Here is a 121,904-nt window from a genome sequence, read left to right as displayed (position 1 = left end):
TGTCACAGCATTCATGGTGATGAGCCATGTGGAAAGCAACTGTGTCCCCATACTAGCCCTAGAATGCTTACAGTCATGCTGTGAAGAGAGAGATTTCAATTTCCAGCTCATTGAAGCCACTGTTACTTTGTGCCTCTGTTATAGCAGCTGAATCTATACTTTAACTATTAGTCGTCAACCATGTGTGAAGTGACGTAATAAATTTCCTTATTGTTGAAGCCATTTGGAGTCAAGTTTCCTGTTATTTGAAACCCATAGTAGCCATACTGTGGCACGCAGTAAGCACTCCTTTCTGGGGACAGAAATCCTAGTGGTCCCTGGTCACGGTGGACCATTCCCTTGGTTCTAGGTAGAGGCAAAGAAAATTTTCATCTAAACCAAAAGCTATCATTCTGCTTGTTCATAATCCGAAGAGGCAGCTCTGGTCCTGCTGTGATGAGCCCTGTGAACTCCCCTCTCGGAGCCTCGATTCTCTCGACTCCAAAATAGGACCGAATGCTTACATCTTTCACGGATGAGGAGAGGATGAAATGATACAATGACTGGGTATCAGGAAGGGTAGAGGCACCTTAAAAAAATAAGCTGGGAAAAGTGGTTTATTAAGAAACCCAAACTTTAATGTAGGCACATGATAAAAGGAAAATGATTCTCCTTCTCTTTCCATATCCTCCATTCCAACTTCTTCTCACTAGAGACTGTTATCAGTTTCTTGTGCATCCTTCCAGATATCCGACACATGCACAAGCATTTTTGACTCAAACAGAACACTCCATATACATTATCTTACATCGTGTGTTTGTGTGTGTTACTAAGAGTATATGTTGGAGATGGTTGCATAGAAGACGTCTGCCACATTATTTTTCAGTGTTTGTGGCTGAGAATTTCCCCGTCTGGATGACCTGTGCACAGAGGGATTTCACCGATCTCCTGCCGATGAGCATTTAGGTTGCCTTGACTAGGCTTTGATGATATTTTTGAAACTTAAAACTTATTCAGTATAACCCACATTCCGAACAATACAAAAGAGAAGTGGAGGAACTCCTTGATTTATCACAGCGTGAACATCACGCAGCTTAGCCAGGTCACGGAACGGAGCACTGTCAGCCGCCCCGGCCGCCCCCTCCCCATCCCCCCTCCATCTCCTTCAAAGATAACCTCTCTCATAACTTTTATTGTAAACCTTTTTTTGCCTTGCCTTCTTTCCTCTCAAGTATTTCATGTGAAACATTTCAAACCTACAGTTACAAGAATAATACATCTTCCAACTAAATTTATCAAATGCTAATAATTGCCCATCCCCTTATCCCATATATTTAGTCTTTCTCTCTGCTTCTCTCTTTCTCCTTATCTGCATCTCTCTCTCTCTTCTTCCCTTTATCTATCTATCTATCATCTATCCATCTGTCTATATATCTAACCTATCTATCTATCCATCTTTCTATCTATCATCTTTCCACACTTCTATGTACATACCATGGTTCCTCCATCATGATGAACAGACTGATGGGGACATGCCAGGTCTGGGAGGCTGAGGGAGAGAGCCCCCTGCACAGTTGCTGTTCCTCAATGAGCCCGGTGGTAAGAGACACTTCTAGAAAATTTTGAACCTTTTGAAAGTAGGTGCACACACCACGACATTTCACTTGTAAATTCTTTAATCTGTGTCTCTTAAGAACAAAGCCATCTCCCCTGCACAACCATAATATCATTACCATCCCCGAGAACTTTAACATTGATATTATCTAATAAACAGCTCATATTCACATTTCCTAGTTGTCCCAATAATGAACTTGATAGCATTTTTAAAAAAAATCAGGATCCTGCCATGATATTCTTTTTTCCCTTCTGCTAAAATGGACTATATGTTAAGTCACAAATACAGCACAAGCCAATTCCCAAGAGCAGAAGCAATACAGGCCACATTCAAAATTGTAGATTAATAACGAAAGATAACTGAAAACGCTTAAATTGTCTTGGACATTTCAAAACACTCTTCTAAGTAACTCCTGGACAAACTGGAAGACTAAAACTGAAGTGTCACTTTATTTAGAAATGAGCATGGTACACATCAAAACATGTGAGGTGGGGCTTGTTGGGGAAGAGAGAGAATCCCCCTCCGCCCTGTCCCTTAAGGTTCTTATGGCTGGCTAAATAATTAAAAGACAGGTTAACAGGAGAAAATAATACCAAGTTTAATAACATGTACACATGGGACAAACCAGGGAAACTGAGTTTCTCAACACAATTGCAGAGAGTCTCATCTTAAATACCATCTTCAGCCAAAGACAAAGGAGGATGTTGGGGGTGGCGGGAGTCAGTAACAGGAGATTACCAGAAAAGCACAGTAAACAAGAGTAAGGTTATCATGCAGATTTAAGGCCTCACCCTTCACATTGATAAGTTTTTAGAGATGAGGTCATCCCCCACCTCTTCCCAGCACAGAGAGGGAGACACTTTTAGAAATGGAGATTTCCCTTATAAATGTAAATGTTTGTCTGGCAGCTCCTAGCAGGGCCACCTAAAGAATGTGGCAGGGAGGAGACAGAATTTTTGATAACAGGGGCCTGTTGGCACCTTTCCTATTGTAACATCTATTTTACATTATATTATAGCCATCAGATAGTAACTCCTTCCTGGAACAGGTCTTCCATGCTAAATTCTTTAGGCAGTTAGTGGGAGAGGTCAAATGTTCGTCAGAGAAAACAATCAAGGTAAAGAGGCATATTTCAGGGTGGCCAAATCTTGATCTCCCACAGGCCAAAGCTGTATTCCAAGGAAAATCCATAGCTTTAAAATGCCAATTAGGAAAAAAAAAAAAAGTATGAAAGGAGGCAAGAAAAGCAAACAATTCAAGAGGCAGGAAAAAGAGCAATAAAATAAATGCACCAAAAATTGAAAGAAAGCATTGATAGATATTATTGAGGAAATTAACAAAAAAGAAAGAAACGGATAATGATAAGAAGCTGGTTCTCTCCCTCCAACAATAATGTTCTTTGACATTTGTACTTGTGTACTTTGGCGAATACTCCAAGAAGGCGGAATGGCATGCCGGCCACTTAGAGCTGGGTGACACCAGTGGAGTGGCTTCCACTCTCCGTGCCTCGGTTTCCACTTCTGTGTAATGGGATAATAATAGGATCCCCCCCCGAAACAGTCGCTGTGATGATTGCTGGGGTTAATGTGGATAAGGTGCTTAGTTCGGTGCCTGGCACCGCTGGGGTGCAGTGTAAATGTTTACTGTTATCAATATTGTCACCTGTTAGAACAGACTCTCCCAGGGCACCGGCTGGGTCAGGGGGTGTGTTCCACGTTGTCAGACTCCCCGCGGGGCGCTCTGCCAAGCTGTTTCCCACGTCTTCACCCCCGCAACCGCACTGTCAGTCTCTGATCTTCGCCTTCTCAGAGGAGAATAATGGGATCCCAGTGAGGTTTTTAATTTGCATTGATTTTCTAGTGAATGCGGTTAAGCAGTCTTTCAAGGAGACTGCGGTTTTTGGAGCCGCTGCAGGATTCTCCTCGGGGAGATGTGGTCTTTGGGTGGGAAGAGCTGGGGGTGGTTGGTAAGGCGGGTTTTGAGACCCGAGAGAGCGCAGCCGTGAGGAAACCAGCATTTCCTGGGGCAGCCTCCGTGAGAGCGGTGGTGGAGCATGCCCTAAACCACGGGGTTCAGGGACCGAACAATCTGCCAGAGACTGAAAATGCTTCTCTAATAAGATTTCTATGAGAACCCGAGAAGGCGATTCACTCCTTCATTCACCAGATGAGGACAGCTCACAGGCGTTGTGCACCAAGGCCTGTCCAGAGCTTTATAAACGTGTGAACTCCGGAAATCGGTATCTCAACTCCACCGAGGGTGGTGTACAATTGTGATTGTGCGCTTGTGGAAACCCGAGGCTCAGAGAGGTGAAGTCACTTACCAAAGGTCACACAGTGAGGAAGTGGTAGTCAGGACTTGAACAGTATGACCCCACCAGTCCATTCAGACCTGGTGATTGAGTGCCCTCGGGGGAACGGCAGGGTTCCAGGCACAGGAGATGGAAAAGGAAGGAGACAAAGATCCCTACCTTGGACGCACTGACCTCCTGGGCTGACATTGCAGAGGAGGGGCTGACATCCTGGGGGAGGGGCTGACATCCAGGGGGAGGGGCTGACATCCCAGGGGGCGGGGCTGACATCCAGGGGGAGGGGCTGACATCCCAGGGGAGGGGCTGACATCCAGGGGGAGGGGCTGACATCCATGGGGCGGGGCTGACATTCCAGGGGGCGGGGCTGACATTCTGGGGAGGGGCTGACATCCAGGGGAGGGGCTGACACCCCAGGGGGAGAGGTTGACACCCCAGGGGAGGGGCTGACATTCCAGGGGAGGGGCTGACATCCAGTGGGCGGGGCTGACATCCACGGGGAGGGGCTGACATCCCAGGGGAGGGGCTGACATCCCAGGAGGAGGGGCTGACATCCCAGGGGAGGGGCTGACCTCCCAGGAGGAGGGGCTGACATCCCAGGGGAGGGGCTGACACCCCAGGGGGAGGGCCTGACATTCCAGGGGAGGGGCTGACATCCCAGGGGAGGGGCTGACTTCCCAGGAGGAGGGGCTGACATCCCAGGGGAGGGGCTGACACCCCAGGGGGAGGGCCTGACATTCCAGGGGAGGGGCTGACATTCCAGAGGAGGGGCTGACATCCAGTGGGTGAGGCTGACATCCACGGGGGGGGGGGGGGGGCCTGCATTCTCTATCTTCAGACCCTACAGCCCACATCTCCTCACCATACTCCATCCCTACGAGTATTGACCGAGCACATAGTAGGTACACATCTCTGCCATCCCCTGGGATCAGGCGTGCCTGACAAGAACAGAGCCTCTGCCCTCACGGAGCTCGCAGACCTGGGAAGACAGTCCTGAACTAAGGATCCCACAGCAGACATTATGCTCCCAGGCAGGAGGGCGGCAGTTACCCTCTTAATCACTACCTCTGTTTCTCTCAGTGGGAGAGAAGGGAGGCGCCGCCCCCCACCTGGCCTGGTTTGAGATGCTCCAGCCGTGGGAGACAGACAGACTGTCACCAAATGTTGGGAAATAGTTGTCATGAGACTCCTCAGACCCTGACACCTGACACCTTCCCCTCCCGGGGCAGCTGCAAAGCCGTGGGTTCTATTCCTGTTGGCTGAGCACCCAAATGGGGATAGAGACTTCCTTGCCGAGGTCCCAGCCAGGGTCAAGATGTTGGCGTTAGGATTCGAACTCGGGACCTTGGACAGCTGCACTCTGGGTCTCCCGTTCTCGTTCATGTGGCATAAAATGAAGAGGGGGCGATGTGATAGCCTGACACCCTTTTCTCTCTCCTTTGCTTCTGTGTCGCCTGCTCCTGGGACGTGACCTGTGATGAATGATGTATGGTCCCACCCTCTCGATCTCATGCTGACTTAGACCTGGGTTTATAGAGTGTTAATGATTCACTAATTTGAAAATGGGGGCCTCTCGTGTGCCTCCTTCTGTGACGGGTGATGCTGGGGATCCTGGAGGAGTCAGACCAGGACCCTGATCTCAAAGAGGCCACGGGCTGGCCGCAGAGATGGACACAGACAGTGAGCAACCCAGGCAGTACCAGGTGTGTGGGGCCCAGAGCTCAAGGAGGAAGCTGTGGGAGGTGGAATCGGGGGCTAAGATGGGCCACAGTGGGAAGCCAGGCTGAGGGGCTGGGACTTTGTCCAGAGGCACTGGGGAGCCATGGGAGGTGTGTGAGCAGGGGAGGGGCAGGGTCAATGCTGGGTGTAGAAAGACCCCTCTGGGGCCTGGTGGGGGATGGACAGAGGCCAGGAGAAGGCTGGGGCGGGGGTCCAGAGGGAGACGAGGAGGCCTGAGCAGGGGTCAGGCCGTGGAGATGGAGGTGATTGGGGAGAGGGGCAGGACAGGGCCAGAGGGAGTGAAGGGACGGAAAGTCTGGTGGTGGGCTGTAATCCAGGACCCCCTCTCCTCCTTGCTCACCTCATCCCCCTCCCAGGCTTGGGCACTTTGAGGCCCACAGGAGCCACAGGACAAGGCCTGGCTGAGCATGGCACTCACATCCTCTCCCAGCTCCCACTCCTTCCTCTTCCCTGACACCAGCCCCACCCCTCCCTCCACAGCCTAGACACTCCTTTCTAGGTCCAGACCCTCTTCTCTCTGTGGCTTGTCCCCAATTTCCTACTCCGTTCTCATTCCAGAGCAAAACTCAGTAATTGACTGACTACGTGACCTTCAGAGAGCCTCCATCTGCTGGTCTACAAGATGGATGTGTTCGTATCCCATGTCCACTGTAACAAATTCCCACAAACTTAGTGGCTTAAAACCACACAAATTTATTTCATGATTCTGGGGATCAGAGGTCCTAAATGGGTGTCACTAGGCTCCAGAGGAGAATCCATTTCCTTTCTTCTTCCAGCTTCTAGAGACTGCCCCCATTTCACTCCTCAGGGCCCCTTCCTCCATCTTTAAAGCCAGCAGGGTACCAAATCTCTCTCTGCCTCCGTCTTCCCCTTATAAGCATCCCAGTGACTACACTGGGCCTCCCTGCATGATCCAGGCTCCTCTCCGTATTTTAGGGTCAGCTAATTAGCAGCCTTATCTCTGTGATTCCATTTCCCTGTGCCACGTAAGGTCACATACTCACAGGTTCTGGGGATCAGGACGTGGACATCTTTGGGGTCATCAATTGCCCAACCACACCAGGCACGAGGCTCCCTACTCGCACCCATGCGTCCATTTATTCCACAATATTTGTGTGCCAGGCGCTGCTTCAAGATGAAAATCCCTCTTGTTATGGAATTTCTATGTTGCAGCGTTGGGGGCAGGGGTGCAGGCAGACAATTAAACAAAACAGAGATTAAAAATATTACACGATCATCCGTGCTAAGGAGGGGCAAACAGGAGGGTTCAGGCGAGTGACGAGGGGGCTGCTGTTTAGGGGTGACCTTGAGTGGAGCCCTGAACGACACAAGGCGGCTGGAAGGATGGGGGAGGAAGGGCACTCCAGGCAGGAGGCACAGTGGGTGCAAAGGCTTGGAGGCGGGAATGTGCCAGGCATTTAAGGAACAGCGAGGAGGCTCCAAGATGGCCTCTATGATGCGTGAAATTATTCACTTACCAAATTGTTGATGGATCCTCATTCTCCAGCTGAGAAAACTGGGGCTCAGAGATGCATGAGGCATTGGGTCATACAAGGAGGCTGAGGCAGAGTGAGGGAGAGAAGGTGGATCGTCTCTGGACTCCCGGTACAGTGCTCACTCAGCCTGCCCTGTCTCTTTGCTGAAGAACCAGCCGGAGGTTTTGCATATCTTTCTCATTGTTGGCTTTAGCCCCTTTTTCCTTCTGGTCTGTCTGCAGACCATCAGCTGCATATGCAAATATGTCCTGAGGCCTCCTGGGGGCCTGGTCCTGGGCTGGCAGATATTGGGAACATGGATGTGAACCAGCCCTTCGGGGGGCTCCCTGGCTGGAGCAGGACACAAATAAAGCACAGACAGTTCCAGCCTGGGGGGATTAAGGGGATTAGAGGAAGGGAGGGAGGCTGTAGGAGGACTCTGTCTGGAAAAGTCAGGGAGGGCTTCCTGGAGGAGGGGACATTTGCATTGGAAATTGATGTATGAGTAGGAGTTCACCAAGTGGAGATGGGAATACATCCATTTGCTCATTCATTTACAAACACGTCCTGAGGGCTTGTGTGGGTTGGTTGCTCAAGGGCGATTTGTGCATTCCTTTGATATGTATTTGTTTGGGCAAGATAATACAATGGTTAGGACTTCAGATCCTGGAGTCCATTAACCTGGGTTCCTTTCTCGGTTCTTTCATTTACCGATGGTCCAGTTACCCAACCTTGCTATGCCTCAGTTTCCCCCTTGATAAAACGAAGACAGCAATAGTATCATCCTCATGGGGGTCTTGGAAGAATAAATTAAAATGCTGCCTGTGACAGTTATAGCACATGGCCCCATACATAGTTAGTACTTAGTTCCTGCTCATTGTGTAGTTGAACCCACTCTCAGAGACCCTACATACAAGGAAGGTGACACCTGATCCAGTCTGGTGGGGTGAGCAGTAGACAGAGAGGGGTTTCTGGGGAGGGTGGTGCTCAATGGGGTTTTGAAGGATGAGTAGGAGTTTGCTGGCTGAAGCGATGGGTAAAGCAAAGTGCTCCGGGATGAGGAAACAGCAAGGACAGAGGCTGGGTGTGTGCGTGTGTGCATGAAACCCTGCGGCCTGAGCAAATGGGAAGGATGCGGTGAGCTATGAGGCTGGGGATGTGGGCGGGGCCGCAACAGGTAGGGCTGCAAATGCCAGGCTCGGGGGCTCGGACCTTATCCTGGGGCGACGGGAAGACAGCGCCCAGGTGAACAAGCTAATGCTTCAGTTCACAGGTGGGGAAACTGAGGCCCATGCTCAGACCCTGCGTGGCAGCCCCTCTGATTTCCAGCCAGGCCCCGGCTCTGACTTCCTCTTCTGTCCACTTGTGAGCTGCCCTCTCCTCCCCATCCCGAGTCCTCCAGGGGAGACCAGGCCACCCGCTCCTGGTCAGACACCCTGGAAGACACCTGTCCCCCACCTTCTGGCGAGCCCAGGACAACGAGGGAACAGAGTGGGTAAACTGAGGCCCACGAACAGAGCAGGACCCGGCTGCAGATCCCCCGAGTTAAGATCCAGGCCTCTGAGGTTGCACAGACGTGAGTTCAAATCCGGGCTTGGTCTCTGCTTTGTCGCCTTTGATTTTGAGCAAGCGAGTCGCCCCCTCTGAGCCTCCGTTTCCCCCCCGGAATGGTGGAGCCGTTAAAAGTAGCCACCTCGTGGGGCATGGCGCAGCTCGGATCCTGCAATCCTTGAAGGATACGGGTTTCCTGAGAGGATGGAGGAGGACCGCAGGAGTGAGGGGCATGAGACGGGAGAGGGACTAGTTCCGGGAGTGGGTAGGCGTGACACGATGAGGACAGGAGAAGGGGCTGCAGAGGAGGATGGGGCCGACCTCCCAGGGCTTCCACCCCAGGCTGAGGGGCTGGGATTTTGTCCAGGGTGCTGGGGAGCCATGGGAGGTGTGTGAACAGGGGGGTGCGGGGGCAGGTCAGCTCCAGAGCCATGTGGCAGATGGACTGGAGGGGGAGATTGGAGGCAGGGAGGCCGGAGAGGAGGCCGGGCTGAGTCCAGCCAGGTGAGGTGGAGGCCTGGGCCGGGCCAGGGTGATGGGGACAGAGCAGAGGGAATCAGAAGGAGGGTGACGGTGAGAGGCGAGGGGGAGAATGGGGTCTGGGTGGATGGTGGGGACGTCCCTGAGATGCAGGCCCTGGGGAAGTTTGGGGGGACGAGTGTGGGGGCTATGGGTCCCCACAGCACCGTCCAGCCCGTGGAGGACCCTTCGGAGACTCAGTGGCCAGCCCTCCCTGGATCCCTGTGCCCACCGGGGCTGCCGTCTTCCTGCTCTGTTCTCTGGCCGCCCTCACCTCCTACCTCCCGGAAGCGCCAGCCACGGCCTGGTGATCCGAGCGGGCTGGCCTCTCCTGCCTCCCCCTCTGGTGGCCGCCTGGTTTGGCCACCAGGCCGCGGCCGATGTTGCCTTCATAGTCCTCCTGCCGCTGACCCTGACCTGGACACACTCCGGCTGGCCCCTGGGCGGCATCTTCCGCCACCTGGACCCCGGTCTCGTCTTCCTGAACTTCTTCGCCAGCGGCGGCCCACCGCTGCACCTCGGAGCTCCGGCCCGCCTGGGCGCTGGACCACCATGCAGCCTGCAAGGCGGTTCCCTGGGTTGGCAAGTGCTGGTCCTGGGCGCCCCAGCCCTGCAAACCCTGGCCGACCAAGGGAGCAGGGCCGACCCTCATAGCCGGACGCCCGCGGGGGAGCTGCCACCGCGCTCCTCCAGCCCGCCACTGAGTCAGCTCGTGTTTGGTTTTGGGGTGCCCCTGTGGGTGCTGAGCGCCCTTCACAGCCTCCCGAGGGCCAGGCTGCAGCTGGCGACGCTCACGGGGAGGCCCAGCTGCTGGGGGGGCCGTGTTTTCCTCTGCTGATTTTCCTTCCACCTGCTGCCTCTGCTGAGGCTGGTGGGGACACGGGAGGCAGGGCTGGACATGGGGAGGTTTGGGTGCTGCTCAGACCCCTGGGGCTCGCCTCCACCCTCTGCTCTATGTGTGCGGAGGCCGGGCCTTCAGGCAGCAGCTGTGCTGGGGTCTCTGGTCCTGCCACGGGGGTGGGTCTGAGGAGGAGACAGGTGAGTCGGGTACTGGAGATGGAGGCCCAGCCGGCCCACAAGGACCTGAAGGGAAATTCCTGGGGGGGTGGGGACAGTGTGGGGGTGGGGGCGGGGGGAGTCTCCCATCTCCTCAACCTCCAGAGAATGTGAGACACTGAGAGGTACTGAGAGATGATGAGCAGAACAGGGAGGCACAGAGACAGAGGTGAGAAAAGGGGACAAGGACCCAGAGAGAGAGGGACAGGGACCCAGAGAGAGGGGGACAGGGACCCAGAGAGAGGGGGACAGAGACCCAGAGAGAGGGGGACAGAGACCCAGAGAGAGGGGGACAGGGACCCAGAGAGAGGGGGACAGGGACCCAGAGAGAGGGGGACAGGGACCCAGAGAGAGGCGGACAGAGACCCAGAGAGAGGGGGACAGGGACCCAGAGAGGGGGACAGGGACCCAGAGAGAGGGGACAGGGACCCAGAGGGGGGGACAGGGACCCAGAGAGAGGGGGACAGGGACCCAGAGAGGGGGGGACAGGGACCCAGAGAGAGGGGGACAGGGACCCAGAGAGGGGGGGACAGAGACCCAGAGAGAAAGCAGGCCGAGTGGAAGAAGGGCAGAGGGAGAAACGGGCTGGGACGCAGACGGGATGGGATCACACAGACGCGGGCGGCGGAGGCCGAGGCAGGGGGCGGAGGTGAGAGACAGACCAGGCTGCCAGGAGGGACCAAGTGGGGGACGAGACAGAAAAAGATATGGAGACCAAGACCCAGCGAGAGACGGGAACACAGAGAGCTCTGGCGACAGATGGAGGCAGAACTGGCGTCGGGCTGAAGGAGAGGATGAGTGGGGAGAGGGACAGACAGACAGCGAGAAAGAGACGGAGAGAGAGACAGAGACACAGAGACGCAGAGAGAGACAGTCTTGAGAGAGAGAGAGACCTGGGCCTGGATCTCAAGACAGGAACATAGACATGGGCTAGGAATTTGAACTGGGGTGACCTACCATCCCAGCTATTCCAGACGGAGCGATTCCCGGGATGCAGGGCTTTTGGGGCTAAAACTGGGAAAGTCCCACACGCACCAGGACGCCTTGGTTTGCTGTCTTTGTTTTTCAAAGGTTTCCAAACTAAAGGTTAATTTTTGCTCCACATTCTGAATCTCCCGCTGTATCCACGGAGCTCCTGCAGAAATGCACTAAAATCTGTCTCTTCTGTCTTTGGAAAACACATTACAGCCATGCCTCCTCACCCTGTCTGTGCATTAGACTCCACAAGGGAGCTTTTAAAACCCGATGGATGCCCGGGCCCCATCCCTAGGCATTGCGGTTTAAGCGGGCCAGGGTGGAGCTGGGCTCTGGGAGTTTCAAAAGCTCCCCAGGGGTTCCCGTGGGCAGCCGCTGAGCCCCATCCATCTCCAAGTGCCTGTGGTTGTGAAAATGCAACTTGATAGCTCCCAGGGGACCGAGAAACCCAGCACTAAGTGGTTGAAAACCCTGGGTCCAGGGAGACGCAAAGACAGCCAAGACTCAAGCTGGGGGCCAGCAGGAGTCAGATCCTATTCTGTGCACCGCCAACCCTCAAGCTCCCAGTTACAGCCACCAAGGACACGGGAGGGGAGAGTAGTACGGGGTGGGAGGGGGAGGCAGGCCAACTCACTCCAATTGGGAGAGATTTCCAGGATGCCATCCAGGGGGAGCTGACACAAAATAGAGGTGGAGAGGGCGCTCCAGGCAGCAGGCACAGCATGTGCAAAGGCCCTGGGGTATGACTTTTTTTTTTTTTTTTGCCATCTCTGAGTTACATGTGGTTAAGGATACACCACGGAGGGGGTGTAGGAGGTGGGTGAGATAAAAAAGGAAGACTGGAGGGAGTCAGGTGACACACAGCCTCCGATGACAAACGAGGGGCTGGGCCTCTGGTCCCAGAGTGGGCTGAGGAGCCGCAGGAGAGCTGTGAGCAGGGCAGGACAGAGTCAGCTCAGGGTATAGCAAGACCCCTGAGAGGACTAGAGGAGAGATGGAGGACGGGGGAGAAGTCCAGGGAAAGAGGAAGCCCAGGCAGGGAGGGGGTTGAGGGCGCAGCAAAGACCGCTCCCCCCACCAGGTCCCAGAATTACGGTTTAAACCAACTTCCCTCCTGGAGCCGCGGACCAACTTCCAGCTGCGAAAATAGGCCAACACCGCCCCCGTGTGGCTGTTCAGAGTTTTGCAACCAAGGCCTCCTATAAGCAAGTCTAGCTCCAAATCAGTCAGCTGGGGAACGAAGGGGGGCGCTTTTACGGGTGATGCTGGAGGAGCCCAGAGTGTTTGTAATTCACGAGCTGAAACCACAGTGAGACCATAAATCCGTTCCTAATCGGAATTGGCTACGCCTTTCCCGGGAAACCCAGATGTCTGGTCATCCTATCCAGACACTGCCTTTTCAGATCTTGAGTCGAAATGAAATTGTTTCTTATCAGATGAGACAGTGGATGAAACTCAACCAAAGGCTGGGTGTCACCCGGGGCGTTCCACCTACTGGAGATGGAGGCAGTGGTGGGGAGGAGGCGGTAAGCGAGGGAGCCGGTAACAGACTCTCTGTCTGGGGGTCCGGACGCTTCTACAGGAAAGGGCATTGACCATGGTATTGAAGGTTGAATAGGAGTTTGCTAAGAAAAGAGAAAGACATGTTGATACAATATGACAATGAAGATGATAAGGACAGACCCTTTGCAGCTTACAGATTCCGTTCACGTCTTTGATCTCAGGCCGTCCTTGCCATGGCCCTCTGGGGCCCATTGGACAAAGACTGTCACCTTTGAGTCTTTGTCTGACTGACAAGAAAACCAGGGCCCAGAGAGAAGGAAGGAATTTGAAGTGCCCAGCAGTCTGTGTTGGTACCAGGTGAATCGGCCCTGCTCTTTCTCTCCTCTGTGCTCTTGCACCCAAAGTTGGAATGTCCTTTCATCGTCTCTAAATGTCCTGACAGACTCCTACTTAACCCTCAAAACCCAGCTCAGATTCTGGGCCCTGAGCCTTAAACCTGAAAGTCCTGCCCCCAGCCCCTCCTCCCTCAGACCCAGGAGTCCAGGCTCCAGCCTCTCCTCCCTCAGACCCAGGAATCGGGGTCTGGTCCAGAGGCCTGGCCCTCACACGGAGCCGGCCAAGGCTGTGCACCGGCGGGGCAGTGAGACAGAGCAAGCTGTGCGGGTTCAGTCACATTTATTTGGTCTCGGAGGCAGAGTCATGGTAGGCGAAAGGCAGGGCTCTGGGATCCAGGGACCCTGTGCCTCCTCATTGCTGAGCCTAAGAGAGGAAGAGAGACAGAGAGAGACACAGAGACACGGGAGAGAAAGAGAGACCAAGACGATAAAAAGGGGACCAAAGGCACGGAGACCCAGCCCGCCACCGCCGCCCTGGACCACTCACCTTGTTGAAGAAGTAGATGGAGGCGAGGATGGTGAACACGGCCATGGCCAGGGTCACATTCTGGGGGAGGGTTCAGAGGTCAGGGCCCGTCCCCTCCCTCCCCTCCCCCGCAGGCCCCCCTCCCCCTGCCGGATCCCTCCTCACTTCCTGGAAGTTCATGGCCATAGGTATTCAGCCGCACACACTCGCTGCTTGACCTCTCTCTCCCTTTCCTGGGTCCCTGAGCCAGAGAGGGGAGATGAGCCACCAGAACCTGAGAGGGGTTGTCTGGGAGACCAGAATGGTTGCCATGGCAACGAGAGAAGGGCATTCTGGGTAGAGGGGACATTGGGGCAGAGGCTTGGGGGAGAGGGGGATTTGGATGCAGGATGTCACATGGGGATCGGGACATTTGAGATTCGAGAGTCCAGACCTCCAACACCACACTGAAGAGTCTGTTTCCCCGGAGGGTGCTGGGGAGCCATGGGAGGGCTGTGAGCAGAGGAGGCACGGGGTCAACTCTGAGTTCCAGAAATATCCCCCAGCAGGAGGAGGTGGAGGCTTGGAGAGCAGCCCACCATTGGCTCTAGCATTGTTTGCCAGAGCAAAGTTAAGACACACAGGACTGGTTGGACTGAGCCTGGTCACCAGTTTTGGGGGTGGGAGTGGCAGTTCTAATGGTAGAAATCCTGGCAGTGGCAGCAGGTTCCGATCTCTGAGCCCCAGAGACAGTGACGCCCCATGACTCGCACAGCCCACTCACGGTCCCTGCCTTTTATTCCGCCAGCCCTCCTGTTAGTTTTGTAGACCCATTTCTTTTTGTCCATCACGCCTTTAGAACTAACTTCCAGGTTACCAGAAACACAGCACAGAGAAACAAGGACAGTCGACCCTCACTACCCGCGGATTCCATCTTTGCGAATTCGCCTACTCGCTAAGAGTCACTTGTCACCCGCCGATGACGACTCGAGGCCTTCTCGCGCTCATTCGTGGACATATGCCCAGAGCGGCTAAAGTTTTGAGTCGCTGGATGCGCACATTCCCAGCCGAGGTCAGACTAGGTGGTGCTCTGCCCTCTCATCGTAGTTCTCAGCCCAGAGACAGAGCCTGGAGGGGTGGCACCGGGCCAGGAGCTCCCGCTCTGGGGCCAGCTGGGCGGGTTTGAACCCCAGCTCTGGCGCCTGTGAGCGGGGTGGCCTCGGGCAAAATAAAGTTTGTAAAATAAAGAAAACTGAATCTCCCAGGATGAGTAGTTCTTAGGATTTAAGATTATAATCTATGTGATATATATATTTACATTTATATTATATATTTAAATATATATATTTATACACACACACACATATATATATATTTCCCCTAGAAGCAATGGGAGAGGCCTGGAATAAATCCATCCTCCCAGCCTCAGAAGGGACCAACCTGCCGACACCGTGATTTCAGATTTCTGGCCTCCAGAACCGTGAGAGAATAAACTTCTGTTGTTCTAAGCCACTCAGTTAGTGGTCGTTTGTTACGGCAGCCCCAGCAAACTAATACACACCCCTCCGTGTCAAGGGGCGGGAGAGGATCTGTGTCACCTGAGCCCCAAGAGACAGGGGGCCCTGGACGGGAGCTACTCGACAGCCAGCACCTCTCATTGTCAGAGTTCCTGTCCCCCTTGTTGGCTGGCCCCAGCCGGAGTCCAGAGGGCAGGTGGGCCCGGATGGGGCTGAAGACAGAGGCCCCCTCGAGGGCGCACAGCAGGGTGGAGGAGGGCGGGGAGTGGATTGCAGAGGTGGGTGGGCCAATGGGGGAGGAACCAGGGAGGGTGTTTTCCCATATCTACTTCTGTTGGAGGCTGAATAATGGCCCCTAAAATGTCCACGCCCTAATCCCCAGACCCTGTAAATATGTTCCCTCGCCTGGGACTTGGCAGAGGTGATTATGTGAAGGATCTTGAGACGGGGGGGGGGGGGGGGGGCATCTTGGTCCTCTGGGGCTGTGCTAACAGAATACCATAGACTGGGGGCTTACGAACAACACAGATTTATTTCTCACACTTCTGGAGGCTGGGAAGTCCAAAATCAAGGGGTGATGGCAGATTTAGTGTCCGGTGGGGGCCCGCCTCCCGGGTCACAGACGGCTGGCTTCTCGCTGTGTCTTCATGTGGTGAAGGGGCAAGGGGGCTCTCTGGGGTCTCTTTCCTAAGGACACCAGTCCCATTCATGAGCGCGCCACCCTCACGACCTGATGACCCCCCAAAGGCCCCACCTCCTAACACCATCACATGGGGGTTAGGGTTTCAGCATATGAATTTGGGGGGGACTCAGTCTGAAGAGGCATCTTTATTTATTTAGAGAACATCATCATAGAGCCAGCCTCCAAGACAGCCCCCACTGTCACCCCCCGGTCTTCATGCCCCGTGTCCCGTCCCTCATCGAATAGGACTGACCTGTGAAAACAGAATAAGGCGGAAACGGTGAGGGTGACTTCTGAGGCGAGGCTATAAAAGAAATTGTGACCTCTTGGCTCACTTGCTCTGGTGGAGCTGGCGGCCATGTTGGGAGGATGCTCAGGCAATGCTGTGGAGAGGCCCACGTGGTGACGGGCTGGGGCCGCCTGCCAACAGCCACGTCTGTAAGCTTGGAAGTGGCTATTCCAGGCCCACTCAAGTTTCCAAATGACTGCAGGCCTGGTGAGAGACCCTGAGCCGGACTCACGCAGCTAAGCCACTCCCAAATCCCTGACCCATGAAACGCGTGAGTGATTATAAATGGCTACTGTCTTGAGCCACTAAGTTTTAGGATAACTTGTTACACAGCAGTAAATAACGAACACTACTTAGCACTTACTCTGCAAAACCCTGTTCTGAGCGCCAAATATATTTGAACTCATTAATCCTCAAGGCAACTCTCTGATGTACAGATTGTGCTTGTTCCCGTTTTATGAATGAGGAAACTAAGGCACAGAGAGGTGCAGTAACTTGCCCAAAGTCACACAGCTTGCAAATGGTGAAATTCGGGTTTGAACCCAGCCTGTCCAGCTCCAGGGTCTGGGTGTTCAACCACTGGGCCACACTGGCTTTGGCCAGCTGTGGGTGGCCCTCGAAGAAGGTGAAATCTCCAAGAAGCCCAAGAAAGCCTCAAAGAGCCCCAATATGGAAGGGGAGAAAAAAGGAAGAACAGACTCAGAGGGTGGGGAGGGGAGGGAGGAGAGAGCAGAGAATGTGAGTCTAGAATGTGGAGTGGGGCCTCTCTCTCTCTGCGCCCAGCTTTGCCACTCACTAGCTATGTTCCCTCAGGCAAATTACTTAACCCTCTATGCCTCAGTTTCTCCATCTGCACAATGAGGAAGGTTGTGGTGGATTAAATGGGTTAATCCATGGGTTAATCCAAGGCTGGCAAAGGCCCTGGGGGAGCTGGATCCCGCCTCGGCTCCCGGGGGAGGCTTGCTGAGACCTGCTCTTCTGGGGGAGTGCCGAGGCACAGGGTAATGAGCAGGTGGGGCTGCGGCACAGACGGTGGGCTGAGCTCAGCGTCTGGCTGTGTGGACATGGCCGGCCCAGGGTTTCGGGGCCACCCCACAGGACCTCTCCTGCTGCTGCTGCTCTTGCCCCAGGCGCTGACGGAGGGACCCCTGGTGTTTGTGGCTGTGGTGAGGTTCCCACCCCCACCCCCCAGCCTGGCCTCTCACCTCCCCCAGGCCAGCCCTGACCCGGTCCTCTCCCCAGGTGTTCCGCCATGGCGACCGGGCCCCGCTGGTGTCCTACCCCACCGACCCACACAAGGGGGCCATCTCCACCCTGTGGCCGCGAGGCCTGGGCCAGCTGACCACGGTGAGAAGCTGGGGTGGGGTGAGAGGCGGGGCGGGGTGGGGAGGGGTCAGCTGAGCCTGCTCTGTCCCCAGGAGGGGGTCCGCCAGCAGCTGGAGCTGGGCCGCTTCCTGAGGAGCCGCTACGAGAACTTTCTGAGCCCTGAGTACCGGCGGGAGGAGGTACTGCCGTGTTGACTCTCACCCGGCCCCCTGACCTCCCACCTCTGACCTCCACTGACTCCAACGCTCCCCTGGGGCCTCCACCTCTGGCCTTTGACCCCCATCAACCTGCCCTGCACCCTATGTCTGATCTTTGACCTCCAAACCATCAACCCCATCTCTGCCCCCATCTCAACCTGAGTCACATCTTGACCTCTGACCTCTGACCTCTGTCAGCTCTGACTTTATTTTCTGGCCTCCATCTCTGGCTTCTGACTCCCAGTGACTCCGGCCAGACTGTCTGACCTCTGATCTTTGACTCCAAAACTTGATTGATTCTGTCTTTGCCCCTCATTGATTCAACTTGCCCTCCTGACCTCTGACTTTTGACCTCTACCCTTCATCAAATCTGACTTTCCTCTCCTATCTCTTCCTCTGTCTTCTGGCTTCCTCCAATTAGGATCTTTTCTCCTAGCCTCTGACCTCTGATCCCTGATAGACAGGTACTGAACTCTGACCCCATGACCCCCAACCTGCCCTCCTCATCTTGACCTCTAACCTCCAGCCTCCAGTGATTCTGATCTTCCTGACTTCCATCGGCCCAGCTGACCCCCTTAATCTTACATGTCCGCCCAACTTCTGGCTTCCAACCCAACTGCTCTCGACACTGACCTCTGACCCTTGATCCCAACATCTAACACTGAGGTCCAGACACTTGAGCCCGCCCTAAATTTTGACTCCCAGCACCTGACTTTCGACCCAGAACTGAATCTGAAGCTTTTGGTTTGCCGCTGTAGCTGACCTCTGACCCCGACCCTGGTCCCCTTGCCTGCCCTCTCCCCACCCCAGGTGTACATTCGCAGCACCGACTTTGACCGGACGCTGGAGAGCGCTCAGGCCAACCTCGCAGGGCTGTTCCCCGAGGCTGCCCCAGGGCGCCCAGAGTCCGCCTGGAGGCCCATCCCTGTGCACACGGTGCCCACCTCTGAGGACAAGGTTGGGGGGCTGGACAGGGCCAGAGAGGGGGAGGGATGGAGAGAGACAGAGACCCCGAGATGGAGAGAGCCAGGAGCTGGGAGAGGCAGCTCTGCGCCTGGCTGGGCGGCTCCCGGGGGCCTGAGCTGCTCTGAGCCCCAGACCTTCCCTGGGGCGGAGCTGTCCAGATGGGCTGAGCCACTGTCCCCGCGCTGCACGGCCAGATCTGGGAGAGACCATGGACCACAGGCCAGGGCCCCGCAGACCGGACTCCCCGCGCCACCCATCCTCCCCACCCCCCTCCCCTGGCAGTGAGACCCCAGTCACGCTGCCGTCCTCTCTGAGCCTCAGTTTCCCCCAGCTCCTGAGGTTCCCCATGCGCAGCTGTCCCCGATACCACGAGCTGCTGCGGGAGGCCACGGAGGCTGCCGAGTACCAGATGGCCCTGGAGGGCTGGACGGTGAGAGAGACCTGCGGGGCGGGGCCGGTGGGTGGGGGCGGGGCCTTGCAGAGGGGCGGGGCCAGCGGGCGAGGCTGTGGAGAGGGGTGGGGCCTGCAGGGCGAGGCCAGCGGAGCGGGGCGGGGCCGGTGGGGCGTGGCGTTACCTGCGTGCAGGGACGGGGCGTGGCCTGCGGGACGGGGCGTGGCCTGCGGGACGGGGCGTGGCCTGCGGGACGGGGCGCGGAGGTCTGCCACGCTCACCCCGCCCGGCGCCTCCAGGACTTCTTGACTCGCCTGGAGAACTTCACCGGGCTGTCGCTGGTCGGGGAGCCGCTCCGCAGGGCGTGGAAGGTTCTGGACACGCTAATATGCCAGGTGAGCCTCCGGCCCACCCACGCAGCCAAGTGGTTAAGTGCAGCTGGGTTCAAATCCCAGCCTTGCAGCTAGCTCACTCTCTGCGTTCCCTCAGGCAAGCCACTTAACCCTTAGTGCCTCAGTTTACCCATCTGCACAATGGGGATGGCGACACCCGTATCAACACCCCCTGGGGTTGCTGTGATCAGAATGGGTTATTCGCGCCATGCGCTCGGAACAGCGCCTGGCACACAGTGAGGGGCGCACGGGGGTTTGAAGCTGCGGGTTTGCAATCCTTCCCCCGCAGTCCGTTATCGGAAAAGCTTCCAAAACCAAAACTTGGGCAGCAGGCGTTGACCTGAAACGGGGCGATGCGCTTCATAGTCTTTGCTTACCCCACTTCATGGGGATGTTCCTAAATGCACTGGGCGAATAGCAATGGGTATGATTAAGGGGGCTGCCCCAGATCCCATGGGATGTGTTCCAAGGCACATGGTATTAGCACCATAGACCTTTCTAAAATCCAAAATGTCTGAATTCTGAAACCCCTCTGGCCCCGAGGGTTTCAGATAAGGGTTTCTGGTCTGTGGAATGGTCATTACTATCGTTAATTAATAATTGCTATTGCCCACCCCATAACTTCCTGGCCAGACCCAGCCCATGAGGGGTTCAGATGAGGGGTGGGAGCGAGGACGGCAGTTAATGGGGACAGCACTGGCCTTGGGAGGGCCTGGGGGGAGCAGGAAGAGCTCAGGACATCCTGGTCACTTTGTCCTCTCCCCCGTCTCTCCCCAGCGAGCTCACGGCCTTCCTCTCCCCTCCTGGGCCTCCCCGGATGTCCTGCAGACTCTAGCCCGGATCTCAGCTTTGGATATTGGGGCCCACGTGGGCCCACCCCGGGCAGCAGAGAAGGCCCAGCTGACAGGGGGTGAGGTGTGGGGCTGGGAGGCCCGGAGGCTGAGGTGCCTCCCCGGTGGGGGGGGGGGGGAGCGTGTCTCAGCATTCTGTTCTTGCCCTCTCAGGGATCCTGCTAGATGCCATCCTTGCCAACTTTTCTCGGGTCCAGCGCCTGGGGCTGCCCCTCAAGATGGTTATGTACTCAGCTGTGAGTCTTTGGGAAGGGAGGTAGTGCCACGTGGGCACAGGGATGAGGGGGGATGGCGATTTGGGTGAGGAAGAGCCGGTGGTCTCAGTGGAACCTCAGCCTACTGCCTTGGGCAACTCCTATCTCCAAACCATACTCTCGGACCATATCACTAGAGGAATATAGTTTGCAAGGAGGGAGGTCATAGTGTTATGAAAGAATTTAGTTCTGGAAAGACGAAAGCTGTTTGATTGAGGTGTCCAATCATATTTTGCATCTATGTGACCATCCTTTATTAAATGATTAGCTGTAACTGGTGGTACTGCCTCCAGGGTGAGCAGATTTAGGGGAGTTGGTTCTAAGAGGTCTGGGGGACATCTGGATGCACAAGTCTGGAGTTCAGGAGAGGGGAGACATCAGGAGAGGAGGCGTGTCTCAGCTCTGGGATCCGTCTGCAGCACGACAGCACTCTGCTGGCCCTCCAGGGGGCCCTGGGTCTCTACGACGGGCACACCCCACCATATGCTGCCTGCCTCGGCTTCGAGTTCCGGAGACGCCTGGGGGACCCGGATGAGGACTCAGGGTGAGGCAGGGCGTGGCAGCCGGGAATGGGTGGGACAGAACTCTCGAGAGAAGGGATGGGTGCCAGGCGGGGGCCTGGAGGGGGAATGTGGCTGGGTTGGCATCAGCAGATTGACAGGTAGGAGTCAGGAGCCCAGTTTCTCCATTGAGTTGCCCTTCTCGACTGAAGGTCAGGGGTAGGGAAGGTGAGGGCCTACATGCCACCCTCTCCTCTCTCCCTCCAGGAATGTCACCATCTCCCTCTTCTACCGCAATGACTCTGCTGGCCTGCCCCTGCCCCTCAGAGTCCCCGGGTGCCCAGCCCCCTGCCCACTGGGCCGCTTCCGCAAGCTGACCGCCCCCGCCCGGCCTCCGGCACACGGGGTCCCCTGCCACGGCTCCCACCAGCTTGCCACCCCCACAGGTGACAGCCCTCGGTGCTGGGGTGGGAGTGGGGGGGGCAAGTCTCGAGATTCACATCCCCGTGTTCTCCCTGCAGCCACTGTGGTGCCCCTGCTGGCTGGGGCTGTGGCTGTGCTGGCGGCACTCAGTATGGGGCTGGGCCTGCTGGCCTGGAGGCCCAGCTGCCTGCGGGCCTGGGGGGGCCCCGTGTGAGCCGGGAAACTGGGCACCACCTCCCCACAGCTGACACTGGACCCCAACATGTATGCTCACTTGCTGCTCTGGTTCCTGTGACTTACTGCGTGTGCCTGTGTGCGTGGGGAAGGCGGGGGCGGGGGCGGGGGCCGCAGCGGAAAGGGCTCCCTAGCCTGGAAACAAGTGGTTCTTTGTGTGTTCAAGCGTGCATGCATGTATGTGCGTGTGCAAGGGCGTGATGGGCTGTTGCTGTGCACACATGCATGAGGCATGTGTGTATACACGTGGTATGTGTGGACATTTCTGCACTTGTGTGCAGTATCTGCATATACGTGTTGGTGTATGCACACACGTCTACATGTGACATTTCTGCACACACGAATACGTGGTACGTGTGCAGTGTCTGCATGTGTGCATTTGGGAACATAAGTGTACCTGCATGTGTGGGTAATATGTGTACAGGCGTTTACGTGCAAGTTTCTAGACATGCACAGGAACACGTGGTACACGTGGGAACCTTCCTCTGCAGGTTAGGCACGTGTGTTGTTCATGCCTGTGGGTGTGTGCTGTGCAGCAAAGCCACGCCTACTGGGTGAGCCTCTCTGCGGGTCACTCGCTCTGGTGCCCACCTTGTAGAGGGGAGGGCTCAGAAGGCACAGGGCTCAAAGCCTGGCCCCACAGCCAGCCAGCTGGGACCAATCCTGAGGCTGTGTGACTCTGGGCAAGTGATTGGCTGCTCTGTGCCCCCATCTCATTTGGCAGAGACAAGATTCACCCATCAGGCTCCAAGAGCCCTGAAATTAACCTCCCGGGGTCCAGAGCAGGTGGGGCTGGTGACCTTCCCTCAGGGCTGCCCAGCAGAGCCCATGCTGAATGATCTAGAGGGGCTGGTACCCCAACAGGGCACTGTCCAGTACGGCAGCCACTTAAATTTAAATTACATAAACCAAATGTAAAATCTGGGCCCAGTCGCACCAGCCACACTGGGCAGTGCAGACAGGAAGTTTCCATCCCCACAGACGTTCTACGGGCCAGCACTGAAGATAAGCCACCACACACCTGACCATAAACCAGCAGCCTGGGCACTGGTGCCCCTGCATTCAGCCCCTCGACCCACGAGGAGGCGCTCCACACCCCCCCATCACACACTAGGCGCCACGCAGCAGAGGCTGCCAGCTGCCTCCTCCGGGTGTGGCCCGGGCCGGGGCACCAGCCCCCCTCGGGGGCCTTGCCCCCCATGTGTGGCATAACGGCTGTGCCTGCATCATTGGGCAAATGTGTCAACACCCCACTGGACTATCGCTGGAGAGCCTGGCGTGCAGTGGGCGCTAAGTCACTTGGTGGTAGTTGGAGGCTCGGGCAGCTTGTGGCCAGAAGAGCTAGTCCCAGCCTCCAAGGTCCCCAAACCTTACCCTGGGGGAAACAGGGTGCAGGGGCCCCTGGACTGTGGGAGGGAAGGGGCTGGAGGGAGGACTGGAGCCAGCAGCCGTCCTCACAGCCAGAAAGGCTGGGACATCACTCTTGTGTTGGGGCCACCAGCACAGCCTCCCCATAGGCCCACCCACTTCACGGCATTGGGCAGGGAGTCCTGCCCTGGACCCCCCAGGTAGCCTCGTCAGGAGCCCCCATCACTCCCCCGCACCCTGCCCATCATCGCCCCTGGAGGTGCGGGGTGGTCTCGCCCCGGGGAAGGCCTCGGAAGAGCCTCTGCCACTTCTTGGTCCGGGGAAGAGGCCCAGCTTCTTGCTTGGAGATCCAGGAAGACCCCAAGTTCTAGCAAGTTCCCTCACCCTGCCTCTGCAGGGCAGCTCCCATGGGCGCGAAGGAGCCCAGCCTTCTCCTCAGCAGACTGCTGCGACGGCCTATGGAGAGATGGGGCCTCCCGCAGCTGCCCCGCGCCCCCGTCTACACCCTGGGCGGGTCCTGGATTCAACTCCACACGTAGCGACGTGGGTGATATTTAACGGGCATCGTGCCCAGCGCTGACCCCGGGGCTGTCTGCCCTCCCAAGGCTGTGATTCTTGGCCCCAACACCCTTAACGCAGATGTCACACCGACACCGGCCAGAGGCCACACAGGCAGCTAGAGAAAAGGGATAAGAACAGCCGCTCCTTCCCGCGGTGACTTAATAGCACAAGTCCACTTTAAAAGGGAAAAGGCCTGGCCAAAAACAAAGTCTTCAAAACCCCTAAAAAAGAGACACAAGAGTCCCTAAAACTGAAGTGTTGTAAACGCTCATAGTGTTGCTCAAAGTGTTAAGTAAAAACACTGCTTTTAAAAATACCTTAAGAAAAAGGATACAAACTTCAAGGTGCTTTCGTGTCGCGGGCCGTGGGGTCTCCCCGCTCGGCCTGTAGTGCTTTGGGGGCCCGTGTGGCAGAGGGGTGGTACCTACCCACCACGCCGATCGGGCTGCAGTGTAACAGACTGAAATGTGACGGGCGGTGCCCCCGGGGGGCCCTCTCATTCCAGAGGGGTCACGGCGCCCAGCAGCTACCAGCTGGCCTGCTCCCCTCCACCAGCCCTGGCTGGGGATGCCCGTGGGGTGGCGAGGGGCAAGGCCGCCCCTCCCTTTTGGGCTCCTCAAACATGCTGTCGGGGGGTCCTGCCCACAGGAGGCTGGAGAACCGTGTCCCTACAATGTCCCCGCTCCCTGCCCTGCTGGCTCCCTGGAATCGAGCCTCCCTCCCGGGCTCTGGAGGGGCCGCGCCCCGGAGGCCTAGTCGTGGCGCACGGCTGTCCCCGCAGGCCTGGTGGGAGCAGGGGGGCGGGGGGGCTGCTCGCCCCACCCCCGCACGCGGGCCAGGTGGCTGCAGCTGCGCTGGCCTCTGATGTTCAGCTCCAGGAGGCCCTTGGTGGGCTGCTTGTCCACCCCCCGGAGGGGCACGCCGCGGCTCACAGTCAGCCCACGAGGTCCTTGCGCGTGGGGTCGGGCCCCAGCGTGAGCCTGGCGCGGCCCAGCTGATTGTGGCCCCAGAGCAGGCCGACGTCGGCGACGGCCTGGGTCTTCATCACCACCTCCAGCACGGTCATGCCCTTGACCACCAGGCTGCCCAGCGAGAGCCGCAGCTCGGAGGGCGTGGCCGTGAGCAGGCGTCACTGCAGGCCCTGCCTCAAGGGCATGGCCTCGGGCGCCTGCTCCAGCCCGGGGGCGAGGGTGGCGCGCGGTAGATCAATCCACCACGCCCAGCTCGCGCACCAGCTGGATGCCCTCTTCCATGGTGGTCCAGGGCAGGAAGGGCAGCTTGGTGGCCTCGAAGAGCTGGAAGGACTCCCAGCGCCGGTGCCAGGCCTGCAGCAGCCAGGCGAGCAGCGTCTTGCAGCCGCCGGGCAGCCCCTTGCAGTGGTAGTTGAAGACGGCATCACTGGTCAGGTCGCCCAGCAGCACCAGCTCCCCGGAACTCAGGGACAGGGCTGAGGCCCCCTGGTCATACACCCGCAGGACCCAGGTGATCATGAGCTCGTTGGGGTTCTGCTTGAAGCGCCGCAAGATAGCCAGCTTGGTGTACGTGTAGTAGCGCTCCCCCCGCGCCCCCTGGGCAGGCGCCAGCACTCTCTTGCCCGTGGCCACGGGTGCCCCAGGTGGGAATGGCAGGGGAGCCCGCAGGGGGCTGCCATGGGAGCTGCGGGAAGGACACAGAGGGACATCAGGCAGGGAAATAGCCACACCTCCCCCCCCTGGCACCTCGCCAGAGCGGGGCCCCCCAGACCCCTGGGTGTCAAAGGTCCCGGGGGGCACCGTGTCCTCACAGGCGGTCAGAGCCCAGTGCTGGACATCACGGGGGCCCCACGTGCAGCCTGTCCAGTATCCCTGACACAGGATGTTGGCTGCACCCCCACCCCGAGACTAAATGAATTGAGTGCTTACAACAGCACCTGGCTGAGAGCAAGTGCTGAGTCCCTACCTTTATATCATTGCCATGATCTATAGGTTATTCACTATAAACTTATAATAAATTTAATGACTGTCATGGTATTAATAAGTGGGAGCCTCTTCTGTTCTTACCGAGGGATGGCGGGCCTGTTCTAGTCCTGGAGGAACCACCTGCAGACAGGAAGGGTGGGGAGGGAAGAGGAGTTGGGTGGGGTGCAGGGCATCCACAGCCCCCCATCCCTCCCTCCTTCCCCAGAGCTGGGCCCCTCAGAACCCCGGGTGTCAAAGGTCCCGGGGGGCACCGTGTCCTCACAGGCGATCAGAGCCCAGTGCTGGACATCATGGGGGCCCCAAGCGCAGCCTGTTCAGGATCCCTGATGGAGCACATCTCACTGCAACCCTCCCGGCCCCCCGCTTCTAATCCCAGCCCTTCCTGCACCCCTCATGCCCCCAGTCTCTGCACGGGGGATGCCACATCATTGAGGGCATGGCAGCGTCGGGGGTTGCAGAGGCTGGTGTTAACATGCCGCCTCTGCCACCGCTGGACGACTCTGCTCCCAGCCCAGGTGCCACCGCAAGCCCTCCCGCGGCCAGGGGGGGGCGTGCCCACAGTGCACACGCCAGGGGCGGGGGGGCCTCCACTGCAGCCAGAGGCATGCCCACAAGTCATGGAGGTCCCTGAGGTCTTAAGTGGCAGAACCGGGGATCAAAACCAGCCTCCTTGGTTCCGTATCCTCAACTGTGGGAAGAGGGGCAACAGAGAAAGGCCCCTCACCCTGCAGCACGCGAATGTGCGCGGGGCTGCACAAATCAGACCTCCCTCTCTCAAAAAGAAGACGAGCGTGGGCAAACCCTAACCTCTCCTGCCTCCACCTCCTCAGCTGCAAACAGGGACGAGACGGCACCCATTTCAAATCATCAGGTGACTGGGAAGATGAAGCGAATCGAGGGCTCACAACCACGCCTGGCTCAGCAAATGCTCGGCATTTGTCTGTATTAAACTAACATTACCATCATCTATAAATTTTATTAAGAATAAATTATAATATTATGAACTTAATGTGACTATTATGGTACTAATAAGAGGAAGCCTCTTCTGTTCTTACCAAGACGGATGGTGGGGCTGTTCCAGGCCTGGAGGAACCACCTGCAGACAGGAAGAGTGGGGTGGGGGGGGTAGGAGGTGGGTGGGGTGCAGGGCATCCACGGCCCCCCATTCCTCCCTCCCCAGAGCAGGGCCCCTCAGACCCCCAGGTGTCAAAGGTCCCGGGGCGGCACCGTGTCCTCACAGGCGATCAGAGCCCAGTGCTGGACATCATGGGGGCCCCGATGCCCTTGGCCCCCTCCTCACTCAGGTCCCAGAGTCACTTGCCCGCAGTCCTAAGGGGACGACACAGACAAGAGCTCAGAGATCCAGGCAGGACAAATGGCCAGTATCCATCTGGTCCCTGGGGGGCCGACAGGCAAGCCCCCATGGCTCACCTTCTCACACCACACCCAACCCCCCCAGCTCCCCTAGCCCACCCCTCACTGCCCAGCTCCTCCCAGAGAGTCACTTCTTGTATGATCTGCAGCAACTGACCCCAAGTAACCCCCTCTCCCCCGCCAGGCTGTTTCCTCATCCGGAAAATGGAAGAGATCCGCCAGGCAGACAGGCTGAGGGCAGAATCCAGTGAGATGAAGCTGGCCTCCCCTTCGGCTCAGCTTCTTGGCGTGCCCTAATGAAAAACCCCTGCACGTGCTCTGCCCACACCTCAGGTCCGCTTCCCCCACCCAAAGCCTCCAGTCCTGCCGAGGTCTTGACAAACTGGCCAGGCGGGAGTCCTCCATCACTACAGCCACGCGCCACATAAGGACGTTTGGTCAACAATGGACCCCGTATACAATGGTGGTCCCATGAGATGAGCAGCATAGAGCCTGGGTGTGCAGGAGGCTCTAGCATCTAGGTTTGTGCAAGTGCACGCTATGATGTTCACACAACCACGACATCACCTAACAAGCATTTCTCAGAACATATCCCCGTCGTTAAGCGACGTGTGGCTGTACTCCCTTGCTCTGTAATTTGGGGAGGTGACTGAGAAAGAGGGAAAGGTCATGCCTCTCACTGGGACCCCAGAGGATTCAGAGTTAACCGTCAAGTACTTAAACACGGCAAGTTCTGAGCTACTATTTAGCAAGCGCAGACCCCTAAGTCTAGTTTTGTGTAGAAATGTGCTGTCCAAAAGTTGCAGTCGCTACTTAAATTTACATACGATTTAAAATTCTGGTTCCCAGTTGTACTAGCTATATTTCAGGTACTCGAGAGTCACATGTGGCTACCGGATTGGACAACGCAGAAGAGAACATTCCCATCCTGACAGTTCTGTCGGCCAGCGCCACCTGGGAAATCGACAGATGTGACATGTTCCTCAGGTCTTCCCTATCCTGCAGTCAACTTTCTTTCCTCTTTTCGCCCCCCTCACATATCACTGCCCAAGTGGCACCTTCCCTACTCCCCACTTCCCCATAAATTTCCTCTCAGCCCGCAACGAACGTTCAGAGCTCTGCAGAGGAGCCCTCGGACGAAGGGCATGACCCCTTAGAAAGACACTCAGAAGACCCGAAATCTGAGCTCACCCTTCAGACAGCAGCTTCTCATCCCTAAATGCTCATCAGCAAGAGTCGAAACCCCCCAAGAACCCCAGAGAACACACCTTCAGTCCTATTTCCCCACAGCCACTGGTCTTCCGGCTCCTGACATCAAAAGGACGGAGAAAATTCCCCCTAGAGATGAGAACTCTTGTTTCTTTTTGAAGAACACAGACTTCTGCCCATTTTATGATTCAGCACTTTGAAACACTTGTGAAACATTCTCCAGATAATTTGTAACAATTTAACAATGGCTGTTGTGTAAATTAAGGGCAGCTTTAATAACTGTATCAGTTTATAAATACATGATTCCTGGGAAGCTAAGCTTTGCTGAAAGGTACTTGCATTCAGTCTACAAAACCCAATGATGCTGCAGAAGCCTTTCTGTTTCTTTTCTTCTGCTGAGTTTGCAAATTAGATTTCTGATTAGTCCTCCTCCTTGAAGCCCAAATATATGTGTATTTTTTCCGTCCACAGCCCACATATTCTCTTATTCACCCTTCCCTTCGAAGGCAGGAAACATTACTGTCCACCACCCACCGTGCAGACGCCTCGGGCCTATCCACCCCTGATGTGTTGTACCCATTCTACAGACACAGAAACTGAGGCTTAGGATAGCAACCGCCTGACTAATATCTTTGGGATTTGGCGTAAACCCCCAGCACGATGACTGGCACATCAGTTAGGTCCCAGAGATACCAGGTGTGAAGTCACCCAAAGTGAGGGTGAGATATTTTGGATCTGGGTGCATCAGGGGATGGGAGCAAGGGTTCTTACCAAGATGGGTTGGTGGTGGGTGGCCCCTCAGCTTGAAGACACACCTGTTAACATAGGAAGGACTTGATGAGGGTGCGGGAGAAACGGTTTGGGGGTTCACAGAACATCAAAACCAGGGCTCCTCAGACCCCCAGGTGTCAAAGGTCCTGGGGGGCACTGTGTCCTCAGGGGTGATCGGAGCCCAGTGCTGGACATCATGGGAGCCCTGGTCCCTCTGCCATCAGGTCCCAAGGCCACTCACCTTCAGGGACAGAGGCCAAACTAACAGAGGCGAGAGACTGGGAAACACAAAATCCATCAGGAGGGTATGAAGGCCCATAGCTCTCCCTATGGACACAGCAGGATGCTCCCACCTCCCCAGTGTCCCAGGCCCACAGGGAACTGTCCTCAAAGCCACTACATGGAGAGAACCTGGTATCTACCAACCCTCACCTAGTTTTGCACATTCTCAGCATTGGCTATACCTGCTAAGAATCCTACACAGTGAAAACTTCGACAATGCAAATCCCTTGGAAGAGCCTGTTGGGAGGAATACGGAGGAGGGGCTCTTCTAGGAAAAAAGAAACCTAAGATATAAGCAACACAAACAACGACCAGAGACCCTTCACTGCAACCATTTGTGAACAAATCAGCAGTGAGAGACATTTCAGGCACGACTTAGCAACTATGAACACAAAGCAGACAGGAGATGGCATCGCCAAGCCATTAGTCTCATTAAAGGAACAACAGCATAGCCATTAAGTAGAAAACCTTTATTTTAGAGACACAACTGTTAACTATTTTGGATGAAATAAACTTACTTTCAAAACACTAAGCACAACAAAACCAAGCAGGGCGAAACGTTACAACTCTGAAACTTATATCTATTTCCTTGTATGAAGATTTTAATAATAAAAAGTAAAAAAAAAAAAAAAGGAAGGAAAGAGGAATATATCAGACAATGGTGAAAGAGGGCATAACGATGAAAAGTGGAGAAAAATCGTTCCACTTGTGACATGGCGATAGCTAGGGTAAAGTCAGTTTTCTAGGTGGCTGCATGAAAAGAGGAACACAGCCAGAGGAAATTCTTGCTGGGTCGAGACGGGGAGACAGAAAACCAGCGAGCTGCCCCGGACTGGGCCTCCCTGGCAGGGGCGTGGCCTTGCCCGGCCGTCAGGAAACTGATAGCCAAGACCTTAAGGACCAATCAATCAGCCCAGAACGAACCTTTAACAAAACTGTGATGTTTGGAGTGACCGCAAAACTCTGATATTTGGAGACATCATGTCAGAATGATTCCTGAAGGTGAAATAAGCCCCCGTTTGCTTTCTCCTAAGACCACTCCTATCTGGCTCACAGACACAACCCAGTCATTCACTTAGAGACCCCCCCTCCCATTTCTTCCTTAGTCACCCCCCGAGATCCTGCCTCTATCTCCCCCATGGGACTTGTTCTAGCTTGCACAAAACTGTCAGCCGCCTGAAATCGGAAAAAAAAAGAGCGATTTCCTAAGGGAAGCACGTGTGGCTAGCACGTGGGTGGAAAACCTCAGAAAGAAACTCAATGTCACAAGCCCCCACCTGCCTGGCCCCCAAGGAAAGATGGCCAAGATGGCGGAGACGTGCAGCGTGGGCCGCAGAAATGGCGCAGCCGGGCCTCGGTGCAGACAAAGGAGGGCTGGCCCCGGCGGCCCCCGTCTGCTCCGGCGGCAGGAGTCCCCCCGAGCCTCCGCGGACGCCACCGCCCGCCCCGCAGGGGGCCCCCGGGCTCGCCTCGGAGCGCCCGCGCCGGGTCCTTTCAAAGGCCCTGACCCCGACCACGCGGCGACGTGGCCGCCTCGCCGCTGCCCCGGGCACTTCCCGACCCGCGCCGCCCAGATCCCAAATCCCCGCCACAGAGACTAACAGGAACCGAAGCGCACAGCAAACTCACCAAACCCTCACTCTCTCCACAGCGTGCGCGGCTGGCCCGGCGTCCCACTTTATAGTGCGCGCCGCGCGCAAGGCCCGCCCCCCGGCGCCCGTTCGGGCTCCGCCCCGAGGCGTCCAGCACATTCGCCGGTGTCGGAAACCCTGGTTTGGTGCTTGGGGAAGGGAAGAATGCCTGTTCCCGCTAGAGTCTTCCTGATCAGGCGATGAGATGGAGGCGGAAAAAAAGAAGCAAGGAAAGATCGGGGCCCGTTGTCCTGTTATGGGCGTCAGGCAATTCTGCGGATGGCACCCAGGGCGGGCCGGGAGGGGGAAGGACCCCAAGTGTGGGCGGGGCCAGAAAGGGCCAGCGCGGCAGTGCGCGAGCCGAGGCTGCGGGGGCGGGGCCGACTCAGACGAGGCCCCAACGGCCGCGTGGGAGGCGGGGCCAGTGCGCGGATTGACAGGGGCGCGTGTCTGGGACAGCGCCCACGCGGTGCAGAATTAGAGGCCGAGCCTGCCCGGTGAGAGGAGGGGTCCGAGCCTGGTGGCAGCGGGCGAAGGTTGAACTCCGGGTCTGAGGGAGGAGGGGGCCGGGGGACAGGACTCCTGGGCCTAAGGGAGGACTGGATTTGGGGCTCACCCCGGGTTTAGATAGTGTAAGACCTGGGGGCTTGGATTCTTGTTGGGATTGGAGATCTAACGAGTGTGTTTCAACTGACATGACTGTAAAAATTTTTTTCAAAGATAAAAAATGAAACTTCTCTACTCCAAACCCAGTCACCAGAGTCGCCAGTGTCAACAATTTGGTGTGGACTTTTTACTGTATGGCTACACACACACGCACACACAAATACACACACAGTTACCGGCCAAGATGCTTTTTTTCACTCCAATTTGCCCCAAAAGTAGTCTCCCCGCATCAGTACATAGAGTGACCTCATTCCTTAAACGGTGGCAAAGTATTCCCTTGTGTGATGAGAACACACTTTGTTTAGCTGGTCCCCCTGGTCCTTTGGGTGTTTGTCTTCCTTCCAGTGGGGAGACTCCTCTCCTGAAGCCTGTGCTCTGAATTAAAAGGAAGAGACCCAAACTCCTCTCTTAAGAAAGGAAGAGACATGTCTTTCCGTGGCCCCTGCCTCACTCAGAGTAAAGCAGAGTCCTCTCGGTGGCCCACAAGACCCAGAGTGACCCGGCCCCTGTTCTGCTCTGTCCCTCACTCAGGCCACACTACCACGCTGGCCTCCCTGGTCACCTGCAACCTGCCAAGGACATTTGTACCTGAGGCCCTTTGTATTTGCTGTTCCCTCTGCCTGGAACTCTTCCCCCCAGTCTATCCCCATGGCTCTCTTCCTCTCTTCAGTCGTGTCGCTGCTCAGATGTCACCTTAGCGTAGAGCCCCCGACCCCTTCGCTCTGTATAACACAGCCCCTCCTTCCCAGACTGGTTGTCTCTACCCCCCTATATGTTTCTTCATTGTGTTTATCTCCTAACATATCTGTTTGTGGGTATATTTTTCTGCCTCCCTGTTAAAATGTCCATTCCATAAAGACAAGGTTTTGTGTCTAGTGTGATCCCTGCTATGGATCCAGTGTCTGGCACGCAGTTGCAGCTCAAGTTTTGTTGAAAATGAACACATTTGAGAGCCTTTTGTGGGAGAGAAGAGGAAGGATTATTGTAGCAGTACGTAAAGAGCGCGTACTCTGGACCACGCATGTGTTCAACTGTATCTAGGTGGAAGTACTCTCATTATCTATCCTTGTTTCACAGATGAGGAAACAGACCCAGATGGGTTCAACACCTTGCCACAGGTCACAGAGCTAGTATGTGGCCAAGCCCACACTCAAAATATGGCAGCTTAACCACCATGTGAGAGGGAGATAGATGGGACCCCCAGGTCGGGGCCCTGCAGGGGGACCCAGGCAATGAGATAACTTTGTATTGAGTTTCAACCCTGCCCTGTTCAGTAAATGACTCTGTTACCCCAAACCATCTGCTGCATACAACAGCCTTGTGAAAAAAGAAATGAGGAAAGAAAGGAGGAAGGAAGAAAGAAAGAGAATTAGGGAAGGAATGGGACCCTATAGAAAATAAATAAATAAGTAAAAAATTTTTACAAAGGAATAGGGCCGGCCCTGTGGCTTAGCGGTTAAGTGCGCGCTGCTCCGCTATTGGCGGCCCGGGTTGAGATCCCGGGCGCCACCGACGCACCACTTGTCCGGCCATGCTGAGGCCGCGTCCCACATACAGCAACTAGAAGGATGTGCAACTATGATGTACAACCATCTACTGGGGCTTTGGGGAGAAAAAGAGGAGGGTTGGCAATAGATGTTAGCTCAGAGCCAGTCTTCCTCAGCAAAAAGAGGAGGATTAGCATGGATGTTAGCTCAGGGCTGATCTTCCTCACTGAAAAAAAAAAAAAAAAGGAATAGCGTTGTGTTGGGGGATTTGGGGATAAGAAAAGGAGGTAGTGGCAGAAACTGCTGGTGAGGGCAGGAGGTGAAGTGTGGGTGTGGGGAGAATTCATCTCAGGAGGGGCAAATGATTGGGGTCACAAAAAATGAAAGTATGAAAAAGTGCAAAAGTAAAGGATGAAGCCCAAAGAACTTGGGGAGAATCAGCTATTCAACAAACATTGATTGAGCACCGTCTGTATGCCAGCAACCATTGGCCCAGCCTCTTTGCTGATTTTGTGTCTTGCATCTCTTTCCCCTGAGTCCCTTCCCTTGCCTATCCCTCTAGCCTAGAGGGCCCAATGGATGACCCCAGGGAGGGATGGCATTTCCAAAGTACTGAGCTAAAAGAATATTCTGGGCGAAAAATACAGATTATTTAAAAATACAGATTATTAATCTGAGTTGGAGGGGATTCGGAAGGGACTTAAAAAGAGTCTTGTCCTTTCTCAAGTCCTGTCAGGTGCTGGTCAGGGAGCCGTGGGAGGAGGCCAGAGGTGGGGTCATTCTCATGTCCTGAGTCCAGATGGCCTGGAGCGCCAGGATGGACCAGAAATTCACATAGTTGAGATAGGAAAAGAAACCTGGGGGGAGGAAGAGAGCAGAGGGCGTGAGATGCAGAGTTCACCAGCCCAACCCTGATCCCAGTCCTCTCCCCAAACCCAACCACGCCCCCTACCCTGTCCCCAAACCCATCCATAAACCCAAACTCAACCCTATCCCCTACACTGTCCCCAACCCGTTTCCAAACCCAACCCCATCTTATCCTCTACCCTGTCCCCAAACACATCCCTAAACCCAAACTCTACCCTATCCCCTACACTGTCCCCAACCCATTTCCAAACCCAACCCCACCTCATCCTCTACCCTGTCCCCAAACCCATCCCTAAACTTGAACCCAACCCCTCAAGCCCCATCTTCAAACCCAAACCCATCCCCTACACTGTCCCCAAACCCGACACCATTCCCTACACTGTCCCCAACCCATCTCCCAACCCAACCCCATCCCTACATCCAACCCTGTGCCCAGCCCATCTCCCACCTCAATCCCGTCCTACTTAGCCCTGTCCACAACCCCACCCACACTCCAAACTCTGTCCCACCAAGTCTCCATCTGCATCCTGAACCCATGCCCAAACCCAGCCCCACCCCAGCCCAGACCAGTCATCAGGAAGAAGAAGACGCCGGTCCACGCCAGGTAGAAGCTGCGCCCCAGCCTGTAGGTCATGCCTTCCTGCAGGTACCCATGGGCCTGCACGAGGTAGAACACGACACCCAATATCATGCTGATCCCTGCATGAGTACAGGTGTTAGGAGGCGGGGCACCAGGTATGTAAGGACCCCTGCTCATAGTTGTGTGGCCACCTGTCTCTTGCTCATTATTTTCCCACTTTCTTTTGCTTCCTTGTACCTCTGCTCAGAAGCAGGAAAATGGGCTCTTGACAATGTCATGGTGGAGGACGTTGGAAGAGCAAGACTTGGTCTTTCACCAGGCAATGGTGGTGTCTGAAACCACAGGCTTTGGGCCAACAGACCGAAGCTCTTGTCCTACCTCTGCTTCTCACCTTAGGGCAGCCACTCCCTCTCTCTGTGAGCCTCATTTCCCTCATCTGTAAGGTGGGCATAATCATAGGACCCACCTCCTTGGGCTGTGATGAGGAGGTATTGGGATCGTCACATATCCTGGTACACAGTGAGCCCTCAAGGATTGAGATTGACTATCATCATTATATTGGGTCTTTAATTTTGGGCTTCTGAAGCAGCGGACAAGGAACTCAGTCATTTTTGATATTTTAACTTTATTTCAAAATGACATGAATTAAGGATACTTTGTGAAAAGGAAACGGCTTTTTTTTTTTTCTTCAGGTAGTGGAGTCCTGGGTAATTTTTTCTTTATGTTACAGAAAAATAATATTGGAAGTGTTTTGCGTTTCCTTAAAAGGGGGAATGGACAAAAATGATTTTCTTATAGAAAAATGTCCTATTTTAGATGGTGTAAAACTGAGACGTTTTCTACCCTTTGTACCTTATATCTAAATGATCGGGAAGAGCCGCTAGACAACCTGGATAAATACAATTTACTAAAAAGGAAACAGGAAGTAGAGTGTTCTCTATTCTTGGCCTTGCTGCCACCCTCCAAGAATGTTCTTTTGATGAAACTGGGAGTTATGGTCAATTACTACAAGAGGTGGGAACACAATATCCTTCATTTCCAAATTAAAGTCCACCTCCTTTTCTAATAAACGTATGATTTGGCATGCAAATGGAAAGGTAAATTATTCTAATCACAATATCAATTTTCTTTTTCTTTTTTGCTGAGGAAGATTCTCCCTGAGCTAACATCTGTGCCAATCTTCCTCCGTTTTGTATGTGGGTCGCCGTCACAGCATGGCTGCTGCCAAGTGGTGTAGGTCCATGCCTGGGAACCGAACTGGGGCCACTGAAGCAGAGCATGCCGAACTTAACCACTAGGCTATGGAGCCAGTGTCACAATATGAATTTTGAGTTATTTGCATAGGGGCAGGAGGATTATCATGATAAGGATTTGTGCAAAGTTAAATAGCTACCATCAAGTACCAACATTTTCTAATTCAATCCTCATTACATCTCCACGTGGTAGGAAATTTTATCCCCACCCTACAGATGAGAAAACTGTGACTCAGAAAGATTAAGTAGCTTGAACAAAATCACAGAGCTGGTGGTGGTGGGGAGACAGGATTTGGGATGGGCTTGGAATTGGAAATGGGGTTGGGTATTGGGTAGAGGTTGAAGTTTGAGTGATAAGGTTGGAGACCGAGGCTGATGTTGGGGATGGGGATCAATTGTAGTCAGGATGAAGATGGATTGGAGATTGGTAAGAGGATGGAGTTGACAATGGGTTAGGTTGAGTTTGAAGTTGAGGTTCACAGGAGATAGAGTTGGGTTGGATTGGGAATGAGTGTTGAGGAGGGTTAGGCATGGAGTTGAGTTGGGTGTTGAGATTTGTAAAGGGGTTGGAGATGGTATGGGGATGGTTTGGAGATTGGAAAGAAGATAGAATTGGAATGGAGGTAGGGATGGGGATGGACATCACAGAAGGGGATATGAATGAACTTGAGATTTGTTGGTGATCGAGGTGGGAGGTGAAGTAGAGGCTTGTCTTGGGGCTGCAGATGGGGTTGGGTTGGAAGTTGGTATTTTTATTGGGATGGGTTGGAAAGCTGGACGGAGATAAGACTGGGATTGGGGATGAAGGTGAGGATGGGGATGGGACTGGAGTGCGGTTGAGTATCATGATAGGCACTGGGTGAGGTACTCCTCGCCTGGGGTCCTGAGGGAAGATTTCAGTGCCATGCCTGTCAGGATGCTGAGGATGGTGTTGGAGAAGTCCAGCACTAGCACGTTGGAGCTGGTGAAGAAGTTGATGTGTATGAGTATGATGCAGAGGCAGCAGCTGGCAATGCTGGCGATGAGGAGGAATGCCCAGGACAAGTCCAGCAGGTCTGGGGAAGAAAGACAATCAGGGACACCAAGGCAGGCCCTCAGGCCCTGAGCATGGGGGAGAGGGTCCCCAGTGAGTCTAGGAGTATTTTCAAACCCTCTCCCTTGCAAATCCCTCATCCCCATTTTAAGAAAATTGAAATTGGGCTCTAGGGAAGGGATATTCAAGCAGATGCCTTCAGCATTGAGGATACACCTCTGGGTCAGTGAGAACAGGTTCTCAGGCAGTAAGAAGTGGGGTGGGAGTTGAGGAACCAGCTTGATGTGCTGAGGACAGATTCCCTGGGGTGAAAAAGTCTCAGAATAGTGTGTAAGGCCCTAGAGTTATGAGCACTGTGAGGATGGGTATCATGTAGATGAGGAGGGGCATAGGACAGTGAGGACCGTCCTGGGGAAGGGAGGACAATCTAGAGGGAGTGAGGACCATCGCAGAGAAGGGAGGACTAACCCGGGGCAGCAAGGACCATCTCAGGGAAGGCTGAAAGGTGTCCCTGAGACAAAGAGGGAAGATGAGTCCCAGGAGTGGTGAGTATAGGGCAGGCCTTACAAGCATTCTGGTCGTATTCATGCAGGCAGGAGATATCAGGGCACCGCACAAAGAAGATGGTGTTGATGGGGATGGTCAGGGAGCCAGCAGGGTCCCCAGGGGGGGTCAGTGGCACCCGGAAGTGGATCCAGGGCTGGCCCAGAGAGATGAGACCGATGATCATCATGCCAACCAGGCTCAGTGCCAGGCTCAGCAGGTGGCTGATCTTCTTGGCCTCATGCAGCAGCCACCAGCCTATGGGCAGCAGTGAATGGCTGCGTCTACGCCTGTTCTGACACCTGCAGCAGATCGCCCACCACCAGTGTCAGCACTGAGTCCAGACACCCAGCCCAGCTACCCCAGGTCCAGCTGCCAGACACTGTCCCACCCAGTCTAGCCTTCAGACTCTATTTTCTCTACATCCCTCCTCCATCCCTGTATGCCCCAGGTCCTGCCTCTAGGACATGCTCACCCAGGTTCAGCCTCCAGGCTCCCTTGCCTCCAGATCTAGCTTCCAGACCCTGCCATCCCCAAATTCAGTCTCTAGGTTGAATCACATGTCCAGCCTCTATGCCATGCCCCACCCAGGGCCAGCCTTCAGGTCCAGCTTCCAAGCCCTGCCACACCTAGGTCCAACCTCCAGTCTCTGACATACCGGCCATGATTCTGGTCTCTGACCTTTGACTGCTGCCCTTCCCCAGAACTCTAGCCCCGAGCCTGGCCTGCTGCCTGGACCCCTTCCTCTCACCCGCCAGAATTGACCTCAACGAAGTTGCCTGACGGTGAGCTGAGGATGTTGCTGTCTAGAGTACTTTGGTTGAATTGGGAGCTGTCCGTAGAGGCTTTGGAAGTCTCCTGGGAGGTCCAGATGATGGATTCCACGCTTTTGATACTGGCCTCAGGGCTGTGAGTAAGTGAAGGGGGGACATCAACTTTGGCCCGGGTTGTTGGCCAACTCCCAGTTCTTGGTGGGTGGTCTCGGTTACTGACTTGACTACTGTAGTTAGTTGACTCTGTCTTGCTCAGCATGGTCTGGGTAGTTAATGGAGAGCTCTGGACACTGAAGTGGCGAGTTTGGAAAACTGATGGAACATCTCGGGTATTGGCCCAGCGACTGTAGGTAACTGACGGTGTGTCTTGGATACTGACCTGGCGACTGTTGATAATGGATGGTGTGTCTTGGATACTGACCTGGCGACTGTTGATAATGGATGATGTGTCTTGGATACTGACCTGGCGACTGTGGGTAATGGATGGTGTGTCTTGGATACTGACCCGGCGACTGTTGATAATGGATGGTGTGTCTTGGATACTGACCCGGCGACTGTTGATAATGGATGGTGTGTCTTGGATACTGACCCGGCGACTGTGGGTAATGGATGGTGTGTCTTGGATACTGACCCGGCGACTGTTGATAATGGATGGTGTGTCTTGGATACTGACCCGGCGACTGTGGGTAATGGATGGTGTGTCTTGGATACTGACCCGACGACTGTGGATAATGGGCAGGGGTTCTTGGATACTGACCCGGCGACTGTGGGTAATGGATGGTGTGTCTTGGATACTGACCCGGCGACTGCTGATAATGGATGGTGTGTCTTGGATACTGACTTGGTGGCTGTTGACTGGTGGAGGGTCCTGGCTACTGACCCGACGACTGTGGATAATGGGCAGGGGTTCTTGGATACTGACCCGGCGGCGACTGTGGATAATGGGTGGCGAGTCTTGGATACTGACCCCATGACTGTTGACAATGGGCTGAGAGTCCTGGGTACTGACCTGGGGCAAAGGGTCTTGGGTCTTGTCTTGGTTGTTACTGGGAGATTCTGGAAGGAAACCTGGCTGGGTGCTCTGGGGACCAGATTGGGGCCTCTGGGACATGTGGAGAAGCAGGGCAAGGCCAGTCCCCAGATGCACTCAACAGCCTGCCAACCGCCTCAGCCCCTCCTTCCAGGCACCTCCATGGCTACCCAGAAGTCTGTTGGTCTCACTCCAGGGTTCAAAAACTGTCCCTTGGCATTTGGATCTCTCTGTCCCTTCTTCTGTGTTTCTTGGTCTCTCCTGTTGTCCACAGGCAGGCCTCAGGGCTTCAGTCCGGCCTGCAGCTGGGGGCGGGGGAGGTTCCATGACAGTTGGAGGGGTTCCAGGAGGTTGAGACGTCGGCCATGGACTCATATTCCACCCTAGCTCCATGTGAGTGACGTGGGGGCCGAGGCTGGCCAGGGTGCTTTCAGTGTGGGTTCTGAGCAGGGGCAGGATTGGGTCAAGAAGAGGTCACTGCTGGGTCAGAGAAGTGTCAGGATGGGGCAGGGGTGGGATGGAGGGTAGGGAGTGATCAGGGTGGAGACAAATCAGGGTCAGAGAGGGGCCAGGGTGGGGTCAGGGTGGAGACAACAGGGTCAGACAGGGGCCAGAGTAGGGTCAGGGCTAGGCAGGGCTGAATCAGGACTGGGTCCCTGGCATCTCTGAGATCAACTCTTGCAGTTTCTGGAGGGCCTGAGATCTGAATTTACAATTCCCTCCTCCTGCGTGCCCCCACCCAACCTCCTTCCGAGACCTTCTCTGAATCAGTTTCATCCCTGTATTCCCTTCTCTAGTCCCACATCTACCCCTGCTCCCTTTCTTTCTCCTCTGTCTCTGTCTCTCTTCACCTTTCTCTGAGGCCTCAGGGACCCAGAGAAGATTGGGCCTGCTCCCTGCCTTCAAAGACCTCCAACCTTGGGAAGTAGAGGCAGACCCAGCCACAGCTTGAGAAGGGCTCAGGAGAGGGCAACAGGGGTGTGGGCACCCCAACCAGTACGTGCAGCCTTTCCAGTCAAGAATGACGACTTTTCGAACTGCTGTTTCCCTCATCCTTTCCTTTCGCTTTTGTGATGACCTCTTGAAAAAACAAAAAACAAAACCCCCCACAAATCTTTCTGTCTTTGATGACATGAATACCCATTTAACTGCTCTGTGCCTCTGTTTCCCCATCAGTCAAAGGACATAATGATACTCCAGAGGGTGGCTGCCAGGATGAAATGGGTTGATAACATGTAAAAGCACTTAGAACCCATTGCGATAAAAACCTGTTGGAGTTTTACACTTCACAGATATTCATTTCGATTCTAAAAGTTTCTTTCTCCATCCCCTGAGCTCCTTCCTGAGTTCCAGACCCCTATACCCAACTTGCTCTGAAATCCACATTGAGATGTACCACAGAAGAAGAGAAAGGAGTTACTATTACTGGATAACATTAATGCATCCACCCATTCATTTATTCACATGTTCATTTGTTACCCCTTTCAGTTAACAAACAGCAAAGGCTCTGTGCCAGGCGATGGGGATGCAAAGTGAAACAAAGATTTGTCCCCTACCCCCATGGAGGTCTGTCGGGGACGACTCGTAGGGGAAAAAGTAGTCAGTGAAGTAATGAATCACAAGTCTGTGGTACACCAGTGAAGGAGAGTTGCACATGGCGCTATGGGAGCATTTGATGGGTGACCTGATCAAGAACCGAGGCTGGGGGTGGGGTGGGGGGCTCAGGACAGGAGATGTGGACAAAGTGACATTGGAGGTGAGGTGGTGAGGGCAGTCTGGGTGAAGGTGGGAGAGTGCCCCGGGCAGAAGGAACATGAACTGAACTGCTTGGAGGTCGGAAAGCTCTGGGTGTGTGGGAGGGACCCAGTGAAGTCCAGCATGGCTGGAGGTAAGTGAGCAATGTCCCGCCAGCTGGGAAGGTTGGCAGGATCACGGTGGTTGGCGAATGCTGGGTACACCACCCGTGTTCATTCTTTTAACACCGTGAGTCTTGGCCTGGTGAATACACTTTGGAACCTGTGTCATAGTTGTGTCTGTTTCCCGGGTTGGGATTTGCGACAGAGATGGAGATAAGGGGATGAGGTTGAGAGCGGAGATGGAGCTGGGGGATTGGGGAATAGGGACTGGGGGATGGAGTTGGAGACAAAATAAGTAGGTTTGGGCTTAGGATGTTGTTGTGGATGGGAGATGAGCTGGGCATTAGGGTTAGAGATGGAGATGAGGGTGCGTTTGGAGTCAGAGGTGGGGATGAGGTTGTGTTTGGGGTTTAGGACAAGGAGGATGTCATGGATGGCATGGGGCTGTGGATGGTGCTGGAGAGGAAGTTAGAGTTGGTGATGGGACAGGAACAGACATGGGGATGCGGTTGGGATTGGGGTTTGTGTGGGGATGGGGATGTGGCTGTGGTCAGAGATGGAGACTGGGATGCAGGCCGATCTGGGCCCCCAGAACTCTATTCTTTCCCAGTGGACGCAGTCTCTTCCTGGGAGGAGGATCGCAAGTTCATCCTGCGGGGCTGGTCTCTCGCCTTCAGCATCCTCGCGACCCTGATGGTGCTCACCACAATGGATGGGCGTATGGTCTACGTGCGAGGCTCCTACACGGGCTACGTGGGCATCTGGATTGACTGCAGAAAGCACCAGTGTGCCAGCCTGGGCCAAGTCACCGGTCAGTAGGAGCCTGGACAGGCTATGGGGCCCTCTGGAGGAGGGGGCGGTTCTCTGGAAATTACCAGGGGTCTGAATCTCTGGGGGAATATCTTTGGGTGTTCTTGGGGGAAAATCTTTAGAATTCTCCAGAGGGTCTCTGGAGACTCTCTGAAGGCCTTGTGAGGGTGTCTTCTGGAGTCGTATATGGCTTATAAGGAAATGGGCCTGTCATAGCTCACGGGAAGGAGAGCACCACATTTGACCACAAGCCAATCCGCCTCATGATTAGATGGCTAAAGACACCATCATTCTCTCTCTCATGCACTAGTTTGTTTGTTTTTTTTCCTGAGGATGATTGGCCCTGAGCTAACATCTATTCCCATCTTCCTCTATTTTGTTTGTGGGACGCCGCCACAGCATGGCCTCCAAAGAGTGGTGTAGCTCCACGCCCAGGAACTGAACCCAGGCTGCCAAAGCAGAGCACACCGAATTTAACCACTAGGCCCACGGGGCTGGCCCCCTTCTCTCACTTTTTAAAATAGTTTTTTTTTTTTTTTTCTTTCCAAGATAACAAGAGGCTTCCAGCTGCTTTAGAAATATTTTGCCTCCTTGTAGGTCTCTGCATTTCCAGGGCTTCTGAGCATTGCAACAGGAGGCAGCCCAGAGCCTGGAACCAGAGTGACTGGGTTCGAATCCTGGCTCTACTGCTTGGTAGCTGGGTGATCTTGGGCACTGCTCTGTGCCTCAGTTTCCTCATTTCTAAAATGGCAGTGAGAGTAGTCCCGACTCACGGACTGTTTGAGGAAAAAGTGCGTTAAAACAAGCCAAGGAATTAGAGCAGTGCCTGGCACATATTAAGTGCGACAACAGAGTTAGCTGTTATTATTATAAGGACTTTTTTTTTTTCCCCACCCAATGCACCTCCCTTCACTTCAGATCTCAGATAAGTGCTTATGAAACTTTCAGAACACTGTGTAGTATTAATCTTATTTATTTATTTGGGAGGTCTCTTTCTCTCATACTTCCCAAACTCGAGCTGGTGTAAGTAAGACGAACATGGTTTCAAGTTATGGAAAAATCCAGAGGCATAGGTCTTTCCGGGTTCAGGTACTGCTGGATCCAGGTGCTAAAGGGTGTCATTAGGGATCTGTCTCCTGCCATCTCTCCGGGAAAGCTTCCTGTTTGTTGGGCCTTCAGACAAGCTGTGCCCGTGCAGTGGCAATGGGGCCGCCAGCAGTGCTTCGAGTCCGTCCTTTCTGTAAACAACCCTGGGAAAAGGAGTATAAGTTGCCTTCTGTTGCCTTCAAGCTCTCAAGATTAGCTCTGACAGGATCAGATTTCCTTCCCTGGGATTTCTCACTCCTCCCAGTTGCTGTGCTCAGGAGGAGGTCACACTGTCACTGGCTGGGTCTGGATCACACACTTTTCTTGAGGCAGTGGAGGGGTCATTTCTGTCAGAAGCACAAGGACAAACAGTGGGTGGAGAGTTCCTCTGAACAAAATCAGGTTGCTGTTGCCAGAAGAACGGGAACAGGTGCTGGGTGGGCAGAAACGACCGTGCACAATTTCCCCACCGTATTTACGATTCTTTCTTTGAGCATAATTCCTTTGGGGGTGGATTCCCAAGAGTGGAACAGCACTGCTTCAAAAGGGCTGATGAAACTTTGTAAGCCTTTGATATACTCCGCAGAGAGGTCAGGAGTCTCCTGACAAGCAACAGAAGCCACTTCGAGTCGGTTTATTTTTATTTTCTTATTTTTTATTATTATTAATTTTTTGTGAGGAAGATCAGCCCTGAGCTAACATCCATGCTAATCCTCCTCTTTTTGCTGAGGAAGACCGGCTCTGAGCTAACACCTATTGCCAATCCTCCTCCTTTTTTTCCCCAAAGCCCCAGCAGATAGTTGTATGTCATAGTTGCACATCCTTCTAGTTGCCGTATGTGGGACGTGGCCTCAGCATGGCTAGAGAAGCCGTGCGTCGGTGCGCGCCCCAGATCCGAACCCCGGGCCGCCAGTAGCGGAGCGCGCGCACTTAACTGCTAAGCCACGGGGCCGGCCCTCGAGTTGGTTTAAGCGTAAGATAGATTTATCCAGGGTGTCAGGGAGCTTGCAGAATCTCTGCGAGGCCAGAGAACTGAGCTCCAGGGGCCGAGTGATCAGGACCACGACCAAGATGCCCAGGAGAACTGTCTAGCTGGGCACACACTGCAGCTTGCCCTGTGGACCAGTCTCTCCGGGTCTGGACTCCACTGGGGAACCTCTTTCTCTGCTGCCTCAGGACCCTGGAACAGCCGCCCGCACCGGAACAGGGTCCATCCCTGCTTCTGGCTGCCGACTCCTATTCTAGCGTGACTCTATCTTATTGGCAGAGCCCGGTCACGTGCTGAGGTCCTCGCTGTGAGGGAGGCTGGTTTCCCTGCTGGGAGGGGTGGAGGCAGACGGTGGGAAAAATCCCCCCAGCGCAGGACTGGTGTTCAAACGTGCCGGGAAGACAAACAGGGAGGTGAATGTTCATGACATTCCCCATTTGTTCTAGAACGTTAACTTGGTTTGTGGGATTCAAAATTTTTTCTTTATTTTAAAATTTAAATTAGTTTTATTTTATTCGAAGCTGTCATATATTTACATGGTTTAACATTTTAACAAGCGCAAAAGTCTCCCTCTCTTTTCTGTCCCCCATCCCTCCCATTCTCCTGCCTGGGGGCATGATGTTACTCAGCCATTTTTAAGCTCTTGTGGGTTCTTCTAGTCATAGTCTCTGCATGTATGAGAAAATGGCTACATTTTTATACATGCATATGACTATATATACATATACAAACATATATATATATATATACACCCACACATACATAGGTATGTGTATATGTGTTTATTTATCATTTTAAAAACACACATGGCAGTGTTATAGTCTGTTTTTAAAGATAAATCACCATTTATTGCAGGCTATGAATGTACAAAGCTTTATGGTTGGCATAAAGAAATAACATAGGTTATGAAGGTTTTGTTATTTTTTACGGTACAGAAATTTAGAATTTTTATATAGTCTCATTTCTCCACCTTTGCCTCTGTGACTTTACCAATTGCTTCTCAGCTTTGGGGAGTTCTTCTCGCTCTGGATTTTTGGTGAACATTCAATTCTGGTTGTGTATTTGTGTGTGCTTCAGGGTTGGACTGCAATTTTGATGGGTGGTATGCAGGCAACATTGAATCCTGTGCTCCTTGCCAACCTACGGAATAGACTGGAATTAGTCAGGAGTCTGGGTCACAAATGACAGAAACTCTAACTTGAACGAGCCAGAGTGGAGGAAGTTATGGGCTCGCCTAAGTGAAAAAGGGTCGGGGTAAGAATGCTTTCAGGCATGGCTGAATCCAGGATTCCAAGTGATAGCATCAGACACTACTGTCTGTCTGTTTCTTGGCTACTTGAATTGGCTTCATTCTCAAGGCTCCACGTAGTGGCAAGTCAGGATCAAGCTAGGAAAAGAAATCACTCTGGGTGCTTCAGAGGGTAGTAAATGTAGGGAATTGGTTTCATGGGTAACAGAAGAGCTGAGAAGCCAAGTAGGGGACGGTGAAGCAAGGCAGGGATTAGCAACTCAGGAAGCTGCTAGTCCCTAGGCCAGAAGGACAAAGGGAGGACGTGGCATTACCAGAGCCCAGAAGCTAGAACCATCTGGAAGGCATAGACTCATGGTGGGATTTGCTTAGGGGTGGCTACAGTCACAGAAGAAATGCAGCTACTGCTGAAGACACCAAGTGAAGCAGAGAGAGAGAGGGATAAATACCCTGGCTTGTCCCCCACCCACCCAGAGTCAGTCTTCTGCCAGTGCCTCCCATTAGCCACACATAGTGATAAGTCAGTGAGCAAAGGAGGCTGGGAAATGTAGTCTTTGCAATACACAGCAGGGAAGGGTGGGGAGTGGATGTGAGCCCAGACAGTGACTGGCAGAACTGCTAACAATTTGGGCCTCAAGTCTGGCAGAAAAAAGAGCACAAAAATTTTCTTTGAGAGTCCTGCGTGGCTGGGACACACGGGTACCCCAAATCAAGCCTGGGGGCCAGAGCAATGTGATGTACTGATTGGCTTATAACTGGGGCTGAGGGTGGGGAGTGGGCGGGAGGGTGAGATGCATGTTGGGGAGGTAAGCTGCAAAGGTAGCCTTCTGATGAAACCACAGAGTGGGCTGATCTCCTGGATGACAAGAGCCAGGGACCTGAGGGTCAGCTCAACTCTCTTTCTTTCCTTCTCTGGTCGGCTTTCCCTCCTTAGTTTTACTCTTTCAGGTCTCCTGTCCCCCAAGAGGCTGGATCCAAGGCTCAGGTAGCTCCAGGATCATAATCCTCTTGATTAGAGGAGAGAGAGCTCATCCCTAACGGCTTCAGTTAGAAAAAGTCCCAGGACAGAGCTTGATTGGTTGGCTTTGGTCATGTGCCCATCTTTGGGCCAATCACCATGATCTCGCACATGGGGCGCTGTGATTGGCTCAGCCAGAGTCACATGACTATCTCTGTGGCACCAGAGGGCAGGATATGTCAGGAGAAGCCCTCATCCAGGATTATGTGATTGATCCTGAGAAAGCTATTGCTATTCTGTGTCTATTACTAAACTTTCACTTTCTGGTTATGTGTTAGAGATGTGCAGTTTCCAGAAATGAAGCAGAGGGAGTCTTAGCTCATTCTGCTGAAACAGTCTGGCTTGTTCAAAAGCAGACAAAGTAGGTAGAGGCTAAAAGGAGGAGATGTCATTCTCAGAAGGGGCTGAAGCTCTTGACATACAGAAATGTAAATTGGATAAATATCAGTTTTAAACTGAATGTGATTACATCTTTTAGGTATGTTGGTTTTAGAGGATTTGATTGGAAGTTTGTCTTGTGTGCACATCTGTGTGTGTGCTCTGGAGGATGGGGGGGTCATTTGGAGAATGTGGGGGGCTCTGGGGTGTGAATGAGTGTGACATTGGGCTATCTGAGGAGGTTCTGGGGGTGTGAATGGGGGCACTAGGGGACCTTGGGGTGTGAGTGGGAGAGACTTTAGCAGAAGTGGGGTGTCTTTGGAGATGACTAAAGCATCTTGGGTAACTTTGGGGGTGCTAGTGGGAGTGTCTGGGAGTGATACTGGGGGTATTAGTGTGAGTTGCTGTGGAACATCTTTTAGGAGTATGAGCCGGATGACTTTAGGGGTGTCTGTGGGGGTGACTCTAGAAAGAATTGAGATGATTCTGTGCGGTGACCTTGAGGATGTGAGTGGGGTGACTTGGGGTCATCTGTGGGGTGACCTTGGGGCTTGGGTGGAGATGATTATGAGCGTGTCTGGGGGTGGACTTTGGGGTAAGTGGGTGTGACCTGGGACAACTTTGAGGGTGCGAGTGGGGATGACTTTGAGTAGACTTTACGGGTACCTGGGGATTTGTGAGATGGGGTGTCATTTTGGGGTCCTAGGAGGTGACTTTGGCAATGCAAGAGGGGCTGCTTGTGAGGATGTCTGTAGCTAAACTTTGGGGTGTCTGTTGGGGATGCTGCTCGTGGGTGTCAGTGGGGATGAGTTTGGAGGGTGACCTTGGAGAGTGTCTGGGGATGACTCTGCCCCCGCCCGCTCCAGTTCTCATCCACATGAGCATGGGCTTCATGATGCTGGCCCTGATGCTGTGTCTAGTCCTCCTCCCCACCATGGGCATCTCCTTCCGGCCAGTCTTCCGCCGCCTTAACAAGATCGACCTTGTCTTCAGTTTTCTCAGCTTCAGCATCGGTAAGTGTCGGCTTGGGGGAAGGGGTGCCCTCCCCGCCGCAGCATCCCTCCCCGGGGCTCTCTTTCTGGCTTTGCGGAGGTGTATCTCAGAGTTTCTACCCTGCTATATGCTGGGTCTCTGTCTTGGAACGTCTCTTGGGATCTCTGCCCCACTCTCTCTGGTGCATCTCAGTTCTACTTTATCTTTCTCAGTCGGGGCGAGTGTGCGGGTATCTGTCTCTCACCCTCTTCCTGTTCCCCTCTTTCTTTCTGCCTCTCCTGGTATCTTTCGTCTGTCGTGTGTGTGCGTGTGTGTGTTTGCGCGTCTGCTTGTCATGGAGGGTGGGAGAGGATGTTTCTGTCTCGCTTCTCCTTCTGGGGGTCCTGGGGTCCCTGTGCAGCCTCGTGTCCGTCTCTGGCCCCACCCCAGTGCAGGGCTCCTGATTGTCTTCAGCCTGACGCTCTTCGTAGTCAACTGCGAGACGCTGCGCCCGAGGCCACAGGTGTCCTACCTGGTGACCACCTACCTGTGCTGGGGTGCCGGCACCTTGATGCTGTGGGCCGGTGAGGGCGGGGCCTTGGGAGAAAGGGGCGGGGCCCTGGGACAAGATGAGGCAGAGCCTGGTGCCGGATGGGGGCGGACCCGGGGGGGGGAGCTGTGCCTCGAGGGATGGGGCGGGGCCTAGGGCGGGGTTCGGAGTCCAAGGGCCCACCTAGCCCCCTCCCCCAGGAGCCCTGAGCTACCTAAACCACGTGGGCATGTGGAGCAAAGGGACGTCCACCCCGGAGCGGCGGGTGAGCCACCGCCGGTGGGTCTCGCAGCAAAGCACTCCGAGGCGCGTATCGGACCAGCAGTCAGACGCAGACCCCAAGCACACCGTGGACCTGCCGAATTCACTCACCCCCCAGGTACCCCCCGAGCCTCTCTAAGCAACGGCAGCCGAGCTTCTCAGGACACTGACCGGAAACCGCGGCCAGGTGCCGGCCCGCCTCCTTCATCTTGGCCACCTGTCCGGGATTAGACCTCCCTTGGGACCCCACTCTCTAAGAACGGGCCACGCCCTCCGAGGACACCCTCGAGCTAGGGCCCACCCCTTGCAGATCTGTGCTCATCCACGGAGTCCTCACCCCGCCCCCACCCCGAGGCCCGTCCCCGCCCCCTCCAGGTGTGCGCGCAGCCCCGGCAGTGTGGCCAGTCGGTGAGGCCCCGCCCCCGAGCCTAGCTAGGCCCCGCCCCCCGACGCCGCACTCCATCAGCGGAACTCCGCCCCCTCCGAGGTCCAGCCCCACCCCTGGATGTCCAGTCTCGCCCCAGGCGGACAGGACACCGCCCAGCATTTGGTGTAGCCCGCCCTTCTGCAGAACAGGCCCCTCTCCAGGAAGGCGCGGCTTGCCATAACCTCCCTCCGCCCCCTTCCTGGCTTCCCAGCCACAATAAAACCTGGGCACCAGTCAGCCTCTCAGAGTCCGACCCTCCATTGCCCTCCTCTGCTCCCAGGGCAGGGTCAGGCCCAGCGTGTGCAAACCGGGCTCGAGTCCCTGCCTTGCCCTTTGGGGGTCTCAGCCTCTCTCTGCCTGTTGGTCTATGCCTGTCTCTGCCCCTCCCTTCCCCTCTGCTCATGGCTGCACCCCTCCAGAAGTGCCCAGCGCTGGGAAGCCCCAATGATACCAGGACTTGATGCGTATTAGATTTTAATGGGGTAGGGCACAGGGCGGGGCATTCAGGGATTGGCTGCTATGGTCTCCTGGATCCACTGCACGTGGGGTAACACTTTGGTGTAGACCGCCGGCCTATTGGGGCTGCCACACGGGATGTGGCCCCATGACGTGGTTCCTTGAAACACACCATCGCAGATCAGTGGGCCCCCTGAGTCACCCTACAGCACGAGGAGGAGAGAGAGGTCAGCAAGGCCCGGGTTCTGCCTGCAAAGCCCCAGCTCTCAGACCTGGGCTCACAGATCACACACAGCGACCCCCCAGCTATGGGGAGAGGCAGTATCCCCAGAGTCCACTCCCAGAGGGGGTATGCAGGGATTTCAACAGAGGGGACAGTGGCTCAAGTCCTGGCCCATGGGGATGGGACTCCAGGGTCCAGGTTCTGCACAGGCAGTAGTGTCCAGGAGGACAGTCCCTGCAGACAGGTCAGTGGGGAGGGGGAGCAGGATCCATCCATGGGACCCTTCCACCCTCAGGGCTCATCTCAGATGTCACCTCTCCTAAGAAGCTTTCTCTGACTGACAGTAAATATGTGTTAGAGGGAGGAACGGGTGAACTATGATGTGGAGGAGGGAGATACAGTGATTCCTGGAAGGGGGTTTGGGAAAGAGACGGGGCAGGGAGAGAGCTGAGGCGGGGTCGGGGGGTGGGCTACAGCTGGGAAGAGTGGGACAGATGGCTGCTTAGGTCTCACACCCAGTCCTGAATCTAAGTCCCCTCCCCCAGCCCTTGAAGACCTGGGGGGACAGGCTGGCTTACCACGCATGTGTCCTTGCCGCCCTCCAAGTGTCCAGCACACAGCATGAACTCTGTCACCTTCTGGAGGTGAGCGTTGTCACACACGTCGTTGGACAGGAGTTTGAGGTCCACACACCGGAGTTCATCTGGGTACTTGACTATGGGCCAGGGAGACAAAGGCACCCAGTGTCCTGAGCCCTCCTCCCTCAGACCCTGGAGTGCAGGTCCCAGCCCTCCTCCCCTACTCCAGGCTGCATGGTCTGGCCCCCAACATACACTTATCTGGTTCGATGCTGCCCCAGCCAGAGGCATAGCAGGTGCTCCCCAGGACGGGTTCCTGGGTGGGCAGGGCCAGGACCTTCACGGCGTCTGTTATCTGGGCGGGCTGCGCCAGGCGGAGCAGCATGAGGTCGTGGCTGTAGTCCTCTCCTGGAAGGCGGGTGTGGTTCTCCAGGAGGCTCAGGTTGAAGTCAGGGTGTGGGAAGCTGTGAGTGACCCAGAGGTACTGGACTGTGTCTTCATCCTCAAATAGGTTGTGGCGACCCAGCCAGATCTGGTAATTGCTGGAGAGAGAGGGGGATGGAGGGAATGAAGAGAGAGGAGGGGGGAAGGGAGATGGGGCAGGGGAGCCTGGGGGAGGGTCCCAAAGAAAGAATGAGAAAACAGTGAGAAAACATGAGGGGGAGAGGGGAGAGAGACAGGGAAAGAAGTAAAGATTTAGAGTCATGGAGAAATAGAGAGTGAGAAAAAAAAAGAATGTGACAGCGTGAAAGGCAGGTCCACAGACAAAGAGAAATGCAGTGAAAAAGAGAAACCTTAAAAAACACAGGGAGTGAGGAAGGCAGGTGAACAGTGAGCTAGAGAGAGCACGAAGGTGATGGGAGGAGAACAGACGGCAAGGACTCCTTACAGGGAAGAAGCAGGAGAGAAAAGACAGAAGAGGCGGGAGAAGGAGACAGAGACACAGTGAGCAGGGACACAGGAAGTAAAAAGAGGGAAGGAGAAACAGAGGAGAGGAGGGGAGGGGAGACAGAGTGTGAGGGGGAGAGGGAGGGAGGGCTGGCGGTGGGGCAGGAGGGAGGAGGGGGCCTGAGAGCAGCTCAGCTGCAGCTGGGCCTGTGGGGCCGGTTCCCCAGCAGCCGTGTGGCCTGGTCCCCAGCCCAAGGCCGGCGGGCCCCTCCCACCCAGCACCTCTCTCCCCTTCTCCTCCTCCTTCTCCTTCCTCCACTGCCCCCACCAGCGCCAGCTGAAACCAGCCCTTCCCTGTGTCCCCCTGGATGGACGGTTGTCCTGGAGGGAGGGGCTGGGCAGCGTGAGAAGTCGCCCCCCCCCCCACATGTTGGGGAAGTCCCTTCCTTTTCTCTGGGGGTCCTCCGCAGTCCCATCCTGGGGATGAATGTGCTCTGCAGTGATGGAGAGAGGGAGTGAGGCAGAGACCAGAGACAGAGACGGAGCAGAGAGATGGAGGGTGAGACCTACAGAGACAGGGGTGACGGCTGAGAGACCCAGAGATAGACAGAGACAGGGAGAGACACAGAGACATGGAGACAGAAGAGAGGGAGACAGAGACAAATCATAGTCACACAAGGAGACACACAACAGAGCCAGTTACCAAGAGACACTGAGAGACAGGACAGAGGGGGCACAGGAAGACAGAGAGACAGTCACACAGGGAGACACAGGAAGAGAGAGAGAGAGTTACACGGGGAGACACAGAGAGAGACCAGGCAGCCGTGGGAGGGCTTCCCTGGGGTCGTCCAGTCCCAGCCCTGCCTCTCTCCGTGGGACCTGGACCAGTCCCATCCTTTTCTCCCTCAGCCCCCAGCCTCCCCTGAGGTGATCCCAGGGGAACGGCCCTGGCTGAGCTTTCCTGTGGAAGCCCCTTGCCCTCCCCCCATCCCCAGACCCCCTGTTCCTACTCACTCGCTCTTGCAGTGGGCGGCTGTGAGCACCCACTGGGGGTCCACCAGGACACCCCCACACTGGAAGTCAGTGTAACGGTACAGAGCCGCCTGCCAGGGTTGAGAATGATTCTCGCACACCCAGCCTCCTATGATCCGGGACTGGATGGGGGGCACGGCACCTGCCAAAGGGGTGGTGGGTCAGGGGTGGGGGTGAAGGCTGACAGGAGAGGCCAGGGGACTGGACGAGGAGAGGCAGCTGTGCTGTGGGGTTGGAGGGACAGGGGGCAGAGGGCCAGATTGGGGGTCTGGGGACATGAGCAACAGGTGTTGGGAAGGGCCTGGAATTCTGGAGCCATCCCTGGGATTGTGGCTTGGTGGCTGGTCCTGGCTGGGGAGACGTTATGCTGAGAGCAGAGCCCACCCCAGAAATCAGGGTGGAGACAAGACGGCGGCTGGAGCAGGCATCGAGTGTGGGGGTCGGGTGACTTGGGGTCATGGATGAGGGCTAGGGGGCTGTGGGTTGAGAGAGGGGAAAGAGATTCTAGAAAGCAGGAATAACGACCCTAAGGGAGAGGTTCAGAGCTGTGCGAGGATCTGGAGGAGGGTTGAGGCGCTATCAGGTGAGGAAATATTTAGGCCCAGGTTGGGCTCTTGGGGTTCTGAAAAGGATGCAGATTTGGGGAATCAGGTCTGAGAGGCCAAGGAGAGCATCTGGGCTGGGGAATTTGGGGTCCCTGGATTTGGGACTGGAAGGGGTCAACTGGGCTGGGAGAGTTGGAAGAACTTGGGGTTCCAGGTCAAAGAGTGAATGAAAGGGTTAGGTTGGGAGAAAAATCCCATGAGGGTTTGGGGTCCTGGGAACCAGGAATGGCATTCTAAGAGGGGTGGGGGCCCTGGGACCAGGTTTGGGGTCAGGATTGGGTTGGGCTCAAGAGGAGGGAGAGCCAAGTGTTAGTCATTCTGGGGTCGGGTGATTCCGTGGGGATGGGTTCATGGTCTGAGGGTACTGGCAAGATCTGGGGTTCTTTTGGAAGCACTACCAGGACAGAAATGGAGAAGGAGGCATTTCAGGGGCCAGGCAGCTGTGGGAACACAGAGAGGACCCCTTTGTCGTGGGGTTTTATAATCACATGTTGGGGTACTTGGGTGAGGTAGGGCAGGACAGCTGGGCTGGGAAGGGATTTGGGAATCCGGGGATAGGGTCTCAGAAAACCAGACCTGTACAGGAGGGACGCAGTTGGAGAAGGGCTGGAGCTTGAGAAAGGATGGAAATCCTACCAAGGAGCATGTGGTTGGGGATTCTGGTGCTTTTCCTGGGGTAGAAGGCTGGGTGGAAGCTCTAGGGCAAAGAGTCAGGGAAGGAAGAGACATGCACAGAACCCCCAACCAGGATGGGGGGCCCACTGGGTGTCATGGACCAGAAAGTCTGTTTGGGAAGAAGTGTAGGTGTCTGGTGGAATTTGGGGGTCCTGGGAGGACTGGAGGAGACCAGATGCCATGACCTGGAGGACCTAGTTGACAGCTGACAGCTGGATGGGAAAAGTCACCAGGGTGTGGTAGGATCTGGGGACTCAGGAGCCAGACGATTGGGTCATAAAGAACTAGGGGGTAGGAAGAGGTGATCAGGGTCCCAGGGTCTGGTGGGATTGGGGGGGCTCCTTGGAAGAGTTGGAGTCTCCCAAAGGGAGAGACAGAGATGGCCCAGGATCTGCCCTTTTGGTAAAGGGAGTGGGGGCAGGGATCTGAGTGGGGAGGAGAAAGTTCTGGGAGTTCCTGGGAAGACCTAGTGTGGGAGTGAGGACTGACGAGGAGGAGCTGGGGTAGGATCTTAGGCTGTGGCTGGGAGAGATAGGAAAGAGCCTGCTACCCTGATCTGGGCACAGTCTGGGGTTCCAGGTAAGAGGGGAAGGACTTATGGGGGGGCGGGGGAAGGGCAGCATGAGAGTGGGGGCCCGCTCCCCCTCCCGCATCTTCCCCACTGTCTCACCGGTCCCCGCCAGGGACAGGGCAAGGCACAGAACCAGGAACCACATGGTGATAGAGGTGTCCAGGGGCAGTCAGGCGGTAAGCTAGGAGCTGGAGAGCCTCCTGGAGGAGCGTTTTAAAGCCTTCATCCCCCTGGGCCCCACCCCTGCCCTGCTGGCACCCAGACACTGGCCAAGGCCCTGCCCCTGCTGCCTGGGGGCTGGACACCTCCTCCCACCCCAGGGGGAAGGGAGCGTGAGCACCTGTTGAGCTGTAGGCCCTCAATCATGCTGGAAGCATTCCTGGGGCCTGCGGCCAGACAGGGCAGGGCCTGGAGCTCCTGGGGCCTTGCTCTTGGGGACAGAGCCAGTGAGCAGAGTGAGAGTGAGTGGGAGCAGAAACGGGGGGGGGGGGAATCACTGATCCCTAATACGAAGCCCATATAGCTGAACCCCAAGTAAGGCTGTGCACCCCAAGACCCAGTGTACCCTCAAATACCAGCAGCGGGGTTCTGCTGATTCCCTGATCCCTCCTCGCACCGCTCAGACCCAAGACGTCAGCTTCTCAGCCTTCACCTCCCCCTGAAATATAGCTTTCTATTCTCATACCCCGACTCAGACCTAGGCCCCCAAACCTACTGTTCTTCTCATAGTAAAATCTTAGGGTACCCGTCACCACAATCCTAGCATCCTAGACCCAGAACATGAAATTTCAATGGTTTCCCTGAATAAAGTTCCCAGCATTTTGAAATCCAATGTCCCCCCCAATGTTGGGGTTCCCATTACCACCCACACCGTGTTCTCCAAATCTGGATGCTCAAGGTTATGTCGTCCAAAGTCCCGGGAATCCCAAACTACTTGCCCTCCAAGGTCAAGAGTATCCTCTCCACAAATTCCAATCCCCCTCCCCCAATAAAATATTTAGGTCTCAGGAGCCAGGTTCATGTATTTCAACATTCAATGACGTTGAAAGTCACATATTTGGAATCTCTGAAGGGAATCGGGAACCAGATTCCTGCAGCCTCAATGGTAAACCCACGGGCTTCCAACTGTTCCCTTGGCTCTTTAGGAAAATCAAAGCAGGTTACAGGGTCCCAGTCGCTGCTGTATGTCAGGAACCTCCCCAAGGAAAGGAAAGTATTTGCCTTTTTGCTATGGCTACCAGGAAGCCCAGAGCTAAATCTTGAAAAAAACGAAGTCATTCTTGATCATTTATTGTGTGCTGGGTCCTTTCACCGGGGTCCAGAGATATAGAATATTTTCCCAGTGCCAGGCACTATTCGAATCAGTTCATATGAATTTCCTCATTTAACCTTTACAACCCTATGAGGTAAGCAATATGATGACCCCAATTTTACAGGTGGGAAAACTGAGGCTGAGTGAGCTTGGGTCTTTTTCTCAAGATCACACAGCTGATCCTATGTGTTGAATGAACAGAGCCCTCTTTCAAGCCACCTCTCCTCACCTACGGATTAGTGCAGTGGGTGACAAGGAACCGTGGACAGTGTCTGGCTTCCATTTCACTCCATCCCCAGAAGAAAGTCACAGAAAGTTCTACAGAGAAACTTGCATCAGCGCTCTGTTATCTTGGTGTTAAACAGGTGACCTAGAGCACCAGCTCTGGCCTCAGAGGGACAAGTCCTTGGCTAACATCTGGGCCTTGGACAAATGGGGTCTTGGGGGATGGCTCAATTCTGTCCCAGGTCAGGACGGGGGGGCTGCTGGCCAGCCATGGGAGCTTCTGCTCAGTCGGAGACACAGGTGGTAGGCCAAAACAGTCAGTTCCTCTTCACCGTTTCCCTGATCCACTCCAAGTAGCGGCAGACTTTAGTATAGACACCAGGCTTGGTGGTGGTGTCACAGGGGACGTCACCCCAGGACACAATGCCCTGTAGGACGCCCCCACAGACCAGGGGTCCCCCGGAGTCACCCTGTGAGAAAAAGAGGAAGCTTGAATGGGAATCTGCTGGATCCGGTGCCCCCATCCCCATCCTAATCACCATTCAAACTCAATCAAAATCCAGTCCAACCCCACCCCATGCAAACCCACCTCAACTCAACTCAACGTAACCCAAACCAATCCAACCCAACACAACTCAATGCAACTCAGCCAACGCATGTCCAACCCCACCCCATGCCACGCCAAGTCAACCCAACCACATCTTCCCATTTAAAGTTAAACCACACCCATGCCCATCTTCACTTCCAATACAACCCAACCCCAATCGTCATGTTTGCGCATCCCAAACAGAATTTACCCCCATCCCCAATTCAACCCTGACATATTTCCCATCCAACATCAAACCAAACCCGTTCCCATTCTCAACTCCAGCCTGTCCCATCCCAAACCAACCACCACATCGTCCACCCCAAACCCAACCCAACCCCATCACCATCTCTAACCCCAACTCCAACCTCACTCCTATTCTAACTGCGCTTCCTTCTCCAGCCCCACACCTACCCCGGGCATCTCCTCTGGCCCAAAGCAAGCAAGACCCAACCCATCCCCACTCCCAACCCTCTCCCCTCCCGCGGCTCTGACCTCACAGGAGTTCGTGCCTCCGCCCTCCACGCCTGCACACACCATGGTGTCCATCAGGCACCCCGGGTAGTCCTTGCTACAAGACGCGGCCGAGATAATGCTGATGTTGGCACAATGCAACTTATCTGGGAGACTCACTGGGGAGGACAGCGCACCCATCAATTTTCAGGCCCTTGTCCCCTCCGCCCAAGAGCCCTGGAGAATAGGGCCCCCGGTGGCCCGACATCCAGCTCCATCCTTTCACGCACCTTGTGACTCTGGGCTCCCCGTGGTCCTCGACTCGCTGCCAGACACCAGGCCCCAGCCGGACACCACGCAGGTCTCTCCAACTTGGGGGCAGCGCGTGGGCAGCGCCACGGGGCGCACTTCCGGGGAGAGGAGCGCGGGCCGGCTCAGTCGCAGCAACATTACGTCATGGAGATGGCCGCGCGCTGCGTAGCCCGGATGTGGGATGACGCGCGAAACGGCCCGCAGTTGCTCTGGGCCCTCGCGCTTGCGCAGATTGTGCTCGCCCAGCCGCACTCGCATGGAGCTGTGCGGGCGAGTGATTACCCGCAAGTGGAGTGAGGAGTAGATAGGAAAGTCGAAGAGCAGGCCGCCTGGGGTCCCCTGCCCCTTTGGGAATCTGGGTATCCCATTGCCCTCTCCTCAAGGCCCTGAAGCCAATAGTGTCAGCCCCTGCCCCTCGGGGACCAAGGTGTCCAGAGTCATGCACACACTTTGAACTCACACCCTGGCTTCAGCTCTTTCTTTCTCCGAATCCAAGATCCTCAGATCCCCAGACCCCCTTAGACCCTCTCCACCATGCCCCCTCAGGACCTTGAGCCCTGCCTTCATACCGGGTTTGGCAGTGGGCTGCAGACAGCACCCAGCGTGGGGAGATGAGGGAAGCACCGCAGTTAAAACGTCCACGCTCGAAGAGGGCCACTTGCCAGGGCTGGGAGTGGGGTGCACACGCCTCACCTCTTGGTATCTTGTCACTGCCGTCCTGCGAGGCTGGGAGAGGGGCCAGAGGAGGGTGCCTGAGGACAGAGGCCTTTTCCTCATACCCTATGCCTTCCTTGCACCCTGCCCTCACTACATATTTTTCATCCTTGTCTTCCCTTAAGACGTCTCTGGTGTTGATTTTTAAGCAGTGCCTTCTCTCTAACTTTTACAACTGCTGCTTGTTTTCTCCAGAACCGTCCCCCTGCCCTCGACCCCCCACCCCATTCGCTGCAGGACTCTGGGAGAGAGAGGAAGTGAGAAGACGAGAGGGCAAGAAGTCCTCTGTGATAGGGAGTGGAGGCAGGGACAATGGATACAGGTCCAGACAGGTGGTCACTTGGAACCAGCCATTCAAGGTCACTGAGCTGTCACAGACATCAAATGGATGTGGCCATTCAGTATGAATGACACACAGTCTTGGCTCCAGAGTCTGGACATCTCAGCCAAATGCAATGTGTCATACAAGGACACAGATGCGGCCGCACAAGGTCGTGGGCAAACATACAGCCACAACCAGCCTTCCAAACTTAGGAACTGAAAGGGAAAATGCTTTAAGCAGAAACTAGCTTGCACGCACATGGGTTGCAGCTTCAAGAATCATAGCACAGGGGCCGGCCCCGTGGCTTAGCGGTTAAGTGCGCGCGCTCCGCTGCTGGCGGCCCAGGTTCGGATCCCGGGTGAGCACCGACGCACCGCTTCTCCGGCCATGCTGAGGCCGCGTCCCACATACAGCAACTAGAATGGATGTGCAACTACGACATACAACTATCTAGTGGGGCTTTGGGGGAAAAATAAATAAATAAAATCTAAAAAAAAAAAAAAAGAATCATAGCACAGAAGTGCATATGTGGGTGTGAATACGGACAGTTAAGACACGGGCACAAAAACACATTCACAGACCCAGCTTTGGACGTAGAAGCTCAGACCTAAATTTACAGTGTGGGTCTGCATATACTAGGTCTAGATGCGCACACTTGCACATGGAGTCTGAACACATAAGGTGGGGTCCTTAATAAGGGTACTAAGGTTGGGTCCTTAATAAGGGTACGTGGGGAGAGACACCGATATGTGTTCAGGCCCCCAGAGACTCGTTCACACATATGAGTCTATCATATAGTGGTTAAATCTGGAGTGATAAAGTCCCCTGAGCCCAAACATATTATCTTGAGACTTTGAGCAAAATATATTTGACCTCTCTGTGCTTCTGTTTCCTCATCGGTAAAATGGGATTGTTGTAAGAAGTAAATAGGTGTGTGCGTATGTGTGGATGTGGTGTCTGGCACATTGTAACTTCCTAATAAATATTGGTTATTTTAAACAAAGGAGACATTTATTTATGCAGACATACATGTGGGTGTTCAGGTTATGGACTCAAATAACGGCCAAAGTAAGCCAGACATACCTGCAGACCTGGATGAAGATAGCCAAGGTCAAAACTGTGATTCATCCCCAAGCCTCTTTGTGGAGATTCAAACTTATAGACACCGACCCAGAGGCCAACACTCAGATGTGGACCCACTAGATCAGACCCCAGGGCGACACCTGGACACAGGGCTGGGCATTCAAGATCAAAGACACACAACTAGAGACACAGGCAGCCAGGACAGGACATGTTTATCCATTTCTAGATCAGCCGCTAAGTCAGTCACTTGGTTCCAAGGGCGCATATCGGGTTTGGTGTCTGGGGACCTGGTTCACAAAGGTGGGAAGAATGTGGACACACAGGGCCTTGCCCACTCACCACACACACACACACACACACACACACACACAGAACTGCACCATGCACAGGGACATAAACAGAGATGTTTCAAGGTCACAAGACTACGACCCCCCACACTGGGCAATGTGGATATGTCCCCTCAGGGTCACAGCCAGGCACACAGACACCCACACTGGGCCAGGATTTGCACAGACAGACCAAATGCCCACAGTCTGCCTTCCAGGGTGAGGAACTGGGCCAAGGGCCCCAGGAAGGCAGGGGGAAGGCGGATGTGTTGGACGAGGGGCTTAACAAGAAAAGGGTGGGGCGTCCTGCAAAGGACAGAGAGTACGGCTGAACAGCTGGGCACCGAGGCCGCACTCGGCCAGTCCAAGCCGGACGAGGGGAGGCCCTAGCTTGGCGCAGCGGGCAGGCAGGAGGCAGGCAGGAGAGAGTACGGAGAGAGCCCGAGGGGAGGCTGGCAGCAAGGGGCGGGGGATGAGGGGCCCCCAGGGACGAGGGTGATGTGGGGGGGCGGTTCAATGAAAATCCATCCTCGACTTCTCCAGGGTACAGGCATCAGGTTACAATTAATTTCTCCACAGGTGGTGGCTGAACACCGGGTCTGGAGTTTTCCTGCCACTCAAGGTCACCTTGACCTAGTGGCTGTCCCTCTCTGAGCCACAGCCCCCTCGCCTGTCAATTGAGGCCAGTAGAGCCCACCCACAGAGGATTAGATGAGCATCCTAGTGCTGGGCCCTGTGCCTGGTATATACTAAGTGCCCGGCAATGCTAACACACCCTTACAGGGCACTACCCCGGGCCACGCACCTTCTAGTGCCCACACGTCTATTGTTAGTGTCCATGGTACAGTTGGACAAGCTGAGTCACAGAGACGGTGGGGAACTAGAAAGTGGCAGAGGTGGGATTCGAACCGAGAGTCTGTGTTCTTGGCCTCTCAATGCTTGTTTAATGCTTATTAGGAGCTTTACCCACATTACGCTGTTGAAACTTCATCATTATTGTCGCAGGTAGGTGCCATCTTCTAGAGAAGGCTTGTGAAGCCCAGAGAGGGGAAGTAGTTTCCTCAAGGTCACACAGCAAGAAAGGGGCAGCCCCAGAACTCAAACTCAGGTCTGTGTCGCCCCAGGGCTGTGTTCATTGTTGTGGGGACTCCAGAGCAGCCCCAGGCCCCTGACAGCTCTTGGGGTGGGGTAAGAACTCAGGGATGAGGTGGAGGCGGGAGTGAGGGAGGGATCATCACATGGTCTCCAGGTCAGAGAGGGGCTGGCAGATTGCAGGGCCCACATATGCTCGGGATGGAGGAGTAAGGTGGCACCGCACTCCCACAGCCCCGGACCTGACCTGGCCCCGCTCACCTGCAGACATCAGCAGGAAGGAGAAGGTGAGGAGAAGCCACATTGTGGAGGAGGGACCAGGGCTCTGCTGAAGTCTGGGGAGGGGAGAGAATGAACCAGGGTGAGGCTGGACCCTCCTGTCCCCACCTGGATCCCTCTAGACACAAACTCATCCCACCTGCTGCTTAAGAAACTTGTTTTCAACATCCTTGTTCTCCACCCGCGACTTGCTCTTCCTCCTGGGTTGCCCATCTCTGAAGGATCTGCTGTTCCTCCATGCTCCAGGACAGACCCCCAGCCCGTCAGACCCCAGCACCATCCCACTTGCCCCCTGGATCTCTCTCCATCCCCAAAGCCTGGCTCAGGATACATTCTCTCCCCAGACGCTACCCCAGGCTCCTATCTGGCCTCTTGGGTCCCCCCCAGCAATCTGTCCCTCCACTCATGTCCCCACCCCCCAGCCTGTCCCCCTATGTGGCCCTGCAGGGTCTTTCTACACCCAGAGTTGGCCATGTCCCCTTCCTGCTCACAGCCATCATGGATCTCCAGCACTCCCAGTATAAGGTCCAAGGTCCCAACCCCCAGCCTCACTTTTGAGGACAGGAGTGACCTCTCCCCTTCCAGCCCCTCTGGCCAGGTCTCTCGTGACCTTGCTGTTCTAGACACAGCCGATGCTTCCATTTTCCTTCCTGCAATTTCATTCCTCTGTGCCTTTGCTCAGGCCGTTCTTCCTCCCAGGTATGCCACTCCCTTCAAAGTCCACTTCCTCCTTGAGGCTTTTTCTGACCTCCTCCTGTCAGTGATGTCTGCCTCCCCCAGCAGACTGGGAACTCCCTGAGGGCAGGCTCAGTGTGGGTGGACTCTGGATCCCCAGCACTGCCAGCTGCAGGGTCCTGTCCTTGGCAATCTTTGGGAATGAATTAAAGTCCTTCCTCCCTCCCCCTTCCAAATTCATATTTGCCCTCTGAGGCTCAGCCCCCACCTCTTCTGAGAGGCGCCGATACCTTACAGGTATCTCTTCTGGGTCCCACAGCACAGATCCCCAGGAATGCTCAGGTTGGGTCTTTTCTATGTCTCCAGCACTGCCCAGTGTGGGGCCGGGCACACAGGTCGCCTGCGGGAGGCTGTGCTGAGCTGACCTGAACCCGTGATAACTCCTGACCCTGTTCTTGGCTCTGGTACAAGTGCTTTCGGGGACGTCCTCCTGATTCATGCCATCCCCTCCCCCTCCACCCCACTGCAGCTCCTTCTTGCATCTCCAGGACATTTTCTTGGTTCAGGTTCAACTTGGGGCCTCAGTGAAGGACACACGGACCTACCCAGATGCCCTTGACACTCAACTCCCTCAGGGTGATCCATGTGTGTCCCCTGGGATCAAGGCATCTATATCTCCCCTAGACCAGGGCAGACCTATTTCTCCCCACCCTGCCACTTCTGTCTCAAAGATCTTACCCCCTCCAGATCCTCCAGCAGCATCTGGGGCAGCCTGAATGCTAGAAGAAGGGGAGCAGGCACCTAAATGCCTGAATTTATAAGCTCCCGGACCCACCCGGGTGGGGTGGGGTGGGAGGTGGCTGAAGATGGGTTTACAGGCGGGACGCCTGGGTGGCTGGTGGGGCGGGGGATGATGCCTAATGAGCATTTATTAGTCTGAAGCTTTTGTCTGAGTCTGCAAGGAGGAATTCCCTGTCAGGGGCAGTTCCTAAAGGAGGAGGAGGCAGGAGGGAAAGAGCAGAAAATCAGAGGATATCAAAATGTAAAGCCTAGAGTCTGGAGCCTGTAATCTGGAATTTGGGGTCTGGAGAGTCAAAACTGGGTTCTAGAGTCATGCTTCTTGTGTCTGGAGTAGGGTTCTGGATCTTGGATCCTGGACCTAGATCTAGATCCCCTATTCTGGATTCTGGACTCTCAATTCTGGATTCTGGATTTTGAATCTCTGATTCTGGATTCTGGTGGATTCTGCATCTAGACCTCCAATTCTGGGTCTTGGATTCTGGACCTCCCAATTATAGATTCTGGATCGTGGCTTCTAGATCTTAATCTCTGGTTCTGGATTCTGGATCCAGATCTCAGGTTCTGGATCTTTGATTCTGAACCTCCAATTCTGGATTCTCAGTTTCGGGGGCTAGAGTTGGGCATTCATGATCTGAAGTCTAGAATGTGGATTTTGGAGTGTGAGTTCTGGAGTTTGGTTTTGGAATCTGGATCCTGGAGTTTGGCCTTCGAATGACAAGTCTCAGGCTTGGATTCTAGATCCTGGCCCTTCACATCTAGAGTCCAGACTAGGAGTCTGAAGTCTGGTGTTTGGAAGCTAGGACTCGAGGTCAGAAACCTTTACAGCTTCTGTGTGAAGCCTGGGGCCTGGGATATGAATGGTAGATTTTGGATTTTGAGTTTTGGGGTTTGGATTCTAGAGTCTGGGTCTTGATTCTGAGGTTTCATGGGTTGACTTTGGATTGTGAAATCTGGAGTTTCAAATATGTATTGTGCATTTAAGAGGCTGGGCAAGGAGACATGGGCCTTGCTTCCACGATTCTGAGATTCCTAGAACCTTGACTCTAGAGTATGAATTTAGAGACTGAGAGACTGGAACCTTTATTCTGGATCCTGCAGTCTTGATTCTGGGTTCTGAGGCTTGAAATCTGGATTCTGCTTTTTGAGGCTGGATATCATCAGTAAGATGACCCAAGGCTTTGGGAATATGAAGTTGTCTTCCAGTATCTCAGGACCATAGAGGGCCCTGAACAATTATGTAGAGTCTATCCTGGCTTGTTTAACTAGTGAGGAGACACAGAGAGCAGTAGGAATTGACCTCAGAACACCCAGTGAAGGATGAGTCCTATTATAAGTATGGTCCCTCCCTGTGTCTGGAAAGGCATCACCTTTATGGGAAGAGGCTGTTTAGGAGATCAGTGCCCAGTGCCCAGGGGTCCCTGGACCCTGATTTCCCCATAGATAATATGGGAGAATGATGGCCTGTAAATGCCAGATGTTTTTCAGACATTCCAGAACCACAGACCCTCCGTTATTCCAGAACCCTAGGGTTCCAGTCATTCTAGAACCACAGACCCTCAAAATCTGTAGAATACCAGACCTTCTAGAATCTCAGGCCCTAAGACATTCTGGAAGTCTAGGTCCTCAGACACTCTAGAACCCGAGATGTAAAAATAGTCTAGAACCTCAGATCTCCAGACACCCTAGACCCCTAGATCTCCAGATGTTCTGGAACCCCCAGACCTTGAGGCATTCTGGATTCCCGGGCTGAGAGCTATTCTAGAACTCCTTTGTTCCTTCATCTCGCCTCAAATTTGTACTCAAAGTCACAGTAGTCCACAGCTTCAGCTGAGCAGTCGCTGTTTACATGATCTCACTTATCCTCTGGACATTTATCCTCATTTATCCTCAGGTGGTTATTATGGCTTTCTCCCTAATATGGAGGAAACTGAGGCCAAGAGAAGGGCATCACAGGGAAAGGCTACACAAAGGGCAAGAGGAATCCAGTGTCCTGACTCTAGGGACACCTGGTTGGCCCTTCGCCCCCAGCCCTGGAGCCACCTCCCTCTGTTGGGCGTGGGTGGTGGCGCGGGGAAGGAAGTGAGCCACCGGGGTGGCTTCCGAGGTGCCAGGCTAAGCGCTTTCCATCATAGTCGCACGTGGTCCTCCCACTAACGCACAGAGGCAGGTACTGTCAGCGTCCCCATGACACAGATGTGGACACTGAGCGCTCGGAAGAATCCCTGGGAGGTCGCCCCGCCCCAAGCGGTGACGTCAGTGCCCCTCCTCCCACCCCCTCTTTCGAGTCATACCTGCGATCCCGGGGCATCTCCCCAGATGTCCTTCACCCCCACCGCGGCCTGTGTTCCGCCCTCTGCCTTGCTCCTCCTCCCCCCCCCCCACCCCGACTCTCCTCAACTCCCGGGGTTCTGTCACTAGCCACACAGCTCTCCTCATCTGACCCCGAGCTCCTGCCTAGGGCAGCCACCTGCTCCTGGGAGCCCCCCTCCCCAGTGTCCCCAGGCCCCTCTCACTGACTGTGTCACAAACTCTCCTCCCATGTTTCCCATCTCAGGGACAGCCCCACCATCCTCCTAGTCCTGTGGCTTGACCCCTGGGGCACCCCTCCCTCCCTTCATCCCCTACCGCCCAACGGTCCCCATCCCCGTCCTTCCCCGCCCTGCCTTTTTCTGCTCTGTTACCTCCTCTCTGTCCCCTTGGCCTGGGTGCAGCTCAGGCATCCTCCTCTGCCCCTGGACCCCCACCCCATCCTCTTCCCTGTCCTCTCACCCTCCAGTCTGTCCCCTCTTGTCCATCACTAGGTGGCCTCAGAGGGTCTCTCCACACTCAGAGGTGACCCCACCTCCTCTGCTCATTGCCTGTCCGTGGTGACTCCCCATCGCCCCTGGACAAGGTCCCCGCCCTCAGCCTGGCATTTGAAGCCCTTTTGGATCCCCCTGCTGGAACAAGCCTCATCTTGAACCCCCTCCCCCAGGGAGCGAGTCACTGTGGCCTGCCCACCCTGGGAGGGGGACCGGACTCCTGGTGCCTGAGGGAATGAACCCCCACGTGGTGCCGGCCCTCCTGTAATTTCCTCTCAACACAGCCCCATTCATTATGGGACCAGTCCAGGATGGTGTTTCAGGGTGCTGGCTCTGCAGTCAGAGGGTCTGGGCTCAGACCCCCGCTCCGCCACTTGCTAATTTGGGAGACCCTGGTAAGTGTCTTCCCTTCTTCGTGCTTCAGTTTCTCATCCACGAAATCGGATGATCAGAGGACCCCCTGATAGAGTTTTTCGAGGGGTATCTAAGAGTCAGTGCATGTAAGGAGCTAAGAGCACGTAGTGGACCATGACTGTTAATCTCACCCTGTTTTACACGTGAGCAGGCGGTGGAGGAGGAGGGGCCCCGGTTATTCAAGGTCACTCAGGCTGCAGAAGCTGTGGGTGAGGGGCATGTCCTGTTGCATGTTGGGTGCAGACATCACCTCTCTGGTTATCAAGTGCTCATCTGTGAAGTGATCTTAGGGTGGGGTAGGAGTGGAAAAGGGGTGGGATGGTCGATAGGGGTGGATGAGGTAATATGCATGGAGCAGGTGTGTAAATCATAAAATTAGGCTGGTGCTTGAAAGACCAGTTACTGCAGGACGTGATTCAGACATGGACTCCGGAGCCAGGTGGCCTGGGTTCGGATCCTGCCTCCAACACATAACACTGTGCATTCTTGGGCAAGTCACTTGGCCTCTCTGTGCCTCAGTTTCCTCATCTGTATCATGGGAATAATAATCGCTCTGCCTTGGAGAGTTTTGAGGTCTTCATGCCTGAAATCCGTGCCTGGCTCTTACTCAGTGCTGAGTAATCCTGAGCCATTATTATCAGTTTCCCCTGGGAATAGAATCCTGGGGAGAGGTGGTCGTAGGGTCATTCTCAGATGACACAGCCAGGCAGTGACAGATCCGGGACTTGAAGAAGCCGGGTCTCCTGATTTCTCAGGGGTGGCACCTTTCTCTGAAACCCCTTTATCAAGACAGATGGAGAAACAGAGGCTCAGGGAGAGGAAACGGATCTGTGAGGCCCCAGCGTGAGTGTGACATCCAGCAGGGAGGCGCCACGCGACGCAGAGCCTAGTCTTTCTCTGAGACTTTATTTCTTGGGCTGGGCTGTGGGGAGCGGAGGGAACGGAGCCTGAAAACCCGCCTCTTCTCTTCTTGTCCTGGGAGGGTCCCGCCGCCAGATGGCGCCAATGTGCGCTTGTCTGTAGGAGGTTTTCTCTGGGTCTGGGAGAGGAGGGTGCTGGGGGGCGCGGACCCCCGGTCCCGGGGAAGGAGGAGGGGGCTGGGGGCGCCGACCCCCGGTTGCAGGGGAAGGGGGGGGCTCCCGGATGCCCGCGTCTGGGGGAGGAGGTGGCTGGAGGAAGGACTTAGAATTCTGGAACTCTGAGGCCCGCCCAGCGGTGTAGTGGTCAACTTTGCGTGCTCCGCTTTGGCGGCCCTGGGTTTGCGGGTCTGGATCCCGGCCGGGAACCTACACACCACTCATCAAGCCATGCTGTGGCGGTGTCCCACAAACAAAATAGAGGACGATGGGCACAGACGTTAGCTTAGGGACAACCTTCCTCAAGCAAAAAGAGGAAGATTTGCAGTGGATTGCAGTGGATGTTGGCTCAGGGGCAATCTTCCTCACCCCTGCCAACCACCCCCAAAAAAGAATTGTTTAACTGACTGAGGAAGGTGGTGGATCTTGGTGGCCGCAGGGAGGGGAGGCTGGAGACTCCTTGGTCCTTAATTGGTCTGCAGGCATTTTGGATCCAATTAGTGAACTTGCACACGTTTGTGTAGAACTTTGGCATGTTGGGTTTCCCACAGGGGTGTTCTCCCATGGACTGAGGCCCCACAGGTATCACCCCACACCAGACCAGAGGGCTCCCAGCATCTCCCTGGGAGAGAGGGAGAGGGAGACCAAAACTCCAGTCAGGCAGAATGTCAAAGGTGGGGGGAAGAGAGAGAGCGAGAGAGAGAGAGAGAGAGAGAGAGAGAGAGATGGAGAAGAGGGATAGAGAGAGAAAACAGGACATAAGACAACAACAGGCGGGACAGGCCTTTCCCCCAAAACCCAGCCCCCACCCTCAAGAAGTCCCGTCTCAGAGCCTGGACCCTGCCTGCACACTCCATCGCTTCCTTCTCCTGCTGCTTCCCTGGTGCCGTTCCTCCTCTGTGTGCCTCTCCTCGCTCCTCCTCAAGTTTAATCTCTGCCGTTCCGAGCGTCCCACAGTGTCGGTCTCTCTCTCTCTGTTTCTCTATTTTACCTCTGGTTCCCTCTGTTTCTTTGTTTTCTTTACCCTTTTCCCTGCCTCTCTGTGTCTGATTTTCTCCCTCCCTCCATCTCTCTTATCTCAGTGTGGACGTCTCCCTCCTCGTTTTCCCCTGATGGCCCTTGTTCCTCTCCATCCTGCTCTCTCCATTTTGTTCTCCCTTTATGCCTCCAGCCTCACGTGTCCCTCTGCGATCCACATCTCCCCTTCCTCCTGCCCTCTCTCTCTGAATGGGGCCTGGATCTTGCTCTGTTTGGCCTCCCTGTGTCTCCATATTTCATCTCTCCCCATCCCTGTGTCCTGGTTCTCACTCTCTCCTTCTCTCTGCCCCACTCCTGTCTCCCTGTATGTACAGGTCTCCTCCTCTCTCCCCAAACCTGCCTTTCCCAGATGTGACATGCAGGGCCCCTGGCCTTTTGGCCTCTGCTAGACCAGGACATGCTGAGAGGCACAGCAATGAGCAGGTGGCTTTGCAGACCTCCTTGGTCACCTCCTGCACATTGCCACACTGCAGCACTGGGAGCTGGCCTGGGACACACCCCAAGGAGGGGAGAGAGTCAAGCACAGACAACAGCGAGACTCAAAGACAGGGCTCACTTTTCCTCCTCCAGCCCCAGCTGGAGATAAGGCAGGGGGTACCTGGGCTGGCGCACTGGGAGGTGATGCGGATGGAGCTGATGCAGTCTGACACGGCGGATGCTGCATTCAGCTTGAGTAGCATGAGGTTGCTGATGTTGGTGGAGTGGCTGTAGGCTGGTGTGGCGTGGAGAACATGGCCTCCATCACCTGGCTGCCCAGCTCTCGGTTGTGGTCAGGCTATGCAGACCCAGCCTGCTGGTGTAGGAGCTGAGGACGAGTGGGCAGGTCAGCTCCTCGGCAACCGCATCTGCGTCTCCATCCCCACCCCGAGCCCAGCTCCACCCTCAACCCCAAACTCATCTCCAGTTACATCTCCATCCTTTACCCCGAGGATGAAGACTCAGGGCTCACTGAAGACAGCTTGCCTGATCTTGCTCACTGCCTGAGAGACTGAGCTGGGATTCGGACCCAGAGCTGAAGGAGTCTCCATCGCAACACACTCCACCCTCTGCCCTACTCGCTGGGTCTTCTTGTCCAGGTTCAAATCATTCTCTTCATACGGAGTCTCCCTAGCTGGGTCACTTGCCCTCACCGGAGTAGAGATTTAACGTAATTCCACAGCCTAGCCTAGACCTTCCACAGAACAGCCACTCCAGGCCATGGCCCCATCCAGTTCTGCCCACGGAGCTGAGACCACGCCCCTTTTCAGTCCCGCCCATGGAGTAGAGGCCACGCCCCTGCCCAGTCCCGCCCACGGAGTAGAGGCCACGCCCCTTCCCAGTTCTGCCCACGGAGCTGAGACCACGCCCCTTTCCAGTCCCGCCCATGGAGTAGAGGCCACGCCCCTGCCCAGTCCCGCCCACGGAGTAGAGGCCACGCCCCTTCCCAGTTCTGCCCACGGAGCTGAGACCACGCCCCTTTCCAGTCCCGCCCATGGAGTAGAGGCCACGCCCCTGGCCCAGCCCTGTCCACGGAGCTGAGACCACGCCCCAGGTCCGCCCACGAGCCGAGGCCCCGCCCCCAGTCCTGGCTGCGCGCAGGTCACAGAGCGAAGCTTGTGGAGTGAGCTCAGGCTGGTAGAGCGCGGGGCTCCCTACTTGTAGCACTGCCCTGAAGTGACCACACGGGCAAGGTCAGTGCTGAGATTAGAATGACCGACTGGGGCAGGGGAAGGTACAATAGAGGGGGGACTAAGAGTCGGGAGCCTGTGAAGAAGGCTGGGGTGAGAACAGGTGGGAACAAAGCCACCTGTCAGTGGAGTTAGTGCAACAGAGAGGAGGGGACAGTCAGTGAGAGTCGGGGGGCAGGAGGGACCAGGCTTGGGGACTGATGGGTTGGGGGCGGGAAGAACGGGGGCGGCCCGGAGACTTAGGGGTGGAGGGGGTGGAGGAGGAGCGGGTTTGGCGGAAAACGCTGGGCTCAAGTAAGACGTGGTGAATGTGCAGGGCTGTGTGTGTGTGTATGTGTGTGTGGTGGGGGGTGTAGACGGCTCCTTGAAGTTGCTCAGCTGACGCTTAGCTCAAAGCTCAGGATCATCTTGAGTCCTCGCTGCCTCTCACTCCCACTTGCACTCGGTCAGCGAATCCCGTGGGCTCCCTTTAGAGGTGTCGGGAGTGGACCCCGTCTCCCCCTCCCTGCCACCACCCTGTCAACCCCGTCCTCACCCCCCTGGGCCCCCTGCCTCTCCTCCTCCTGCACTCTGACCCCACACGGACGCCAGAGGGACCTGTGACACCCAAGTCAGACCCTGTCCTGCTCCTGCTCAGCACCGCCCACAGCTGCCGGGTCACTCAGAGGAAGAGCAAAGTCCCCCCCACCCCCGTGGCCCCAGGGGATGCCCCGCAGGATGGGCCCCTCTCCTCCCTCTGCTGTCCCCTCCCCCTCTCCCCTGCTCACTGGGCTCTGTCCACACTCGTCTCGCTGGTCCTCACACACCAGGCCCACAACCCTTGGGGCCTCTGACCTGCTGTGCCCTCTGCCCTTCCCCAGACTGCACACGGCTCCCCCTCACCTGCCGCAGGTGTCTGCTCCACCTCACCTTCCGCAGGAGGTCTCCTCCCCCATCACACCGGCTACCTCCCTGGCTCTGCTCTCTCTCCTCCCATCCCAGAGCACCATCACCTCCTGACACGCACCATCTCTTCTGTGTCATGTTCACTGTTTCTGTCTGTCTCCTCTCGCCAGAAGCGGGGCTGTGTGAGGGGACTGTTCTGTCTGGTCACTTCTGTCTTCTTGAAGGGGGAGGACAGTGCTGGGCACACAGATGCTCAGGAACACCTGTTGCATGGAGGAAGGGGTGAAGGGTGATGTGGGGGAGTGAGATGCAGGTGGTGCCTGGATGGGGATGTGGGAAGGGGAAGGGGGCACCAGGGAGAGAGCTGAGGCACTGGTGGAGGGGGGCTACAGCTGGGAAGCAGTGGGACAGATGCCTGGTTAGCTCTGATGTTTCAGCCCAGAATCATGGTCACCTCCCTTCTCTTCCTTCAAGGCCTTTGGGTGAAAGCCTGTCTCACCATGCAGTATTTGCTGCCCTTCAAGAGCCCAACCCACACCATGAACTCTGTAGTCTTTTTAGTGTAGGCTGTGTCACACAGGTCACTGGACGTGAGTTTGAGGTCCATACACTGGAGATCATCTGGGTACGTGAATACGGGCCAGGAAAACAGAGACACCCACGTGTCCTCAGCCCTCCTCCCTCAGACCCTGGAGTGCAGGTCCCCGCCCTCCTCCCTTACACCCAGGGGTCTGGGGTCCAGGCTGCACTGTCTGGCCCCTGACATACACTTCTCTGGTCTGACACTGCCCCAGCAGGAGGCATAGCAGGTGCTCCCCAGGACGGGTTCCTGGGTGGGCAGGGCCAGGACCTTCAAGGCATTGGTTATCTGGGCGGGCTGTGCTAGGCGGAGCAGCATGAGGTCGTGGCTGTAGTCTTTTCCTGGAAGGCGGGTGTGGTTCTCCAGAAGGCTCAGGTTGAAGTCAGGGTGTGGGAAGCTGTGAGTGACCCAGAAGCACTGGACTGTGTCTTCATCCTCAAACAGGCTGTGGAGACCCAGCCAGATCTGATAATTGCTGGGAAGAGAGGGGGATGGAGGGAATGAGGAGGATAGAGGAGGGGGGAAGGGAGATGGGGCAGGGAGCCTGGGAGACGGTCCCAAAGAGACAAAGAGAAACAAGGAGAAAATGAGAGAGAGACAGAGAGAGAGAGAGAGACAGAGACAGAGAGAGACAGAGACAGAGACAGAGAGAGAAGGAAAGATTTAGAGTCATGGAGAAATAGAGACAGTGAGAAAAAAAAAAGGATGTGACAATATGAAAGGCAGACCCACAGACAAAGAGAAATGGAGTGAAAAAGAGAAAACTTAAAAAAATACAGGGAATGAGGAAGGCAGGTGAACAGTGAGCTAGAGAGAGCACGAAGGAGATGGGAGGAGGAAAACAGACGGCGAGAACTCCTCACAGGGAAGAAGCAGGAGAGAAAAGACAGAAGAGGCGGGAGAAGGAGAAAGAGACACAGTGAGCAGGGACGCAGGAAGTAGAAAGAGCGGAGGAGAAACAGAGGAGAGGAGGGGAGGGGGAGACAGAGTGTGAGGGGGAGAGGGAGGGAGGGCGGGCGGTGGGGCAGGAGGGAGGAGGGGTCCTGAGACCAGCTCAGCTGCAGCTGGGGCTGTGGGGCTGGTTCCCCAGCAGCCGTGTGGCCTGGTCCCCAGCCCAAGGTGGGCGTCCCCCTTCCCTCCTCAGAACCTCTCACCCTTGCTCCTTACTTCTCCTCCTCCTTCCTCCACTGCCCCCACCAGCGCCAGCTGAAACCAGCCCTCCCCTGTGTCCCCCTGGATGGACGACTGTCCTGGAGGGAGGGGCTGGGCAGTGTGAGAAGCCCCCCCAGACACACACACATGTTGGGGATGATCGCATCCTTTTCCCTGGCGGTCCCCCGCAGTCCCATCTTGGGGTTGACTGTGCTCAGCGGTGATGGAGAGAGGGAGTGAGGCAGAGACCAGAGACAGAGACGGGGCAGAGAGATGGAAAGTGAGACCTACAGAGACAGGGGTGACAGCTGAGAGACCCAGAGATGGACAGAGACAGGGAGAGACACGGAGACATGGAGACAGAGAGATAGTTACACGGGGAGACACAGAGAGAGACCAGGCAGCCATGGGAGGGCTTCCCTGGGGTCGTCCAGTCCCAGCCCTGCCTCTCTCCGTGGGACCTGGACCAGTCCCATCCTTCTCTTCCTCAGCCCCCAGCCTCCCCTGAGGTGATCCCAGGGGAATGGCCCTGACTGACCATTCCTGTGGGAGCACAGACGCCCCCCTCCCCAGACCCCCTGCTCCTGCTCACTTGGTCTTGCAGTGGGTGGCTGTGAGCACCCACTGGGGGTGCACCAGGACGCCCCCACACTGGAAGTTGCTGTCATGATACAGAGCCGCCTGCCAGGGTTGAGAATGCTTCTCACACTCCCAGCCTCCTGTGATCCGGGACTGGATGGGGGGCACAGCACCTGTGAGAGGGGTACTGAGTCAGGATGGGTGGAAGTTAGCAATGGGACTGGGGGCTGCGCTAGGAGAGGGAGCTGTGCTGTGGGGTTGGAGGGGCCCGGGGGCGGAGGACCAGGCTGGGGACATGGGCTGTGGGTGTTGGGAAGGACCTGGCACTCCTGAATTGTCCCTGGGATTGTGGGATAGTAGTTGTTCTGGGTGAGGTGATGTTATGCTGAGAGCAGAGCCGACCCCAGGGATCAGGGATCAGGGTAGGAGACAAGGCAGCGTCTGACGCAGCATGTGGTGTGGGAGTCGGGTGTTTGGGATGATTTGGGGTCTTGGACTGAGGGACAGGAGGTTGTGAATTCTGAGAGGAGAAAGAGATTCTAAAAACCAGGGATAAAGGCCCCAAGGGGGTGGCTCAGAGGCTGGGGGAGGAAGGATTTGGGAGGTTAAGGGGACCCCAGGCTGAGGGAACATTTAGGGCCTGGGTTGGGCCTTTCAGGTTCTGAAAAGGATGCAGATGTGGGGAATCAGGTCTGAGAGGCCACGAGGAGCATCTGAGCTGGGGAATCTGGGTGTGATTTAAGGTCCTGGATTGGGGCTGGGAGAGCAGGGGGAATTTGGGTTTCCAGGTCAAAGAGCGAATGAAAGGGTTAGGCTGGAAGGGATCCTGTGAGAGTTTGGGGTCCTGTGAACCAGGAATGGCATTCTCTGGGGTGAGGGGTCTCGGGGATACATTTGGGGTCAGGCTGGGGCAGGGCTGAGCGGGGGGGGGGTGAGTGACACTCAATGGGATAGGACGTGGATTGGGATTCTTGTGTTTGAAGGGGATGGGGGTCATGGAGTGAGGGTCCTGAAGGGATTCATGGTTCTTTTGGTGTGCTCCAAGGACAGGAATGGAGAAGAGAGGGACACGGGGGCCAAGCAGATGTGGAGTGGACTCAAGGCCCTGCTTGATTTGGAATCCTAGAATCACCTCTTGGGGTACACAAGGGAGGTCAGGGCAGAACAGCTGGGCTTGTAAAGTACTGGGGATCTTGGGGGTCCCAGAAAATCAGAGATGCTAAAGGAAGGGATTTGCATGGGAGAAGACCTGCAGTGGGGGAGTGATGGAAATTCTGCGAGAAAGGAGTTTCTGTTGGGGGGTCTGGGTATTTGTCTTGGAGGAGAAGACTGGAGAAGGTGCTGGATGGGGGTCTGGAGCAAAGATTCGGTGAGGGAGGGGGAATGTTCAGAACCCCCACAACAGGATGGGGAGCCCAGATGGAGTCACAGGTCAAGCAGTTTGGCTGGGAAGAAGCAAGAGAGGTTGGAGGAATTTGGGTGTCCTGGGAGCAGGACCAGCAGGCCAGAGGTAAGGTCTGGGGGACAGGACTGAGAGCTGGCAGCTAGATGCGGAATGTCACTGGGATATGGTGGGATGCATGGGCTCAGGCACCAGAGCATTGAGCTATAGAGAACCAGGGGGTAGAAGGGGATGACCAGGGTCCCAGGGACCAGTGTGATTGGGAGAAGTCCTTGGAAGAATGGGAGTCCTGAGAGAGAGACAGAGCTGGCCCGGGATTCGCCTCTTTGGTAAAGTGGCTGGGGGCAGGGAGTTGGCTGGGGAAGGGGAGAAGGTTCCTGGAAGCCCTGGGAGGGAGCAGGGACTAAGTGTGGGAATGAGGGCTGTGAGGAATTTGACAAAGGTGGAGGGGCTGGGGTAGGATTTTAGGGTGGAGCTGGAGAGACTGGGGAGATCCTGGTACCTGGGATGGACTGTGGGTTGGAGGGCTGTCTTGGAATGGACTATGGGTTGGGGGATGAAGCTTGAGTGCTGGGTGAGAGGGGAAGGTCTTATGCAGAGGTGATGGCCCGCTGCCCTTCCTGGATCCCCCCCACTGTCTCACCAGTCTCCACCAGGATAAGTCAAGGCACAGAACCAGGAACCACATGGTGACAGAGATGTCCAGGGGGAGGGAGGCGGTGAGGTTGGAGGTAGAGAGACTCCCTGGGGAGCCTTTTAAAGCTCTGGTTCCCCTAGGGCCCCACCCCTGCCCTGCTGGCACCCAGATGCTGGCCAAGGCCCTGCCCCTGCTGCCTGGGAGCTGAACAACTCCTCCCATACACAAGGCTGTTGAAGGGGAGGGGGAACAAGAACTTATTTCCTGTAGGTCTTCGATCACCCTGGATGCATTTTTTGGGGCCAAGGCCAGATAGCACCAGGCATGTGGTTCCTGGGGGCTTGATCTTGAGGACAAAGCTGGTAAGAAGTGCTGGGGAGATGGGGACAGAAATAGTGGGGTATCACTGACCCTGATACACAGCCTCATATACCTTAACCCCAAATGAAGTCTTAGCTCCCCAAGACCTAGTGAACCCTGAAATACCAGCAGTGGGGCTCTGAGACTCCCTGATCCCTCAAGACTCTGAGCCAATTGGAGAGCATTCCCACTCTCTGTGTCCCCTGAAATAGAAGACTTGGCTTTCAGAACTCCCTGATTCCTGCACTCCCAGCCTGAGAATCTAGTTCCTTTAATCTATTGATCCTCTGAAAAAAAACCCTTGGGGTCCCAAAGATCCATAATAATAGCACCCCCCCAGATCCAGAGGTCCAGGGGTGTCCCAGAGCAAGTTCCCTAGCATTCCAAAATCCAATGTCCTCCAAAACAGTGCTGGGGTCCCAACCACCCCACTCCTTATTCTGCAGATCTGCCCTCCCAGGTCAAGGGCATCCTCACTGCAAAATCTAAAGAGCGCTACTCCATAAATAAGATATTTAGGTCTCAGGAGCCAGGTTCCTGAACCTAAGATTCAAGTCGCCTTGAAAATCACATTTTGGGGTCTCAGAAGAGAATCAGGAACCACCCCTGCGTGGCCTCCATTGTTAACCTGATTAGGTTTTCTAGGTTTCCAACAAGTTGATTATCTCTGCTGTTCAGTAAAACCAGAAGAGGTCACATGGAGTCAGCCCAGCTGTGTGTCAAGAACTTGATAAAATCTTCCTTCTTTCCTAGATGAGAAAACACAGAAGATCCCGGGATAGAGAGTGAGATGGAAGTGGACACAGATAACCACAGTTTAAAACCTTAAGGACTAGGGTAGAAGGATATGCTCAGCCAGTGGCTGGATGTCTGACATCCCCTCACCCCATACCACAGGTTACCGGACTCAGCCTGTGGAGAGATGTGCCTCAGCTTGAGTGAGGACCTCCTTGATCCAGTGCCTTCACCCCCATCTTGTTCCCATCTACAACCACAAAACTCAATCCAGCTCAACCAACCCAATCCAAACCAACCCACAGAAGCCCAGCCAATTCAAACAAATACGACCCAACTTAACCCAGCCCAACCCAACCCAATTTAACCCCAATCAAACCAACCACACCATACACCCAAATCCAAGGCAATTCAACCCAATCCAATTTAGCGCAAACCAATCCAAACCCACGCACACAATCCCGATCCAACTCAACTCAACTCACCCAATTTAACCCAACCCAGCCCAACCACCCACATCTTCACCATTCAAAATCAAACCACACCCATGCCAATCCTCCCATCCAGTTCTATCAAACCCTAGATCTGTGTTTTCTGCATTCCAAACCAAACTTACCTCCATTCCCAATTCAACCCACACATATTTCTCTACCAAAAGCAAACCAAACCCATTCCCACTCCCAACCCTCACCGTGCCACCCCAAACCAACCACAACATTGTCAGTCCCTGACCCAACCCAAGCACTATCCTATCACCATCTCTAGTCCAGCCCCAACCCCACCCCCCATTTTCACTGCTTTTCCTGCTCTATCAACAAACTACCCTGGCATCTTCTCTAACCCAGTGCAACCCAAATCCAATCCCTTCCCAACTCTCAAACCAGCCTCTATCCCTCTTCTTGCTCTGATGGCCTCTCTGGGCCCTGACCTCACAGGAGTCTGAGCCTCCACCCTTTACTCCGGCACACACCATGGTGTTCATCAGGCGCCCTGGGTGGTCCTAGTTACTAGATGTGGATATAATGAGTCCTTCCACATCAGGACTTCAGGACATGGGACATCACCAGTCTCCTCTGTTCTCTCTCAGGAACCTAAGAGTTAGGGTCCCATACCCCTCTTCACATTGGGACTGGGCCTGTAACCTCTTCCTCTTTCAGAACCCAGGACTCTGGGCCCATTCCTGCCTCCAAACCAGCAGTCAGGACCCCAGCTCTGCCTCCTCCAAGACCCAGGCTTTCTGACCCCCAATCACGCCCCCACAGGACCTGCCTTCACACTGGGTCTGGCACTGGGCTGCAGACAGTACCCAGTGTGGGGGACGAGGGAAGCACCGCAGTATCAACACTTGAAGGGGACCACTTGCCGTGGCTGGGAGTGGGACGCACACTCCTTACCCTCCGGGAACTGTCAGTGTCCTGGGCCACTGGGAGAGGTGGTAGATGACCCCTGAGGACAGGGGCTTCTTCTTCAGCCCTTGCTCCTTCCCTGCACCCTGCCCTCCCTGCATATTCTTCATAGAGGCCTCCACCAGTCTCTGATTCTTATTTGTAATTCACTGCCCTCTTTAGCTTTTACAAGTGCCACCTGTTTTCTCCAGAACTTTCCTGTCTCACCCTATTTTCTACAGGACCTGTGACAGAGAGAGGAAGGGGAAAGGCAAAAAGTCCTCTGTGATTGGGGGGTGAGATATGAACCGTGCGTATGGGTTTAGACAGGTGGTCATTTGGAACCAGTCATCCCAGGTCACCAACCTGTCATAGACATCAAATGGGTGTGGCCACTCATATGTGACACACAGTTTTGGCCTCAGAGTCTGGACATCTCAGCCAAACTGAAGGACATGAATATAGCCAAACAAGGTTGTGGACATGCATACATGCACAACCAGACTTTCACGCTTAGGTGCTGATATACACAGCACTTTAAGCTAAATTCACTCACATGTACATGAGTTACAGCTTCAAGAATCACAGCATAGACGTTCATTTGTGAATATCAATATGAACTGTAAAGACATGGATGTGCGTGCACACACACAGTCACGGACAGATTTGGACATCAAAGCTTAGGCCTTAAGGTCTGTTTTGATCTGGACCGCTGTTTTACAGATGCTTTTCTAGGAAACAGTCTGCAAGATGGTCTCTCCGTCAGAGCAGGTTTGTTTATTGTCCAGGATAATAAAAATAATGTATCTTCCCAGATCATATCTGTTTACTGTCCTTGATAATAAATATAATGTCTTCACAACTGATTCACTGTTCACTGCTCAGGAGAGTAAACATAATACGTCCCTCCAGAGCAGTTCTGTTTTCCATCCAGGATAATAAAGATAATATCTCCCTCCAGGGCAAAGTTTGGACAAATTTGTCAGCAGCCCCCTTACAAAATTGAGGATTCCTAAGCTCAAGGTTCCCAGCAGGGGCACAAACCACTGTGCACCCAGCATCCACCAGGGACCCCTGATCATCCTGTAGGACTCGGGGGGCAAGGGGAACTGATGTGAACATGGAGCCTCATGTTGCCTGCTGTGCTGTGAGTAATAAATCCTTTGTCTCTCACCTAGGAGTATGCTGTGTTCTGCCAGTATCTTTAAATTGTGGCAGGCTAACTTAATTGTTTGCAAGTAAGAACATCTCAAACCCTTCTCTGTTCTCGTAAAACACATGGGCACTGAGGCTGCACCTGGCCAGCTGGAGTTGGAGGTGGGTGGGGGCCCCAGCTGGGTGCAGTGGGTAGATAGAGGACGGGAAGAGTAGAGGACACAGAGAGAGCCTGTGAGGATGGTGGCAGCATGGGGGAGGTTCTGAGGGAATCCCAATGATGAGGGTCAAGGGAGGGGGTTAATGAAAGTCCACCCCACCCTCTCCAGGGCAGGGGCATCAAGTCACAACTAATTTCTTTGCATTTGGTGATTGATCGTGGTGTCTGGATCCCCTGCACCCAGAATGACATTGACCTGATGGTCACCTCCTCTGAGCCACGGCCCCTTCCTCTGTCTAATAAGAAAGTAGTGCCCACCTCATAGGGATGTTTGAGGATGAAGTGAGTGTCTGTAAGCTCTGAGCACCATGCCTGGCACACACTAAGCACTCAGCAATGCCAGCACACCCTCACAGGGCACTACCCCGGGCCAGGGACGTACTAGTGCCTCACACACACGCCTTCACTGAATTCTCACAACAACCCTGTGAAGAAGGATGTTTAGTAGGGGGTAAGTCTTGCTCAAAGGGAGGTCTTGCCTTTGCCCTGGACTCCTGAGCAGTGATCTGCATGTCTTTGGGATGTTCTGCCTGAAAAGAGTGTATTTGTTTACCTGCAAGCCTTGAGCCATATTGGATAATCTAACAGTGTCATTTATAGTGGGGGTCAAAACAGCATGATTTCTGAGGGTCTGGGCCAAGGCACTAGAGTCCTGAAGCCCCAAATCAGGATGGACTTGTGGTTTGTCAGAATCCTGGGTTGGGACTGTCTTTACTCAGCTTGTGTGGTTTGCTGTGTCCAGCCAGGGAACAGGCATAGGCTGATGTGTATGTTGGGCAAGCTTGGAATTCCACAGGAGACTTCTCCAGTGGATTCAAGACCCTGCATGAACCCACAAACATCATGGGTTTGTGGGAGTTTCCCAGAGAAGGAGACTGAGAGTCATGGAGATAAACAGAGGATGGAGGAAGGCAGGGCAGGCCTTTCCTTCAAAAACTACCTTCCAAGGAAAGATTTCCTACAACCAATGTCCACCCCAGAGCCCTAGTCCCCAGTCTTTTCCACCATGACTTGGAAAATGTCAGAATAGGAAGCTCAGGGATTAGTCCCTCCACCAAAACAACCATTAAACTAGAAAAGATGATCAGAATCAACTATTTCAGAACTCTAAAATCTGATCAGACAGTTACAGCAACTAGGGACTGCTTGATGAAGGTAGAGGCTGCTGAAATTCAGTAAGAGAATATTGCATGTGAACTAGATACTACCCCCATTCCTCAGCCCTACCACAGCTCTAGGGATGGCATTCGTGTTCCTGGAGGGGCTAGCTAGTGCCAGGGTGAAACGTAAAGCATGCTCCTTAGGCTGCAGGGATTTCCCTGGTGATGGCTATAGGAAGACTCAAAGAGACATACCCTTTTTGAAAAATTGTGTATAATCCTTTTCATATGCTGCTGAATGAAGTTCGCTAGTATTTTTTTTGATAATTTTGCGTCTATATCTTGAGGAATATCTTATGGATTTAAGGAAATCTCTGGTAAGTCACTGGCTGACTTAGAGATAAATGGACCAAACTTCAGTGACCACACTCAACAAGGAATACAGAGTTTGGAAAATAATTTGGAAAAGTCCAATAAATTGGAAAACAAGTAAATGATTGTTGCCCTTAAGCAAAACTCAATAATCTCTAATGAGGGAAAGAATCTGATTTCCATCTTATCACATCATAATTCTCAAAATGCCCAGTTCTCAACAAAAATGTAGAATATCCACAAAGAAACAGGAAAGTATGGCCCATTCACAGAAAAAAATAATTGATGAAACCATCTTTGAGGAAGCCCAGACATTGGGATTACCAGACAAAGACATTAATTCAACTGTATTAAATATGCTCATTGAACTGAGAGAAACCATAGACAAAACACTAAGAGAAATCAGGAGACCATGTATGAACAAATAGCGAATGTAATAAAGAGATAGATATTATTAAAAAAAAAGGAGTCAAATAGAAATTCTGAAGATGAAAAGTACACTAGGTAGGTGCAATGAAAAATTCACTAAAGGGATTCAATGGAAGATTTGAACAGGCAAAGAAAGAATCCATGAACTTGAACATATGGAATTGAAATTATCCAGTCTGAGGAGCAAAAAGAAAAAAGCATGAAGAAAAATGAACAGAGCCAGAGGGATCTGTTGAGACACTACCAAGTGTACCAACATACACACCATGGGAGTCCCAGAAGGAGGAGAAAGCAGAAAGGGACAGAAAAAATATTTGAAGAAATAATGGCCAAACTTTGCAAATTGGTAAAAGACATGAATCTACACATCCAAGAAGCCCAATGACGTCCAAGCAAGATAAACTCAAACAGATTTACAAGACACATTTTAGTCAAATTGCTGAAAGCCAAAGCTAAAGAGAGAATCCTGTAAGTAGCAAGAGAGAAGACACTCATCACATACAAGATCCTCAATAAGATTAACAGCCTCTTTCTCATTAGGAACCATGGAGGCCAGAAGGCAGTCGGGTGACATATTTAAAGCCCTTAAAGAAAAAAGTCAATGAAGAATTCTATAGCTGGCAAAACTATTCTTCAAAAATGAAGGAGAAATTAAGACATTCCGAGGTAAACAAAAGCTGAGGGAGTTTATCACTGGTAGACCTACTCTACAAGAGAAGCTAAAGAGAGTCCTTTAGACTAAAATAAAAGTACCCTACTTTGACCAATATAATGTGGCCAGAAGTGACATTGTGCAGCTTCCAAAGATAGCCCTTAAGGGGCCCCTGTGGCTTCCATTTTCATCCTTTTGGATCCCTGAGCTGCATGTAAAAGAAGTTCAACTATCTGCTGGAGAGACATGTGATGAGAGGGAGGCTGAAAGACTATGAGCAGAAAGAGGACACAGCTTTCCAAATATCCCAGCTGAGGGGCCAGATATGTGAGTGAGGCCATCCAGAACCCTCCAGCTCAATGCTGCTTCCCGAACAACATCAGTCAACACCACGTGGCACAGATCAACCACCCCAGCTGAACCCTGCCCAGCCACCCCACCAAACTATGAACAAATGAAATGGCTTTGTTTTAGCCACTCAGTTCTGGGGTGCTTGTTACATAGCAACGGGTAAGTGAAGTGAAACCTTCATTACTATTTCAGTAAATTCCATTGTGATTTACTAATTATCTAGAGGTTACTTAGTTTGTTTTAATTGTTGAGACATAAAAGATTTTCAAAAAGCTCTTATTTTGTCATTCGGTGATGTTTAATTTTATGATGTTTTGGTGAAAGAACACAGTCTCCATGATGTTGGATCATGGGGAATTATTGAGGCTTTCTTTGTAGACTAGTACACATTCTATTTTTGTAAATCGTAATTGCTTTATATTTTGAGATCATATTATCAGGGGCACATATCTTCATTATTATTATAATATCTTACTGATACAATATTTTCTTTTACCAGGCATTGTTCTAGTGCTTGAGATACAGTGTAAAATACCTTTCCATGTCATTCTTTGACCATTAGGTGGTATTCACCTTCAAATGTTTTTAAGCATCAATAATAAAAACCAAATTTTGACCTACTATGATAGAAGAAAGACTGAATTATTTGTCTCTCTTCTAGAAAATGATACTACAAAACCATTTGATCATAGGAATTGGTAATCAAAGAGTATGAAGACAAAAAGTGTAGGGAAGAAACAACATAGAGACATTTTAGGCAATTAATTAATTAAAATATTATGCATTTTCCGGATTTTGTGATGATTTTGGTATTGTATACTCTTTTATTTTTATTTATTTATTTATTTATTTATTTATTTATTTATTTATTTATTTTTTTAGAAGTAAAAGACATTTTTTATTCCACATCCAACACTTGGAAATGACATGGCTACAACACACTGATGAAAAACCATGAGCATATGCTGTGAGGGTTATCGTCGTCATCTTATGAACACATATTTTTTTTTTTTTTTTGCATAAGTTCAGGAATGTTTTAACTGAAAAAAGAAGGTCCATTTAAATTGCACCCAACTTTAATTAAAAAGGCCTTAAAATAACATAACTTATGTTACTTTTTATTTATGATATTTTTATTTATTTATTTTTGTGTGTGTGAGGAAGATCAGACCTAAACTAACATCTGCCAATCTTCCTCTCTTTGCTGAGGAAGACTGGCCCTGGGCTAACATCCTTACCCATCTTTCTCCACTTTATATGGGAAGCCGCCACAGCACAGCTTGACAAGCCGTGCATCGGTGTGCGCCCGGGATCCGAACCGGCAAACCCCGGGCTGCCATAGCGGAGCATGCGCATTTAACCGCTTGTGCCACCAGGCCGGCCCCCTGTATACTCTTTTAAACATGTCATTTGTTATTACTCTTTTTCACGTTTAGATTTCTATTTATATTTCTTATTTCTTTTCTCATTAGAATAATCAGGTTCATATCTAAGTTTACACGAGTAATCTTGTATTCTATTTTTTTAGAAGCTGAATACTCCACACACCTGGTCGACCCCTGCCTCTGTCTCTGAGGGCCATCTCAGGCCCTCTCCTTCCCTCCCTCTTTCCCTCCTTTCCTGCCTCTCCCTTTCCCTCCCTTTCTCCTCCCCTCTCTCCTTACCCCTTCCTCTCCCTCTTCCTCTCTTCTCCTTTCTCTGGGCTCCTCTCTGTCTCTCTGTCTTTCTATGTCTGCTCCTCTTTCTTTCCTCTATCTTTCTCCCTCTGTCTGTCTCTCTCAGTCTACTTCGGTTAGATGCCCACTGAGTCTCCCTCTCTGTCTCTCTGTCCTTCTATCTCTGCCTCTGCCTCCCTTTCTCTGACTCTTCCTTTATCCATCTCTGGCTCTGATATCCCACCCACTTCTCCATCTCTTTGCAGATTGACAGACCTGCCTCACCTACTCGCTTCCCCAGGCCCTGGCACCAGCAGGAGAGGCTGACAAAGGACCCCAGGGTTTGGTGGTGATGAGGGGCCAGGACCAGAGATTCTGCTAGTTTTCACAGTGAGTGAGAGAGGCCTGGGGACACTGGGGAGGGGTGTTCCCAGGAGCAGGTGGCCGCCCTAGGCAGGAGCTCGGGGTCAGATGAGGAGAGCTGCGTGGCTGGTGATGGAACCCCGGGAGTTGATGAAAGACTTGGGGGAGGAGGAGGAGCAAGGCAGAAGGTGGAACTCAGGCCGCTGTGGAGGTAAAGGACATCTGGGGATATGCCCCGGGATCGCAGGTATGATTCGAAAGAGGGGGCGGGAGGAGGGGCGCTGACGTCACTGTATGGGGGCAGGGCGCCCTCCCATGGATCCCCCAAGCGCTCAGTGTCCCCATCTATGTCTTGGGGACGCCGACAGTACCTGCCTCTGTGCGTTAGTGGGAGGACCACGTGCGACTATGATGGAAAGCGCTTAGCCTGGCACCTCGGAAGCCACCCCGGTGGCTCACTTCCTTCCCCTCGCCACCACCCACGCCCAACAGAGGGAGGTGGCTCCAGGGCTGGGGGCGAAGGGCCAACCAGGTGTCCCCAGAGTCAGGACACTGATTTCCTCTTGCCCTTTGTGTAGCCTTTCCCTGTGATGCCCTTCTCTTGGCCTCAGTTTCCTCCATATTAGGGAGAAAGCCATAATAACCACCTGAAGATAAATGAGGATAAATGTCCAGAGGATAAATGAGATCATGTAAACAGCGACTGCTCAGCTGAAGCTGTGGCCTACTGTGACTTTGAGTACAAATTTGAGGCGAGATGAAGGAACAAAGGAGTTCTAGAATAGCTCTCAGCCCGGGAATCCAGACTGCCTCAAGGTCTGGGGGTTCCAGAACATCTGGAGATCTAGGGGTCTAGGGTGTCTGGAGATCTGAGGTTCTAGACTATTGTTACATCTTGGGTTCTAGAGTGTCTGAGGACCTAGACTTCCAGAATGTCTTAGGGCCTGAGATTCTAGAAGGTCTGGTATTCTACAGATTTTGAGGGTCTGTGGTTCTAGAATGACTGGAACCCTAGGGTTCTGGAATAACGGAGGGTCTGTGGTTCTGGAATGTCTGAAAAACATCTGGCATTTACAGGCCATCATTCTCCCATATTATCTATGGGGAAATCAGGGTCCAGGGACCCCTGGGCACTGGGCAATGATCTCCTAAACAGCCTCTTCCCATAAAGGTGATGCCTTTCCAGACACAGGGAGGGACCATACTTATAATAGGACTCATCCTTCACTGGGTGTTCTGAGGTCAATTCCTACTGCTCTCTGTGTCCCCTCACTAGTTAAACAAGCCAAGATAGACTCTACATAATTGTTCAGGGCCCTCTATGGTCTTGAGATACTGGAAGACAACTTCAAATTCCCAAAGCCTTGGGTCATCTTACTGATGATATCCAGCCTCAAAAAGCAGAATCCATATTTCAAGCCTCAGAACCCAGAATCAAGACTGCAGGATCCAGAATAAAGGCTCCAGTCTCCCAGTCTCTAAATTCATACTCTAGAGTCAAGGGTCTAGGAATCTCAGAATCGTGGAAGCAAGGCCCATGTCTCCTTGCCCAGCCTCTTAAATGCACAATGCATATTTGAAACTCCAGATTTCACAATCCAAAGTCAACCCATGAAACCTCAGAATCAAGACCCAGACTCTAGAATCCAAGCCCCAAAACTCAAAATCCAAAATCTACCATTCATATCCCAGGCCCCAGGCTTCACACAGCAGGTGTGAAGGTTTCTGACCTCGAGTCCCGGATTCCAAACACCAGACTTCAGAATCCTAGTCTGGACTCTAGATGTGAAGGCCCAGGATCTAGAATCCAAGCCTGAGACTTGTCATTCGAAGGCCAAACTCCAGGATCCAGATTCCAAAACAAAACTTCAGAACTCACACTCCAAAATCCACATTCTAGACTTCAGGTCATGAATGCCCAACTCTAGACCCCGAAACTGAGAATCCAGAATTGGGGTTCAGAATCAAAGATCCAGAACCAGAGATCTGGATCCAGAATCCAGAACCAGAGATTAAGATCTAGAATCCATGATCCAGAATCTAGAATTGGGTGGTCCAGAATCCAAGACCCAAAATTGGGAGTCTAGATCCAAAATCCACTGTCCAAAATCCAGAATCAGAGATTCAAAAAACTAGAATCCAGAATTGAGTGTTCAGAATCCAGAATAGGGGATCTAGATCTAGGTCCAGAATCCAAGATCCAGAACCCTACTCCAGACACAAGAAGCATGACTCTAGAACCCAGTTTTGACATTCCAGACCCCAAATTCCAGATTATAGGGTGGAGACACAGAAAAGACCCAACCTGAGCATTCCTGGGGATCTGTGCTGTGGGACCCAGAAGAGATACCTGTAAGGTATCGGCGCCTCTCAGAAGAGGTGGGGGCTGAGCCTCAGAGGGCACATATGAATTTGGAAGGGGGAGGGAGGAAGGACTTTAATTCATTCCCAAAGCTTGCCAAGGACAGGACCCTGCAGCTGGCAGTGCTGGGGATCCAGAGTCCACCCACGCAGAGCCTGCCCTCAGGGAGTTCCCAGTCTGCTGCGGGAGGCAGACATCACTGACAGGGGGAGGTCAGAAAAAGCCTCAAGGAGGAAGTGGACTTTGAAGGGAGTGGCATACCTGGGAGGAAGAACGGCCTGAGCAAAGGCACAGAGGCATGAAATTGCAGGAAGGAAAATGGAAGCATCGGCTGTGTCTAGAACAGCAAGGTCACGAGAGACCTGGCCAGAGGGGCTGGAAGGGGAGAGGTCACTCCCGTCCACAAAAGTGAGGCTGGGGGCTGCGACCTTGGACCTTATACTGGGAGTGCTGGAGATCCATGATGGCTGTGAGCAGGAAGGGAACATGGCCAACTCTGGGTGTAGAAAGACCCTGCAGGGCCACATAGGGGGACAGGCTGGGGGGTGGGGACATGAGTGGAGGGACAGATTGGTGGGGGGGACCCATGAGGCCAGATAGGAGCCTGGGATAGCGTCTGGGGAGAGAATGTATCCTGAGCCAGGCTTTGGGGATGGAGAGAGATCCAGGGGACAAGTGGGATGGTGCTGGGGTCTGACGGGCTGGGGGTCTGTCCTGGAGCCTGGAGGAACAGCAGATCCTTCAGAGATGGGCAACCTGGGAGGAAGAGCAAGTCATGGGTGCAGAATAAGGATGTTGAAGACAGGTTTCTTAAGCAGCAGGTGGAATGAGTTTGTGTCTAGAGGTATCCAGGTGGGGACAGGAGGGTCCAGCCTCACCCTGGTTCATTCTCTCCCCTCCCCAGACTTCAGTAGAGCCCTGGTCCCTCCTCCACAATGTGGCTTCTCCTCACCTTCTCCTTCCTGCTGATGTCTGCAGGTGAGCGGGGCCAGGTCAGGTCCGGGGCTGTGGGAGTGCGGTGCCACCTTACTCCTCCATCCCGAGCATATGTGGGCCCTGCAATCTGCCAGCCCCTCTCTGACCTGGAGACCATGTGATGATCCCTCCCTCACTCCCGCCTCCACCTCATCCCTGAGTTCTTACCCCACCCCAAGAGCTGTCAGGGGCCTGGGGCTGCTCTGGAGTCCCCACAACAATGAACACAGCCCTGGGGCGACACAGACCTGAGTTTGAGTTCTGGGGCTGCCCCTTCCTTGCTGTGTGACCTTGAGGAAACTACTTCCCCTCTCTGGGCTTCAAATGCCTTCTCTAGAAGATGGCACCTACCTGCGACAATAATGATGAAGTTTCAACAGCGTAATGTGGGTAAAGCTCATAATAAGCATTAAACAAGCATTGAGAGGCCAAGAACACAGACTCTCGGTTCGAATCCCACCTCTGCCACTTTCTAGTTCCCCACCGTCTCTGTGACTCAGCTTGTCCAATTGTACCATGGACACTAACAATAGACGTGTGGGCACTAGAAGGTGTGTGGCCCGGGGTGGTGCCCTGTAAGGGTGTGTTAGCATTGCCGGGCACTTAGTATATACCAGGCACAGGGCCCAGCACTAGGATGCTCATCTAATCCTCTGTGGGTGGGCTCTACTGGCCTCAATTGACAGGCGAGGGGGCTGCGGCTCAGAGAGGGAAAGCCACTAGGTCAAGGTGACCTTGAGTGGCAGGAGAACTCTAGACCTGGTGTTCAGCCACCTCCTGTGGAGAAATTAATTGTAACCTGATGCCTGTACCCTGGAGAAGTCGAGGATGGATTTTCATTGACCCCACCACATCACCCTCGTCCCTGGGGCACCTCATCCCCCGCCACTTGCTGCCAGCCTCCCCTCAGGTCCTCTCCGTACCGTCTCCTCCCTGCCTCCTGCCTGCCCGCTGCGCCCAGCTAGGGCCTCCCCTCGTCCGGCTTGGACTGGCTGAGTGCAGCCTCGGTGCCCAGCTGTTCAGCCCATACTCTCTTTGCGTTCTTTGCAGGACGCCCCACCCTTTTCTTGTTAAGCCCCTCGTCCAACAAATCCGCCTTCCAGTTCCTCACCCTGGAAGGCAGACTGTGGGCATTTGGTCTGTCTGTGCAAATCCTGGCCCAATGTGGGTGTCTGTGTGCCTGGCTGTGACCTTGAGGGGACATATCCACATTGCCCAGTGTAGGGGATCGTAGTCTTGTGACCTTGAAACATCTCTGTTTATGTCCCTGTGCGTGGTGCAGTTCTGTGTGTGTGGGTGTGTGGTGAGTGGGCAAGGCCCTGTGTGTCCACATTCTTCCCACCTTTGTGAACCAGGTCCCCAGACACCAAACCCCATGAGTGACCTTGGAATCAAGTGACGGACTTAGCGGCTGATCTAGAAATGGATAAACATGTCCTGTCCTAGCTACCTGTGTCTCTAGTTGTGTGTCTTTGATCTTGAATGCCCAGCCCTGTGTCCAGGTGTCGCCCTGGGGTCTGATCTAGTGGGTCCACATCTGAGTGTTGGCCTCTGGGTCGGTGTCTATAAGTTTGAATCTCCACAAAGAGGCTTAGTGATGAATCACAGTTTTGATCTTGGCTATCTTCATCCAGGTCTGCAGGTATGTCTGGCTTACTTTGGCCGTATTTGAGTCCACAACCTGAACACCCACATGTATGTATGCATAAATAAATGTCTCCTTTGTTTAAAATAACTCATATTTATTAGGCAGTTACAATGTGCCAGGCACCACATCCACACATACACACACACCTATTTAATTCTTACAACAATCCCATTTTACCGATGAGGAAACAGAAGCACAGAGAGGTCCAATATTTTGCTCAAAGTCTCACAGATAATATGTTTGGGCTCAGGGGACTTTATCACTCCAGATTTAACCACTATATGATAGACTCATATGTGTGAACGAGTCTCTGGGGGCCTGAATGCATATCGGTGTCTCTCCCCACGTACCCTTATTAAGGACCCAACCTTAGTACCCTTATTAAGGACCCCACCTTATGTGTTCAGACCCCATGGGCAAGTGTGCGCATCTGGACCTAGTATATGCAGACCCACACGGTAAATTTAGGTCTGAACTTCTACGTCCAAATATGAGTCTGTGAATGTGTTTTTGTGTGTGTGCACGCCCGTCTTAACTGTCCGTATTCACACCCACATATGCACGTCTGTGCTATGATTCTTGAAGCTGCAACCCATGTGCGCGCAAGCGGGTTTCTGCTTAAAGCGTTTCCCTATCAGTTCCTAAGTTTGGAAGGCTGGTTGTGGCTGTATGTTTGCCCACGACCTTGTGCGGCCGCATCTGTGTCCTTGTATGACACATTGCATTTGGCTGAGATGTCCAGACTCTGCAGCCAAGACTGTGTGTCATTCATACTGAATGGCCACATCCATTTGATGTCTGTGACAGCTCAGTGAACTTGAATGGCTGGTTCCAAGTGACCACCTGTCTGGACCTGTATCCATTGTCCCTGCCTCCACTCCCTATCACAGAGGACTTCTTGCCCTCTCGTCCTCTCAATTCCTCTCTCTCCCAGAGTCCTGCAGCGAATGGGGTCGGGGGGCGAGGGCAGGGGGACGGTTCTGGAGAAAACAAGCAGCAGTTGTAAAAGCTAGAGAGAAGGCAGTGCTTAAAAATCAACACCAGGGACGTCTTAAGGGAAGACACGGGTGAAAAATATGTAGTGAGGGCAGGGTGCAAGGAGGGCGTAGGGTATGAGGAAAAGGACTCTGTCCTCAGGCACCAGCCTCTGGCCCCTCTCCCAGCCTCGCAGGACGGCAGTGACAAGATACCGAGAGGTGAGGCGTGTGCACCCCACTCCCAGCCGTGGCAAGTGGCCCTCTTCGAGCGTGGACGTTTTAACTGCGGTGCTTCCCTCATCTCCCCAGGCTGGGTGCTGTCTGCAGCCCACTGCCAAACCCGGTATGAAGGCAGGGCTCAAGGTCCCGAGGGGGCATGGTGGAGAGGGTCTAAGGGGGTCTTGGGATCTGAGGATCTTGGATTCGGAGAAAGAAAGAGCTGAAGCCAGGGTGTGAGTTCAAAGTGTGTGCATGACTCTGGACACCTTGGTCCCCGAGGGGCAGGGGCTGACACTATTGGCTTCAGGGCCTTGAGGAGAGGGCAACGGGATACCCAGATTCCCAAAGGGGCAGGGGACCCCAGGCAGCCTGCTCTTCGACTTTCCTATCTACTCCTCACTCCACTTGCGGGTAATCACTCGCCCGCACAGCTCCATGCGAGTGCGGCTGGGCGAGCACAATCTGCGCAAGCGCGAGGGCCCAGAGCAACTACGGGCTGTTTCGCGCTTCATCCCACATCCGGGTTACGTAGCGCGCGGCCGTCTCCATGACGTAATGTTGCTGCGACTGAGCCGGCCCGCGCTCCTCTCCCCGGAAGTGCGCCTCGTGGCACTGCCCACGCGCTGCCCCCAAGCTGGAGAGGCCTGTGTGGTGTCCGGCTGGGGCCTGGTGTCTGGCAGCGAGTCTAGGACCACGGGGAGCCCAGAGTCACAAGGGGCGTGAAAGGATGGAGCTGGATGTCGGGCCACCGGGGGCCCTATTCTCCAGGGCTCTTGGGCGGAGGGGACAAGGGCCTGAAAATTGATGGATGCGCTGTCCTCCCCAGTGAGTCTCCCAGATAAGTTGCATTGTGCCAACATCAGCATTATCTCGGCCGCGTCTTGTAGCAAGGACTACCCGGGGTGCCTGATGGACACCATGGTGTGTGCAGGCGTGGAGAGCGGAGGCACGAACTCCTGTGAGGTCAGAGCCGCGGGAGGGGAGAGGGTTGGCAGTGGGGATGGGTCGGGTCTTGCTTGCTTTGGGCCAGAGGAGATGCCCGGGATAGGTGTGGGGCTGGAGAAGGAAGCGCAGTTAGAATAGGAGTGAGGTTGGAGTTGGGGTTAGAGATGGTGATGGGGTTGGGTTGGGTTTGGGGTGGACGATGTGGTGGTTGGTTTGGGATGGCACAGGCTGGAGTTGAGAATGGGAACGGGTTTGGTTTGATGTTGGATGGGAAATATGTCAGGGTTGAATTGGGGATGGGGGTAAATTCTGTTTGGGATGCGGCAAACATGACGATTGGGGTTGGGTTGTATTGGAAGTGAAGGTGGGCATGGGTGTGGTTTAACTTTAAATGGGAAGATGTGGTTGGGTTGAGTTTTAGTTGTTTCTCTGCCCATTGTTAATTGTGCTGTTTAGGCAATATGCTATCTGACTCCCACTAGATAACTTCTCCTTACAGCCTGGGTCACCATGGTAATGGATGTTTGGGCTGTTTTTCAGGAATTAGAGCCCCTTGTCCACTTCAGGCCGGTTGAGACCACCAACCCATCAACTGAGCCCGAGCAGATGTCTGATAAGCGACCTTTTGACGTCAAGAGGCTAAAAACTCAATGCTCGGGTCATACGAATGCTGCCGTTTTGTGAACATGTGTCTTATGAAGAGGCATGAAGTCTGACTACTCTTGCACAGCTCATCAATTACCTCACCTCCAATCACCTATCTCCACATTTCAGACCACCTTGCCCCCTTCCCCATAAATATCCCTGAGTCCCTATTTTCAGGGAGGCGGATTTGAGTTTTCTTCTCCTGTTTCCTCACTTGGCTGCCTTGTGATTAAACCCTCTCCTGCTGGAATCCCGTCGTCTTGGTGATTGGCTTTCTGGTCGGCAGGCAAAACGAACCTGGTTCGGTAACACCCATGAAACCAATTCCCTACGTTTACTACCCTCTGAAGCATCTGGAATGATTTCTTTTCCTAGCTGGGTACTGACTTGACACTACATGGAGCCTTGAGAATGAAGCCAATTCAAGTAGCCAAGAAACAGACAGTAGTGTCTGATGCTATCACTTGGACTCCTGACTTCAGCAATGCCTGAAGGCCTTCCTACCCCAACCCTTTTTCACTTAGGCAAGCCCATAACTTCCTTCACTCAAGCTGGTTCAAGTTAGAGTTTCTGTCATTTGGATGGGTGGGTGGATGGCTGGATGAATGGACAGATGGTTGGACAGATGGATGGATGGGTGGACGGATGGATGGAAGGTCAACAGACACGTGATAAAGCAAATATAATAAAATGTGAATGGTGGAGTCTAGGTAGCCAATATATTGATGTTGGTTGTAAATTTCTTTTAACTTTGCTACATGTTTGAAAATGTTCATACTCAAAGTGTTGGAGGCAAATCAGATGTGTGTCTGGGTGAGTTGCAGTGGCTGAGTTATTCTCCATCTTAATTGCCACCACCTTAGCCCCAAGCTGCTATCCTCTCTCCCCTGGACATTCATTCATTCATTCATTCAACAAACGCTTGTTGCGCACCACTCTGTGCCAGGCACTGTCCTAGGTTCCCAGACTGCAGCAATGAACAAGTCAATGCGTGTCCGTCTCCTGTAGAAAGGGAGAAAGACAATAAGCACGTATGTGTTTCGTATTTGCACGGGGGCATTACACGCCATGAAGGTGAATAAACCGGGATAAGAGGACAGAGTGCTTGGGAGGCGTTTGTTTGCCATCCGCTGGCCGAGAGAGGCCTCGCTGGGGCGGTAACTCGTCACAGAGCAGGAGCCTCGCGGGAGGGAGTCGCGGAGCCGACAGCGAGTGCTCCGCGAGGCGCGGCGCGCGCAGGCGCACTGGACTGTCGTGAACGCCGCTCTGCTTCCCGGCACCGGTCTCCGCCCGGCCCCGCGCTGCCCCGCCCTCCTCTGGTCCTCACGCGGCGGGCGGAGGAGGGTGAGCGCTGTCCGCGGGGGGAGGCGCCTCTGGGTCTGCAGATCCGCCGAGCGGGGCGTGCGGTGGGGCTTGGTGGTGGGGGTGGAGGCAGTGGATCGCTGCTCTCAATAGTGAGAAGGGTGGGGGCCCCTGGGGGCCTCCCCAGGAGACAGGGGTGGAGGAGGAGGGAGGTGATGGAGAGGAGGAGAGAGGATCGGCAGTGTGCCCTGCAGGCGGGGCCTCTCCCGGCGAAGAGGGGTGGGAGACGGGGAGGGTCTTTAGAGACCAGGATGCTGAAAGGTCAAGGCTGGAACCCTTACTTTGAAGTTGACTCTTTTTGGCAAACCCCACCGTCAATAAACCCCATGCATGGGTGTGCCTGGGACAGCATTTTGTGTGGAGATCGAGAAGGGTGTCCCTTTGGGTGACAGTAGGATTCTGAGATGCTCTGTGGAGGGGCTGGACCTCTGCTCGTGTGGATCAGGGGAGGACTTGGGTGAAGTCCCTTTTCTGCTTAAAAACCGTTGATGGCTTTCCACAACTCTGAGGATAAAGGACGAACTTGTCACCAGAGCCTTCAGGGGCTGGCATGGTCTGGCCCCTGTTAGCCCCCGCTTTGTCATCCTCATTGGCTACCATTCCTCTGCCCCAGGCCTCAGATGAGGCCTGAGTGGGAGGAGCCCTCGGGGAACTCGAAAAATAAAGATTTTGCCTTACTTTTTAGAAGAAATGAATCATCTATAGGTCCTCTTTTTGTTTCACTTGCAAAAAAAAATTGCAAAGGTAAAAAGTACTAGTAAAGAATTTTCCTGAGCCAACCCTGGTGGCCTAGTGGTTAAAGTCTGGCGGTGCTCCACTTGAGCAGCCCAGGTTCAGTTCCCAGGTGCAGAACCACAGCACTCATCTGTCAGTAGCCATGCTGTGGTGGAGGCTCACATAGAAGAACTGGAAAGGACTTACAACTGGAATATACACCTAGGTACTGGGGCTTTGGGGAGGAAAAAAAAAAGAGAGAGAGGAAGATTGGCAACAGATGTTAGCTCCGGGCGAATCTTTCCCAGCCAAGGAAAAGAAAAAAGAAAAATTCCTTTCCTTTAAAAAAGAAGAAGAATTTTCTTGGTCACACATACTGGTTGAGTGAATCAAGTGGGAGCAAACTCAAGATTCTGTATCAAATATGGTTTATTTTTTACTTTTAATTTAGATCAGAGGTGAAAGAGGTTGCATTCATCATATGACACGTTTGCTGGCACATTGTTATAAGGCCTTTGTCTTGTTTTATTGCATAATTTTAAATCCATTTTTCCCCATTCCTAGTGCCTAGTCCCCTCCTACCCTGGGCTGAGACTAGGGTAAGGCAAATGAAGTATTTGCCTCAAGAGAAAAATTTAAAGGGAAGCCAAAAACCTCGGTAATCAAGACAAACAATATTTTAAAAACTCAGAATTAATGCAAACATATCTATATGGGAGTTGACCCTTCACTTGCGTGAGTCACGTGGCCTCATAGTCATCCCAGTCCTGTGGGGTGCTGTCTTTAGTTTGAATTTTGGTATTTTGTTCATCACGGATTATTGCATTAATTTTTAGTTTTTTTAAAAAAAATTGCATTAAAATTGTATATAATCCTGATAACTAAGGGTTTTGGCACACCATTAAATTTGTGCCCAAGACCCTCTTCACCCTCCTCCTGTCTTGTGAGCTTTCCCACCTTATGTTTTATATGTATCTTTGTGTGTATGTGTTGTTTCTTACTGCAATGAGTGTGCCAAACTGCAGAATCTGAGCACATAGTTCTTCACAAGATGCCCTCATTCCAGATAGCAGCTGCAAGTTTGGGGGTCCACAGGGCCACCCCCACTTGAGACCTGCTAGCTACAAGTTGGGAGTCCCTACAGAGCCCCTCAAGTTTAATAAATCACCATCAGAGAACTCAGAAAAGCACTATACTCACAGTTACAGTTTTATTGTAACAAGAGGATACAAATTAGAAGCGATGCATAGAGTGAAGTCAGGGATGTTTCTAAACGTGAAGCTCTTGTCATCCTCAGGGATGCATTATCCTCCCAGCATCAGAGTGTGACAATTCCTAAAGAGTATTGCCAACCAGGGACGCTCACTCAAACTTTGGTGTCCAGAGTTTTTATTGAGGCTATGTTACGTAGCGGTGATTGACCAACTGGCTGTGAATTTGGGGGTTCCCACTTCCCCTTCAGGTTTGATACTTCACTAGACCAACTCGCAGAACTCAGGAAGGTTATACTTACAACTGCAGATGTATTATAAAGAATACAAATCAGGACCGGCCAAAAGGAGAGATGCACAGAGCAAGGTCTAGGAGGTTCCAAAAACTTCTGTGTCCTCAGGATTTGTCACCTTCCCAGCACACCATTGTGTGTCACCAACCAGGAAGCTCACCAGAGCTTCGGAGTCTATGGAGGTTTTCTTGTGGTTTCATTATAGAGCCATGATTGATTGAATCATCGGCCGTATGATTGAACCCCATCTCCAGCCCCCTTTCCTCCCCAGGCTGATATCAGGTGATCCCAAGTCCCCACCTTCTAGTCATAGGGTCTTTCTAGAGTGTCCTGCCCCCATGCTGAGTCATCTCATTGTCACAAACTATCTAGGGGCCTGCATGAGTCATCTCATTGGCATAAACTATCGGGTGTGGTCCTGGGGACCTGCTGTGACTAACAAAGACACTCCTACCATTCGGGAAATTCCATGGGTTTAGAGTTTGCTCCGAAGAACTGGGGATGAAGACCAGCCAAATTCTCTATTCCCCATTTACAAACTGTGTATTTTTGTGTTTTTTTGGTAAGGAAGATTAGCCTTGAGCTAACATCTGTTGCCAATCCTCCTCTTTTTGCTGAGGAAGATTGGCCCTGGGCTAACATCCATGCCCTTCTTCCTCTACCTTATATGTGGGATGCCTGCAACAGCGTGGTTTGATGAGCGGTGCATAGGTCCATGCCTGGGATCCGAACCTGCGAACCCAGGGCTGCCCAAGCGGAGCACCCAAACTTAACCACTATGCCACCAGGCTGGCCCCTATGAAATGTGTAGTTTTTATGTTTTGTGTGTACTTTTGTTTTTCTAATTTTATTGAGGTCATAATAGTTTATAACGTGGAATTTCAGTTGTTCATTATTGTTTGTCAGTCACCATATAAATGCCTCCCTTCAACCCTTGTGCCCACCCCTCCAACCCCCTTGCCCCTGCTAACCACCAAACAGTTCTCCCTGTCAGTGTGTTAATCTTCCACTTATGAGTGAAATCATGCGATATTTGTCTTTCTCTCTCTGGCTTATTTTGCTTAACATGATACCCTCCAGGTCCACCTGTGTTGTTGCAAATGGGAAGATTTTGTCTTTTTTCATGGCTGAGTAGTATTCCATTGTATATGTATACTACATCTTCTTTGTCCATTCATCTGTTGAGGGACACTTGGGTTGCTTCCACGTCTTGGCTATAGTGAATAATGCTGCAGTGAACATAGGGGTGCATAAGCCTCTTTGGATTGTTGATTTCAAGGTCTTTGGATAAATACCCAGTAGTAGGATTGCTGGCTCATATGGTTTTTCTATTTTTAATTTTATGAGGAATCTCCATACTGTTTTCCATAGAGGCTGCACCAGTTTGCATTCCCACCAGCAGTGGATGAGGGTTCACTTTTCTCCACAACCTCTCCAACATTTGTTATTTTTTGTCTTGGTGAGTATAGCCATTCTAACAGGTGTAAGGTGATATCTTAGTGTAGTTTTGATTTGCATTTCCCTAACAATTAGTGATGTTGAACATCTCTTCATATGCCTGTTGGCCATTTGTGTACCTTCCTTGGAAAAATGTCAGTTCATATCCTCTGCCCATTTTTTGATCGGGTTGTTCATGTTTTTGTTGTTCAGTTGTCTGAGTTCTTTATATATTATGGAGATTAACCCCTTGTCAGATATATGATTTGCAAATATTTTCTCCCAGCTGGTGGGTTGTCTTTTCATTTTGACCCTGATTTCCTTTGGCTTCCAGAAGCTCTTTAGTCTGATGAAGTCCCATTTGTTTATTTTTTCTTTTTTTTCCCTTGTCTGAATAGACATGGAATTTGAAAAGATCCCTCTAAGACCAATGTCAAAGAGTGTACTGCGTATATTTCCTTCTAGGGATTTTATAGTTTCAGGTCTTACTTTCAAGTCGTTAATCCGTTTTGAGTTAATTTTTGTGTATGGCGCAATATAATGGTCTGCTTTCGTTCTTTTGCATGTGGCTGTCCAGTTTTCTCAGTACCATTTATTGAAGAGACTTTCCTTTCTCCATTGTATGTTCTTAGCTCCTTTGTTGAAGATTAGCTGTCCATAGATGTGTGGTTTTATTTCTGGACTTTCAGTTCTGTGCCATTGATCTGTGTCTGTTTTTGTACCAGTACCATGCTGTTTTGATTATTATAGCTTTTTAGTATATTTTGAAGTCAGGGATTTTGATGCCTCCAGCTTTGTTCTTTTTTCTCAGGATTGCTTTAGCTATTTGGGGTTTTCTGTTATCCCATATGAATTTTAGGATTCTCTGTTCTATTTCTGTGAAGAATGTCATTGGGATTCTGATTGGGATTACATTGAATCTGTAGATTGCTTTAGGTAGTGTGGACATTTTAGCTATATTTATTCTTCTAGTCCATGTGCATGGAATATCTTTCCATTTCTTTATGTCTTAAGAAATTAAGAAATCATCGATTTCTTTCAATAATGGCTTATAGTTTTCATTTTATAGATCTTTCACCTCCTTGGTTAAATTTATTCCTAGGTATTTTATTCTTTTTGTTGTGATTGCAATTGGGATTGTATTCTTGAGTTCTCTTTCTGTTAGTTCGTTGTTAGAGTATAGAACTGCAACTGATTTTTGTAAGTTGATTTTGTACCCTGCAATTTTGCTGTAGATGTTGGTTATTTCTAATAGTTTTCTGATGGATTCTTTAGGGTTTTCTACATATAAAATCATGTCGTCTGCAAACAGCCAGAGTTTCACTTCTTCATTGCCTATTTGGATTCCTTTTATTTCTTTTTCTTGCCTAATTGCTCTGGCGAAAACCTCCAGTACTATATTGAATAAGAGTGGTGAGAGTGGGCACCCTTGTCTTGTTCCTGTTCTCAGAGGGATGGCTTTCAGTTTTTCCCCATTGAGTATGCTGTTGGCTGTGGATTTGTCATATGTGGCCTTTATTATGTTGAGGTACTTTCCTTCTATACCCATTTTATTAAGAATTTTTACCATAAATGGGTGTTGGATCTTGTCAAATGCTTCCTCTGCATCTATTGAGGTGATCATGTGGTTTTTGTTACTCATTTTATTAATGTTGCATATCACATTGATAGATTTGCGGATGTTGAGCCATCCCTGTGTCCCTGGTATAAATACCACTTGATAATGGTGTATGATCTTTTAAATGTATTGCTGTATTCAGTTTGCCAATATCTTGATAAGGATTTTTGCATCCATGTTCATCAGCAATATTGGCCTGTGATTTTCCTTCTTTGTATTGTCCTTGTCTGGCTTTGGTATCAGGGTGATATTGGCCTCATAGAATGTGTTGGGAAGTGTTCCATCTTCCTCTATTTTTTGGCATAGTTTGAGAAGGATAGGTATTAAATCTTCTTTGAGTGTTTGGTAGAATTCTCCAGAGAAGCCATCTGGTCCTGGACTTTTATTTTTTGGGAGGTTTGTAATTACTTTTTCAATCTCTTTACTTGTGATTGGTCTATTCAGATTCCCTATTTCTTCTTGATTCAGTTTTGGGAGGTTGTATGAGTCTAAGAGTTTATCCATTTCTTCTAGATTGTCCAATTTGTTAGCATATAGTTTTTCTTAGTATTCTCTTATAATCCTTTGTATTTCTGTGGTATCTGTTGTAATCTCTTCTCTCTTATTTCTAATTTTATTAGAATTAGAATTTAGGAAAAAATCTCTCTTTTTTGTGTTAGTCTAGCTAAGGGTTTGTAAGTTTTGTTTGTCTTCTCAAAGAACCGGCTCTTTGTTTCATTGATCCTTTCTACTGTTTTTTATTTTTTTGTTTCAATTTCATTTATTTCTGCTCTAATTTTTATTTCCTTCCTTCTGCTGACTTTGGGCTTTGTTTGTTCCTCTTTTTCTAGTTCTGTTAGGTGTAGTTTAAGATTGCTTACTTGAGATTTTCCTTGTTTGTTAAGGTGGGCCTCTATTGCTATGAATTTCCCTCTCCGGACTGCTTTTACTGCATGCCATGTGAGTTGGTATGGTGTATTTTCACTTTCATTTGTCTCCAGATATGTTTTGATTTCTCCTTTAATTTCTTCAATGATCCATTGCTTGTTCAGTAGCATGTTGTTTAGTCTCCACATCTTTGTCACTTTCCCAGTTTTTTTCTTGTAGTTGGTTTCTAGTTTCATAGCATTATGATCGGAAAAGATGCTTGTTATGATTTCAGTCTTCTTAAATTTATAGAGGTTGCCTTGTTTCCCAACATATGGTCCATCCTTGAGAATGTTCCATGCCCGCTTGAGAAGAATGTGTAATCTGTTCTTTTTGTTTAGAGTGCTCTCTATATATATGTTAAGTCCATCTTGTCTAGTTTTTTGTTTAAGTCCTCTATTTCCTTATTGACTTTCTGTCTGGATGATCTATCCATTGATGAAAGTGGGGTGTTAACGTCCCCTACTATTATCATATTATTGTTAATATCTCCTTTTAGGTTTGTTAATAGTTGCTTTATGTACTTTGGTGCTCCTGTGTTGGGTACATATATATTTATAAATATTATGTCTTGGTGGAATGTCCCTTTTATTATTATATGCTGTCCCTCTTTGTCTCTCATTGCCTGTTTTATCTTGAAGTCTACTTTGTCTGATGTAAGTATGGCAATACCTGCTTTCTTTTGTTTGCCATTAGCTTGGAGTATCATCTTCTATCCCTTCACTCTGAGCCTGTGTTTGTCTTTAGAGCTAAGATGTGTTTCCTGAAGGCAGCATATTGTTGGGTCTTGTTTTTTAATCCATCCCAACACTCTGTGTCTTTTCATTGGGGAATTTAATCCGTTTACATTTAGAGTGATTATTGATATATGAGGGCTTAATGCTGCTATTTTATCACCCATTTTCTGGTTCTTCTGCATTTCCTTTGTTTCTTGTCCTGTGTGTTTCAGACTACCAATTTAGTTTGGTAGTTCTCTGTGATGGTTTTCTTAGTTTTCTCTTTATTTATCATTTATGTCTCTGTTCTGATTATTTGTTTAGTGGTTACCATGAGGTTTGTAGAAAAAATCTTGTGGACTAGCTAGTCCATTTTCTGATAGCCTATTTCCTTAGACTGCGTCAATTCCATCCCTTCCCTCTTCCCCTTCTAAGTTATTATTGTCACAACTTATTCCATCCTGTGTTGTGAGTTTGTGGTTAAAATGACGAGATTATATTTATTTTTGTTGTTTTCCTTCCCTTTATCTTTGATGTTATAATTAAGTGTTTGCTAACCTGTTCTGATAGAGAGCTGCAACTTTTCTGATTTTGTCTACCTATTTTTTCTCCTTGCTCAAGGCTTTGTATCCCTTTTCTCTTTTTTTTTTTTTTCCAGGTATGAGGGCCTTCTTGAGCATTTCTTGTAGTGGGGGTCTTGTAGCAATGAACTCCCTTATCTTTTGTTTACCTGAGAAAGTTTTTATTTCTCCATCATATCTGAAGAATATTTTCACTCGATAGAGTATTCTTGGCTGAAAGCTTTTGTCTATCAGAATTTTGAATATATTGCTCCATTCTCTCCTACGAGTAAGTTTTCTGCTGAGAAATCCACTGATAGCCTGATAGGGGTTCCTTTGTACGTTATTTTCTTCTGCCTTGCTGCCCTTAATATTTTTTCTTTGTCACTGACTTTTGCCAGCTTTACTACAATATGCCCTGGAGAGGGTCTTTTTATGTTGATATAGTGAGGAGATCTATTGGCTTCATTCGCTTGCATTTCCAGCTCCTTCCCCAGGTTTGGGGAGTTCTCAGCTAGTATTTCTTTGAACAAGCTCTCTGCTCCTTTTCTCCTCTCTTCTCCCTCTGGAATACCTATAATCCTTATGTTGCATTTCCTAATTGAGTTGGATATTTCTCAGAGAGTTTATTCATTTCTCTCTCTTTTTTTTTTTGTGAGGAAGATTAGCCCTCAGCTAACATTCGATGCCAATCCTCCTCTTTTTGCTGAGGAAGATTGGCCCTGGGCTAACATCCATGCCCATCTTCCTCTACTTTATGTGGGACACTGCCACAGCATGGCTTGACAAGTGTTGCATTGGTGCACACCCTGGATTCAAACCTGTGAACCTAGGCTGCTGAAGCAGAGAGCATGCACTTAACCACTATGACACTGGGCTGGCCCCTCTTCATTTCTTTTTAGTCTTAGTTCTCTCTCCTCTTCCATGTGAAGCATTTCTGCATTCCTATCCTCTAGATTGCTAATTCTATCCTCCAAGTTGTCAGCTCTGTTATTTAGACTCCAGATTTTTCTTTATCTTCTCCATTGTGTTTTTCATCTCCAACATTTCTGATTGGTTTTTCTTTATAGTTTCAATCTCTTTTGTGAAGAAGTGCCTGATTCCATTGAACTGTCTATCTGCATTTTCTTGTAACTCGTTGACCTTTTTTATGATAGCTATTTTTGAATTCTCTGTCATTTAGATGGTAGATTTCTGTGCCTTCAGGATTGATTTCTGGGTGCTTGTCATTTTCCTTCTTGTCTGGAGATTTAATATATTTTTTTCATACTGTTTGATGGCGTGGATTTGCGCCTCCACATAGTGATAGTATCTGGTCGCAGCTTCCTGCTGCCACTGGGTGGGGGTCAAGAGCTGTGTATTCTGAGCCCGTGGTGATCCCTGGCCTCTGTAGCTACTGCTTTTCTAAGGAATGCATGGGTGCTCTGGCCAACTGGCTGAGCTGGAACCAGGCGGATGTAGAGGTGCTTTCTTTCACCTGCCCGATCATGGGGGCTTCTCGCTCTTCCCTCGCTATGTGCTCTCCTAGGGTGCTAGCTTGATGAAGACACCCCTGCAATAGTTCAGTCACCTCCCTGTGGGACCTTACCTCAGGCTGTGAGGCAACTTGGAGAGCAATGGTGTTCCTGTGTAGAGTCACCCTTCCCCCCTCCCCTCAGAGCCATGTGCGGTCCCAGGGTCACTTCCAGGGAGGGGCAGGAGCTCTCCTTACCTCCATCCACTTCCTCCAGGGAGTCCAGCACCTCTACCTTCAGATGTGTGGCTGCATGGGTCCCTCAGACATATTTTGTGTTGTGTGAATGCCATTTGTTGGTATATGAATGCCCTTTTTGTTGTATCTAAGTGGAGAGAGTCTAAGGGGAGAGCTCACTCTGCCATGATGCTGACGTCACTCCTGTATGTACGTGTTTTTAGCACATGTAAATGATATTGGTTATATGCCCCAAATCATCCCTTAATTTTTTTTCACTCAGGACTGTGTTCTTAAGGTCCATCCATGTTATAATATATACCCCTAATCCATTGTTTTTCACTGTTACATAGTTCTCCATGGGGGGAAAACCACCACACCCTATCATTCACTACCCCAGAGATGGACACCCAAGTTGACACCAACTCCTCACCTCCACAAACAGTGCTTTGTTTTGTCCCCTTAGAATCTGTGCGAGAATTTCTTTGGCATCTGTGGGGTTCATCCACAAATGCTTGACACTCTTCTCTCTAAAAGTTGGGCCTGAATTTCCCTCTCTTTGAGTGTGGGTTGGATTTAATGATTCTCGTGAGTAGAATATGGTGGCAGCTTCCTCCTCATTCTCTATCTCTCTTTCTCCCCTCCTTCTCGGATCACTCATGTTGGAGGAAGCTAACCGCCATGTTGTCAGGACACTCAACAGCCCACATGGTGAAGTTCACGAGGTGAAGAACTGAGGCCTCCAGCCAACAACCCCTGGAGGGAGCCATCTGGGAAGTGGACCATCCAGCACCTTCTGGTGACCACAGTTCTGGTTGACATCTTGACTATAATCCAATGAAAGCCCCCGAGCTAGAAACACCCAGGTGAGCCACCCTAGATTCCTGACCCTCAGAAGCTGTGTGAGATTTTTAAAAAGTTTGCTGTGTTGGGCTGCCAAATTTGGGTAATTTGTTACCAAGTGATAGACAACTAACAGCATCCAAACCCAGGAGTGGACCTGCTGGGTTATAGTGTGGGCATATGGTTAATTTGACCAAGTAGAGCCGGGTTGCTCTTGAAGGGCTTTGTCCTCCACATTCCACCAGCGAAACCTGAGGATCCGTGTAGTTCATGTGGCTGCTACTCCTTAACGTCACTCAGCTTTGCATTGCCACCTGCTGGGCGCAGAATAACAGCCTGCGTAGTAAACTGGCATTTCTCAAATTGTTAATGATTTTGAGCCTGTCTTCACTTGCTTGCTAGCTGAAAACATAGCTTTTAACTTTCAGAAAACATGAAATATTCTAAAATACTAACAACCTTTCCAGGGAGGTCCAAGCAAATAAACTCCCCAGGAGTCACATCTGTGAGGACGAGCCATTGACTATGAATCCACTCGGCCTCACCAGGAACTTTGTCACCTGGAAAAATTATTTTTGTTGTGTTGCTGCTGCTGTTTTTTTTCAAACCTTTATAACTGATTGGAATGTATTTTTTAACTGCCTCCCTTATCTTTTCCACAAAGGAGGACGCCCACACCAGTGCTCTGTATCCTCAAAGGCACCTGTGTCACCTTTTTCCTCCTAAATGTTCTCATTATGTCCCATCGTAGCACATGGCCTGAGGTTTTCTTTCACTGCAACTTAGGCTGGATTAAAGCATTTGGAGCTTATTGTGTTCTGTTTCCTTGGGGTCAAAAGGCAGTAGAACATTCAGCCTGGGTGTAGTCCCAGAGACCTCTGGAAATGGGGCAGAAGGAAGAGGTGGGTTTGTTCTGATCTTGGCCCCGAAAGCTGTACGTCTTCATGTGTGTGTGAGTGTGAAGGAAAGCATGAGTGTATGGATGTGGGGGCGCATGGGAGTGATTTTGTGTGCATGAGTGTGAGTGTGTTAGGATATGTGTGTGCAAGAGTATGTGTGTGTGAATGTGTGTGCATACATGTAAATGTGTGTGCCAGTGTGTGAATATGAGTGAGTGTGGCAGTGAGTGTGAATATATATTGGATGTGTAGGACTGTGGGAATGAGTGTGTATGCAGGAGTGTGAGTGTGTATTAGTGTAAATGTGTGAGAGAGTGAGTGTAAGAATATATGTGTGCAAATGAGTGTGTTCATGTGTGTGAATACAGGTGAGTGTGGGAGTAAGTGTGAATGCATGTAGATCTGTGGGACAGTGGGAGTGACTGTATACAGGAGTGTGAGTGTGTGTTAGTGTGAAAGTGTGGTATGAGTGTGAGACTGTGTGAGAGTGTGCTGTGAGAGTATGAGTGTGTGTGAGTGTGTGTATTGTGTGGGTCGGTGACTTTGTGAGTTTCTGTATGAGTGTGAGAGTGTGCTGTGAGTATGAGTGTGTGTATTGTGTGGGTCTGTGACTTCGTGTGTGAGTTTGTGTATGAGTATGAGACTCTGAGAGTGTGCTGTGAGAGTATGAGTTCATGTGAGTGTGTGTGTTGTGCGTGTCTGTGACTTTGTGTGTGTTTGTGTACATGTATGAAACTTGCAGGAGTGAGTGTGGATGTAAATGTGAGAGAGTGCAGGAGTGAGCATGAACGCATCAGGTGTGTGGGAGTGGCTTGTGTGCATGAGTGTGAGTGTGTGCTCATGTAAACCTGTGTGAGTGAGAGAGTGTGGATGTGTGCATATGGGTGCACATGGGTGTAAATGAGTGTGAGTGTGTGTATTGTGTGAGCCTGTGACTTTGTGTCATGTGTGTGTAAGTGCATGTGTGTGAGACTTGCAGGAGTGAGTGTGAGAATGTATGTGAGTCAGTGTGTGTCTGTGTGAGCATGTTGTGAGAGTGCATGTTGTGTGTGGTGTGTGCCGGTGAGTGTGTGTCTGTGTGTGTGTCTGTGTGTGTCTGTGTGTGTGTCGGTGTGTGTGAGCGTGTTGTGAGAGTGCATGTTGTGTGTGGTGTGTCTTGTGTGTGTGTGCATCTGTGTGTGTCTGTGTGAGTGTGTGTGTGTGTGAGCGAACGTCTGTGTGTGAGTGTGTATCTGTGTGTGAGCGTGTGAGCGTGCGTGTGTGTGTGAGTGTGTGCGTGTGAGCGTGTGTGCTGAAAGATCCACCTTTCTTGGATGGTGGTCAGAACTAAATTCCAGCCTGGCCAGTGGCCTCCCCTTTGTCGTGTAGCTGACCGCCCCTCTCCCCACCCTCCAAATTTACTAGCGGATTTGAGTTTCATGACAGCATTTCTGAGAATAAAAGCCCCAGCCTGAGCTGCAGAAAGACTCAGGGCGAAAGGGACGGGTCCCAGAGGCATCGTCTAACGCCCTCCTCCCCTGCTCGGGGTTGGGGCAGAGAAGGTGGACGTGGCCTGGGCCTCAGTCCCAGCTCACCTCCACCAGCCACCCTGTCCCTCTGCCCCCCAGTCCTCCCCTCACTGGAATCCCCACTGCGCCAGGTTTAAAGTTCCCAGCAAGAGTCCACGAGGGCACCTAGATGAGGGTGGCGAGACGTCCATGAGGCTGGTGTTTCAGGACCGTGCTCCTTGACCCTCCTTCCTAAACCCGTTCACGACTCCCACCAGCCCCTTTACCTTCCCTTCTCCACCTCAATATCCACCTCCCAGGAGTTATTGATCCCTCAGGGCCAGACACTGGGGAATTCATGCCAATCACCTAAAACCAAGCCCAGCACATAGTAGGCACTATGTAAGTGTTTGCTATTTGCTGTAGACTGAATGCTTGTCATACAAATTCATATGTTGAAACCTAATCCTCAGTGTGATGGTATTAGGAGGGGGGGACCTCTGGGAGGTGATTAGGTCTTAAGGGTGGAGCCCCCCTGAAGGGGATTAGTGTCCTTATGAAAGAGACCCCAGAGAGCTCCCTCGCCCTTTCTGCCGTGTGAGAACGCACGGAGACAAAGGCTGTCAATCACCCAGGCAGGGGTCCTCACCAGACACTGAAACTGCGGGACTTCCCAGCCTCCAGAACTGTGAGGAATAAATTTCTGTTGTTCATAAGCCCCCGTCTATGGTTTTATTGTTGGAGCAGCCCAGTTGGACTAAGACACTATTCTTATGTTTTACTATTATTTACAAAATGATATAAAAACAATAATTGTTCATACCTATTAAGAGTTTGCTCTCTGCCAAGCAGTGCTCTGGATGTGACACCAGAGTCAATTCATGGGATTTAATCTTCACAACAACCTTAGAAGCAGATCCCTTTATGAAGCCCGTTGTGCAGATGAGGAAACTGAGGCACAAGAAGTTAAGTCCTTTTCTCAAGGACAAAACATATTATAATGGAAATTCTCTAACACAGATGAAAGTAGAGAGAGTAGCATAATGAGCACACACGTCCCTACACCCCAGCCTCAACAGTTACCAACTTGTGACCAATCTCGTTTTATCCAGTTAATGGGAGGAGCTGGAGTCAGACTCAGAGCTGTTACCCCACAGCCCATGGTCTTATGTCCACCCCTCTCTCCTGCTCTGGGTTTCCTTCTCCATCTGTCTCTGTCTGTAGGTCCCTCCAGCTCTTCCTGACACGTCTGCGTCTTTAACCTACTCCTGGGTCTCTCTCTGGATCCACGTGTCTGTATCTTACTCTCTCTGCCTCCTTTTGACCGAGCCCACAGAATCCTGACTGAGGGTGGGGGAGGTGTGTAATGCTGATGGGGTGGGGAGCATGGGGGTAGTCAGGGGAACTGTGGAGGGGCTGGGAGCCTAAGTCAGGAAGGAGGGCCATCATCGGATGGCCAAGGGATGGCATTTGGAGCTAGTGGCATTGTCCCAAAAATATGAGCCATGTTCAACTGAGGGTCACAGACAGCCAGTGAGGGTAAGGCATGGACATAAGATATAGACATGAGACATAACATACAGACGTAAGACAGAAGTGAAACCTCTAGGAAGGGTTGAGGTGAGAAGTCAGGGGTCAACCATGGAAACCGGAGGGACCAGGACATCCACCTGCAGATAGGGCCACCCTCAGAGTGTAGCTCAGACTGAGTCTCAACTCCGGGGACCCCAGCTGGCGGTGAGGAGGGGGAGGAGCAAAATCTCATGGAGAGAGTTTGGAGCCTGGACTGGACGTCACCAATGAGGTGGGGATGAGGACCTGACTCCAACACCCGTCTGGGTTTCCCATTAAAAATAAAATTTAGGGGCCGGCCTGGTGGCACAAGCGGTTAAGTGCTCACGCTCCGCTGCGGTGGCCCGGGGTTCACTGGTTCGGATCCCAGGCACGCACTGACGCACTGCTTGTAGAGCCATGCTGTGGAGGCGTCCCATATAAAGTGGAGGAAGACGGGCACGGATGTTAGCCCCGGGCCAATCTTCCTCAGCAAAAATAGGAGGATTGGCATTAGATGTTAGCTCAGGGCTGATCTTCCTCACAAAAGAAATAAAATAAAATTTAGAGGGGATGGATTTAAACACATACACCAGTAGAGAGAATGGTTTAATACACCTTTATGTTCCCATCACTGGCTTCAAAAATTATCAATACCTGGTTAATGTTGCTTCATTTATACACACCTCCCAACACATACACATGGATTATTTTGAAGCAAATCTCAACCACATTTTATTTCTTCAGAAAACACTCCAAAGAAGTGCTTATCTTTAAAGAAGATAAATGCTTTAAAAAACATAACCACATACCGTTACCATATGAAAAATTAACAAGAACACCTTAATAGCATCAACTATCCAGCCAGTGGTCGAATTTTCCTGATTGCCCTGTAATTTTATTCTGATAATTCTTTTTACCTTATTTGAATCAGGATCCAGACCAGATCCATACACTGTGTTTGGTTGATATGTCTGTCTCATCTCTTATTCTATAGCGATGCTGCCCCATATGGTGCCTGTTCCTCGTATGTGGCTCCTGAGGACGTGAAATGTGGCTAGTCTGAACTGAGATGGGCTGTACGTACAATATACACCAGATTTCAAAGGCAGGATGAAAAAAATGTCAATGATCTCACGAATATTTTTATATTGATTACATGTTGAAATGACCATATTCTGTATGTATTAAGTTAAATAAAATAGATCATAAAAATTAATTTCACCTGTTTCTTTTTACTCCTTAAAATGTGGCTAATAGAGGAGCTTCTGGGTTGGTGGATGCATTGAGGTGCTGGAAGGGTGGTGCACCCGGAGAGGGCGTGGAAGCTCTGTGCCCCTCCCGTACCCCAAGAGATGCTCTATGCATCTCTTCCATTTGTCTGTGCCTGAGTTCCTCCCTTGAAAATGAGTGTGGCCAACTACACGAAACCAGAAGTATTATGTGGGACGTCCAGGGAGGCTACCTAAAGGCAGCTGACTTAGCTGTGGAGTAGTCCTTTAGACCTTTCCTTTCTTTGTTCTCTCGGTACTACTTAGAACTTGGATGTGATGTCCAGAGCTCTTGCAGCCATTTTGGACCAAAGAGTGACCCTGAGGATGGTGGCTGTCCAAAAAATGACGGAGCAAAAAGTTAGAAGATGCCTGAGTTCCTGATGACTGAGATACCAGCCCTGGACTGCCCACCTCTGGACTGTCTGACATCAAGGAGAAATAAACATCCATCTTGCTTAAGCCATCAAAATAATTAATTAAAAAGTAAGTTTTAAAAGTGTGGCTACTAACACATTTAAAATTACATTTGTGACTTTCATCGTATTTTTATTAGAGAGTACTTGGTCTAGTGGTTCAGTCTCCCTTTTTTCTTCTCACAACGTATTTACTTTTGTGGAAAACAGGTTGTTCATCCTGGAACTTTCCACAATATGGATTCTTTTGATTGCCTCCCTGTGGGTTTATTTAACACATTCCTGCATCCTCTGGTAGTTAGAGCAGGAGGCATGATCTGGTTCATGCTCGAGTTGGGAGCAAAATGTTTCATAGATGGTGCTATGTCTTTTCTGTCACATCAAATCAAGAGATACCTACTGTTGAGTTGTCTCTCTTTCTGATGTTAGGATTCTGGTGTTGTCAGCCTGACCCATCTACTATAAAGGTCCTATCTGCCTTCCATCTACGGGTCTTAGGAGCCAGTGGTGACCATTGCCCAGATCCATGATCTCATTAGGGGTTGCAAAATGGTGATGTTATGACTGTATCACTCTCCTGCACTTATTCCGGAGTTCTTCTATGAAAAACAGACCCTCACCAGCTATTCACTTTCTCTGAGGAACACTAAGATTTACAAATGAAGGAAATAAAACCGCCCGATGATCTCACCATCCAGAGAAAACCAACGCTGACATTTCCGTGTGTGTGCTGTGAAGAGGCAGGATAGCAGAAGAGCTGGGCGCACAGCCTTCAAAGAAAAGTGTGGGGTCCTGATCTCAGCTTTACCGTGTATTAGATGTCTGAAATGGCAGCAATACTAGTACAACCCCATGGGGTTGTGTCAAGGGCAATGGAACATCATACCCAACAAAACTTTGTATTTGGACTTGAGTCTCAAGAAAAATTGTCGAGAAATCACTCTACCAAAACACTCCTCCAGGGCAGTAGACAAAGAGTGAAATTGTTCATCTTCACAGTTAGGAGTTTGTGCTGAGTTTTTATAGCTTTTAAAACAGTGTACCTTAAGAAATAAGCCAGAGAAGCTTCAGGTCTGTATCATTTACCTCCACCAATAACAATTAGGAGAGCCCTCACTCATTTTCACACTTAGTCATTGTTTTATAACTTATGCATTTGACTAAATGATGTGTCACAAACTTTGTAACCAACTCAAGCATCGGGGGGGTCTTTTTTCAACATTTTGCTTTTAATTGTGGTGAAAAACACATAACGTAAAATTTACCATCTTTATCCATTTTTAAGCCTACAGGTCAGTAGGAAGTACATTCACATTGTTGTGCAAAGGTCTCCAGAAATTTTTCGTCTTGCAAAACTGAAACTCTGTACTTACTACTCGCGTTAACTCTCCATTCCCCCTTCCTCCAGCCGCTGGAAACCACCCTTCTACTGTGTCCCTACAAATTTGACTATTTTAGCTACCTCATGTAAGGGGAATCATACTGTATTTGTCTTTCTGTGACTGGCTTATCTCACTTCACATAACGTCCTCAAGGATCATCCATGTTGTAGTATGTGACAGGGTATCTTCTCTTTTTAAGGCTGAATAATATTCCATTTTATGGATAGACCACATTTTATTTTTCCATCTGTCAGTGTACACTTGGGTTGTTTCCGTCTTTTGGCTATTGTCAATAATGCTGCTATGAACATGGATGTGCAAATATCTCTTTCAGATCTTGCTTTCAATTCTTTTCACTATATATCCATAAATGGGATCAGGATGTCTTTTAATTATGTGAGAAGGAAAAGAAGCTATCAAGTTCCATTAGCACTAAGTGTTGTCATTTTTTTTCTATTAGTGTCCCTGGAGTCAGGCCGCCTGGGTTCAAATCCCAGCTCCGCCACTCGCCTGCTGTGTGCCCTTGGACAAGTTACTTCACTTTTCTGCCCTCAGTTTCTCCATCTGTAAATAGGAATAATAACAGAACCCACAACCTTCAGGCTTCTGTGAATGATAAGTGAGTAAATGTATACAAAGTATTTTTTTTGTGTGTGAGGAAGATTGGCCCTGAGCTAACATCCACGCCCATCTTCCTCCACTTTATATGGGACGCCGCCACAGCATGGCTTGACAAGCGGTGCGTCAGTGCGCGCCTGGGATCCGAACCGGCGAACCCCGGGCCGCCGCAGTGACGTGCGTGCACTTAACCACTTGCGCCACCCGGATGGCCCCTGAAGTATTTGTTTAAATGCTTACAATAGGAACAAACAATGGATACATGTGACAATTTGGAAGAATCCCAAGCACATTATGATGAGTGGAAAAAACCACAATCTCGAAGAGTTACATACTGTATGATCCCATTTATATAACATTCTCAATGTAACAAAATTATAGTTATGTAGAACAAAACAGTGGTTGTCAAGGCTTGAGGTTGAGGGAAGGGTGTGATTATTAAGACATCGCACAGGAGAATTTCTTTGTGATGATGAAACAGTTGTGTATCCTGATTGTGGTGATGAGAGAGAGATGCATGAGAAATGGTGAAATTCAAAAAATGTCTGTACCTGAGTTAATAACATGGTAGCAACATCAGTTTTCTAGTTGTGACAGTGTGTTATGGTTATGAAGGATGTTATGGAGGGAAACTAGGTGAGGGCTATATGAGAATTCTCTGTACTACTTTGCAAACTCTTGTGAGTCTTGAACTATTTCAAAATAAAACATTATAATAAAAAACGTGTCTGGCACATCGGAAGTGCTGATTGCACCTCAGTTATCACTGTCCCAGATATCCCTATGTGCATTTTTCATCCGATCTTAGTTGCTCTATTTTCAAGGTTCTTTTTCTGCGCGGCTCTAATCGCCGCAAAATGAGTAACAAGGTCCCTCCAGGGGAGAAAAAATGCCTCCCACTGAATTCTCCCAGACTGGAAGTCATCCCAGCAGAAAGCTGTATAGCCACAGATATAATTATGAATCATCTGTAATTTTCACACCAGCCATTGTTTTATAACTTATGTAATTATCTAAACAGGGTTTCACAAACCTTGAAACTAACCAGGCATCACAGGTTTTCAATGCTTATAAGAAGAAAAAGAATTAACCAAGTGTTCTAAGCACCAGGAGACGCCTTGCTTTGTGAGCAGCCAGCCTGGTGGTGAAAGGCAAGAGAAAACTAAGAACACATCTTTGCATTTGCTTGTTTATGGGCAACAAAACCTTGAAGACCAAAGAAATGTATTCTAGTCATGATGTTTTGAAAAAGGGGTGAGGACAGGGAAAGGGGATAAGGTCACGATGGAGATTTATCACTCTATACATTTTTTATACACATACTTCATTTTTCTACCATGTGGAAATAATACCTGTCCAAAAAATGAAGTAGCAATGATGCTACACACACAGAGATTCTCATGCAAGTCTCCCTGGGTTTGAACCCGGCTATTTCCTACTGTGTGGCCTTGGAAAATGACTTTAATCTTTCTTTGCCTCAGTTTCCCCCTGTTTATAGTGGAGATAGCAATAGCGGCAATTCTGAAGGTTAATGGGAATATAAACAAGTCAATCTGTGTAAAGCCCTTAAAACAGTTATCCAGGGGCCCGGTGACATAAGTGGTTGGGTTTGCACGCTCTGCTGCGGTGGCCTGGGGTTCGCCAGTTCGGGTGCTCACCAACGCACCGCTTGTCGAGCCATGCTGTGGCGGCGTCCCATATAAAGTGGAGGAAGATGGACGTGGATGTTGGCCCAGGGCCAGTCTTCCTCAGCAAAAAAAAAGGAAGATTGGCAGATGTTAGCTCAGTGCTGATCTTCCTCACACACAAAAAACAACAACAATTATCCAGAGCATGCACTCAGTGTATGTTAGCTGCTAGTGTTCACATCCTCCCCTTTTCACCTCCCCCGCCACCCTAACAAATCTAGCCAGTGAGGATTTTACTGAGAAAAACTGATTTCCTTTTATAGTGGGGAAAGACACATTTCAGAATTTATCTCTGCTTTTTTAAAAGACGGGCTTGTTATTTTATCCCATGAGATTAAGTTCAATAACACAAGTAAAACAATGACTATAACTGCTCAATGCATGTGGGCAATTAACTATTATTATCAGCATGATTATTATTTGGGTGTCTGGGTGCACAGAGATGGTTCTGGAAGACACCCAGGGTCACCATGATCCAAGAATAAACTGAGATGATGGTGGCCTCTTCAACTTATTAAATCATTATATTAGTAGCAATAACTGGAGATCACAGCAGCTGAACTCTGAGACCGGAAACGCTCAGCCCCCTGCCCAAGGTCTCACTGCAGCGGATCTCGCTCTGAAGGCCATACTGTCAGCCCTTCCCTTTAGCTCCTGAGAGACCCAAGGGCAGGATTGAGGCGTGAGCTCACCAGGTGCAAGGCTCAGGTCGCAGCGCCTCCTCCTACTGCCCACCTGGGTTGCACCTTCTCCTCTGATCCTGTGTCTGGGGCCAGAGCTGGGTGCTGAGGCCCAGGTGACTGGCTGGAGAGAACTCAAGCCCCCTCCTTTGTCCCTCACCCCCCACAACATCTAACTCTCTCCCTGTGTGTTTCTCTGGCTCCACAAGGGGGCAGTGTAGCACAGGGGTTAGGCGAACAGACGTGGAGTTCAGGTGGAGGGGGTTCAAACCCCAGCTCTACCACTTACCAGCCTGGTCGACTGCCAACAACTCTTAGCTTCTCTGTGCCTTGTTTTTTTCATCTGTAAGATGGGAATGATAATAGCTCCTATTTCATAGGATGGTGAGGAGATTAAGTGAGTTAACATTTGTGAAGAACCTAGAATCGTGCCTGGAACAAAATATTCTGTAAGTAGTCTATAAGTAAGTCTATATATAGGTAGTCTATATGGCAATGATGAGGATGTATGACCTTTATTGTTGTTATTTGTGGCTTGCTTTCCCTCTGATCTCTTTATGTCCTCATCTTTCTGTATCCATGTCCCCACTCTTTTTCTCTACCTGGGTCATGAACACTGCTGCCTCCGGGGGCAGGGCAGGTGACGTCAAGGCGGGAAGCAGACTGGCTGTGAGCCAAGGAAAACTGCAGGATGCCCCCAGGGCGGTGGACACTCAGAGCCTACTGCTGATGGATTATGGCCATGTGGGAACGAGGATGCAAAGTTGATTGATGTCTTGGCCTTTTAAGAAGCTTGAAATCTCCGGATCTTTCAATGCTGGTGGCCAATTAAAAAAAATAAAATGCCCAGAATAGAGAGCCCTGAAATAAACCCGTGCATATAAGGTCAACTGATCTTCGACAATGGTGCCAAGAATACACAAGGGGGAAAGGATGGTCTCTTCAACAAATGGTGTCAGGAAAACTGGATATCTGCATGACAAGAATGAAACTGGACACTTATCTTACGCCATACACAAAAAATCAACTCAAAATGGATTAAAGACTCAAACAGAAGACCTGATACTGTAAAACTCCTAGAGGAAAACACGAGGAGGAAACTTCATGACTTTGGTATCAGCAATGATTTCTTGGATATGATACCAAAAGAACAGGCAACAAAAGCAAGAATAGACAAATTGGACGACATCAAACTGAAAAGTTTCTGCAAAGCAAAGAAAACAGTCAACAGAGTGAATAGGCAACCTATGGAATCCGAGAAAATATTTGCAAACCATATAACTGATAGGGCATTAATATCCAAAATATATAAGGAACTCCTTCAACTCAATAACAAAAAAACACATAACCTGATTAAAAAATGGGCAAAGGACTTGAATAGAAATTTCTCCAAAGAAGGCATAGAAATGGCCACCAGGCACGTGAAAAGATGGTCAACATCATTAATCATCCAGAAAACGGAAATCAAACCTACAATGAGGTATCACCTCACACCTGTCAGGATGGGTGTTATCAAAAAGACAAAAGATGACAAGTGTTGGTGAGGATGTGGAGAAATTTGAACCCTTGTGCACTGTTGTTGGGAGTGTAAAATCATGCGGCCGCTATGGAAAACAGTATGGAGGTTCCTCAAAAAATTAAAAATAGAAACACCGTACGATCTAGCAAACCCACTTCTAAAAGAACTGAAATCAGGGTCTCCAAGAGACATTTATTTGTACACCCATGTTCACTGCAGCATTGTTCACAATAGCCAAGATGTGGAAACAACCCAAGTGTCCATCGACTGATGAATGGATTAAGAAAATGTGGTATATCCACACAATGCGTCATCTTGTAAAGGAAATTCACCTGTTATTTTATCCTCAAAACGAGTTTATTTGGGACTAGCCAAAGTAACTGCAATTCGGGGTGTGCATGCTATGGCCAACTGTAGGCAAATCCAGCAAACAAAGGAGGGGAGCTGCTTTTATAGAGAAAAAGGGGGAGTGGGGAGGGGCTGTTCAAAACAAGTCCATTGGTGGAAAGTATGTTCAGGGCAGCAACTGCTTCTCATTGGCTGAGCTGCAGTGTTTCTCATTGGCTGAGCTGTCGCTGGGTGGAGAGAGAAATCTTTCTTCAGTAGTAAAGTAGTTTTACTTCCTGTCAGAGATGCAAGCCTCTGTCTTTTCCTGTTTGGTGTAATTGGTGGTGTGTGATGGGGCGTGAGAGCTCCCCCTACAGGCCTTCCCGACTCCAATTTAGTCAAGGTTTCTTTTATTAATTCCCACCAATGGAATATCATTCAGTTTTTAAAAAGAAGGAAATCCTACCATACGTGACGACATGGATGAACCGGGGGTCATTATGCTGAGTGAAATAAGCCAGTTCCAGAAGGACAGATACTGCCTGATTACACTTACAACGAGGTATCTGAAATAGTCAAACACATAGAACCAGAGAGCAGAATGGGGACTGCCGGGGGCTGGGGGAGGGGGAGATGGGGCATTGCTATTCAACAGGTGTAAAGTTTATGCAAGATGAGTAAGTTCTAGAGATCTGCTGTTCAGCACAGTGCCTGTGGCTAACAATACTGTATTGCACACTTAGAAATTTGTTAAGAGGGTAGATCTCATATTAACTTTCTAACCACAATTTAAAAATTCCCAGAGTCTGTGAAGCAGGCCAGATAGATGTGTCTGCAGCCTGTATTTGGCTCAGGGGCTGTCTATGGGTTGCCTGGGGAAGAGAGTCAAGGAATTGCAATGAATTTTACTGCATAACCACAAGGGGCAGGAAACAACGTGTTCCTTTTATGGAACCAGAAGCAAAAAGGCCCTCCCCGCCCCTTTCAGAAAGCAAATATAATCCATGACTTTCCCCTTCAAGAGAGGAGTCCACTTTGAATCGGGAAACCGGCAGCTGAGTCTGTTAGGCGAGGATGATGAAGTCAAGACTCAGTTCTGAACTGAGTCCTCTGCACTGTCTTTTCTCACTTGTGGAGTTCCTGGCGCCCAAGGTGGATACCAGCACAATCCTCCGAGGTGTTGCCGAATCTGTTTGCATCTGTTTAGAACTACACACCAAGCCCCCGTGTTTGGGTTAGCATCACATGTTGTGAAACATTGTTTCAGCTATTTGCAAAATAATATTAAGAATAACAACAAAAGCAAACACGAAGGGCTTCCTACGCGCCAGGCACGGTTCTAACAGCTTTATATTATTAACTCATTTAATCCTCCCGACATTCCATGAAACAAGTACTATAATTATTCCCATTTCACAGATGAGAAACTGAGGCACAGAGAGACTCAGTAATTTGCCCAAGATCACCCAGCTAGTGAGCGGCAGAGCGGGGACTTGAACCCTGACAGTCTAGTTTCAGAGTCTATCTCTTAATCAGTGCAAAATGCAACTGTTTCAAAATTGTTTCTGTTACTGTAAATGAGTTGTTAGGAAGAGCATTAATTCTTCCCTCTTTGGGGGCATTTGTTCATTCCGTGAATATTTATTGACCACCTACTATGTGCCAGGCATTGTTCTTGGCAGTGGGGATACAATGGTGACCTTGACAGGGATGTTTTGTCCTCACGGAGAAGCTTATGTTCCAGGGGAGGAGACAGACACAATGAACAAGTGAATCCTTAAATGTGTCACGTGATTTTGTGGTAGATGAAATCATCCCCAGGGCCAGCCCTGGTGGCCTAGTGGTTAAAGTTCAGCAGGCTCTGTTTTTGGCGGCCTGGGTTCAGTTTCTGGGCATGGAGCCACACCACTCCTCTGTCAGTAGCCATGCTGTGGTGGTGGCTCACACAGAAGAACTAGAAGGACTTACAACTAGAATATACAACTATGTACTGGGGCTGTGGGGAGGGAAAAAAAGAGAGGAAAATTGGCAACAGATGTTAGCTCAGGGCAAATCTTTCCCAGCAAAAAAAAAAAAAAAAAAAGGCCCCTTATTTTATTTTTTTACATGCCCTATGATTTTATTTATATAATTTTTAAAATTATTTGGGGCTGGCCCGGTGGCGCAGTGGTTAAGTGTGAGTTCACTGCTGCAGCGGCCCAGGGTTCGCTGGTTCAGATCCCAGGCACGCACCGACCCACGGCTTGGCAAGCTATGCTGTGGCGGCGTCCCATATAAAGTGGAGGAAGATGGGCATGGATGTTAGCCCAGGGCCAGTCTTCCTCAGCAAAAAGGGGAGGATTGGCAGATGTTAGCTCAGGGCCGATCTTCCTCACAAAAAAAAAAAAATTATTTTATTGAAGTCATAATAGTTTATGGAAATTTCTATTTCCATAAATACATTATAATGGTGTACATTATTATTTAATCAGTATACTGTATAGACTGCATCGTGCTCACCACCAGTAATCTAATTTTCATCTGTCACCGTAAATATGTGCCCCTTTACCCCTTTCACCCTCCTCCCACTCCCTTCCCCTCTGGTAACCACTAATCTGTTCTCTTATCCGTGTGTTTGTTTATCTTCCACATATGAGTGAGATCATGCGGTGTTTGTCTTTCTCTGTCTGACTTATTTCACTCAACATAATACCCTCAAGGTCTATCCATGTTGTTGCAAATGGGATGATTTTGTCTTTTTTTTAAATGAAAAATGCTGTTTATTTAAAAAAAAAATCATGCCCACCGCCCAAGATGCCTTGTGAATATGTGATCTTACTTGGGAACTTTGCAGATATCATAAAATTAAAGATCTTGAGATGGGGTATTATCCTGGACTATCTCGGTGAGCCCAACATAACCAGAAGGGTCCTTATAAGAGAGAGGCCAGAGCATCCGAGGCAGACGAGGGGATGTGATGATGGAGGCAGAGGCTGGAGTGACGCTGTTGCTGGCTGTGATGATGGAGGAAGGGACCACAGGCCAAGGGATGCGGGAGGCTCTAGAAGCTGAAAAACAGAAGGGAATGGGTTTTCCGCTAGAGCCTCCAGAAGGAACCAGCCCAGTGAGGCTGATGTTGCACTTCTGACCTCCAGAACTGTGAGAGGATAAATTTGTGTTGTTTTAAGCTAGCAAATTTATGGTGATTTCTTACAGCAGCAATAGGAAATTAATAGATTTATTTTATACTGATGATCAAGAATATATACTGATAATAAGGGTATATATTAGGTTAAATATCATATATAGGTAATAAATGTATAAGGGTAAATATAATCAGGGTATACATGCTAATAAAAGAGAAGAAATGGAGCTTCTCTAGATGGGGGCTGGGGGCTGGGGGTCAGGGGAGGCTTCCCTGAGGAGGGGACATTTAAGAAGAAACCTGAATAAGGGCTGAGACTGGTAGATATCCAGGCAAAGAGCATTCTGGGTAGAAGCAGCAGCAAGTGCAAAGGTCCTGAGGTGGGAACGTGCTCCACATGTCTAAGAGGCAGCAAGGAGGCAGGTGTGGCTGGAGCAAGCAAGGGGGACAGGGAGGGAGGTGAGGTCAAAGCAGGGACAAAGGGGGACAGACCCTGTGGGCCTTTGGGGCGTGGTGAGGATTCTCGCTCCTGCTCTGAGCATGATCAGAAGTCTTTCAGATCAGGTTTACCTGGTAAATAGGTGTCTCCCCTGCCCCCCCCAGCCAACTTACAAAGTGCTTCTGGCACTTTCCACTGAAGACACTTAATACCACTTAAGCTTTTTTGTTTTGTTAACCTTTGATTCCTAATTCCTCCAAATCAGCACTGTCCAATCAAAATATAATGTGAGCCGCATATGTAATTTTAAATTTTCTAGTAATCACATTAAAAAGGGAAAAAGAGATAAGATATCACCTCACACCCATCAGAATGGCTATAATTAAAAAGATAAGAAAAAACAAGTGTTGGAGAGGATGTGGAGAGAAGGGAACCCTCATACACTGCTGGTGGGAACGTAAACTGGTGCAGCCACTGTGGAAAACAGTATGGAGATTTCCTCAAAAAATTAAGAATAGAACCACCATTTGATCCAGCTGTTCCACTGCTGGGTATTTATCCAAAGAACACGAAACACTAATTCAAAGATATTTATACACCCCTATGTTCATTGCAGCATTATTCACAATAGCCAAGACTTGGAAACAACATAAGTGCCCATCAATGGATGAATGGATAAAGATGTGTTATTTATATACAATGGAATACTACTCAGCCATAAAAAAGACAAGATCATGCCATTTGCGACAACATGGATGGACCCTGAAGACATTATGCTAAGTGAAATGTCAGACAGAGAAAGACAAATACCATATGATTTCACTCATATGGAAGATAATCAAGCAAACAAACACATAGGTAAGGAGAACAGATTGGTGGTTACCAGAGGGAAGAGGGGCAGGGCGAAAGGGGTAAAAGGGCACAGGGGTACGATGATGGATGGCAACCAGACTTTGGGTGGTTAACATGACATAGTCTTCACAAAAATTGAAATATGATGATGTACGCCTGAAATTTATATAATGTTATAAACCAATGTTACCTTAATTAAAAAAAATTTTAAGTATAAATAAATAAAAGACACTAGAATAGGTAAAAAAGAAGAAGAAAAACAAAAGTAAAATTTTAAGTTTAGTAATGTATTTTATTTTAGCCCAATATATCCAAATTATGATTTTCCAACATGTAATCAATATAAAATTACCAATAAGAGAGTTTGCATTCTTTTTTTAGACCAAGTCTTGAAAGCCCAGTGACTATTTCACACCCACAGCGGCGTCTCCATTCAAACGTTAAATTTTCATCAGAAACACTTGATCTCTAGTTAGAGTCTATAAAACTGAGAGTTGAAAAAGTGGATTCACGGACCCAGATCATTCCCAACGTACTTAAAACTTTTCCAACAACTGAAACAAATGTCAGTGTTTACATTTAAATTAGTTTAAATTAAGTCAAATTTAGAAGCCGCTTCCTCGACCACACTTGCCATGTTTCAAGTGTCCAGCTGTCACTCGCGGCTGGTGGCTGCTGTACTGGACGGTGCAGATCAAATCCGCCTGACAGGAAATGTCTCAGTCACTTGGGGGTCCCCTGTCCTCCTCTGTGGGGTGATGACATAACTCTGCTTGGTGGGTGTCGGAAAAATGGGGGATGTCCAGGCCTGTGGTCCACTGGGGCCACCACCTTAACTCCTGCTCCTTTGATGTTTGCTGAGTCCCCCCAGACCCCATGGCTGCAGAGCGGCTGGAGATGCCCCCCATGGTGGTCCCCACAGCCCACGGCCACCGCCCGTCTTGCAGGTGGTCAGGCCGTGTTCTCCGTGGCTCCCCAGGCTGGAGTCAGCTCCAACTCTCTCTCTCCAGTAAAGCCCTCCCCAGCCCCTCTCTCCATCCTCCCCCTTCTGGGTGGACCCCAGGATCACCCCACTCAGGCTGGCCTCTCCCTCCGCTGGGACAGGAGCGGGGAAGGGAGATGCCCCGTCAGGCTTTGTGGGGTTTTCCTACTGAATCCCCCGATGCCCTTAGTGAGGAAGGAAAACACTTCTCGTGGGTCAGACAATCTGCCCCAGTGTAGCTGTAGGTACTGAGTGAAACGGGACAGAGTGTGTTAACTGCAGCCTACAGGCGTTTCCTGAGTCGACCAGGTCGGTTCCCTAAGGGCTGCACTGGACACTCCCGCCAAGACGTGGCCAGGGCCGCCGTGGGGCTTCGGGCAGGCGACATTCCTAAGCAGGAGGCCTCGGTGCACTGTGCCCAGGAGGTTTCTGACTCTCCGTTAGGCTCAGCCCTGCGGGGGTGGGAGGGGGGAGGGGCTGGCTCTTCCTGTGAGGCGGGAGAGTGGGCGCCCCGGGCTGGGGGTGGCCCCATCGCGTCCCCTCCCAGCAATGCTCCATGTCTTCTGTGGCCGAGGCTGCGTGTCACCTGTAGGTAGGGGTGAGGGCAGGTGGCTCAGGCGAGGGTCAGTGGGTCCAGGTGCATCCTGGGCCCCCATGACGTGTGCCCCTGCAGAGATGGCTCGCCTGTCCCTGGGCTTCTGCTTCTGTTTCCTGACATGCACGAAGGAGGCAGCACAGCAGGGAGCTCAAGATGTGGGCTCCGGAGCCTGGAGTCCCGATTCACTGCCACTTTGCTGTGTCACCTTGGGTAAGCTGATTGACCTCTCTGTGCCTCCGTTTCCTCTTTCATAAAATCTGGCACAATAATGGATACTTCATAGGTTATTACAAAGATTAAAACTAGTCAGCGTGCATACAGTAGTTATGACGGCACCTAGAGAAAAGCGGGTGATTCATAACTACTAGATCTTTTATTATTTTTTAAATTGTTATGATCCCTAGCTCCTGAGATGTGTCTCTTTCAGAGAGTACGAATCTTTCTGGCCGCCCCTTTCACTGTGTTTCCAACTCTCTCCTGCTCTATATCTGTCCACCTCTGTCTGTCTGTCTGTCTCCGTCTCTTCCAGCCCTAGTCTTTCTGTGACCTGGTGTAAACTACTTAACCTCTCTGTGCCTCAGTTTCCTCATCTGTAAAGTAAAGCTAATAAAAGCATCTACTTCACAGTGTTGCTGTGATGAATAAATAAGTCATTACCTATAAAGTTCTGAAAATAGGGCCACAGTCAGCTCTCGACACAATTATCATTAATTCAACACAATTAATCCGTTAACCACGTTAAATAAGTTCCCCGCCCTTGTCCCAGTGGAGAGGGAGCTGTTATTAATCATAAGCTATTATTATTGTTTGTTATGATTCTTCTCTCTCCACATCTTCATCTCCTGCTCTCTGTCCATCTGTCTGTCTGTCTCCCTGTCTCTGTGTCGGTCTTTCTGTCTCTCTTTACTCGTCCATTCAGCACATACACACTGGACGCCCACTCCACGAGAGGCACTGTGTTTTCAGCGGTGAACAGAACAGACCCAGCCCTGTCCCCAAGGAGCTCCCAGCCCAGTGAGAGCGGCAGATGTTAGAAAGATAAAAACACAAACAATGACACGTGTGTAATTTGTACCAAGGGCTCTGAAGACACGTGAAGGATGCTATGAGAAGAAGACAAGCATAAACACCCCCAGGAGAGTGGGAGCCCTGAATGTCACTGAAGCAGTGACATTGGAGCTGAGCTAAAATGAGAGGTGGGAGTCGTGGAGGGAGAGAGTGAGGGGAAGAGTGTTGGAGGAGCATGGAACAGACCACAGAGTGGCCTGGACGAGGAGGGAGGCCAGGGAGGGGGCTGGAGCCATTCCCAGGAGCCACATCCCCCTGGGAAACAGACTGAGGTGGAGAAAGTGGAAGTAGAGAGGCTGCACCGGGAGAGGGGGTGGAGGGGAGACCCGGCTAGGTCTGAATTCTGTGCTGGAGCTGCTGCCCAAAGGGCCCACAGGTGGGCTCGAGTGGCTGAGAGAGGAATCACAGGGGACCTGAGAATGGGCTGCTACTTATTAAGAGGGGGATCTGGGGGCTGGCCTTGGGTCAAGTTGGGGGAAATTAAAACTGTCTGTTGTCTCTATTTTTTTAAATGACTTCCAAGATGCTTGATAATCTCTCTTTATCTGTGCCATTTTGTCTCTGCCTCTGTCTGTGCCCATCCTCTGTCCTTCTCTATCCTGTGTCTCTATCTCTGTCTCCCTCTGTGTCCTGATCAGTCTCTGTCTCATTTTGAGTCTCCGTCTCTATTATCTCTCCATCTCTATCTCTTCTTCCTGTCAACCTCTGTGTCTCTACTCCTCTCTGTGTCTCTGTGTATCTGTCTCCATCTCTCTCTGTATCTGTTTCTCTGAGTCTCTGTCTCTTTTTGTCTCTTGTCTCTTGGTGTCTCTGTCTCTTGTCTCTGTCTCTCTGTCTTGTCTCTCTGTGTCTCTCTTTGTCTCTCTGTATGCCTGTCTTTCTGTGTCTCTGTCTCTCTTTGTCTCTTGTCTCTCTCTGTCTTTATCTCTTCTCCCTGTTCTCTCTCTCTGTGTCTCTGTTCATCTCTGTCTCTGTCTCTGCCTCCATCTTTCTCTGTATCTATCTATACCTTTCTGTGACTTTGTTTCTCTGTCTCTGGTCCCAGTCTCTTTGCTCATCTCTGTCTCTCTTCATCTCTGCCTCTCTCCATCCTCCACCCCAG

At 51.7% G+C, this 121,904-nt stretch overlaps 6 protein-coding genes, 1 long non-coding RNA gene, 4 other non-coding genes and 2 pseudogenes across 16 annotated transcripts; 5 read left to right on the top strand and 8 right to left on the bottom strand.

The window, feature by feature from the left end:
* Nucleotides 1-9,337: 9,337 nt before the first annotated feature.
* LOC147912818 (prostaglandin D2 receptor 2-like) lies at nucleotides 9,338-10,025 on the top strand (annotated as a pseudogene).
* A 5,259-nt stretch (nucleotides 10,026-15,284) lies between these two features.
* Nucleotides 15,285-21,675, top strand: ACP4 (acid phosphatase 4). Its single transcript, XM_087421911.1, is given in 13 exon segments — nucleotides 15,285-15,356; nucleotides 17,050-17,232; nucleotides 17,235-17,396; nucleotides 17,468-17,554; nucleotides 18,383-18,529; nucleotides 18,870-18,968; nucleotides 19,229-19,324; nucleotides 20,099-20,231; nucleotides 20,326-20,408; nucleotides 20,846-20,970; nucleotides 21,024-21,029; nucleotides 21,120-21,154; nucleotides 21,157-21,675. Coding segments are annotated over 13 exon segments (1,635 nt in total). The 3' UTR covers nucleotides 21,564-21,675.
* Nucleotides 21,676-23,768: 2,093 nt separating this feature from the next.
* LOC106803504 (uncharacterized) lies at nucleotides 23,769-31,434 on the bottom strand (annotated as a pseudogene). The gene is made up of 7 exons (XR_015549550.1): nucleotides 31,354-31,434; nucleotides 31,204-31,287; nucleotides 30,736-30,915; nucleotides 28,825-28,868; nucleotides 28,113-28,182; nucleotides 26,526-26,566; nucleotides 23,769-25,168 (listed from the first exon to the last, which is right to left on the bottom strand). The product of XR_015549550.1 is annotated as an uncharacterized LOC106803504 (transcript).
* Nucleotides 25,243-25,333, bottom strand: LOC147912817 (small nucleolar RNA SNORD88). Its single transcript, XR_015549662.1, has one exon. It is a non-coding gene; the product is annotated as a small nucleolar RNA SNORD88 (small nucleolar RNA).
* LOC147912816 (small nucleolar RNA SNORD88) lies at nucleotides 25,680-25,770 on the bottom strand. The gene has a single exon (XR_015549661.1). It is a non-coding gene; the product is annotated as a small nucleolar RNA SNORD88 (small nucleolar RNA).
* On the bottom strand, nucleotides 26,655-26,746 carry LOC147912815 (small nucleolar RNA SNORD88). Its single transcript, XR_015549663.1, has one exon. It is a non-coding gene; the product is annotated as a small nucleolar RNA SNORD88 (small nucleolar RNA).
* Nucleotides 28,940-29,030, bottom strand: LOC147912814 (small nucleolar RNA SNORD88). The gene has a single exon (XR_015549659.1). It is a non-coding gene; the product is annotated as a small nucleolar RNA SNORD88 (small nucleolar RNA).
* Nucleotides 31,435-33,622: 2,188 nt separating the features above from the next.
* LOC106803503 (uncharacterized) lies at nucleotides 33,623-39,050 on the bottom strand. Its single transcript, XM_087421910.1, has 7 exons — nucleotides 38,798-39,050; nucleotides 38,571-38,716; nucleotides 37,918-38,360; nucleotides 37,191-37,468; nucleotides 36,499-36,645; nucleotides 34,325-34,456; nucleotides 33,623-33,747 (listed from the first exon to the last, which is right to left on the bottom strand). The coding sequence occupies exons 1-7, from the start codon at nucleotides 39,048-39,050 to the stop codon at nucleotides 33,623-33,625; spliced, it is 1,524 nt and encodes a 507-aa protein (XP_087278036.1).
* Nucleotides 39,051-39,334: 284 nt separating this feature from the next.
* LOC147912813 (uncharacterized) lies at nucleotides 39,335-49,674 on the top strand. The gene is made up of 5 exons (XM_087421288.1): nucleotides 39,335-39,362; nucleotides 41,445-41,636; nucleotides 47,221-47,367; nucleotides 47,782-47,910; nucleotides 48,077-49,674. Exons 1-5 carry the CDS (start codon nucleotides 39,335-39,337, stop codon nucleotides 48,274-48,276), a joined length of 696 nt encoding a protein of 231 aa, XP_087277414.1. The 3' UTR covers nucleotides 48,277-49,674.
* KLK1 (kallikrein 1) lies at nucleotides 48,996-53,752 on the bottom strand. Its single transcript, XM_004440326.3, has 5 exons — nucleotides 53,692-53,752; nucleotides 51,724-51,883; nucleotides 50,077-50,363; nucleotides 49,822-49,958; nucleotides 48,996-49,223 (listed from the first exon to the last, which is right to left on the bottom strand). The coding sequence occupies exons 1-5, from the start codon at nucleotides 53,735-53,737 to the stop codon at nucleotides 49,068-49,070; spliced, it is 786 nt and encodes a 261-aa protein (XP_004440383.1). The 5' UTR covers nucleotides 53,738-53,752; the 3' UTR covers nucleotides 48,996-49,067.
* A 1,114-nt stretch (nucleotides 53,753-54,866) lies between these two features.
* KLK15 (kallikrein related peptidase 15) lies at nucleotides 54,867-60,354 on the bottom strand. The gene is made up of 5 exons (XM_087421306.1): nucleotides 60,279-60,354; nucleotides 57,050-57,206; nucleotides 56,459-56,742; nucleotides 56,211-56,347; nucleotides 54,867-55,599 (listed from the first exon to the last, which is right to left on the bottom strand). Exons 1-5 carry the CDS (start codon nucleotides 60,319-60,321, stop codon nucleotides 55,447-55,449), a joined length of 774 nt encoding a protein of 257 aa, XP_087277432.1. The 5' UTR covers nucleotides 60,322-60,354; the 3' UTR covers nucleotides 54,867-55,446.
* An 8,343-nt stretch (nucleotides 60,355-68,697) lies between these two features.
* Nucleotides 68,698-90,801, top strand: LOC101394347 (kallikrein-15-like). 5 transcript variants are annotated; one of them, XM_087421297.1, is made up of 6 exons: nucleotides 68,698-68,771; nucleotides 82,684-82,807; nucleotides 86,047-86,120; nucleotides 88,929-89,085; nucleotides 89,393-89,924; nucleotides 90,447-90,801. In XM_087421297.1, the coding sequence occupies exons 3-5, from the start codon at nucleotides 86,078-86,080 to the stop codon at nucleotides 89,682-89,684; spliced, it is 492 nt and encodes a 163-aa protein (XP_087277423.1). In that variant the 5' UTR covers nucleotides 68,698-68,771; nucleotides 82,684-82,807; nucleotides 86,047-86,077; the 3' UTR covers nucleotides 89,685-89,924; nucleotides 90,447-90,801. The 5 variants fall into 5 exon arrangements, with proteins under 5 accessions (XP_087277423.1, XP_087277426.1, XP_087277422.1 ...); XM_087421300.1 differs by lacking the exon at nucleotides 68,698-68,771 and adding an exon at nucleotides 80,830-80,921 and having other exon boundaries at nucleotides 89,393-89,786; XM_087421296.1 differs by lacking the exon at nucleotides 68,698-68,771 and adding an exon at nucleotides 80,830-80,921.
* A 1,250-nt stretch (nucleotides 90,802-92,051) lies between these two features.
* Nucleotides 92,052-107,057, top strand: LOC147912812 (uncharacterized). The gene is made up of 2 exons (XR_015549452.1): nucleotides 92,052-101,924; nucleotides 106,836-107,057. It is a non-coding gene; the product is annotated as an uncharacterized LOC147912812 (long non-coding RNA).
* Nucleotides 107,058-121,904: the final 14,847 nt, after the last annotated feature.

This window comes from Ceratotherium simum, chromosome 33, assembly GCF_057802395.1.
Source record: "Ceratotherium simum simum isolate JZ-2026a chromosome 33, ASM5780239v1, whole genome shotgun sequence".
NCBI classification, from domain to species: domain Eukaryota; kingdom Metazoa; phylum Chordata; class Mammalia; order Perissodactyla; family Rhinocerotidae; genus Ceratotherium; species Ceratotherium simum.
This window is presented reverse-complemented; position numbering and strand designations above follow the sequence as displayed.

What these genes read in the sequence shown, in the direction of transcription:
- LOC106803503 (XM_087421910.1), bottom strand. Translation starts at nt 39,050, where the DNA reads ATGTCCCAGAGGCCCCAATCTGGTCCCCAGAGCACCCAGCCAGGTTTC. An exon ending in CAGTAGCCAGGACCCTCCAC is followed by an intron (nt 38,717 to 38,797) that starts CAGTCAACAGCC and finishes AAGACACACCAT; the next exon opens with CCATTACCCACAGTCGCCGG. An exon ending in GTTGAGGTCAATTCTGGCGG is followed by an intron (nt 37,469 to 37,917) that starts GTGAGAGGAAGG and finishes GATCTGCTGCAG; the next exon opens with GTGTCAGAACAGGCGTAGAC.
- LOC147912813 (XM_087421288.1), top strand. Translation starts at nt 39,335, where the DNA reads ATGGACTCATATTCCACCCTAGCTCCAT. An exon ending in ATATTCCACCCTAGCTCCAT is followed by an intron (nt 39,363 to 41,444) that starts GTGAGTGACGTG and finishes CAGTGGACGCAG; the next exon opens with TCTCTTCCTGGGAGGAGGAT. An exon ending in CAGCCTGGGCCAAGTCACCG is followed by an intron (nt 41,637 to 47,220) that starts GTCAGTAGGAGC and finishes CGCCCGCTCCAG; the next exon opens with TTCTCATCCACATGAGCATG.
- KLK1 (XM_004440326.3), bottom strand. Translation starts at nt 53,737, where the DNA reads ATGTGGTTCCTGGTTCTGTGCCTTGCCCTGTCCCTGGCGGGGACCG. An exon ending in GCCGCCCACTGCAAGAGCGA is followed by an intron (nt 50,364 to 51,723) that starts GTGAGTAGGAAC and finishes CTCTCTCTCCAG; the next exon opens with CAATTACCAGATCTGGCTGG. An exon ending in GCGGCAAGGACACATGCGTG is followed by an intron (nt 49,224 to 49,821) that starts GTAAGCCAGCCT and finishes CTCGTGCTGTAG; the next exon opens with GGTGACTCAGGGGGCCCACT.
- KLK15 (XM_087421306.1), bottom strand. Translation starts at nt 60,321, where the DNA reads ATGTGGCTTCTCCTCACCTTCTCCTTCCTGCTGATGTCTGCAG. An exon ending in GGGGAGCCCAGAGTCACAAG is followed by an intron (nt 56,348 to 56,458) that starts GTGCGTGAAAGG and finishes TGTCCTCCCCAG; the next exon opens with TGAGTCTCCCAGATAAGTTG. An exon ending in GAGGCACGAACTCCTGTGAG is followed by an intron (nt 55,600 to 56,210) that starts GTCAGAGCCGCG and finishes TTTTTCTCACAG; the next exon opens with GGTGACTCCGGGGGACCCCT.
- LOC101394347 (XM_087421297.1), top strand. Translation starts at nt 86,078, where the DNA reads ATGTGGCTTCTCCTCACCTTCTCCTTCCTGCTGATGTCTGCAG. An exon ending in CTTCCTGCTGATGTCTGCAG is followed by an intron (nt 86,121 to 88,928) that starts GTGAGCGGGGCC and finishes CCCCTCTCCCAG; the next exon opens with CCTCGCAGGACGGCAGTGAC. An exon ending in GCAGCCCACTGCCAAACCCG is followed by an intron (nt 89,086 to 89,392) that starts GTATGAAGGCAG and finishes TCGCCCGCACAG; the next exon opens with CTCCATGCGAGTGCGGCTGG.